General features: G+C 51.0%; 2 protein-coding genes, 2 long non-coding RNA genes and 1 other non-coding gene across 5 annotated transcripts; 2 read left to right on the forward strand and 3 right to left on the reverse strand.

The window, feature by feature from the left end:
* Positions 1–38206: 38206 nt before the first annotated feature.
* Positions 38207–87321, forward strand: AGO2 (argonaute RISC catalytic component 2). Its single transcript, XM_040261739.1, has 18 exons — positions 38207–38411; positions 46151–46271; positions 51318–51499; positions 53160–53296; positions 53790–53924; positions 54561–54648; positions 55917–56064; positions 56745–56864; positions 57008–57130; positions 59613–59746; positions 61394–61578; positions 62655–62814; positions 64915–65005; positions 65521–65715; positions 69900–70034; positions 73296–73397; positions 75156–75355; positions 75637–87321. The coding sequence occupies exons 1-18, from the start codon at positions 38335–38337 to the stop codon at positions 75743–75745; spliced, it is 2442 nt and encodes an 813-aa protein (XP_040117673.1). The 5' UTR covers positions 38207–38334; the 3' UTR covers positions 75746–87321.
* A 3449-nt stretch (positions 87322–90770) lies between these two features.
* Positions 90771–94179, reverse strand: CHRAC1 (chromatin accessibility complex subunit 1). Its single transcript, XM_040261740.1, has 3 exons — positions 93906–94179; positions 92006–92132; positions 90771–91418 (listed from the first exon to the last, which is right to left on the reverse strand). The coding sequence occupies exons 1-3, from the start codon at positions 94050–94052 to the stop codon at positions 91300–91302; spliced, it is 393 nt and encodes a 130-aa protein (XP_040117674.1). The 5' UTR covers positions 94053–94179; the 3' UTR covers positions 90771–91299.
* Positions 94180–95188: 1009 nt separating this feature from the next.
* On the reverse strand, positions 95189–95295 carry LOC120879144. Its single transcript, XR_005724712.1, has one exon. It is a non-coding gene; the product is annotated as a U6 spliceosomal RNA (small nuclear RNA).
* Positions 95296–96480: 1185 nt separating this feature from the next.
* On the forward strand, positions 96481–108878 carry LOC120878858. The gene is made up of 3 exons (XR_005724634.1): positions 96481–97409; positions 103734–104007; positions 108466–108878. It is a non-coding gene; the product is annotated as an uncharacterized LOC120878858 (long non-coding RNA).
* A 7148-nt stretch (positions 108879–116026) lies between these two features.
* On the reverse strand, positions 116027–120578 carry LOC120878859. Its single transcript, XR_005724635.1, has 3 exons — positions 120136–120578; positions 118493–118606; positions 116027–116589 (listed from the first exon to the last, which is right to left on the reverse strand). It is a non-coding gene; the product is annotated as an uncharacterized LOC120878859 (long non-coding RNA).
* Between the last annotated feature and the right edge of the window lie 11388 nt (positions 120579–131966).

Below are 131966 nucleotides of genomic sequence, written 5' to 3' on the forward strand. Positions count from 1 at the left end.
CTGGCCCACAGCCTGGGCTCGGTGAGTGGGACCTGGCACCCTGGGGAGGAGGGTGCAGCCCGGCGCCCACCCGAAGGCTTTTCTCCACCTCTGCCCCTGAAAGTGAAAGTCTCTCAGTTGTGTCCGACTCTTTGTGACCCCATGGACTATGCAATCCATGGAATTCTCTAGGCCAGAATACTGGAGTGGATAGCCTTTCCCTTCTCCAGGGGATCTTCCCAACCCTGGGATTGAACCCAGGTCTCCCATATTGCAGGCGGAGTCTTTACTAGCTGAGCCACAAGGGAAGCCTCTGAAGACTCAGGAAATTACACTTTGCCGATGTCCCAGATGCTTGTTTTTTAGAAGGAGCTCGAGACCCATTTGTGTTGGGAGGCGGGGCAGGAGAGGACGTTGAGATGAGCCTGGAGCAGCCCCCATGGAGCATCTTCATTGGAGGTCGGCCCCCCAGGAGGAGCCCATGCCTGAAACATACCTTGGAGGTCAGCCTCCAAAGAGTGGGGTAGCCGGCTGGGGTGGGTGGGGGTTTGGGTGTGTGTCTAGGTGAGAGTGTGGGTGTGCTAAAGGGGCCTTTATGATGGACCATAAGAAGTGAAGTTTACCTGTGGTTCCCTGCCTGGTAAAGCTTAAAGGTCTGATTGAATGACAGCCTCGCCTTTCATTGACTGTAGTTATGGTTCATATTGCTCAGGATGCAACTTAGAATTGGGGCAGAAGGAGGCTTCTATAGGTTGTTACTGGGGACTCCAGTGAATTCGCAGTGAAAATTGTTATGTATCCATCTTTAAGAACCCATAGCAACAAATAAACACAACTGTGGCAGGGTTAAAACCAGCCACCTTAGGAATCCAGATACTTTCTACCTGACTCTGTCTCATTGTATCTGAATCCTTGTCTCAGAGCCTCCTGCCTCCTCCTCCCAGGCAGTCTCCCAAGGGGCATTGTTTTGAGGTTTTTTTCAAGTTACTTCTGGGTGTTTCAGCTTTGAGCTCTAGTTCTTAGAGAGTTGCACATAAAAGGTCAAAATACTGAGGTTCATAGGTCATAGTCATTTGACATGTTCTGTCAGCTTTGACTCAAAGTGAAACAGTACAGCCTCTGAGAATCAGTTCTCACAAGGACAAGTTCATGTCGGTGGAGGAGCTCGAGCCCAGCCGGCCGTTCATGTGGTCGAGGGCTGGGTGGGGGCCTTTGTGTGTGAACTGGGAGCGGGGAGGCCCCTGCACTGGAACGTTGCTAAGCCCCTTCTCAGGCCCCCTGGGTCAGCCTTGCTTTAACTGAGCTTATGTAGGAAGCGAAGGTGGCAGGGTGTTAGGCGTGACCAGGGTGCTTTGTAGCTGGGGCTCTAGGGGGCAACTGCCTCTGAGTCTCAGAGCCTGGCTGATGCTCCTGACTCAGCAGCATCTGTGTTTTCAGGGCCCTCGCCGCTGCTCTCGTGGGCCATGGGCCCGTCCACGCAGCGGGCTGAGCAGGGCCAGGGAAAATGGAGGCCTTCTCCCGGCCTTGAAGGCGGTGGCATCATCTGCTTTTTGTAGGAACAAAGGAACAACAGAGAAGTACAGGTAAGAAGTGGAAAGAAAGCGAAGGAAGATGCTGAGCGATGAAAAGGACAACTTTGGACAAAACCCAGGCCGTCGGTGCGTCTGCTGGGAGCTTCTGGGAGCTACGTGTCATTGTGACGCAAGCCCAGAGCATGGGTTCCAGGTCAGGCCGACCTCACTTGAGTCCTGGCTCCAGGACTGGACGCATGCTCAGCCTCCCTGGACCTCAGTCTCCTCCTCGTGCAGGGAAAGAGCGCCTGATAGTGGAGATGTTCTGGTTGGGGAGAGGACGCAAGAGGTGCCTCCTAGTTATTGCGGTCCCCCCGCCGCGGTGAGTTTATCCTTGGGTCTCCTCTGCACACAGTGGCTTCTCCCCCTCTGGTTCTGCCCGGTGACTGCTCCTCTCCATGACCCTCCTGGCTGGCTTCTGGGTCTTTACTTCACAAGCTCTAAGAGCCACATCGCTGATAAACGCCGCAGGTGCCGGGTGGCCACAGCTGCTTTGGAAGCTCAGTCCTGGGGAAGTGGAAGGTTAGCCCTGATGCTTGCTCATGTCCCTGGCAGAGTCATTCGGAGTAGACCCAGCTGTGTAGCGAAGCCTCTGCAGGCAGGACTGGGCAGTGGATGGGCACGGCCTGTGGGGTGACACTGAGGGAGCGCCAAGCTCTGTCTGCAGGTGGTGAGCTGGGTGAGCCAGGAGATGCCGCTCTGCTTGCGGCTGGGGCCAGGGGACACTGCTGGGACCTTCGGTTCCCTCTGCGTGCTGCTGCCCCAACAAGTGTGCCGCTTGTTAATTGTGAACGCATGTGGCTCAATCCACGAACCACACATTAGACTTGGAGGGCATCTCAGGGCCAAAACTGGTAATTACAATTTAGCCTTGAGCTGGAGGCGTCGCAAGCTTTTGGGGGTGAATGGCAGGAGCTCATGTGAGGGAATGGAGATGCAAAGCAAGTCGTGTGCAAAAACGGTGGTTGTAAAGTGTGTCTGGGGCCCCTGCCCGATGCGCTGCACGGGGCCCTGTGGCATGGGGCCAGTGCAGCTGCACTGAGAAGGCATTTTGGAGCAACCTGGGCCAGAAGAAGGGGAGAGAGGAAAGTCAGGCTGAGCTCGGAGCCTTTGGGGGGACGTGGAGCCCAGGAGCGGCTGGAGAGAGTTTTTTCAGTGGTGTCCGTGGGCTGGTAAGAGTCAGGGAGCCGGCTCAGAGGGGCTTGCACAGGGGAGTTGAGCCAGGGTCAGCTGGAACGTATGGGGAGGAGCCTGTGTGCCACTGCGCCTGCACCCAGGGGCAGGCCTGTCTCCCCGGGAGCCCTAGTCCCCGTCCTGCACCTTGGCTCGATGCAGACCCCAGGCGTCTCAGGTCATTTGCAGCAGGCCAGAAGATTCCTGTGAGAGCAGGGGCTGTCTTCGCCTCCCCTGCCCCTTCCCGTAACCCCTGGTTGCCAGTGTCCCGCACCACCTGCTCAGAGTCCAGATCTGTTCACAGTTGGTTGAACTGGGATCCAGGTGAGGCCCACACGTGACTGGCTGGTGCGTCTCTTTGGTATCGCCTTCAAGGGAGAGCTTTATTGACGTGGAACTCACGAACCTTTGTTGTTCAGTCGCTCAGTCGTGTCCGAGTCTTTGCGACCCCAAGGACTGTAGCCCGCCAGGCTCCTCTGTCCATGGGATTTCCCAGGCAAGAACACTGGAGCGGGTTGCCACTTCCCTCCTCCAGGGGATCTTCCCAACCCAGGGATCGACCCCATGCCTCCTGCACTGGTAGGCAGATTCTTCACCACTGCCCCGCCTGGGAAGCTCAGTGTGAAACGCAGTCTGCTTTATTTAGCACATTCAGACTTGTGCAGCCATCACCACAGTCTGACTGAGGATGTTCTTGTCTCCTGTCCCCAAAGAAAAGCTGTGCGCCTTAGCTGTTGCTCCTCATCCCCCGACCCCCGGCCCTGAACAGTCACACTCTCAGTCTCTAGTTTTCGCCTTCCTCTTCCCCGGTGCTTACTGTTGCTGGGCTGAAGGCACTGGCTCACGTGTAGCATCTCGTCTCCACTGATTGGACTTGGCTGATGGCGTCCCCTTGGTGTAATTCTGCGTGTTTGTCCTGTGTGAATTTCCTGCAAAGTAGTGGTCAGATCCAAAGGCAGGTTCTACTTTTCTTGGGTTCTGGTGGGTTTTTTTTTCTTTTTTAAGTGTGAATACTACCTGCTGTTGATTGATAATCATTAGGTTCCATTAATTCATTAGAGTTGGTACAACACTGATGCTCTGTTTCCACAACAAAAACTTCCCTGGCCAGCTGGCCGATCAGGTTGGATCTGTCTTAAGGCAGAGAAGTGAGCAGCGTGAATGAAGGCACGGCAGCCTGCGGAGAAGAGAGGTGGTCCAGGTAGGCGGGCATTGGGTGTGACATCAGAGGTTTTGGGGGGTGATGCTGTGGGTACCTAAAAGTGAGCTGAGCGTAGGGCTCTTTTGTTCTGTAGGTTATGGGGACCCTCTGAGAGCACTTGGCAGTTGTGTTGCAGGAGCGGTCTGGCCTGGTGGCAGGACTCTTCGTCTGTGGCTGGTGGGGTCGTGAGCAGTTTCCCTGTTGGTGGCAGGTCAGTGCCAAGCAGGGCAGCGTGTGTCTGGGGCGGGGCGAGGGGTGAAGGCCACACTCCCAGCTGACCTGCTGGCCTCTCAGTGCTGACCCCGGGGAGGAAGGAGCAGCAGGGGTCAGTTTTCTTTTATAGATATGCTAAATTTAAGGCAATTCTAAGAAATCCAGGAGAGAAAGATCTGTGGCCTTCACTTTGCATCTTTATATAGCACCCAGTGCTGTGGTGGGGGTCTGTCTTTTTTGTCCCGATGTAAACTCCCTTTGCTTGCTGCCCAGGACGTCTTGGTTATCTTTTGTCTCTCTGGTGTCTACTATAGTCTGTTTTCTTTTTACTCAATAAATCCTTATTGCAGTCAACTCTTGATTGTTCAAAAGTTAAACCTGTTGACTTGAAACTTGTGTACGCTCTGAAAACCCTACCCGCAGCTCACCCTGGTGCTCTGCATCTGGAGTGGAGGGTGACCTCACAGGGATGCTCTTGAGCCGTGTGGAGGAAAGTGGGCCAAGGGGGCCACTTGCCAGTTGGTTTGCTTAAATAGGCGGTGGAAGCAGACATCCGTGCAAAGGCAGACGTGTAGCCTCTCAGAGGCAGGTGGGGGTCTTCCCTCCATGCCCCAACCTCTCCGCTCGCCTCCGGTGAGTAAGCCGGCTCCCGGTGTTGTGAGAGTCTCTGACGCTGAGCCATGCTGACCTGGCCAGTAGAGGTGAGGCAGTCGAGGCTAACCGCCTCCCTCCTGGCTTCCTTAGCTCTTCTTGTCCACAGCTGTGCCCTCAGGAGACAGGCCTGGAAGGCACCCAGTTAGAAGCCCTGTGGGCACGTGGAGTGGGAGCCTGAGAAGGCACCCGTACCTGGTTTTAGCCCAGTGTCTTCACGTGTAAACCGGGACCTAGTGCCTCCCTTGCTGTGAGGGTGGAGTGCGTTAGGGCCTGTGCGCACCCAAGGTAGGGCTGGGCAGGTGTGGGACGCGGGCGGAGCTGTGCTTTCACCAGGTGTGGGGTCCTGTGACGCAGGGCTGGTGAGCCGTCTTCTCTCAGTGGCGGGATTCTAGAGGTGCATTAAGGAAAAGAGCATGTTTGGGTGACAACTCTCTGAGAAATAGCGCTGTGATGTAAATAGAAAAGGTGATGAGAGACTTGGCTGTAAAGCTATAGGAGCTTCGGGTGGCATTTTCTTTCTTTCTTTTTTTTTTTTTGTCTTTTGTCTTTAGAAGAAAAAGAAAGAACTTGGTTGGCTTTTTAAGGGATTTGAGTCTCATTTCAGCAAGAGGCATCTCACCTGAGATGGTGGCAGTCCTGGGTGCTAGAGCATTGTGGCAAGAAAGGGGCTGAGCCCAGTCTGGGCTTATCACAGGAGGAGGGGGCACCCAGATGGGTTTATCAGGGTCTGCCACGGGGGCACTGGGTAAGGGTGGTGCCCGCCCTATTGGCCTGCAGGTTGGCATCCCTGTGGGATGAGACACACCCTGCTGAGCTATCTGATGGTTCCTAGTGTCCCAGCAAGCACTTATTTGAAAAGTAGTTTCTATTTTATTTTTGCGTGTTTTTCTGAAATAAGATCTGTTTAAGCCCATGTTGTCGAGTGATGGCTGTTGGCGAACTTTGCAGAGCTGCGTTTTGGGGTGGGGGTTGTGGCTCTGGCCGGCTCTGCACGGTGCTGGCTTGGCCCCCCGCTCCAGGCCCCGGACCCTGCTCTGCACGCTCGGCACAGTGAGGAAGGCCTCCCTGTTACTTGCATGGTCTGTCCCAAGTGTGTCTGAATGTCAACAAAGGCAGAGAAGAAAGATCGTCAGTGTTTCAGAGAGGCCGTGGTGTTCAGAATGTCATAGGCTCTTTTTTTGATTGAGAGGAGACCCACAGAACATAAACCGTTTTACAGTGGACAGTTCAGGGGCCTCTAGTGCATCCAGCGTTAGGTACGCAGCGCCTCTGTCTAGTTCCAAAGCATTTCCATCACCTCAAAAGGAAACTCTGCCCATTAAGCAGTCCTTCCCCGTTCCCCACTCCCTCCAGCCCCAGGAACCACCAGGCCTCCTTGCCTGTGGATCTGCCTCCGCTGGGTGTCTCACGGAAGTGGAATCATAAAGCATGTGGCCTTCCGCGGCTCTTTCCCCGAGCATTTTCAGGGCTCGTGTCTCAGTGTGTGTCAGCGCTTCGGGGTTGACCGGTCCGTTACGTGCTGCGTCACAGTTTGTTTATTCATTCATCTGTGATCACTGGGTGTTTGGGTGGTTTCTGCCTTCTGGCTGTCGTGGCTACTGCTGCTGTGAACGTTCGCCTACGGGTTGGTGTGTGGCATATGTCTTCATTTCTCTTGGGCACGTACCAGGAGTGGAATTGCTGGGTTTTACTCTGTGACTTTGAGAGGAACTAATGGACTGTTTCCACAGAGTGGTTTCGGGTTCTCCACATCCTCAGCAACAGCGATTATTGTCATCACAGCCTTTTAGAAAGTGAAGTTAGTAGTGTAATATATCACGTCTGGCATATTTTATTACTTACCAAAGTAGAAAAAAATATTAGATTTAGGCACATTTTGCCCAGATCTACCTAATAGTTGTAAGGTACATCCATTTCTTTGTGCTAGAGTTTAGAGGATGTTTGGAACCTGGACAACTAGGTAAATACAGTAAAGCTTCATAATTTTAACAGGGTGGGGAGAAGGTCCAATATCCAGCTCCGGCCTGTGTGTCTGAAGTCAAAAGTGTTCATCTTCTGGGTACATACTGGGTGCCAGCTGTGTGCTAGGCATCTTGCCCGCTGCCCAGAAAACAGTGCTGGGTGCAAACCACGGCGTCTCCTGAGCTCCCCCACCCTGAGTTCACTGAGTCAGGAACACAGGGAAGCATTACCCAGTCACCACAGATCCCTGGGAGGCGTGGGAGGAGGGCGCATTCCAGAGGGAACGTGATGGGCAGCCTGGCCTGTGGGGGGTGGTGGCAGGAGGCAGGGCCGGGGCAGAGGCCGCCCTGAGCACACAGGCTTCCATCCAGAAGGTTGGGGGCAAGTGTGAGGGACGCACAGCTGCCATGTGTGCTTCCTGGGAGCCCCTGGCTGCGGGTGGAGAACGGGGGAGGGGGCTTGAAGATGCCCAAGACTGGCATGCTGGAGAGGCTCCGAGGGTGGCCGGCGGAACACGTGGGGGTCAGGAGGCAGGCGGTGTGGAAGATGTCTGATTGCTTTGGGGCTTGGCTGGGCGGTGAGGCGGTGCACTGGTAGAGGCGGGCAGATTTAAGTTGAGTCTGCAGGCTTTGAGAAAAAATTTTTTTTATTGGAGTATAATTTTGAGAAAGAGTTTTAAAAGACTTTTTAATAAGGAAGAATTCAAATATTCAGAAGAGTAGAGACCACAGGAGGCCCGTGTCTCGGCACCCCGATATTCATTTACAGTGAGGCAATGTCAGACTTAACAGGAGAGGAGCCAGAGCTGCAGAATTCCCACACTGGCGCCCCCCGGTGTTACCCTCTTGTATTGCTCCTTCGAGGGCCCTTACCAAAGTTGGGAAACTAGCTTTGGTCCGGTGCTGCAAGCTTGCCTGAAGGTCTTTCTTAGGCTTGGCTGTTAGATGACGGTCCGCTTCCTGGCCAGCCCCTGGCCAGCCTGGGGGCCGGCCTCGTTGGCTGTCCCGGCCCCGCGCACCTCTTTGCGTGAGAAGGCTGGAGCCCCTCTCTCCCCCGTCTTTTGTGCCCTCTCCGTGGGCGCTCGCTCAGGCTGTGCTGTGTCTTCTCAGCTCACCCCCGCTGTTTTCTGGTGGCTTCCCTTCTGGACCTGCAGGACACTCCAGCCTCTGTTGTGATTTTCCTGCCCTGCTTCTCAGTGGACATGGGGTGTACGTGTAGTCACACGCCTGTACATACACACAGGTGTTTCTCTGTGTGTGCGTCCTCGCTGGCATTGCTGATTTCAGTCCAGTATCTCTGGGCTTACTCTAGCTTTCCTCTTTCTTTATTTATAGCTTCTTCATCAGATAGTTGGGTCTTCATCAGATAGTAAGAAGTCTAGGTCTCATTGCCCCCAGTGTATTTGCTCATTTGCTCGGGCCAGGCAGACATGGAAAGTAGTTTCAGAATTGCTGCCCGCCCCTGAAGAGACAGGCTGGCTACCTGGAGAGCCGGTCTGCGTGCGGCTGCTCACCGTCTGGCTGGGGGCACTCGGTCAGGAGTCCTCCTGAGTTCTCCCTCTGTGCTCTTCTGGTAAATGAGAGATTCGGTTTAGGGACTTTCCTGGTGGTCCAGTGGGTAAGACTCCAGGCTTTCACTGCCAAAGGCGTGGGTTCAATCCCTGGTTGGGGGACAAGATCCATAAGCCACACAGTGTGGCCAAAAAGGGAATGGATTGGGCAGACTCAGGGACCCCACTGTTGTAGGTGCTGCACTTGGGACCATTAGCGTGGTGACTGGTACCCAGAGGCAGCTGCCGGGAGGGCTGGCCGTCCCCCCGTGGAGGTGCTGCAGGAACACTGAGGAGCCTGCACGCTGCCCACCCGTGTGGGCCCGAGGGCCAGGGCGGCCTTCCTAGGCCAGGAGCAGCAGTGTGCCCCTGGCAGGGCCCACGCCCCACCCCTGCCCCAGTCTGCCTTGGAGCTTTCTTACTGTTGGGAGGTGACCACAGGCGCTGTTGCCTTTTGGTTCTGTTTGTTTTTTTTTTTTTAATTATTTTATCTTTCATGATAAAAGGAATACATGCTTATTTCAGAGAATTTAGAAGATATTGAAACAAAAAGAGAAAAAAAATCCACAGGTAACGACTCTTGGAAGAAATAGTGTATGTGTTTGCTTCCAGACGTTTCTTCCTGTACATACATAGACAGCTGGGAGCAGCCTACACTTAAAATTTTGCGTTGTCCCTTTTCACCTAATACCATGAACTATTCCGAGGGCTGTTAACATTTGTTGGGGGATGTTTACAGTGATGTTTAAAGTAAAAGGTGACGGCAGGCACTCGTGTGGGTTGGTGGCCTCCAGGGGCAGCCGCAGCTTGGTTCCTGTGGCTGTGTGCCTCCCAGCTGTGGGACCATCCTCGCCACTGTCTCCCCTAGGGCACCGTGCCAGCGCTTCCACAGAGCCTTGGCAACGGTCCGGCGGGTCGGGGAGCTTGGGCATTCCGTGGCTGCAGGCCCCTCACCATCCCGACGCGCTCGGAGCACGCACCTCTCCTTCACCATCCCCAGTGAAGTTGCGAGGGGCGGCCGAGAGTCCCGTCTCTCGCTGACTGGAAGCTGCCAGAGGGCAGGACCACGTCTCCTGGCTGCATCATCAGTGCCATTGCTGGGAAGCAGGTCATCGGGGTCTATCTGGTGGACGGGTGTGTGTGTTGGAGACAGGCGGTTTAACAGAAACGAAGCACAGACTCTTAGCCGTGCCTACCCTCTGTGGTTAATTACAGACGCCCCATGTGTAAGGTGGGCTCCAGGACCCCTGTGAGTCCCCCTTGAGTGGGCACTGGACCCCAAGGCTGAGAGCCGCTCCACTCCCCCAGGCCCTCCCCTCCTCAGGGAGCCCCCTGGGAAGCGAGCAGGGCCCCTGCAGCTGCGTCCCAGTTCGCGGCATCTCGTTACTCCTGGTGCCTGTAAAATGGGGGTGATAACTATGTGTTCATGTAAAATGATGTATCAGAGAGCCAGCAGAACATTTGTCAACATACTGTTATTGTATTTTATATCTAATATCGAGAGAGATTTAGTTGCAACAAATGGTGATCATGCATTAGTTATCAATGTCACAGGATTGTTTCATTACCTGTGTTCAACATGCCTGATTGTTACAGAGTTATTGTGGCGGTAAAATGAGTTAACATGCGAAAGTGCCTGCTGGTGCCTGGGATGTGCTCAACGCATGTTACTTCTTATTACCGCAATGACTTTTTTGTTTAGTCGCTAAATTGTGTCTGATTCTTTGTGACCCCATGGACTGTCACCCACCAGGCTCCTCTCTCCATGGGATTTCCCAGGCAGGAATACTGGAGGGGGTGGTGATGTTAGCAGGTGGGAGAAATGTCGCGGCTTCTTTGAGGAACGTGCTCTTCTTAGGGGAATTTGAAAGTGACCCCTAGAGGTCTGCTTGTGCCAACGCTGCCTGGGGCTGGTGAGGGCTGCATGATGTGGGTATGGCTGAGGAGGTGACGGGGGCTGGGTGGGGAGGCTCCTCTCTGACCTGGACCCCGGGCGTGGAGAAGTTGGACAGGGCTTGGTCACGGGGGTGCCTGTGTGAGGACACGGACCACCCAGTGCAGAGCCCCAGAGCTCCCCCACCACTGTCCTGGTGAGCCCCACGTCACCACATGTCCATCAGTCCACGGGATCGTCCATTATGTTCTAGAAAGACGCGTCCCCCGGGGGCGAGCTTTGATTTGGAGATGAGAGACTACAAATTGATACAGAGAGTGCTGTAGCGTGTGTCTCCTAAAGCGCCCCCTACGGCTGGGAGCAGGTGCTCCTGTGCCTCTGACTGGCTTTCCCGCCTTTGGCCCCAGTTGTTTGCTTGGATATCGTCAAAGTCCTTTCTAAACAAAGCCCCAGAAGAAGCAAAGCAGACCTGTTAGTGCTGTAACTCAATAGCGGGTTTTAATTTGAAGCAGACCTCTTTGTGGATGGCGGCCGTGGTGCACAGAAGGGGAGCGTCTCAACGTGTCACCAAGCTGTGTGGGGAGCTGGAAACAGACCCTTGTAAGAAGCTTGCCCCTTTTTTAAAATAAGCAAGACTATTTCTACTCTAAGCGTGTTAAAGTTTCACCCAGCCTGTGTTTATCTCCCCAGAATATGCTGCACTCCGCAGAAATGACTATTCTGATGTGACGCGTGTGCCCTTGTATCCGGTGCCGGAATGCTGGCTGCTGCTCCGCTAGTGGAGAGGTCCCTGCTGCTTGGTCTCAGTTCTTGGGTGGTGTTTCTGCCGCTGCTCAGATGGTTGTTTCAGAGTCGTGCAAGGTGGGCCGGCCGGGGCCCTGGGCGGCACTGAAGGCCACCTGTGGGGCCTGGGGACCGGGGTAGGTAGCTGGTGGAGGCTGACCCCTGCTTGGCCGCTCCTGGGCCACCAGGACCTGAGTGCTTCGTGGTGGCCTGTCACCGTTCACTTTATTGCATTTTTGTTGATTTTAAAAGTGGTTTGCTTTCAGTGTTTGTATTTGGCTAGTCGATACCTGTACCCTTACAGCTGAGAGTGCTGTTCACAGCATCATCACAGGACTGAGGAAGCAGGTAACAGTGGGCTGCACTGAAAGCTATGAATGAATGAATGGCGCTGGCTTGCAGGGAGTGGCCACGGGTCCGTGTGTGAGGAGGGCGCTGTGAGAGTCACACCCGTGACGTGGCTTCAGCTGCCACCTGTGGACTGTGAGGTGCCGGAGGTCAGCCAGCTGAGTGCTGGCCGCAGCAGCTCGGTGGGCATCCTGCTGGCCAAGTACCAGGCACTCAGGTGCTTTTTGGGTGTGGGCTCGACCCTAGTGGGACCTGTTAGCTGCCCCCCACCATTTTAGAAGAGAGGGAACGGAGGCACAAAAGTGCAGGCAGGGCGCACGGCGGGAGGCGCCAGGCCCGGATTCAGGTCTGGACAGCTCCCTGCGGTCCTGGGGCCTTGACTCTGAGGGCCCTGACAAGTGGCGAGGGCCCCGGGGTTGACGAGCACCCGGGGAAGGCAGCCGCCTGGCTTTGCTGCAATTACGAGGATGTGCAGGAGTTCTGTGTAGTAGGGCAGACTTCATTACACAGTAAAAGGGGAAAATGGACTTAGCTTAGCTGGGTTTGGATTTTCCAGTATTTTAATTAAAGAGCAGTCAGTTGATTTGGGGGGTGGGGAGTGGAGGGATGCTGTGTTGAATTAGTGGATACTGACTTGTGTTTTGCTTTCTTTAAAACCGTGGATTTCTACCTCTGTTCTGGGCCGTGGTGCCCTGGTTTGCCCCAGAGGCAATTTCCGTTAACCATCCTTTACTAACATCTCAGGTGGTTTCTTTCTTTCCCCTCTCACTGCCCCTGGTGCTCCCCAATCATTTTCACGTGCTTTGGTGGAGGGTGATGACCAGGATGGGGTGATGGGGGAAAGGCCTTGTGAAAGCCCAGCTCCTGGATCTCAGCGCCCGTTTCCCACACTTTTTACATCAGAATGAAAAGGACTATGCCTGGTGAGCCCCAGGGGCCCAGATGCTGCTGCTCCCCTTGGCCTGCAAGACGGCCGTCACCCTTGGTGTGTGTCATCGTAACGGGTCACTGTGCTGAGACCCGGTTCCACCGTGTGGCATGTTAGTGCAGGAGGTTGGGGGAGAGGGTGTGGGTTGATCTGAGGAACAGGTAGGGCAGGCTGTGGCCCTTCCGAGAGTCCGCAGGTTCCTTCCCCTCTCCTCTGTGGTCTTGTGACCCATGGGGATCCCGAGCCTGGTGAAGAGCGGGCCCCAGCCAGTGACCCTCCGTCGAGGTGTCCACTGGGGATGCTGTTTGCTCCCTGAAAGCGGTGAAGAGAACCTACTTGCTCCGATCTTGTCCTGGTGAAGTGTGATGTATTTTGAAGTGGATGATGTTTATCTTTGACTTGAGCACTTGATAAATAGTTGTTTAAACTAAAATAACTGGATACACTTGGAGGTAACGTGATGATTTGCCAAACCTCAAAAAAAAAAAAAAAAAAAAAGCGGACAGGAAGTGTGCACACTGCAGGCATCTCTATTACCGGATCCTGAGAGTTCACTGCCCACACAGACCGGTGCCCACCTTCCCCCGACCCAGGCTGTTTGCACTGGGAGAAAGCTAGTAGGGTTCATCCAACGACGTTTGTAAGTCAGTTAACCATTGAGGCCTGTCGTGGATCATCCCAGTTCCTCTGGAACAAACGTGGACGATGTACTTCCCTGTTTACTGGTGGTTGGTTCTGTGTTTACTTGGGTGACACTTTCTGTGTCTGTTTCCCGTCTTGGTGGGTGGTTTCCCAGAGAAGGGCTGTGGAGTGCTCAGCGCTCACATCAGCGAGACGCAGCACCGATGGGGAAGCCGCCGCTGGTCGACGGTGCTGGTGGTGGGGAAGTGCAGCTGCCCTGGTGGTCAGACCACCCAGCTTCCGGTGTTGCCCGTCTCCGCCTCTGCTGGGAGCAGATCACACATGGCCTGTCTGCAGTGCCTCCGTCTGCTCCGCTGTGTCCCTGGCATGCGCTGCCCTTGGCTTTATTCCTGGAGAAGTGCATGGTGGAACCACCCGGGTGACAAGCCACACCCATAGAAGGATCAGTTCAGGCAGTTCTGAAACCCTTTTGTTTTAGGACCTCTTTATATTCTCAAACTACCGGAGAGCCAAAAGACCCTTTGTTTATGTGGGTTAGAGCCATCATTACTGTATAGGATATTAAAATTGAGCGCATTAAAATGTTAGATGGGCTGTAATGACCAACATTTAATATATTGTGCTGACAAGAAATCCAGTATGTATTAATCTATTTTTATGAAAGCATTTTTTAAAACTTAAAAAAAAAGAGGAATAGTATTGTTTCAGGCTTTTGTAAATCTCTTTTAGGTTTACCTTGATAAAAGCAGCAGTCGGTCTGTGCTTTGTGTCTGCTGGGATGTGTTGTTCTGGTTGAAGTACATGAAGAAAATCTGGCCTCACGCTGGTGTGTGGCTGGAAGGCAGGAGTGTTAGTGGTCTTCACAGGTGGTTGCGCATGCTCTTCTTTGCCACCACGTCAGAATGCAACGAGTCTAGTTTCTTAAAAGCTAGTTGCCCTGCAGGATCCAAAACCGGGCCAGGTGCGGCGTGGAGCCGTCTGTAGCTGGTGGCCATGTGGCGTCCGTGTCGTCACTGGAGGACATTGGATCTCAGACATCGGCCTCCCAGACACAGGGAGGTGCCGTGCTCAGAGACGTCACATCTCTGCTGCGCTCGCCACAGACCCGTAAGTGTTTGGGGGCTTTACGCTCATGGTGGCAAGCACATGTTTTCCACAATTCTAGTTTTCACTTTGAAGTTTGAATTTTATTATTATAGCAAATACTGGCAGCCGTTTTCCTGGAGGGACAGGTCTGGTTTTGAGAAGGCATCTGCCCAGCTCCCAGCTCCAGTCTCTTGAGAAAGGGGTCAGCCCACAGCTCGCCCTGGTGTGGTCACTCTTCCTCGAGATCCTGTTGTTCTTAGGGAACAAGCGTTTCCTGTTTCTCTCACACGGATCGAAAAGGCCTGAGGCAGTGCTTCAGGGGGCACCGCTGCCCCTTTCAGCACAGGGCCAGGTTAACCGCCTCCTGCTCCTCTCACGGGAGCGTGTCTCTGCTGGTGGACCAGTGACAGCCTAGCTGGGACGCTGCAGCTGTCCCTGCCAGCAGAGAGGGTGTGTGATGGCTCAGACTCGAGGAACATAGCTTTAACCCCAGGAAGCCCCTCAGAGGGCCTTAGGGGCCTCCCAGGAGTGCCCAGGAGCACTCGGGGAGAACTGCTGAGTTAGGAGAACCCTGCGTTGTGTGGTTTCAGTCTCCCGAACCGTCTCAATTCCAGAGTGTGTAGAGAGATGTTCCACTTTGATGAGGTGGTTTCACGACTTACATGCATGTTTTCATAAAACTACTGAAGAAGTCAGTCTGATTTGGAGTCGGAGTTCTTGTCTGTGCGGCCATCTGGGACTGCAGCAGGGGTCTGGGGCTGGGACAGACCTGGATGGCCTGTCTGTGGAGCTGGTGTGGGTGGGAGGCCGCAGGAGTGACCGTCTCCGGCGTGGAAGGACACGGGTCGTCCGTTGGTTCTTGGTGAAGGAGCGTGGCTCTCCCTCAGGTCTCAGAGCTCTTTGTGAAAATAGGCGGCTCCCGTGAGCGGTGTCCTTAGTTCTCTGAAACCTGCTTGTGCTTGGAGGAGGTGTTTATGAAAGTTGTCTGCCACGAAAGCCCCTGTGTTTGCCAGCAGATGCTGATGGTTTTTCCGACGCCCTGAGTACGCGTTGCGTTTGGGTGTCCGTCTGAGAGAGATTGTCAGTCTGGAAGTGCTTCCGTTCCCGACTGGCATCCAGACTGAGTTTAAATAGTTTCTGTGGGCCTAGACAAAGACCCTCCCCCTTCCCTGCCACCGATCCTGCTTGCTCTTCATCACCTCTGTGTTTAAAAGTAAAGGATACTCATAGGTGCAGACAAATGCTGTTCGACTCCACTTACATGAGGATAGTCAAGTTCATAGAGTCAGAAAGTACACTGGTAGATGCCGGGTGGGGGGAGATGGGACTGTGAGTGTTTGATGGGGACACAGTTTCAGCTTGGGAAGATGGAAAACTCCAGAGATGCATGAGGGTGAGAGTTGTACAACAGCGTGAGTGCCCTGGGTGCCACAGCCAGCTGCTGTGCGTTTAGATATGGTTAAAATAGTATGTTTCAAATTATGCGACTTTTACCACAATTAAAAAAATTTTTTTAAATATGCTTGGTAAAAAAAGAAAAAATATGCTTTGCCATTAAAAAAAGCACGGCGTGTTTCCCCTCCCTCCCCAAGAAGCTGCCCGGAGCCGCCCGGCCGGTGTGCTGGCGTGAGGCCCATCACCTTGCTGTGTCTCACAGTGCTGGTTGCAGGCTTCTGCTCGTGGCTTCTGACCTGCCCCAGGAGAAAATGGGAGCGAACGGTGCGACCTACATAGAGGACGCGTTCTAATGGATTGCTGACCAGCGGACAGCCACTCCGAGTGTGTGGAAATTGTTGGTGAAGAGTTAATGCTGACATTCTGCTGCCTTGTCACAAGCCTGGCCCAGGGACAAGGGCAGGAACCTCGCTCTCTGTGGCCGAGGTCAGCACTGCCCCTCCCCCAGCCGCCCTCTGGGCTCCGGGTGGGGGCACCTGCTCTGGCCTGTCTTGGACACCCAAGAGAGAGTGGACCAGAGCAGAGGGTTCCTGCTCTCAGGGAGCTTGCAATCTGGGGGGCAGATGGGCGAGCAGTCAGCGGGTAAGGGGTGCGGGCTCATGGTCAGGAAAGAGCTTCAGACAGCAAGTTCCGCGGGAGTCGGAAACGGCAGGTGCCCTGCTGGTGCCATCCTGTGGGCCTGCAGCCGGGGCCCTGCTGTGGTCACACTGCCCGCTTGGACAGAACCAAAGGTTGCCGGCTATTTATGGAACTCCGTCTAACCCCCGGAGCGGCGTTGGGACTGGGGTGCCGCCCGGCCCACCTGGCTGCTGACTGCCCGCCGCTGGCACAACCTCCACACCCCTCCTCCCGGCCCGGCACCTTCCCTCACCACACCGCCAACCCTGGACCCAGCCCTCCTGGCCCCCTTGCCTGCAGATGGAAATTCCTTCTTTTCAGGATCTGCTCAAAGCAGGTTTCCTATGAAACCCTGCTGAAACCATGAAACCTGGCTGGAATGCCCTGGTCTCCCGCACAGCCCACTGGCAGCCGGCTTGTTTCCGAGTGTTTGTCTCCTTCCCTTCATGTTGGCCATGACTTTGTAGGCCCGTCTCCCCCACGACGTGACTGGCCAGCCTGTCAGGGAGCCGTGGTCCTGCTGAGCTGGTCGATGGGGTCTGGAGGGGTCAGTCCCAGGAGGTGGTGCAGGTGGGGTGTGGAGGGAGGCCCAGTGCAGCGTGAGGTGCCAGCTGGATGGGAGGGGCAGAGCGCTGGACGCGGGCGGACAGACAGACCTGGTGCTGAACATGGCTTCGCAGTCTGCATCTAGGCCACGCTGGTCCTGCGTGGGGGACCCTCCTTGAGGCCGTAAAGGCACCCGTTGAGGCGTCCAGGCCTTCAGAACACTCTGCTCTCTGATTCTGCGGGTGACCCTGGGGTCACTGTGGAGCAGTAAGCCTCACTCCTGCTCCCATCCTGCCCCTTTAGCGTTTAGGACGCCGGGCGTTTTAGGGCTGGTAGATGGTGGGCCGAGAGTGCAGGACCTGCTGGTTCTCCTGGCACCCGTGCCTGCCTGGGCAGCTGTGAGCCACTCCGCTTGGTGAGGTTTCTGAGTGACCCTGTGTGCTGCCGGCCGTGACCTGCCCTCTGCCCGCGCTGCACCGCGCCCGGCCTGTGGGCAGCCAGCCAGGCCCAAGCCGCTCCTGGGAGAGGGATGGAGACCGTGTGTTGGGGTCTCCACTGACGACCGTGGGGACGACGATGAGAGAGGCTGCGCCGTGTGCGCAGGGGCTGAGCAGGGCGGGCTCTGGAGGGGGCTGCAGAGAGGCAGGAGGCAGAGTCAGTATCATGAAAGAAACGGCTAAAAACCTGTGTTCCGATCGGCTATCTCTGTCCTCTGTGACATGGATATTCAAAAAGACAACAGGCTCATTTTCTCAAGATGCAGCTCGCAGAGCCCCAGGTTAGCACTGCTTTCACCTGTTGTTGTTGAAGATCTGAAGACCCTGCCAGAGCTGATGGCCTTGCAGTGAGTGTGTCTCCACCAAAGACCCCGGAGCGGGGTGCTGTTCCTCCCCACAGGGCTCAGAGCTCGGTGCTGAGAAAATGCACCCACGTGTGTATGTTATAAAATATATACGACGTAACATTTACCATTTTAAAGTGTACCGTTCTTGGCATTAAGTGCATTCAGAGTGTCTGCTAACGGTTGCCTCTTGCCTGGGTCCAGGATGCTCGCATCGCCCCGAGCAGAAGCCCTGTGCCCACAGCCCTCAGTCTTCCATTCCGTGTTCCTCCAGCTGCTGGCAGCTGCTCCTCCGCCTTCTGTCTCAGGGTGTGTGCCTGAGGGGACATTCCATAGGAGTGGAACTAGCCGAGAGCTGGACTTTGGTATCTGGCTTCCTTCCAGGGTTCATCCAGGTTGTAGCAGGTGTCAGGCTTCATTCCTCTTTATGGCTGAACAGTATTTCACTAGGAATGGACCACCTTTTGTTCTATCCACTCATTTGTTGATGGAAATTGGTGTTATTTCCAAACGTTAAATTTTTGAATCATGCGATTCTCAGTTTGCCGTGCCTCTGAGCCTTGCCATCCGTAAGCGTGTGTGGCTTGCCTTGCCCCCCTTGCGGAGCTGGGAGACTGCTGCCATCGGTCCCTGTTTGCTCTGTGGGCGGGGCGGGCAGCTGCAGGGGCCTGCTGGTGGGCCCCCTGAGCCCCTCCTCAGGGACTGGGAGCTACCTGCTTCCTTCAGGCTAATTAAAAAGCGGCTCAGGTTCTTCAGTGTTGCTCCTCGTGTGTTGCCAGGGGGAATCGTAACCTTACTTTCAGGAAACCTTTCTGGGCTGTAAGGTGTTTGTTTTTGTTTTGTTGCTCGCACCGCACGGCGTGTGGGATCTTAGTTCCCTGACTGGGGTCAGACTCACGGCCCCTGCAGTGGAAGTGCGGGGCCTTAAACGCTGGACCGTTGGGCAGGTCGCAGCTGTAAGGTTTAAGTCAAACTCCGTGAGCATGACTAAGCTATAAGCACGAAAAAGCAACATATTCTGCCTAATTTATCATATTGGTCATAGTATATTTCAAGACCTGAAGGCCAGGGGTGTTAAACAGAGTGGGGAGAACAGTGACTTTTGACCCTTGGCCGAGGACCTCCCCGGGCCTGGAGGTCTCCCCTGCCCGAGGGCTCCTAGCGTGCCTGTTCCCGCTCTGCCTCTGGGCTGGCCGAAGGCCTTTGAGCAGGCTTGCGGCTTCTGCTCCCTCCAGAAAGGTTCCCGTTGCTTAACTTCACCGGCCGCATTGGTCACTCATCTCCCTGCTCATGCTTGCGGGCAGGAGGAAGCTGTGGAGGCCCGTGAGCCTGGACCGTGTGCGAGGGTGCTGTTGGCTGGTCCCACGGTTCCCGTTGGCCTGGCGGCTCCAGTACTGCCACGTCGTCCCGGGAAGGTCAGGGCAGGCTGTGCCCCCGAAGTGGGCGGGACCCCAGGTGCAGGCCATCAGACCCCCCTGCACGGCTCCGCGTGGAGACCGTTTGGCAAGACTGCCCTGAGCAAAGTTCTGCCCCGCATGTCCACTTGTGTGAAATGCCTGCATAAGTGGAAGGCTGAGGCAGAGCCCATCAGTGGCCCCCAGGGGACAAGGGTAGGTGGGGCAGGAGGAGGCTGCTTAATAGGCATGTGGCTTCTTCTTGGGGTGATGGAAGCGTTCTGGGAATGCGTGGTGATGGTTGCAGAATGTTGTGAATGCACTAAAAGGCAGTAAATTGTACATTTTAAATAGGATGGTAAATTTTATGTTGCGTTAATTTTGATGTGGTTAAAAAAACAAACCCCACCTTGATCATTTCATGCGTATTCATGACCCTAGATTCCCATATGTGGCCTTGAGCTCGAAAGCACCAGCACACTCAGCCTTGAAGGATGCCTTTTTGATTCTTGACCAACCAAAAATGACATTTGGGGTTTCACCAGGATGCAGGAGACCCCGACCTTGCCTTGGCCAAGCTGCCGAGGGCACTGGGCGTGCCCGGAGGTCTGACGCGGATGGGAGAATGCCATGATTGTGTCATTTCAGGGTGGGAGCCTGCACTCCGCACCTGGCACCATCCACAGGCCAAGCCACGGGCCAGCGTCATTCAGCCTTTTTCAGTCTTCTGAAAAACGCAGAAACATATTTCTAGTATGTTTTAAATTGTGAGCCTCTTTCTCTTATAGAAGAATTGATTAAAGAGACCCAACAGTCCTGTCTGATTTTCAGCAAATTTACTCCTAATTAATTATCCTGACTCAGAGAGACTGTGCCTGTCCAGGATGCCACCGTTTAGAAGTGAGGTCTCAGATATCTGGTTATGCAGATTTGGGGGGGGGGTTCCGATTTCTGTCATTTGGTGAATTTGCTTTTATGTGTCCCCTCAGGGAGTTGTGTTGGTTCCAAGTGTGGGGATTACAGATGAATTAGTGCTCGGTTGAATTGGATTCAGCCGTGAGTATCAGCCACGGGAGCCTTGCTTAAAGTGTGCAAGGAAATTTTCTTTCTTAAAGCTAAAGCTTATTTAGTCTTTTCAGACGCCCTTCTTGGTGTAAGGACGTTCTGGGGTTTGTTTGGTAATAGCATTGTGATGTTTGCTCTTCAACATGTGCCTTGTTTTATTAACATTCAAGCAGCATTTCTTTTTGAAGTGTTGGGATTATAAGTTAAAACAAACATCGGAGTATTCTTATAATAAAATCTGAGTTGAAACGCTTGGTTTCTAAATCTGTCACTAAGAAAGGAAGTATTCTTTTGCTGTATTGCCATGGCAGTGTTGTACACATGACCCTGTAGATTACCCAGCCTGAGAACATTTTGATATGTAACAAGAAACCATGTTTTATAGCAAAAAAAAAAAAGATATAAAGAGAGGCTGAAGTTTTTCCTTCGTAATGTTTGTTTTTAACCTCGGTTTTACTCTGTTGAAAAGACCCGTGTTCACGGTGGAAAGCACAGTGGCGGCAGAAGGTGTGTCATTAGCTGGGGCAGGTGGCGCCCTAACGAGACCCCAGCGTCACGGCTCCTGCCGGAGTCCAAGCCTGTGTGTGAGTTTCCAGGGGCGTGTGGGCTTCCCGCTCTGTCCCGGGGGCCAGGCTCAGTGTGTCTACCCGTGGCAGCTGAGGGGCCTGGAGGGGAGGTCCATGGGGTTCCCAGGGATCCACCCACAGCCGACCTCCTGCCTACACACACGTAACCCTCCGCTGCCTGCACAGACCATGTGGCTGGGCAGCACATGCCCACGTGCCACAGAGGAGCAGGCAGCCAGGCCGTGGCAGCCAGCCAGCAGACTCTGCCATGGTGAGAGAGTGAGAAGGAAATGAGACTACGTGAGCTGGTACATCAGGCCGCTCTGGTCCCTCAGCCTGCTGTCCGCCCCGTGTGGCCCTGAGTGCTGGGTGTGCCTGCTGCAGAGGAGCACGCCAGGCCGCGGATACTGTAGGGGCCGCTTGAGTGGGAGGGGGTGGCGGAGCAGACGCTCCTCTGTTTCTAGCCAAGCGGTCAGCAGTGTCCTCTCTTAAGAAGGTGACACCTAAACGAAGACGTGAAAAAGTGAGCAAGCCACAGGGATCACCAAGGGCAAGGTTTCAAACAGACATGACGGGTGCAAAGGCCCTGGGGCAGGAGCCTGAGGGGCAAAGAGGGGAGACCGGCCAGGGCAGCGGCAGGACTGTCCCTCTGGTTGAGGTGGGGCCGCTGGGGGTCTGAGCCGCCGCACTGTTGGCCCTCCAGTCTGCAGCTGCTGCGTGGACACGGAGGGGCCTTTCAGGACTTGTAGGGGCATCCACCAGGAGGTGACGAGTGGCGGCTGGGGCCAGCGTGCCAGCGGCAGAGGTGGCAAAGCTGCAGGCACCTGCGTGGTGCAGCCATGAGAGTGGGGGCGGCTGGCATCGGTCGTGGACCAGGTGTGAGAGGCAGAGACGGGGCACCAGCACTCTGGCCTGGCCTCATGACTGAGGGGAGGATGTGGGCTGGGGGTGGGTGTTTGTTAGTCATGCAGGGCCCTGGTGACCCTGCCAAGCGGGTTCAGAGGGGTTGGGGGAGCATCAGCAGAGGTTCCTGGGGAGGGTGGGGTGGCAAGTGCCATCAGAGTCCAGGGGGCCCGTCCGAGCAGAGGTGTTGTGAGGGCATCAGGGGCCTCGGGCCGCGTGGACCAGGGAGGGGTCCGGCGGAGGACAGAGTGCTGGCAGGGCCGCTGAGAGGCTGCAGGGGCCAAAGCAGCAGCAGGGAGGCGGGGAGGGGAGCTGGCGGAGAGCGCGGGGCTGTCGGGGGCGGGGGCTGCCTGACTGGAGAGGGAGGCGAGGAACTAGGGGGAGATGAGTGCGTGGTGCCAGCTGGTGGGCCGCGGGAGCGGGGAGTGGGCGCCAGAGACTGCTGCTGCCCCTGCCGTCTGTTGGGGCTCACTGAGAACACCCTGCGCGTCCTTCTTTAGAGGACATTCCTCTGCGGCACGTCTGTGGGCTGAGGGCCGTCCTCTTTCAGCACGCTGATCTTCCTCTTCTGCGGCCGTCAGCTGGCCTTACCTCTGGTCTGTGTCTCTCTCCAGTGTCTTGCCTTTTCTCTGTCTTGTTTAAGATGGGAGTGGGCACAGTGTGAGCTGGTAGGGGCGGGGGCAGGGGGTCATGGCTCCAAGAGGAGGAGGGCTGGGGGAGCACCCCGACTGTGGCCACTGGTCTGCAGGGTGGGGGTCGGGTGGTCCCAGTGAGCCTCCCCCCCAGCCCTGTTTTATCCTGATGGCAGGTGAGGGGCACAGCCTGGGCTGGGGGTGCTGTCAGAGCCCCCTCTTGATGGCAGTTATTCCCTCTTAGGAACCAGGAGCTGGGGGCAGGTTGGGCGGCAGGGTGGAGGTGCCCGGATGTGGGCAGGTGTGGGCTGCGGGTGTGCACAGAGGGGTCCCGGGAGGCTGGCGGCTGCAAGGGGACCCTGGGACCAACTGACACGTGGTTTCTGTCCCCCTGCCCCAGGCCTGGTGAGGCTAGCGTTGTGTCAGCATCGGTCCTGGGTGGCAGGGGACCTGCTTTCTGGGAGCTCACTGTGCCCTGCAGACGTCCTTCCTGGGCATGGCCTCCCGGCCTCGCTTGCCTGGCACGGGGGGCCCTCCGAGCGCCGGGCTGTCTGTGCTGTCCACCGCTGTCCCCTGGGTCCCGATCGGGAAGGTGGCCGTCAGAGGACGCCCTCGGCTCCCCGTGTGCTTGAAGGTCCGCGCGTGCCCGCAGGTCTGAGGCGCAGGAGGCGCTGCTCGAAAGTCAGTGCTTGCCCTAGTGTCTGGTGCTGCGGACTCGCTGGGTTGGGGTCTGGACTGGGCACGGTGCGGGGGTCTCTGCTCTGCAAGGCCTCGGCTGTAGGGGGCTGCGGTGGCTCCTCACCGGGCTCCTGGGGGCCCGGTCCTGAGTGCCAGGACTGTCTGGGGACCTCCTGTCTCACGTCTGGCTCCTGGGCCGGAGGGCTGACCTCTGCCGGGCTGCCCACGAGGGACCTCTCTCCTGGCTCAGGCTGGTTCCCCCGGGCAGTGCGTCAGGAGGAACTGTCTGGATAGCCGACCTTTCCAGAGGGGTCAGGAGCTGCCCGGCCACGGTGACCTGGCTCGCCGTCCCCGTGTTGTTTCCGCTTCACTCCTCACAGCTGGCCCAGGCTCATAGGCTGGGGACATGGACCCCACCTGTATGTGTGGAAGGACTTGGCTGTTTTAAATCAGCTAGTGTGTTGTCCTTCTGAAAACTGCAGGCTTAAGCGGCGGCCTCGTGGTTGGCTGTGTTGTTGGCGATGGCCGTCGCATGCCGGGAATTCCTCAGCGATGGGGAGGCGCTTGGGGGGGGGCTGGTCCCTGTGCTGAATGGCAGCAGGAACCTCTCGCCCTCCCAGACGGCCCGGCCCCTGCAGTCGCGCCTCACTGCAGGCTGTGTGACTGGGAAATGTGAGGTGCCTTCTGGCCAGGCCCTGCGAGCAGCCCCTGCCGGGCTCAGCGGGGCTCCGCGCAGAGGGTCAGGCCTCGAGCCTCTGCAGCGTCCTCATGTGAGACACCCCCGAAAGCTGAACGAGGGGACGTTGCCTGGATCTTTTAGACCCCGTGGTGTGTGCTACAGGGGTCTGAACGCAGCTTCTCCATCACCGCGAGGCTGGGTGGCAGCTGTTGCTGAGGGCAAGAGTAATTAATTGAAATACCTTTCAAGTCTGATTATACCTGCTCCTCTTTTTACCTTACAGGTGGTGCTTCTTTGTGAGTTAACTTCCCCAATCAGCAGGTGCTCACATGTTGGGATGTAGTGGGTCCCTGTAGGCTTGTTTCCAGCAACCCTGTGTGTTTTCAGTTCTAACGGCGTCTGTGGATTCCGTCTCGACTCGGTGTTGGTGGCCGTGTCACCCACGCGGGGCAGTTCTGTGTGTGTTTCCGGTGATGCTGCGTGTTTCATTTTCCTTCGTTACCACACCTCCCCAGCTCTGTTCACGTGGCGATTACAGGCCTCGTGGTTTGGCTCTGTCCTCACAAGAAATGCTTTGCTGTGGGACTGTGTTCAGCAGGCTTTTATTAGATGACTGTTCCTGGGTCCAGGAAGTCCCACATGCTAAGTTGGAAGGCGCTTTTGGCTGTTTTGTTTGTTTTTATTTTCTAAATTGTGAGAGGATCTTGTTTTCAAACGAGTAAAAAGTTAAAATAAGCCGTAGAGAGAACGTCTGTGTATTGCCACCCAGTTCATCAAAGTAGTTCTTAAACGGTTCGAAGCGCTAGGGCCGCTTCTGTGTGTGTCAGACGTCTCAGTCGGGGGCTGCTGCCTAGACTTTCGGGCCGTGTGACCTCAGCACCCCGAAGCCGCCGATTCCCCGGGCAGAGGCAGCCCCCATGGCCGCACAGCTGTGAGTCTCTGTGCTCCTGGCTGACTGGGGTCTTCGTTGTCAGTGGGGGTGTGAAGCCTGAGAATCATGCGGTCTTGTCCCTCAAACCCCAGTGCGTCTCCCTACTAGCTGCGGGGCCCTGATTGTTCATTTCAACGCGTCCCTTTATAAGAGGGAGCCGGCGATGGGCCACTTTCATGAATCCTAATTCCGGTTGAGAAAGGGAGTCCAGTGCACTGCCACACGTCACACGGCAGGTGTCCGGTAGGCAGCTCGTTCAGACACGGGGTCACTTGTCAGCGGGAGGATGGGCGTCGTGACCGGTGCTGAGCTATGACTCAGGTCCCGTGGCTCTCACCCGGCATCGGCTCGCCAGCTCCGACAGCGTGCTGTGGTGGCGGCGTGCATCAGCCTGTGGGACGACAGGCAGCTCGGCCTGTGAAAAGCTCAAGTGCCAGGTAGGACGGACCTGGACTTGGACACACAGCACATGGAGAAACCTCCCGAGGGGAGAGGTGGCCTGGGTGAGAAGGCAGAGCAGACGTGGAGTGGTGGGAGGTGTGCCTGCAGGGCAGGTGTGCCTGCCTGGAGGTCTGTCTGCAGGGCTCCCAGTTCCAGGGGAGGAAGCGAGGAGCGGCTCACGAGGGTGAGGAGCCGAGCAGAGAGCGCACGTACTCTCGGCGGAGAGTGAGGAAGGGCTGGGCCGCGTGGTGGCTAAAGCGGTCTAAAAAGGCAGAAGGTTGAAGAGGAAGGAACGTGAAATCACCCCAGGTAGAGGTTTCAGTGGTGTTTGGTGTGACGGTTGATTAGAGGGAACTGCTGTGTAACGTCACATCTCTGGGGACCAAGCCAAAATTCTGACCTGCCGAGTCCTGCTGCTTTGGTTCCAAGGTAGTTCTTTTTGGTGCAGTGACTTCAGAACATCTGGCCATCGCTCCTGAAGTCGCCTTCCAGGTAGGGATGGGGGTCAGGCGTGGACACCCTGGAGTTGGTCCCTCCCCCTGGTGTGGCCACATTGGGTGGCTAAGCTGCGTTGTGGGCACTTGGGGCTGTCCCTTCTTGTTCCTCTTCCTCCCCGCCCTGTGCTGGACCTCGCAGAACAGTTGACTTGGTGGTGCAGCCTGGGCATCCAGGGCTACCCATCAGTTCCCCAGACGGGCAGGTGACCTGGCATCTTGGTTCTGAGTGACATGGGTGTGTGTCAGCAGGCAAGGGGGCGATGCTGACTGGTGGGTGGCAGAAACAGATGTTTACTCTTTTCAAGGCAGGCAAAAGGCTGAGGCCTCACTCAGAAGCCCTGTGGGACAGAACTGAAGCTTTTCATTCTTGCTGTCATTTTTCCCTTCCTGGTGCCTTTTCTCTTAACATCATCAGGCCTCACCAGTAGTGCTGAGAGATCGGGTTTTCGTGGATTTGCATTATCTGGAGGTGTGTGGATGCTCCAAAATTGAAGTTAAGGCTTTATGTCAGGAGGCAGTTCCCAGGGAAGAGGCCCTGGCACAGAAGCCAGGCCCTCAGTGGGGGTGGAAGGAGGGGCGGGATGGGGACCAGCCCCTCTGCACTGCTGTGCAGAAAGCAGTACTACCCGTGGGCCGCCACCTGCCAGCTGTGTTGCCGTCCCAGCAGGCTGAGCGCTTCTCTTGGACCCAGCTACCACCACCACCCCCGCCCCTGTACAGGTCATGCTCCCCAGGGCAGGCCTGCGGCGTGGGGATCCCCTGGTACCACATGCAGACCTCAGATGATTTAGCCTCTGTGGCTGGAGAAGGGGGATCCCGGCCTGAGTCAGCAGAGCGCTGAGCGGGGAGCAGGCCCGCCCCGGGCGCTGCCAGCTATGATCGCAGATGGGCAGTACCAGCTTCCGAGAGGCTTTTTTCTCATGTGTGGTTCCAGTACGGGTTCTGTATCTGGGCTGGAAAACCCAGACTGTGGCCTTAATCTTGTGTTTCAGATAACATGTGCGCAGGCAGCTTTGGGGCCTGGACGCCCCAGTTCCCACCCTGCCCTGGACAGTGGGTGTGCTTTGGCAGCTCCCCAGCCACCACTCCCACCTGGGGTCCTGCCAGCCTCCTGGCTGCAGAGTGAGGCAGTGGTGGCCTGTCTTCCAGATGATGGAGCCGGGTGCTTGCTGCCTGCTGTGAGCAAGGGGCTCCACCTGCCTGTCTCCCTCTGTCCATCTGTAAAACACAGATGGAAATCCTAACCGGCCTGCTGCAAATCCTGAATTAGGGAAGTTTAGAATCAATGTGGACATCTATCAGATGGGGGGCAACGATTGCCTACGTCTTCTAATCAGTGTTTTCCCATAATAGACATAATGCACTCACGTACAGAGTACAGAGGCATAGAGACCAACCATGGTATGACCACTAGGGAGTTATCACTGTTAGTGTTTTGTTTTATGATCCTTCCATAAGTTTTGCTACTCATACCCCTGGGGTGTGTGTATGTGTGTGTGTGTAAACAGAGGGCAAATGCAATTTATTACATCAGACACTGTTTTGGAACTTCCTCCCACTTGGGCGTTGTTCCGTGTAGCAATTGTAGATGAGTGGTAACAGGAAATTACTGTAGTGGTATTTTTTGTCATTGTCAATTTTATGATTTTGATTCTATGATAAATGCTCTTAGGTGTAGACTTCCCTGGTGGCTCAGAGAGTAAAGCGTCTGCCTGCAATGCGGGAGACTGGGGTTCTATCCCTGGGTTGGGAAGATCCCCTGCAGAAGGAAATGGCAACCCGCTTCAGTACTCTTGTCTGGGAAATCCCATGGACAGAGGAGCCTGGTGGGCTACAGTCGACAGGGTCACGAAGAGTCAGACCCGACTGAGTGACTTCACTTTTACTTTCATGAGTATTTTAGAATAAATATCTAGATGTTGAGTTACTAGATCAAAAGGCACATGATTTTAAAAGATTTCTGAGACAATCCTTCAAAATCCCCTAGTTTGGATGACAGTGATTTTTTCCCCCCAAGTGCTAATACATGCCAGATGGGCAAAAAATTACTGCTTTGTTTTCGTGTTTCTTTGACTAAAGGCTGCATATATTTTCTATGCTTTTTGGCTGCTAGAGTTTTCTGTACACACTATCCACTCATAGATGCTGCCCATTTTCCAATTAGTCTTTAATCCTTAGAAACTTAAACTCTGTATCCAGGTTTATGCCTTCCCTGGTGACTCAGTGGTAAAGAACTCACCTGCCAGTGCAGGAGACTCAGGTTTGATCGCTGGGTCGGGAAGATCCCCAAGAGTCGGACACGACTCAGCCACTAAGCAACAATCCAGGTTTATATTTTTAGGTTTGTGAATTTATCATGTCTAAATTTTGTGAGTCTATCCAGTGATTCCCTCATAGCTCAGTCAGTAAAGAATCTGCCTGCAAAGCAGGAGACCTGGGTTGGATTCCTGGGTTGGGAAGATCCCCTGGAGAAGGAAATGGCCACCTGCTCCAGTATTCTCGCCTGAGAATCCCATGGACAGAGGAGCCTGGCAGGCTACAGTCCGTGGGGTTGCAAGAGTCTGACACAACTTAGCGAATAAACTACCTACCTACCTATCTAGTGATTAGAGAAATCTAAAAAATTTCATGTAGTCAATCTTGCCTCTTGTGACCTCTGCCTCCCATCCTATAATTATAAAAGGTTATTTAATTTTAATATATGTCTTTAGATGTTTCTGTTTCACTTAAAGATGTCTGTTTACAGTTGGTGCCCACTTGGAACTTATTGTTAATAATGTGTAGAAGCTCGCCTATGTTTTTTAACATCCGGGAAGCTGTTCTTGTCCTCCTGTCCACCTCGTGGACTTGCCACCTCCTCCCGCCCTGACCTGTCCTGGTGGCGTTACAGCCTCTCTGTGTGTCCCCACCTGCCCCCCTTCTGAGGATGACCGCCCGAGAACAGGGTCGTCAGGGTGCTCGGGAGACGCTCAGGAAGGGCCACGAGCACCGTGCGTGGCCAGCTCCCACATCGTGTGGCTCGCACAACACCTGCACTCTCGGGGCCCTGGGGCAGCACGCGGGGGCAGCAGCAAGACCGGTGTCTGAGGCCCTGCTGTACCTTCCAGCACCCTCTGTCGCCTCGCTTCCCGTCTGTGTACTGGGGTGCTCTCGCCTCCGTCCGTGAACACTGGAGGGGCCCCAGCGTGGCCGTGGCTCCCGAGTAACTGCGGGGGCTCCGCGTGATGACACGCACGTTGCAGAGAAGTCACGTGCTCCTTTCGGTGCTGAGAGGTGTTCTCAACTAGGACGGGGTAGTCAGTGCGGAAGGGCAGGAAGCCGAGTTTTCTGAGCTTTCCCAGCTGCTTTAGAGGGACGGTTGATTAGGGGATGAGAAGGATTTAGATTCTTCGGAGAGAAAGACTTTCCCGAAGCATGAGAGGGGCCATGTGGACTCCTCCGTGGGGGCGCTCAGCAGGACCGCTTGGGGTCAGCATGCCGCCTGTGACCAGGAGGCGCCTGGTATCAGAGCAGGTGGCTGTGAGGATGACGTGCTGCGCTGCTTGGTCATCCCTGGCCTGTGGAGGTGAGATGGGCAGCCTTCTGGCCGGAGATGGAATGATAATCTTCACCCTCGTGAAGGCCTCGTGCTTTTGCTCCAAAACACTTGACATCGAGTTGTGCATCCATAAAGGCGTCTCTACTAAGAGTGAGACACTAGTATATTCACCTTTTCATCTGATCATTCGTTTGTTCATTTATGCATTGAACAGTGGCACCAAGCCAGATGTAGTCTCTGCCCTGGTGATGCCAACACTGGTGGGAGAGGCAGTTACCAATCAGAGAATCACGGAGTGAATGTAAAATCAGAACTAGTCAGGGCTGCAGAGAGGTGTGTGGGAGAAGGGCACAGATGAGCCAGTGTTCATGTTTTCTCGGGTTTCTATGTAAAGAGTGTCTAAATGTTCTGACAAGTGCTTGAAAGAGCCACTCGTCCACACTAGTGTCATAGCAGTGGTTTGGGGGAGCGTTTCCATGGGAGGTAATTTACATTTTATAGGTGTTTCTTTAATCCTTCCTTGTACTTATTAGGGTATTTCTAACGTTGCTGAGTAGTGACAGATGGTGAATCAGAGGGGACAGTTTTAACTTAAGAGGGAAAGTTTATTAAAATACTTATTATGAGGGGAAAAAACATTTTCTTCTTACCGATCACAGAGGTGGTTTTGGGGACCATTCATCAAAGAAGACTGTTTTAGATGCTGGTTGGAGTTTCAGGCTAAACCACAAAAGACCACCTAAAACCCACTGCCTCCAGCATTCTCTGAGTCTGCCGCAGACACAGAGGTGGTGTTTGGCATGGGCACGAGGCAGCTGGGTGCTCGTCCTGTGGGCGCCCCGAGCGTCCGTCTGGCTCGCGGCCTGCGGGGCCTGCCCTCACCTGAGTGCACCTGCCCGTCGTCAGCTCTCTGCTTAGGCTGCCTGCGGGGCCCTTTCTTTGGGCTTCACCAGGAACAAGGCCGAGACCGGCGGGGATTCCCCCTGGCGGAGGAGGAAGTGAAGGGCTTACAGGAACTGCGGCCGTGTGAGGCTGACATGTTTCCAGAGAACTGCCCTGTGCCCACGCTGGCTGCCTTTCTTGGGGGCTGTCCCCACCCCTCTCTGCTCTGGAGAGGCCGCTCAGGGGGTTGCCAGGCTCTGCCCAGCTGACCTTCCTCTTCATCCGGGCAGATGCTGACCAGACCTGCCCGAGGTTGGGAGGAGGAAGTGGAGGTCCTCTGGTGGCGGCCAGGGTTGGGTGGGGGCAGGACCCATGGGCCTGGGGGTGTTGGGAGGAGGCCTGATGGTCAGCCTCTCTACCACGTGGTATCCATGGAGCCTCCCCCACCTCCTAGGCTGCTGCTGACCATCTGCTCAGAACCCTGGTGGCGCCAGACGCTCCTGGTTTCCATGCTGCTGGGGGTGATTCTTCCCTCCAGCGACCGGGGCCAGGTTCTCTGCGCCCCGAGTATCCCCCTTCCTTCGTGCCCCCCGGCCCAGGGGGCACGAGCTGCCTCTGAGTCTAGAGTCTGGGCTGCAGCCTGGATCCCACCCTGCAGGGCGCCCGCTGGGTTTCTGTGCTCCCAGTGGGTGCGGGCGCCTGGGTCTGGGCCTGCAGTTCTGTAAATGGTGCGTGTTTGACTTGCCCTCCAGCCGACAGTGTTCTGTCTGCCTTTCAGAGCTTCGTCCTGAGGCTACTTCCACTCACTCCACCGAGAAGGCTGGTGTGATGGTGTGACGTGGCTCAGTCAGCTCAGGCGGCTGCAGGAGACCGGCCCATGTGGGCAGCAGGCGGATTGCCCAGTGGCAGCCGCGTGCCCTGGTTTTAGGGGAGAGTGCTGGTCTGACAGCCTCTGCTTTCTGGCCCGTGCCCTCAGTGAGGCCCGGTGAGGGGGACGCACAGACCCCGGCGGTGGTCCTGTGCGACCACTGCCTGACGAGGGACCCTACACGTCGCTCATCCCATGTGTCTGTGTCCTCCTTACAGTGATGTCCAGAAGCACAGAGGAGCTGATGCCACCCCAGCTTGGCCCCAGGCATGGCATGGAAGGACTCAGTAGCTCTGAGCTGCTTTTATCACTTTCTCTTGCCCTCGTAGTTTCTGGCTGTGATGCCCAATATAATGAGTACAGAATTCTAAAAGGAAGGTAGAGCATGCGTGACTTCGAATACTAATGCTTACTTTGAGATTCTGGAAAGAGCTTTACGATGGCTTCCTGGTGTTTGGGTGGCAGCTCTTTAATCTCAGCCCCACTAAGACACAGGTGCTGGTGGGCTGGGCTCGTGTCCTGGAGGAGGGCCCCGCCCTCCAGCTGCCCCGCAAGGCTGTGACCCAAGTGCAGGGAGCACAGAGCAGACAGTGAGTGCAGCCCGGAACCTCGGTCCCCTTGCCAGTAGCCCAAGCTGCTTAGTTTAAGAGCCAGGATGTCCATTTGTTTATTGACTCTGTAATTTAGACCTTTCTTAAGGAACATTTCAGTCACCCAGGAGTGAACAGTCAGGCAGATCTTTTTGCTTTTGAAGGTCAGCTAACTCATAATGAGACGAGGCAGCAGGAATGCCATGTGTGGGGGCGGGACGGTGCAGGCAGCGCTGAGCCCCTTCTGGGAAGCCCTCGTGCCCGCCGCCTGGTTGGTACTTCCTCTTTCCAGCCCTTCCCTAGACCGGCCCCCAGACCCGTCTTGACATCACGGCCCCAGCACTTGCCCAGAGCCCCTCGCAGTCCATGACTCAGAGCAGGGAGTGGGGAGGGAAGCTACTCTCTGTGACTAAGGTGACTCCTGGCTCCAAGTTCTGTGATTTATTTCAAGTCGTCTGTGGTCAGGGATGCTGTTCTCAGCCTGATGGTGTCGGCTGGCCCCTGTTTGTAGCAGCAGACACCCCGTGAAGGCTGGAGTGAGGCTGCTGTGGGCCGTCTTCTCCCCATCAGATTCCAGGTCCAGTGCCTGCCTAATGTAGTTTGCAGCTTTTGGAAAATTCAGTTCCATGGGCTTAAGTACTTGGAAAACGGCAGAAATGAAGAGCTTCTCTGAATGGTTGTGCTCGTCCCCCTGCTCACCAGGACAGCCTGATTCCATGCTTCTCACCAGGACACTTGCCTTGCTGTCGTGGCCCTGGGTGAACTGCGGGCAGAGCCTCCAGGCCCTGGGGCACTGCTGTCAGGCCTTATCAGAATGTCTGATTTCCAATTCCCGACTCTGCCGTATGGTAGGCGGCCTGTGTGATGAGCAGAAGCTAGAGAGCCTGTTGTCATGGCAGCGGGTACATCGTGAGCTCACATCACATCAGGGATGGGTGATCACGGGGCAGCCATGGAGACAGAGGCCCCGTTGGCCCGAAGGGCTGTTCCCGGTGGAGGAGTGTCAGACCTGCCCACCCTCCACGCCGCCGCAGAAACCGCAGAGGCTTTGTGATGGTAGCAGCCACCAAAACATCCTCTTCTCTGCTTAGAGATGAGGCCACCCCGTCCCCTCAGGGCAGGTGCTTCCCCAGAGGCTGTGGTCATGAGCCCCCTTGTCAGTCCGGTGACACGTGATGAGTCCCTTTCCAGAGTAATGGTTTTTTAAGGCGAGCAACGCACATAGGATGACAAAAGACACTGGTTGTATCGAATGGTTTCTCAGAATACCAGAAGGGTGACACCGTAACATGTTACCACGTTTAATAACAAGCCCAACAGCAGGTCGGTGCACACCCTGGTTTTGAAGTAGCACCTGTGACTGCTGCTGCGTAACAGGCGAGCCCTGCGTTTCCTGCTCGTCTGGGCGCACAGTCAGACCTCAGCAGGTGGCGGCTGTGATCGTGCCGCAGATGCTGACCACAGGACCTCGGGGAGGCTGGACCGTGGCGCTCGGCTGCTCTCCCTAAAGGCTTGAGGCGGCGCGGCCTGGGGGCAGAGCACCCAAGCTCTTCTGGCAGCAAGGCTGTGTCTGAGTCCCAGCTCGCCTGTTAGTCAGCTTTCGGCACAATAGGTGATGGAAGTGCTCTTTGTATTTTTCTACATTTTCTGTAATAAGTGTGTGTTTTAATAATCAGAAGACTACAGTACGGGAATGATCCACCCAGTCCACCCATGTCTGCCATCATGGGCAGAGAAACACGGCGGCTCCTTGAATGGAAACGATGCCGCACGGGGCGTCCTGTGCTCTCGTCAGGAAAGGACCCCGCCGCCAGTCATCTGAGCGTTTGCAAGGAGGCGGACTTCCTTCTCCCAGATGGGGGCCGGGGCGGATCTCAGCTGACTGTGAGGTTGCCCGGGTGCTGTGCCCCTGCAGGCTCTCCTGGGTGGTGGGAAGAGCTCTGCTCCAGCCCGTGCTGGTCCGTGAAGTCACTGGGCCCTGGGCACCTCCTCGGGCCTGTGACCCTGGCCCCCAGCTCCGGGTGGGAGAGGCCAGCAGTGATGGCGTGGCTTGCTGTCCACGTGCCTGCGTCCCTCGCTTCGGGTGGGGATTGGGACCAGTGGAGCACCCCTGAGGGCTGGGGTGGGGCTGCCAGGAGATGGTGAGGGGGCTGGGGTCCCTCGCCCTGCTCCTGGACCCTCTAAGTTCTGCGACAGCCCAGACCCTGGGGGTGGGTTTCTGTGGGAGGACCAGCGTGGTGACAGGCTCGCTCCCGCGGGATCTGGGGAGAGCTCTCTGGTTTCTATGACCCGGTTACTCACACAGGAAGTTGATTACTCATTCACTACACGTTTCCCTTTCACTGATTGAGCTGTGGCTCTAAAAATGGAGGCCTGACACATACGCGCTGGACCGTCAGTGGCCTTGCAGCACACTCCGGGTGCCCGCTTTGTCCCTGATGCTTACCCCTGCCCACCGCACCCTGGTCAGGAGCGGACGCTGGGGGCTGAGTCACCCACATGGCGGGGCTATGTTGGCAGCTTGCCCGCTGTGACAGCTGGTGCTCCTGGACGAGAACAGAGGACTCGCCCTCCTGACCCGAAACGTGTGGCCCGTGTGGAGGCGAGCAGATCATTGCAGACCAAACTGTCCGACTGGTTGCCGGATGGGAGATGTGCTGTGCGGGTGGCCTGGGGTCGGCGAGGGGCGTGGGCTGGGGTGTCTGCCGGCAGCTTCGCAGGGGGGTCAGACGTACATTTCTCCGTGAAGAGTGGAGGAGGTGTGAGAGAGGCTGGGAGCTGGGGCTTGTGTGCCCGGCTTGCGTGCACGGCAGGGCCTTCTTAGGTGGAGATTTGCAGCGGAGTGCCCTCTTGGGTGGCCGGAGCCGCAGCCGCCTGGCCTAACGCCAGCTCGGTGGCATCTCCTCCGGGAAGTCTCCCCAGATGCCTGCTCCTCTCGGGCTGTTCCTTGGGATTCCGTTTATTTGGCTGTTTGGTGGCGGCTGCTTCTGGAGCCCGGGCAAGGTCGACCAGGGAGCTTGTGCTCCGGGAGGTGGGGGGCTGCATCCTCTCCTCATCCTTTCTCTCTGGTCTCAGCCCCCGTTGCTGCTGTGGCCGTGGTGGGCAGATGTCCGCAGAGCTCACCTGGGTGAGGCTGCGCTGGCTTCTCAGCTCCCCCGGTTCAGACGCTGCCCGTGCCCGCGCGTCCCTCCTTCAGGGAGGACAGCGGGCACCCCCTCCACCTGCTGAGCATTGCTAGTGGATCCTCCTGCCTGTGTGGCGGTTTATACGCGGGACTCTCTGGGCCCCAGAAAAATAGACCCGCGGTGTCCTCAAGGGCCGAGGCCGTGGTGCTTTCACATCCCTCGGCGCGAGAGTTTCCTTCCCGAAGGTACAAACACGGGTTCACACCAGTTTCCTCTGCTCACAGGGCTTTACCCTGGGAGTTTATATTCCATACGCCTCCTCACGAACTGTCCGTGTTTTCGTTATTGAAGGCTTGAGGTGGGGAAGAAATGCCTTGTGTATTTTATGTATTTGTTGCCACTGCATTGCCCCATTGCTTTTATTAATACAGGTTAGCAACGCAAACTGGCAAACAGTTCTTGCTTCACGGCTTCTTGCCTCCAGGTGGTGGGTGTTGGGGCTGTGGGAGCGCTAGACTCAGCCTGAGAGGGGGCCCAGGCCAGCCCCGCGCCCGTGACTGAGCTGTGGGGTGAGGCGGGGGGCAGCCTGGGCGTGCGTGGTGTGGGCACATCAGCTGGGTCACTGTCCGGGCCTCGGATGACTTCAGGGTTCCGAGGTGACCCCTTTACCGCGCAGCTGAGAGGCAAAGTCAGGAACCGCGAATCAGCAGGGACCGACTGTGGAGCACAGGGGACTGTGCTCAGTGCTGTATAATGACCTGTGGGGAAAGGACTCTGTAAAAGGGCGGGTGGGTGTGTTTATACGGGCTTATCTGGGCTTCCCTGATGGCTCAGGTGGGAAAGAATCTGCCCGCAGTGCGGGAGACCTGGGTTTGATCCCTGGGTTGGGAAGATCCCTGAAGGAGGGCATTGCAACCCATTCCAGTATTCTTTTTTTTTTTTTTAATCACAGGTGTCTGTTTAATTTTATTTATTTGTGATTGTGCTGGGTCTTTACTGCTGTATGGGCTTCCTCTAGTTGCAGCCAGTAGGGACTGCTTTCCGCTGCAGTGCTCAGGCTTCTTGTGGTGGCCTCTCTGGTCGTGGAGCACAGGCTCTGGGCGGGCGGGCTCAGTGGCTGCAGCGCGGGCTTCGTTGCTCCGTGGCCTGTGGACTCTTCCCTGGCCAGGGATCAAGACTGTGTCGTCAGCACTGGCCGGTGGAGACCCATCCACTACGCCATCAGGGGAGTCCCCACTCCAGTATTCTTGCCTGGAGAATGCCCACGGACAGAGGAGCCTGGTGGGCTACAGTCCATGGGGTCGCAAAGAGTTGGACAGGACTGAGCGACTAAGTGTATATATATATATATGTGTGTGTGTGTGTGTGTATAAAGGACTGAATCACTGCCCTGTATACCTGAAACTTACATGATCTTGTAAATCAACTATACTTCAATTAAAAATAATTTTTTAAAGTAAAAAAAACTGAAAGCGATTTGTAAGCTGGGACTCCCTCCCTGTGGGTTGTGCTACGGTTCCTGAAGTGCCCCGGGGCCAGATTTCTGTGGCTCTGTGGCTGGACCTTTCCTGGGACACAAAGGTTTAACCTTGAGTCTACACTCACAAGGCTCCTCTCACTGGATACAAGTCCACCTGAGAACAGGGGTCTCGTGCCCATGGGCACTCAGTGTGGAGGCCAGAGAGTCTGTATCTGTCCCCAGGGAGCGAGTGGGGGGCCACTCCTTGGCGTGGTGGGAACCCTCAGTGCGAGGGTCCCGGGACCTGCTGACTGTGCTGGGTGACCCGCACGCAGACCTGCTCCCGGGAGGTGGCACGCGGGCCCTGTTCACCCTGTGCCCTCCGTCTCTGGGCCCTGGCATGCTGCCGCACGTGGGGCACACAGGCAGCTTGTTGCAGGGATGGGCTGTTGTGAAAGGCTGTGAGTGTGTCATCTGTGAAGTCACGCTAGCCCAGTGCAGAGACCGGAAGGCCTCCAGGTGGTTTGACTCAGATTTAATAACCCTTAGAGCATGTTTGTTTTCTCATAGAAAGAAATCCAACTAGAAAACAAGTAATTCAAGGACTCTCTGAGTTTTTTTTTTTTTCATGTCAGAAATACAGTAAGAACCGCTTCTGTTATTTTTTGTAGAGTGCTTTTGTTTCCTATGAATGTCAATTGGGATTGAAGTACATGGAATTTTTTTCTTTTTTTTTATGAGGACTTTTTTGAAGCAAAGATATTTGAGCAAAAATTAAAGGGATTCTGTTGGAAATTTTTTTCATTGGTTTCCCCCCACCAAAACCACAGCTTGAATTTTATTAATGGACTTACTGAAAATTTGAGTTGAGATAAAGTTTCTTTTACTTATTTATTTATTAACTAACTGTGGTGAGTGGGAACACTCCTAGACTAAATTAATAGATTTAAGAGTCATGGAGGAGGGACACCACCATGAAGATTTTGGTCCCTTTAATGACCCTCTGGCCTTGTCTCCTTTGCTAATAATTCACATTGCTCCATCTTTAATCTCTCATCTGTAAAGAAAGAACCAAAATATACATAGCAAGTATGGTAACCAGAGAGGTTTATAATTTTTTTTTTTTAATTTTGGTGTATATGCTGCGTTTTTAAGTCATGAGCTGGCTTACTGTTGAGATGCCCCTTTGTGAGGAGGTGATTTTGGTCTGTGGTAGAGAAGGGGGTGACGAGCCTTGGCTGAGAGATGGCAGGCGTAGTCGCATGCTGTGTTGACCCAAGCATAGCTGTCGGAAGCCCCTGGGAGAGGGGCGTTGTGGAGGAAGTGGTCTGTGGGATGTGGCATCACGGTGTCTGCATGAGTGTTGGTGTTGGGGAGGCTTGGCTTTTTGACTCTTGGTGTTGCGAACCCCTTCTGCGTGACTTTGGTGGTCCATCGCAGAGGACACTGGCGAGCCTTTTCCATCTGAGTTGGGCCTCCCCTGGTGTGAGTGCGGGGGGTAGATCCAATGTGTCTGGGCTCCTGTGCAGTCAGACGCTCTCAGACCAGATCCTCAAGCTGCTCGTGGTCTGACTGGGGAGGCCGAGGGCCCAGGATGCTGACAGCACACGCAGCAGACTCGTCCTGGAAGTGGAGCTCGGTGAGCTGGACACACGGGCACTGTGGCACTGAGTGAACTGCTCAGGGCTCGTGGGCAGAGCCGGTGTGTGCAGGGCTCGGAGGTGTGAGCTGGCTCTTGGGGGCGGGGTGGGGTCTCTTCGCAGCAGGAGATGAGGCTGAGGCATGAGTGCCTCAGTGTTGGGGCTGTGTGCTGGGGGCCGAAGAAGTGTTTGTGCAGGGTGAGGGGGGCGCCTGGATGACATGTCCGCACCAGGATGACACGGGAACCCAAGCTGGGGCAGAGAGAGTGAAGTTGCTCAGTTGTGTCTGACTCTGCAACCCCATGGGCTATAGCCTGCCAGGTTCCTCCGTCCATGGAATTCTCCAGGCAGGAATACCGGAGTGCCAGGAGATCTTCCCAACCCAGGGATTGAACCCGGGTCTCCTGCATTGTAGGCAGACACTTTACCGTCTGAGCCGAGGTGAATAGGAAAGGAGGCATTCAAGGGAAAAGCAGATGAAATTGATGAGCACTGTTGAGCAGTTAGCCGTGGAAAGTGTGTGGGAAGGGTCTTGACAGTGGAGCAGGCCGCAGCTCACTCCCTGATGGAGGCGCAGGCCTGGGCAGGGTCTGAACTGCGAGGAGCCTGTCATCCTAAGAAGTGAGGAGGGCCAAGTGCAGCCTGCGGGAGGAAGGCGCGGTTCAGTGTCGAGGCCGCCAGGGACAAGGAGCAGCGCGGCTCAGGGGGGCCTCGAGCCTGGTGCTTGGGGGGCTCTGACCAGGCAGACCCGGGCGAGAGTGGGGAGAGCTCCAGGAGGAGGTGGCGCAGTGGAGAGGGCGGGAGGGCGGGCCTGCGGGCCAGTCCTGGGTGGGAGGCGGCGGGCAGCCGGGCCCTGGGTCACGGGCGTCCTCTTTGTGTTCCAGCGCTCACGCCTCCTGCTCCGCCACCGCCACCCATCCAAGGATATGCCTTCAAGCCTCCACCCAGACCCGACTTCGGGACCTCCGGGAGAACAATCAAGTTACAGGCCAACTTCTTTGAAATGGACATTCCAAAAATTGACATCTATCACTATGAGTTGGATATCAAGCCAGAGAAATGCCCAAGGAGAGTTAACAGGTATTCTGTTTTGTCTGTCTTTTAAGACGAATCCACCCTTCAGTTCTCAGCAGATCCCTTGGGTCCTCTTTCCCTCAGGGAAGCTTCCATTGTGTTCTTTGCTTTTTAACATGCTTGTGTTGAGATACAGTGAGTGCACACTGTCATTGTGCAGCTCAGTGAGGGTTTACCCCAGAAAGCTGCCCCGTGCCCCAGCCCTCCCAGCCCCCGGCCTGCGAGAGAGCCGCCTTCACCTTGCTTCTCTCACTCAGCGGGCTGTGAGGCTGACCTGCGGCTCTGTGCGAGTTAAGACCTTCTTGCTCTTGCTGCAGAGGAATGTGTAGTGAAGCAATTATTTTATCATTCATTTACTCGTCCTTCCATTCGGTGCTCTGGCGCTCTGCTGTGATGAATGAAGCTCCTGGGAACATGCTCGTTCAAGTCTTTCTTGTGGACGAGCTTTCGCTTCTCTTGGATGAATACCTGGGGTGGAGTAGGTGGGTCAGAGGGTAGTGCAGCTTTCACTGCGTGGGACGCGATCGCACCATCTTCCGCTCCCGACAGCCGTGAGGCTCTGCTGCTCCACCTGCCGCCGTCAGCGCTCAGCTCAGTTAGTCCCTGTGACTGTTGCTATTTCAGTGAGGGTGTAATGGTTTCTTCAGCTCAATTTGGTTGCTCAGTCATGTCCAACTGTTTGCGACCCCACGGACTGCAGCACGCCAGGCCTCCTTGTCCATCACTGACTTATTGTGGTTTAACTTCCATTTCTTGATAACCAATGAACTGAGCACCTTTTCATGTGTTACTTTTTAGTAAAATATCTGTTGAGGTCTTACCCCTATTTTATGGGTTGTATTTGTCTTGTTACTGATTTGTAGGGCTTTTAACTAGTGTATCTAGGTTTGAGTCTATACTGGAAATGTTTTCACCCAGGCTGAGGCTTATTTTCCTTTCCACTTTTCGTTTCTTTTGTTGTTCAGTTGCTAAGTCGTGTCCAACCCTTTGCAACCCCATGAACTGCAGCACATCAGGCTCCCCTGTCCTTCACTGTCTCTTAAGAGTTTGCTCACACTCATGTCCATTGAGTCGGTGACGCCATCCAACCATCTCATCCTCTGCTGCTCCCTTCTCCTCCTGCCCTCAGTCTTTCCCGGCATCAGGGTCTTTTCCAATGAGTTGGCTCTTCTCATCAGGTGGCCAGAGTATCAGAGCTTCAGCATCGGTCCTTCCAATAAATATTCAGGGTTGATTTCCCTTAAGGATTCACTGGTTTGGTCTCCTTGCAGTCCAAGGGACTCTTAAGAGTCTTCCACAGAAACAACTTGAGAGCATCAGTTCTTTGGCACTCAGCCTTCTTTATTGTCCAACTCCCACATTCATACATGACTACTGGAAAAATCATTTCTTTGACTGTACTAATCACTGTCAGCAAAGTGATGTCTCTGCTTTTTAATACACTGTCTAGGTTTGTCATAGCTTTCCTTCCGAGGAGCAAGCCCCTTAACTTCATGGCTGCTGTCACCATCCGCAGTGATTTTTGAAGCCCAAGAAAATAAAGTCTGTCACTGCTTCCACTTTTCCCCCCATCTTATTTGCCATGAAAGGAGGGGACTGGATGCCATGATCTTAAGTTGAGTTTTAAGCCATCTTTTTCACTCTCCTCTTTCATCCTCAAGAGGCTCTTTAGTTCCTCTTCACTTTCTGCCATTAGAGTGGTATCCTCTGCATATCTGAGGTTGTTGGTATTTCTCTCAGGAGTCTTGATTCCAGCTTGTGATTCATCTGTTCCAGCATTTCACATAATGCACTCTGCATATAAGTTAAACACTGGCAGTTTACAGGCTTGTCATACTCCTTTCCCAACTGGTTCCCATTTTGAACCAGTTCCATGTAAGTTCTAATTGTTGCTTTTTGACTTGCATACAGATCTCTCAGGAAACAAATAAGGTGGTCCAGTATTCCCATCTCTTTAAAAATTTTCCACAGTTTGTTGTGATCCACACAGCCAGAGGCTTTAGAGTGGTCAATGAAGCAGAAGTAGACGTGAGAGATGTGTAGTAATAAACAGGATTCAAACCTGCCCTGGGAGACCCCCAAGGATTTCCAGTCCATTTGCCCTTGTGCAAACCTGCCCGCGATGAATCCTCCCAGCATTTTTTAAAATCTGAAAATATGGTTACTTTCTCCTCATTTTTGAAAGATTTTTGCTGGATGTAGAATTTTAAACTGGCAGTTTCCCCCCAGTACCTTAAATTAGATGTTATTACATTGACTTTTGGGCTTCCCTGGTGGCTCAGATGGTAAAGAATCTGCCTGCAGTACAGGAGACCTAAGTCTGATCCCTGGGTTGGGAAGATCCCCTGGAGGAGGACATGGCAACCCACTCTAGTACCCTTGCCTGGAGAAGCCCCATGGACAGAGGAGCGTGGTGGGCTACAGTCCATGGGGTCTCAAAGAGTCGGACACGACTGAGGGATTAAGCATTGTCTTTTAATCCTCATTTCTTCTGATGAAATCTCAGGGATTTATTTTGTTCTGTTTTTTTAATTGTAGTTCCCCAGTATGTATCTGCCTTCTTCCTCAAAATACTTTCTATTTAATTTTGCCTTTTAGCAGTTTGACTGTGATGTACGTAGGTAGAGTTTTCTTTGTATTTTTCCTTCTTGGGATCCTTTAGTTTTTTAGATTTGTATGTTTGTGTCTTTCATGTTATTTGGGTGAAATACTGGCCATCATTTCTTTAACTGTTTTTCCTGTTCAGTTTCCTCTTCTCCTACCAGGATTGCAATTCTGTATATGTTAGACCATGTGATACTGTCTTGTGACTGTAATTTTTAAAAAAAGTTGCCCTTCTTTTCTCGGTTTGGGTCACCTTCGTCGATCTCTCTTTAACTTTATTCCTCCCCTCCTCTTTTTTGGTAATATCTAGTCTTCGGTGGTAACCATCCAATAAATTTTTTTCATTGATATACTGTACTTTTTGGTCCTGGGATTCCCATTTGGTTCTTTTCCATAGTTTACATTCTCTGCTGTTTCTCATCTGTTCATCCTCATCTTTTTTCTTGATGACTTTGAATGTGTTTATAGTAATAGCATATTTATTATAGTAGCTCGTGTCTGCTAATTACAACATATGGGTCATCTCAGGGGTTGTTTCTATTGGCAGGTTTTCCCTTAGATTACACATCACCTTTCTTTGCTTCCTCACTTGGATCGTGGGTTTTTTGTTAACGGAACATCACGTATTTGCTATTTTCTCTGGTATCTAGCCGCACAGATTCCCACCTCTTCTGCTCCCGTCTCCTCAGGACAACACTGCTGCTCGCTAATGCTCCTATCTCATGTTGTGGTTTGGAAATTACTCCCAGCAGAGTGGATGTGTGTTTTCCTTCCCCACTGATCACAGCCCTAAATGGCCTGATTTCCAGGGCCATAAATGGTTCTCATGTTCTCACTAGTTTTGTAGGACGGGAGGATACGTCTTCCTACTTTGTCATGGTTAGAAACAGAATTCTGAGTTGCAGAATTCTGCAACTGGTTTGTGCTGGTACCCTATAAAGTACTCTTGGCTGTAAATTTTCTCCTGATGAGTCTTTGTAAGAGGAAGAATGCTTGGGGCTTGTTTTCCCTTATCTGTAAAACTAAACAGTTGGATGCACTCAGTGTGGCTGGTACACATTGGTTCAGACTTTTTAGAAAGTGACTTGGTGTACATGTTAAAATAAAAATAGTACACACCCTTTGACCCACCAATTCTATTTCTGCATATTTATCCCCAAAAGACATGTCTCCAAAGAAACAATACTTGACAGTTATATGAGGTCCTTTAAATATGTGCTTACTAAAAAATGTGTGTGTAAACTAGAATTTTGGGCACAACTGGTTTCAGACAGCTTTGTTTACTAAAGGTCTTCTGGGATCTTTAATGTGCCTTACATGCTTTGAGACGCTCCATGGACGGGCTTGTCTGATTTTGAGTCTCCTTGGGACAGAATCCTGTGAGAATCTGTGATTTGGATATACTCATAGAGCCAAAACGACGGCATGGAACAGCATGTTTCCTGAGCTTTGGATTGGCATGGCAGCAGTGGGCTTTTATTATGCCATCAACCACAGTGTACAAGAAGCTTTCTTTTATGAAAATAGGCATGACTAAGGTTTTGTCATCTGGCAGCAGAAAAAGGCTGATGGTGATTAAAATGGGATGTTTTTACCTGACTGTACTCTCACAGACCTGTTGTCATTATGACTGCAAGGTTCTGAAGTTGCCCCGTGTCTAGAAATTGCCTTGAGTCAAGCAGGAAGTAGCCCAGATGAGGCTTGAGCTGCATTTTGCGGCCAGGCCAGCCCAGGTACTGCTGGTGTGCCGTGCGGCTCCCCTGGGTTTAGAGTCCACCCGAAAGTCTCTGCCTACTTCCATGTACGTGCCTTCAGCATTCATTTTGCTGGTAATTCTGATGGACCTTGGCTCAGGTTCAATCTCAAAATTGTAATCAATCCTAAGAGCTTGGAAAAATGTCAGAAGTAAAGTTTCTGTGTTAGAAGAACGCACGACACGCTAGCACCTTGACATAGTCCCTCTCTCCAGCCATGCTACCACTGTGGAACCTGCACTGTGCCAGTGGGCTACGGTGGGCCGAGGGAGATGCGGTTCACGTTCCCAGTGGGCAGGAGACAGGAGCCCGGAGTGGGAGCGAGTCAGACGCAGGAGGTCTCCCAGACTGACGCTGTTCAGGGAGTCCTCAGAATCCCATGTGCTTCCATGCTGCAGTCTGTGTTAAAGCACGTGTCAGTTCTGAGTTCCTGAGGCTTCGTGCAGCACTGGGAGAAAAATGCCGTCTACACACGTTCTGATGCGTCATTGTGAATACTAGCCCAGTGCGCTCTCGTCCCTGGCAGCACAGCCAGTCCCCGTCCGGAGCGGTGCTGTGGGAGGGGTTCAGTATACGGCAGAGTCCCTCAGGAGGCTTCCAGTGCCACGGTGGCTGCGGCGGGGCACCCACAGCAGCCAGTGCCCGGGCTCGTCCAGGCCGTGCGGGCCTTTCCGCCAGCACCGGAACCCTTGTCAGGAGGTCAGAATTAGCACTTCCCATGCTCAGATGCACAGGATGGGCTGCTTGAAAGAAGAAGGTGTGCTCCTGGTCTCTGACTGTCCTTTCCCTCGTACTCCTCTTGAGCTCGGTCAAGTGGCTCCTGAAGAGCACGGAGCAGGAGCTGTCTGTACTGGGGAAGCGGGGGCGGAACAGCCTGGCCGTGCGGTTTGCAGCCTGCTGCTCATGGGAGAAAGTGTACACCCGTGCAGACTTCTCAGAAGGTGGCTTAGTGCACCATGTATCCTGGACTCACCAGTTCTGCTCCCAAGTGTTTATCCCAAAGAGATGTGTACAAGCACATCTACTATTGTCATGGCAAAAAGTGAGGGAAAAGAAATCGTTTCACATCACCCACTGGGGATGGTTAAATAAACACACCGTGGAACACTGAGACCATGGACAGCAGGGAAATGGAGCTTCACAGTGTGAGTACCACACCTGGGAATACAGACAACCATATGGTTTGTCAGTATCACGTTATAGTACATGGTACAGTGACATTTCTATCTCTAGACTTGGTGGGTCTTTCTATATATAATGACAAGGGAAGGTCTTAAACACAATCCTGGGAAAACAGCAAGCTCCAGAACCATGTGTTTGATGTCATGTGTTTAAAAAAACAATACGTTGTTTGTTTTCTTTTTTTAATGTACTTGTGTATTTATAGAAAATGCATAGCTTTGAAGATAATCAGGTTGCTTCCGGGAAGAGAACTGAAGTAGAGGTGGTCTAGGCAGACTTAGGGCATTATCCGTATTTGAAATTCACAGTGAGAAGGTGTTAATGCAAAAATCTGTGAAATTAGAAATTAACCAAAGAATACATCAAAAATGTTTGGTGACATATGCTTTTATAACTGGAAGCTTGTGTAGCTCTCCGTCTCCCTCACCTGTGTCCCTCATCAGCCCCTGGAGTCACAGGTGTGTCTGCTGTCTCTGCTCTCTTTCTTTTTTTTTTTTTTTTTTTTCTGTCTGCCTTGTTAGGTCGGTTCGCCTGCGCTCTGTCCTGTCTCTCTTGCTCCTTCTCTCAGGAGTGAAATGTCTGCCTCTGTGGGTCATTTTCTGGGTCCTCGAGTCTGTCCTGAGTTCAGCTTGTCTGTCCCTCCCTGCCTTTATCCTTCGTTATTTCCAAATACATTTTGCAGTTTATTAAATCTTGTCAGGTAAAAATTAACCCCTCTGGGTTTTTATTGGGATTGAGAGAGTGAATTTGTTTGGGAAATTGAATATTCCTGTCCATGAATATGGTTTGTCGGTTGGTGGTTTTGTTTTTAAACATCTCACTCATGGCAAAAAATAAATAAATAAATAAACACCTCACAGTGTTTTCAGCGCCCCAATAAAAGAATCATGTATGCCCCTTGGAACTAGCTGTCCCCTGTCCCTCATCCCCTGCACACTTGACTGTGAAGTGTGCAGTCCGCTCTTCACTGTAATAGACTTCACTGGTCCCTTTAGGGAGGACCACATTGGTTTGGCTGATTTACTCCAATCCTGGGAGAGAGGAGCCATGAAGGGTGGGGCTTTCTCTTATTTTGTTCTGCATCTGTGTTTATAAGTGAGGTTGTCCCATAATTGCCTCATCGTGTTTAAGAGAAAAGTTGGGGTGTGTGCCCTCTTAATTCTGTTCACAATAAACTTGAATTTGGTTGGGTGATTTGTTCTTTGAATGTGGATGGAACATCCCAATAGAGCCATCTGGACCTTGAGTTGATGGTGAAGTCTTGACCAAGAAGATGGGGTCCTTGAAGCTTGGGGAGCAATGGTCTGGAGACAGCGTGGAGGAAGGGGCCGCCTTGTCGTGGGTGGCCCAGGGTAGTGTGTGGAGCGGCAGGTGAGATTGCACCCCGGCTGCTGGTTGGGGTGGCGGGGATGGGGTCAGAGTGGCACCAGCTGTCCTGGAGGCTTCGTACCTTCTGGGCCAGGCTCTCTCGGTGGGTGTCAGAGGCTTGGTGCGTTCCTCGTGAAGCCAGCGAAGCAGAGGCAGAGGCTTAGAGCAAAGCTGAGCTCTGGCGCGCCTCCCCATCCTCTGCCCTTGACAGGGTCAGGTGGGCGTGCAGTGCTGCTGTGCAGGGTGTCCGGAGAGGCTGGTGGGTGGACAGGCAGGCAGAGCAGGGCGAGGTGGACTCACAGCCCGTTCAGTCCTCGAGCCCCACAGCAGAACAGCTGCTTCGTGCCCGCTGGGTTCCTGCTGCCCAAGGAGCTGACCGCCCCAGAATCTCTGTCGCTTACAACAGCAAACCTCCGTGTCAGGTTCAGGGTCTTTGTTCCAGAGCCCAGACTGAAAAGGCAGCAGCACATAGCGCGTGTTCTGCTGCCGGTCACAGAAGTGCGAGGCCAGCCCGCGCCGGCCACTGGTGTCCATGGGCCGGGGTGCTCCCTCACAGGTCAGGGCCCTCAGCCTCAGGGGGGCACGCTGTCTGCTGGACGCGCATGCACAGTGAGGTTGTGGAAGGGGTTCTCCTGTGTTTGAGCCTTGGGGTGAGTGAGTGTAAACCACCCAAGGGTCTAGTTTGGTTTCTTGTAGAAGGAAGTTGAAAGTCAGGTTATTAAAACGAGCCACAGGGCTTATCAAAATTGCTTTAAAACCACTGTCCAAAGAATGTCATCCTTGTATGCCCTTTCCCTGGTTTTATTGACGTTTTGCTCAAATTCTGTCTTGTTTCAGGGAAATAGTGGAACATATGGTTCAGCACTTTAAAACACAGATCTTTGGGGATCGGAAACCAGTGTTTGACGGAAGGAAGAATCTCTACACAGCGATGCCCCTTCCGATCGGGAGGGATAAGGTGAGCTCACGGAGGCGGGTTGGGTGGAGCAGTGTGTGAGAGGTTAAGCCTGCTGTTCCTCTCGTCACAACGCAGAGTCACTTCCCCCACGGGCAGAGAGCCCCCAGCGGTCGTGTGCTTCACGGTAGGGTCCGTGCACACCATCATCTGTGGGCTCTGGTTTGCAGCAGCAGAGGGTGACGTCATCTGAGTCCAGAGAGAGACACTGAGAACATCCCAAAACCATGAAACTTTTAAATGTGAACCACACACCTACGCGCATGCTCCAGGCCAACCCCAGACAGGAGCCTGCATCATGGGGTGGGTCTGTGAAGACGTAGAGAGAAGTGTGTTCGTGCAGGTGTAGACGGGTGCCATGTTGGCAGCAAAAGCAAGCGGTCACTCGGCTGTAATCAGCGATTCGTCCAAAGTGATACCATGATTCATCAACCTGGGAGTCGTGGTTGGATTAACATGTCACCTCTCCTTATTGTCTTTATCTTTGCTGTGGCTTTATTTAAAAAGCGCTAACCCTTCTGCCTAGCAGCTGCCACTTCTTGGCACATCTTCCAGTCACTGGGCTGCCCTGCTTTGATGATAGGTGTTGTTTTTAAGAGAGGAAGACCAAAGACGGCGTGGAAATCATTTTTACATGTCCTGGGGGGTGGGGGGTGAACAACATCAAAACACAAACAAGTAATTGAACAATTATCCCAATAAGAATGTAAAAGCTGATTCCCTTTAGGAATGACCTACAGAGTTAGCCTCTTACCAAAAGAGTCCCTGAGAAGGAAAATAGCTCAGAGCTTAGAGGATCTGAGGCTACTGCCCTGTCACCTGCAAGTTCTCTGCAGACAGGACATTGTGGTTTTGCTTTTGCATTTTAATGATAATCTTAAGATGACTAAGCTCCTCTACTGGGCTGGATGGCCAGCAGGGGCAGTTGTTGCAGCTCCCAGCAGCATGGCTGGGAATTGCGGTGCTCTGATAGGAGGCCTCTGTTAGGGCTGAGGCTGGGCAGGGCAGTGATGAGGGCCCCTGAGATAACAGCCTGCCTCTTACCAGCCCTGCCTGGCTCTGGGGACCTGATGCCAGCCAGTCAGCTGAGCAGAACCACCTCTTGCAAATGAACATGCTCTCTGCCTTTGAAATGGGGCTTCCCTCATGCTCAGATGGGAAGGAATCTGCCTACAATGTGGGGGACCCAAATTCAATCCCTGGAGAAGGGAATGGGGTAGACCCACGCCAGTCTTCTTGCCTAGAGAATTCCATGCAATACATTCCATTTCAAATGTATTAGTTATAAAGTTTTGTGTTTAATTTGCACATTTGTTTTTGTTTAAAGTTGTATAAGAAAGAAAAGCCTAGGGAGTTTACTCACAGTGTTGTCTGTTCATATTTTTAATTAGGTACTGGGGGCCCTGAGGAATATTTTCCTTCAGAAGGGATGGGGGAGGATACGTGGTGGTCAGAGCTGAGACATGTCGTTGTCGACGTCGACACAGGCGCCGGGGTGGTAGTGGGTGTGAGCCAAGTGCCTTCCTGTCCCTGAGTAGTAGTGGGGCCTCGGGCGAGCTGCCTCTCTTGCCACCCTGTAAAATGGAAGGCGGTGTGGCAGCCGCCTGCCTGGGTCCTTGTGCCCCACCCCGTGAGTGAATGCACCCTGAGACGGCTTCTCCACTCTTCGTGCCTCCCCAATAGCCCTGGCACCTCTGTTAAGTGCTGCTTCTGGTTCTGGGTCTGGGGTGTCTCCAGCTTTAAGCAGCTCTCCTGAGTGATGCCTGCGCTCCTGGTCTCAAATCATGCCGGGAGGGGCGTCAGGGTCTAAAGTACTTGTTACAGCGCCGGGGGCCTGGCACACACTTAGCAGATGCTAACAGTGACGGTTGCAGGCCGAGGGCTCGCCTCTGCTGTCGTAACCGCTGCTCGTGGGGTGCCTGGCACCACGTCTGGTGGGCGTCTGCCGTCGTAGCCGCTGCTCGTGGGGTGCCTGGCGCCACGTCTGCTGGGCGTCTGCCGTCGTAGCCGCTGCTCGTGCGGTGCCTGGTGCCACGTCTGGCGGGCGTCTCACCAGGTCTTGGTGGGTGCTTTGCATGTGTGCTCACTTGTGTCCAAGTCTTTGCGGCCTGTGGACTGTGGCTGCCAGGCTCCTCTGTCCATGGGATTCTCCAGGCAAGAAGACTGGATGGGTTGCCATTTCCTCCTCCAGGGGGTCTTCCTGACCCAGGGATCGAACCCACGTCTCCTGCGTTGGTAGGCTGATTCTTTACCATTGAGCGACCTAGTGTCTCTTAGCTGGAAGCCCTCCCATCTTCATTCTTTCCTCAAGTGGGCTTAGAGAAGCTGACCACAGCCTCAGGGTCTGGTTTGGGTGGAGTCTCCAGATTCCAGACCCCTCCTTCCAGTGACCTGTAACATCTGTCACATATTTGCAAGGTGCAGCAGTTTATCTCTTCTTCTGTTTGGGAGCTCATGTGAGATGATACCCTTTTCCCTTCCCATACGTTTACATCTTGTAGCAAAGAGTCACCTTTTTTTTTTTTCCTTTTATGTGTGCTCTTTTTTCCATACACTACTTTTTTTTTTTTGCATCACAGGCAATTGTGTAGTAAGAGGAAATCCTTTAATGTCCCCAGTTGCCCCAGTCTGCTGGTGGCTGCCTGGGGTGTCCACACCGTGCCTGGGTCCCGGACCCCCAGCGGGCAGCTGTTGTCCTCTGCTCCTTGTCTCTCCTGCCAGCCCTCCCTCCTCCCTGCCAACCCCGTGCTGGCTGAAAGCCCCCTGCACGCCAGGTCCCCCTTCCCTTCTCCGTGCAGGAGACTGAGGAGCTGTCTGGTCTGCTCGCCATACAGGTGTTGCTCCTGGCTTGTCTTCAGCAGGGACACGACGTGAGTTGCAGCCAGGAGCGTGTTCGCTTGTTGCCCATGGTGCTCCCCCTGTGGGTCTGTGGACGGCTGGGTGAGCAGAGCCCATGGCGAGCGGTGCTCCCGGCCCTCCCTGGTGCTCTCCCCAGCCGCAGGGCGGCTCCAGGTGGGACTCTGCTCTGTCACCCCGGTGACACTCAGACAGGAAGGACCCAGCGTGTGACTTCTGTCTGACTGCAGAGGTCAGCCCTCGGGGCCGTCTCCCATCTTCCAGGCCTGCGGTGGTGCTTCTGCTGACGCTGCCCATGGTGAGAAGGTGGCGGGGGGCATCTTCCTGATCATGGCTTCCGTGCGCTGGTGTCCTCATACGCACGGCGTCTGTGAGGCCGGGGGCGCCCACTGTCCCGCGTTATAGACGGCATCCCGGAGGAGCCGCCTGCCCGGTCAGGCTGCAGAGTGCGGCCTCTTGAGGCGTGTCTGACGGAGAATGTCGCAGAGCCTGGAGCTTCTTCCGTTCCCTTTTTGCCAGGGACTGAGAGGAGGCTGGTCTGGACTCTACTTGAAAACAGGAGGACCTCTTCCTGAAGGGAAACGCCCCACCAAATCCCCACTTGGTGGGATTATAGAGGCATTTCTGAAGAATGACATTAACAGCCATCTAATTTAGCACCGGCTCCCGAGCACAGTGGGCGTGATGTGCCTGCTGGAGTCAGTGTGTGAGGGGAGCGGGTGTGAGTCCCCCCCACCTCCTGGCCGCGCTCTGCCGCCACACGCAGGTCTCTGCCGGCCTTACTCACCCCTCCCCGGCTGCCCTCACAGTCCCCGTCCTGACGACTCGGGTTAAGCTGGTGCTCTCTTGACGGCTTTCACTGGCTGTGTGTGCACCCTTAACATGTCCTCTGTCTTGAGATGAATCTTACTGTCGCAGCCGTCTGGCTAGCTGCTTCTGCTCAGTGTTAGGTGCTTGAAACCCATCCGCTGGGAAGAACGGGCTCCTTTCTCACACTCTGCTGGTCCCTGGACGGAGCCCGGGCCGTGTCTGGTTTGGGGCCTGCGTGAGTCCTAGGTGTGCAGGGCTCCGTGTGGTCTGGTCGCTGCTCTGGGGTGTCTGAGGGCGGGTAGCAGTGTAAGAGGCAGCGCTCCCCGAGGGCGGGGGTGAGCGGAGGGATAGTGCAGGCGTTGGGGGTGAGGCGAGAGTGAGAATGAGCCCCTATCCCCACCCCCGTCATCACGAGTGAGTGGCAGGGCCTCTGACACTGGCCCCCGTCTGCGCTTTCGTGGTGGTGGTTGAAGCTGCTTTCTCTGCCTTCTTGGCCCTGGTGATGCTGTCCCGCGGCACTTCTGTGCACAGGCGGGCACAGACAGCCCTCCAACAGTGTTGCGGCTTGTTTGCTCGAGGCTGAGCCTGGGGTATGATGTCCCCACTGTCCACATCCTCCACTGAGTGACTGTGGTCTCCCCGCATCGTACTGGAGACAAGTCTAATCCGACAGAAAGGTTGGAAACGTCTGTCCATCTCGATCATTGGTAGTGTCTTGCTCTGTTTTATCTCGAGTCTGTTCTGAGAAGGCTCATGCTCATGATTTATTCGCTGCAAAACTAGCTTGTGGACTCAGAGACCCGGGAAACAGGAGCCCCCCATCCCACATCCTCTGCAGTTTTCCCAGTCCCACCCGAGAAAGAATAACTGCCCAGGACCCCCAGAGAGCTGCCCACACCCCCTTCCTCCGACCCAAGAACAGCCTTGTTTGTGCCTGCGTCCTGCTTTCCCCGTCCTGGGGTTTCCGCCTCTCAGAAGCCGCCCAGCCCCCGGCAGTGCTGGCCCCTGGCTCCGGCACCCGTGTATATCTGCTCAGACTTGGGAGGCCGGGACCTCCGGGTCGGGAGGGGCGGCACGCTCATCCCTGTTCCGTTGGGTGGAGGACCGGCTGAGTCTCCCTGACTGTGGGTGCTCTGGAAGCCGGCTGGCCCCGGGAGGGGTGCAGACCCTTCCACACGCAGACCCATCACCCCCAAGCGAGGTCTGAGCTCAGCGTCGCCCTCTCCGCCCTGTAGAGGAGCTGAGCGGGGCTGAGTGGGGAAACTTGTGTGGAAACTGTGCTTGGCTGGCTTGGCCATGGGGAGGCGCCTTTCGGGGCCGTGGAAGCTCCACACTGGCTTCCTCAGAACGCATGAGTAGCCGTGTGCTCGGGTCCCCTCCCAGGTGGAGCTGGAGGTCACGCTGCCGGGAGAAGGGAAGGACCGCATCTTCAAGGTGTCCATCAAGTGGGTGTCCTGCGTGAGCTTACAGGCGTTACACGATGCACTTTCGGGGCGGCTGCCCAGCGTCCCCTTTGAGACGATCCAGGCCCTGGACGTGGTCATGAGGCATCTGCCATCCATGAGGTGAGGACCACCTGTGGGGTGGGGGCCAGAGGAGCAGGAGGGTCTGCCTCCGACGCCCCCGTTTCCTGAGAACGTGAATCTGCTCTCCCGGGATGCGCTGGGCCTGGGGGTCCGGGTGGTGACACACACGGGTTTATAGGGCAAGAGCAGCAGCAGTGCCTGCCAGGAAAGTGAGCTGGCGGAGTCTCAGGCACACAGAGGTGGAGAAAGCACTCTCAGGCGCACACAGTCCCACCAGAGAAGGAGGAATCGCCCAGGATCCCCCAGCAGCTGCCTTCACCCGCTCCCTGTGTCCCAAGACAGGCACACACTCCCTGACTCTGGGCGCACGGTCGCTCCACCCGGCACGTGAGATGGGCCCCGTTTCTCGGTCGCCTGCGCACCCGTGTTCCAGCTCTGTGCTCAGCTGGCCTGTGCCACGTGGAGGAGCCTTTCAGGACCTTGGGGGTTTCCCACTTTGGCTCTATCCTGTGGGGTTTTACCCCCACTAATCACTGCATTTGGACTTGCTGGGACACTTGGATGGCTCGTAATTGACCAGACAGAGGCTCAAGAGTTGCATAGGTCCCCATGCGGGAGCTTGGGCTTCTCCCGGGATCGCCTCTTCCTTCCACATGTGTCCTGCACAGTGGGACCTCAGGAACTGTTTGAATGATTAAGTAAAAGAAGGAACAGTTGAAACTGAAATGAACCTCCAAACTGCGCTTTCCCAACCCTGACAAGAACTCTGAGATGTGAGTGTAAGAGGAGGTGCCTTGAAGGGCCGGGTGGGTTTTCACAGGGGGCCCTGCTGTTCTGCAGATAGAGCAGGCTGTCCGTCAGGGCAGGGGTCCCCACCACCCCCAAATGTAGTCTGTCACTGCTTGGAACTGTTGCTGGGGCGGGGGGGTAGATAGATGAAAGGAAAAAAAACAACAGCTCCTAAGGGTTGTTGCCAAAATGTCAAATCCATTTTTTAAATGAGCAGCAGGAACTGCTGTGATTGTTCTCTCCCCCCACCAAATCCCTTTGAATTAATCACCAAGTTACCTTTATTATCAGGAGGAAAGTCTTTGGGAAAAGTGGAGAAAGAGGCAGGATGAGCACGTCTGAGGGGAGGCAGAGAGCGGGCCGCGTGTCTGTTTGGCGGCTGTGTCTGCAGGCATCAGGGTCTTCCCTTGGGGACCCTCAGCGATGCCACAGCCGCTGACCGCTGCCCTGAGAGTGTGGGGGCCTCTAGCTCTGAGCCCCGGTGGGAACTGGCCCCGGGAGGGGTGTGGATCCTTCCACATGCAGACCCACCATCCCCAAGTGAGATCTGAGTTCAGCGTCTCCCTCTCCGCCCTGTGGAGGAGCTGAGTGGAGCGGGCGTGGCCCGGGGGCTTGGTCTACGAGAGGTCCTTGGCCTTCAGCGCCAGATGCCCTGAGGCCTGGGAAGGGCCTGTCTAGCTGGCTGACCGCGGTCACCTGCACTTGCACCCCTGCCCACCCCGCCCGAGAAAGGTGTGAAGTGCTGGCTGCAGGCGAGGCATCGAGGTGGGAGGTCCTGCGGGAAACGGGAGGCAGGACCAGGCCACGTGCCCTCAGCTCTCGGGGGGACGTTCTCCTGCATGTCCCCCGCACATTGGCCATCCTCAGGGTGTGTGCCCACCGGCCCCCCTAGACGAGGCTCCTGTTCCAGGTACACCCCCGTGGGCCGCTCCTTCTTCACGGCATCCGAGGGCTGCTCCAACCCGCTGGGTGGGGGCCGAGAGGTGTGGTTTGGCTTCCATCAGTCCGTCCGGCCTTCTCTCTGGAAGATGATGCTGAATATCGATGGTAAGCAGAGCCCCGGTGCCAGGGTGGGGCTCGGGGAGGGCCCCTGAGGCCAGCTCTGCCTGCACCTGCTCATGAGCAAGGGCAGCAGTGCTGAGGCTCGACCATCAGAGCCTCTGCGGGGTCCCCTCCCCAGACGCTGGCTCAGGGTGCTGCGGGGGGCTCCCACTGCCCTTGTCTTGGATAAACTTCAGCGAGATGGAGGCCAGGAGGTGGTCAGACACTGCCAGAAAACCCACAGCTTGTGGCTGTAGAGCCCAGCTTTACTTTACTCAGAGGTGACCTTAGCCTCTGCCAGCCCCTAGCACTGCCCTGGCCGGAATGGGCAGTGGCAGTCCGTGCCCCAGCACAAGTCCCCGCTGCCACACTCCCGCTCCGAGTCCGCTCCATGGGCAGGGTGTGCAGAAGCCAGGTGCCCTCCCGCCTGGCCAGGGGCTCTGCCGTGGAAGGGGCTGCGCCAGGCAGACCCCGTCACGTCTTCTCTTCCCGCCCACAGTCTCGGCAACAGCGTTCTATAAGGCACAGCCAGTCATTGAGTTTGTTTGTGAAGTCTTGGATTTTAAAAGTATTGAAGAACAACAGAAACCTCTGACAGATTCCCAAAGGGTCAAGTTTACCAAAGAAATCAAAGGTAAGCAGCTGCCTGCCTTAGACCTGAGGGGCACACGGTCAGGGGAGCCCACATTTCTCCTTAGAGGCGGGGGCAGTCAATGTCAGACTCGTCAACACGGGGACAGGGTGGCCCGTGACGTCTGAGCGCGGAAGAGAGCAGCCCAGGGTGGCAGCAGGACTTAACCAGCGTCTCAGATGTTCCGGAACATTGGCTCCTCACCACTTGGGGTGTCTGTACGCATCAAGCTTGGTCTCCACTCAAGGAAGTGCAGTCCAGGGCACCGTGGTCGGGCTGGGTCCTCCTGCCTGCCATCTGGTTGCTGGAATGCCCCAGAGCCCAGCCCTCAGCACCTGTCCTTCCCGGGTGTGTACAGAGGCCAGCAGCAGGGTTTTCTGCTAAAAATATCCCCACAGGAAGCACAGAAGGCCATGGGCACGGATACCACGCTCTCAGCAGAGCCCACGTCATCCATTGTCTCTGAGCACAGGCCCCAGGCCTCGTCAGGCCTCAGGCACCCCTGCGGGTGAGACGGCCCAGGCCCTCAGCGTGGGTCTGCAGGTGACGGTCCCCTGAAATCCAATGGTCTGTCGGTGGGGTGTCGCGACAGGCCAGGCCGAGTCTTGATGCTGAAGCCCAGCTGCTCTGTGTCCTTAGGTCTGAAGGTGGAGATAACGCACTGCGGGCAGATGAAGAGGAAGTACCGTGTCTGCAACGTGACCCGGAGGCCGGCCAGCCACCAGACGTGAGTCCCCCCAGACTCCCCCCAGCCACCAGACGCGAGTCCCTCCAGGCTCCCCCCAGCCACCGCACGCGAGTCCCCACAGGTTCCGCCCAGGCTCGCCCCAGGCTCGCCCCAGCCACCGCACGCGAGTCCCTCCAGGCTCCCCCCAGCCACCAGAAGTAAGTGACTGTCCCTTCAGACTCCCCCCAGCCACCAGGCGTAAGTGACTGTCCCTTCAGACTCCCCCCAGCCCCTCCGGGGCCTTCTCTGTCACTCACAAGTCCAGACTGCATGGTGAGTTCTGTAAGTGCGCCTTTGGCTTAGTTGATCCATACTGCACATCGTGGGATGAAATTATGAAATCCGTCCTGTTGGAGGCAGGAGTGGGGATGAGATTGGATGTGGTGGGGTGGGTGGGAACTCCCAGGGACTCCCCAGCAGTTCTCCTTGAATGTCACCAGCGCGACAAGGGCCGTGTGGGCTCACTGTCCAGTCCTCTGCACTGAGCAGGGGCCAGGCAGGGTGGTGGGCACGAGTGGGCACACCTGGACTCGGCCTCTGCAGGCTGCCCCATCACAGCACAGGCAGGTGGGGTCCCCGCTGAGGTAGTAGGTGTCCTGGATGCACGGGTGCCCTGCTGTCTAAGCGCGTGGCCCCCTGCACCCCACCTGGAGGCCTCCTGGGTCTAGTGAGGACTTAAGTTTATTTTGTGGTCATTCCAGGAGAAGCACCTGGTGTGTCGCTGGGCACTGCTTATAGCAGGCGCCCAGGGCCTCGTGCAGCAGGCGGCCAGGGTGAGCCTGTGTCCTGGTCCCCGTGCCCGGCACCCTTGGCCCCAGCCCAGCCTGTGTGACCGCAGAGGCCCGAGCAGACATGGCTTATCCCTTTTGCCATCCTGTCTGAAAGGTCTCAGATCGTCTGGGGCGGGCTCTTAGAGCATGCAGCCTGTGAACAACTTTCAGAGTCAGCGCGAGGCGGGCTGGAATGCGCACAGGCCATTCTTCCTGGCTTTCCCTTGTCCGGATCCTTTCCATGTCCCCTAGATGTAGTTTTCTCTTGTGATTACTGCATATCGTGAGCGTGGCGGTATTTTTCCCTTTCTGACTCTGGAGATAAAAGTTTGGGACTTGGGGATGTTCCCGATGACCCAGAGGGCATGGTGTGGTTTTGACTGCTTTGGGTGGCCCTCCGCCTCCTCCATCCCTGAGAAAGCAGACCCAGGAAGGCTGTGTGAGCAGGTGCGTGGGGCCCGGGGCCGACTCCAGGCCTGAGCTGTCTCTCTCCCCTAGGTTCCCGCTGCAGCAGGAGAGCGGGCAGACGGTGGAGTGCACGGTGGCCCAGTACTTCAAGGACAGGCACAAGCTGGTTCTGCGCTACCCCCACCTCCCGTGTTTACAAGTCGGACAGGAGCAGAAACACACCTACCTTCCCCTGGAGGCAAGCCCCCACCCTCTGTCTCTGTGGGCTGGGCCAGACTTTGTGACTCCTGCCACTGTGGGACCTCGGACAGGTTCACAGATGTGGTCCAGCCTCAGTTTTCGCATTAATAAGATGGGTTTGGTAACTCACAGGATTTGTGTGAAGGTCAGGATCATGTGTTTATTTATTTATTCCTGGCACAGGAAGTGTAAAATCCACTACTGGTTTGAAAAATAATTGCCCGGGAAAAGATCAAATGCTGAAATGGAGGCCCGAGTTCTAACTGTTTTCTGTTAGCATTTTAAATTCTCAGTGCTTGTCTGGTTGCTCGAACATCTGGGCCATGGTTGGGTTTTTCCCATCTGTGCCCAGAAGGTAGACAGCTTCCCTTCCCAGGAAGCTCTGCTTACGCTCCTGTCTGAGGACTGGGTCCACACAGCCTTGCTGAAGCCCCAGGCCCGCCTGCCCTGCGGCTGTGTTGCTTCCCCTGCGCTGTCCCTAGGCTGTGTCTGTGTTACACCGGGTTTCCTTGGGGGGTTCTGCTGTGGACCAGAGGGCCTCCTCGGGGCTGCCGTTCCTAGTGGATCTCAGGAACAAATCCCCGCCCCCGCCCCCGCCCCACCAGTGTCTGTGCTCAGCCCCAGACCCGCCCACTCCCCCAGCCCACTGCTGACCCCAGCCCTCCTGTTTCCTCGCAGGTCTGTAACATAGTGGCGGGACAGAGATGTATAAAAAAGCTGACCGACAATCAGACCTCAACCATGATCAGAGCGACGGCCAGGTCAGCCCCCGATCGGCAGGAAGAGATTAGCAAGCTGGTGAGTGTCCCATTGTTGGTGCAGGCCTTGGGTGGGGACAGGGTCCCCGGGTATGGCACCCCGGCGCTCTGGACAGTCGCGGCTTCTGGAAGGAAGCAAACATTGCCCCCCGACTCTGAGCCTCTTCTCTCTTCCCTTTCAAGATGAGAAGTGCCAGTTTCAATACAGATCCTTACGTTCGTGAATTTGGAATCATGGTAAAAGATGAGATGACAGACGTGACCGGACGGGTCCTCCAGCCGCCCTCCATCCTCTACGGGGGCAGGGTAGGTGGTAGGCTGGGCGGGGCCGTTCTGTGGGTGTTGGGAGTGTGTGTTCGAATGCTGACAGTGAAGCAAGAGCGTCCAACCCCCTTCCTCACCCCCAGAAGTGTAGACCATGGTCAAGGTAGAGTCCTTCCTGCTCCTGTGTGAACCTGTAACAGCTGTTGGGCTTCACAGAGGACTGGTCTCCTTGACTCTTTAAAGTTTCCTGAGACCCCCTTTTGCTTATCTAAAGGTAAACTTTATTACCCCACCAGACTTTTAAGGCCATCGTTCTTTGTGTGCGGGGGACGCGGTCAGTGATAAATTGTCCACAAGTTCCCTGCTGTCTCTCTGCTATCTAACTGTTGTTTGGGTGGTATTTGGGAACAAGTACCTCAGTGTAGTTAATGCAAATGTTTGACCTCTGGCTCTGGTCAGTTTGATCCTGACCCTTGAGCCCCTTAGGGCTCATGAGAAATTCTTCTTTTCTTCTGGGGTTTTCTCCAGCAAGGTGGTGGGTAGGCGGGGTTGTGGGGGGTGAGGTGGAGCGCAACTTCAAAGGTCACAACTTCGGGAATTCCCTGGCGCTCCAGTGGTTAGGACTGGATACTTTCACTGCCGGGACCTGGGTTTAATCCCTGGTCAGGAACTAAGATCCTAAAGGAAGAAAGAAGCAAAAGTCATGGTGTTTGTCCATTAGGGAGCACCCGTGGGAACCTGTGTTCCTCTTGACTTGACCCTGTTCCAGCTGGTGGAGTGGGGCCTGTTGCAGGCTTTCATTTTGTTTTGTTTGCAGGTTTTTCCCTATCTTATTTTAAAATGCAAGTTGTATTTATAAAAATGTTTAAAAGTTCAAAAAATGCAAAGAATTATAGGGGAAAATATCTCTTTTTTTCCTCACGTCCCAGCTGATCTCCCAGGAGGCAGTTCTCTTTGTAAAATCACCCTGGGGATTATCCATGTGTTTTTTTCACTCTTTCTTGTGTGCATAGTAACGTATTAAATACCCTTCTATACCTTGTCCTTTTTTAACTTACTGTTTTCTCTTAGATCACAAGGAGGTCTTGGAGCACGTATGACACGTGGCTCCCTCATTGTTTTAGAGTGTTGCTAGGTAGTCCCCTGTGGGGGGGTACGCCGGTCCCCCTCAACCCCGGGCCGTGGGTGTTTGGGGCTGCTCCCTGCTGTCTCCAGGAGGCCCCTGGCTCCTTCTCAGCCCCCTTGTGTGCCTGGGAGCCCAGACACTGCCCCTGGGGCCCCTTCCTACCTTCCTGCAGCCCAGCAGGTAGGCGGGTTCCCCTTTGCATGCCAGAAGGAGTGAGGCCTGGTAAAGCCAGGACTGCAGATCCTGCCTCCTTAGTGAAGGCAGGAGGCGTCTGGAGAACAAAACAGCTCTTTAACCTTGCAGGAATGTTAGAATCCTAAGGATTCGAAGTTTTTCATGCTTCTAAATGAACAAATTTTTCCAAATCTCTTAAACATTATAGTGGGAGCAAACACGTCTCGTCACCGGCCCTGCCCATTGTCCTGTCAGATAAAACATTAAATGCCCCCCAGCAACATTCGCTGATGTCTGGCGTCTGACAACAGCCCACACGTGGTGGCGGCTCGCTCTCTTACAGAAGGAGGCTGGCCAGAACGGGGTACTAGTTTAGAAAAAAATATGAAACTTCATTTCTGTAACGTTTGACTTTTACCGTATACTTGCATTACTTTAGTAAGAAAAATAAAAAAGTGTTTTCCATTAGAAAAACAGAGTAAAGGACCACAACTGAGACACACTGAGCCCCGCAGGGCCTTAGGCCCACAGGCTCTGCTCCCTCCAGCGGCCCTTCCTCCCGGTCCCTCGAACTCCAGCATCACCTGGAGGCAGTTATGACAGTCAGCGTTGAGCCCTGGTCCTTTCTGGTGGAGAGATGACAGAATCAAGCAGATGCGTCGTCTGTTGTTTCTGTTCTCAAATGGGAGTAGCTTGAGCAGCAGCGGGCAGTGAGGAGAGGGACATGGGGATGTGGCTTGGTCCCCACTGGCTTGGCCGCCCCCAGGCATGGGGCTGGGAGAAGCGCCCTGCTTCCGTGCCCTTCCCTGGCTGCCCTGGCTGGTCCTGGTGGAAGGAAAATCCTTGTTTCTGACACAGGAGGCCTTCCTGTTCCTACAGGCTACCTGTGAGGGTGGGTGGGGCTCTGGGCCCTCCCTGCTCCTGCTCCCACCCCTCCGTCCCTCTGCTTGTCCTCCAGCTACCCTCCGCCCAGCTCACCTCCCCCACCCCCACTCTCCGTCCCTCCGTCCTTGGTCTGTGCATCCATCCAGCCCTCCTGTGAGCACTGGTGCCCCCGTAGGCCCCCACAGCGTGGGGCTGCTCAGCACTGGAGGCTGCACACAGGCCCAGTCCTCGGCCGCAGGAGGCTCCCTCTGCTTGGGGACCAGCCACAGTGGGGACAGTGACAAATTCCAGGGTCAGAGGACTCTTTTCTTCTCATTCTGAACATCTTGCCATTTGCAGAATAAGGCGATTGCCACCCCAGTCCAGGGCGTGTGGGACATGAGGAACAAGCAGTTCCACACGGGCATTGAGATCAAGGTGTGGGCCATCGCCTGCTTCGCCCCCCAGCGCCAGTGCACGGAGGTGCACCTCAAGTAAGGCCGCCGGCCAGCACGCCGTCCCGGGGTGGGTGTGGGGAGGCCTGCTCGAGTGGAGCAGGAGGCAGCCTCCGTGGGGAAGGCGGGGCTTGGCAGAGGGCGTTGCTCAGGGTGGGCCTGTCAGGAATGGGGAGCTTTGCTTCTCAGACTTGCTGTGGGAGTGAGTGTGCAGAGGTGCAGCAGGTTATGAGAGAAACAAAACAGTAAGTGAGCAAGTGTACGGTGACAGTGAAAGCCGGTCACTTGGGTCTGACTCTGCAACCCCGTGGCCTGTAGAGTCCATGGAATTCTCCAGGCCAGAATACTAGACTGGGTAGCTATTCTCTTCTCCAGGGGATCTTCCCGGCCCAGAAATAGAACGGGGGTCTCCCGCATTGCAGGCGGGTTCTTTACCAGCTGAGCCGCCAGGGAAGCCCAAATATACTGGAGTGAGTAGCCTATCCCTTCGCCAGTGGATCTTCCCGACCCAGGAGTCAAACCTGGGTCTCCTGTATTGTAGGCGGGTTCTTTAGCAGCCAAGCCCAATAAGTGTACCAACCAGAGGCAAAGGAGAAAATTGAGTTCACTGAACTAGCACTGTTTTTAAAAGCACTTTAGATTCATGTTTCTTTATCAGACCAACCTGACCCAGTGTCAGACACTTTGAAAGCAGCACCATGAACGTAGTTTGGTTGCTCATGCTTCTCCAAGCAGCCAAAACCTAACAGGGAATGGAAGGCGTGTGGGAGGGAGCAGGCGGGGCTCTCGGAGCAGGGAGTCGCTGGTGGGTGTCTGAGCGACCCTTGGTCCCAGGGAGCTGCAGCTCTAGGCGTTCTGGAGAGCTGGCATAAGGGCCGGAGCCCTTTCTCCCACACCGCCCGGCAGAGAGAGTGGGGAAGGGTGGCATGTACAGTCTGACCTCAGGCTGCCTCCCCCACTTCTGGGGCCCTTGTGTCATTTCTCCTGGCGCCAGATGGCCGCAGGGCAGGTGCACCGTGGGCGTAGACGCAGATTCGTGCTTGTGCGTTTCTTTACCTGCACTAACGTACTGGAGGCTGGGCGCTAACTGGCTGGGGTGGGGCGGCGTATCCTCGCTTTATCGTAAAAGGCTGGGATGTTTCTGTCCCTGCGCTAAAATGGAAGCTGTGGCTCCTCTCCCCCGCCCCGCCTGTGACGGCCGCAGCTGCTGGTGCTGCTCTTAGCTACGGGCTGTCTTGTTTTCTCCTGTGACCGTGTCATCTGAGTCCAAGCTGTGTGCATGGGATAAACCGGGGGAATCCAAAGGGATAGTCAGTTCATGGCTCCCATTGCCCTGACAGTGCTCGGTGTCTGCGGGCAAGTGGGCGGCAGCTGTTTGTGCTCGACTGTAAAAGAACAGCCCTGTCGCTGCCTGGGAGGGTCACAGCTGGTGGGGGCGGCGGGGCCACGATGTGGCGTCTCCTGTTACATCCTGACTTTTCAGGGACCTGTGTGCTGAGCACATGGGCAACCTCTGTGCATTGTCTTGTTGAAACGGCCTCGTCTCGGGCTTCAGCAGGGACTCAGAGCTCAATGAAAACGGCCTGGGGTCTGGATCTGTTAACACTGCCCTTTCTCGCTGCCTCTGGTGGGTCTGGATTGTCGGCACTCTGGGTTCTTCTTCATGTAATGACCCTGCTTCTCCAGGTCCTTCACGGAGCAGCTCAGAAAGATCTCGAGAGACGCAGGCATGCCCATCCAGGGCCAGCCGTGCTTCTGTAAATATGCCCAGGGGGCAGACAGCGTGGAGCCCATGTTCCGGCACTTGAAGAACACGTATGCTGGCCTGCAGCTGGTGGTGGTCATCCTGCCGGGGAAGACCCCCGTTTACGGTAGGTCTTGGTGCCGCCCCGGCCCTGGCCCTGTGGGTGTGCGGTGCGGCCTCTGCCACACCCGGGAGGGGCCTGTGTCTGAGTGAGACCAGGTGGTGTCTGATTGTGGCATGCACGTGCCCAGGGCCACCTTGGCAGTGTCGTCTGAGGCCCCGGTTCCCCGAGATGGGCGTCCCGAGGGGGTGCGTGCGGGATGCGGCAGGCGTGCAGTTCCCTTGTCCGCTGCCGACACAGACTTCGGCTGGATGAAGAATGCTCACGCGATGTGCACGCAGTAATCCCCTCGGAGGGGCGGGGGCAGTCCTTAGCTCCTATTTGGGACTTGGCCCTCCTCTTGTGAGCTGTGCCATCCTAGAATCCTCTGGGATTTGATCAGAGTCCTTTCTGCCAGAAGGCCGGTTGCACTTCCACCTGGCTCAGAGTTTCCAAGCCCTGGGATGGAGTCCCAGGCCCTGGTGGGGGAAGCTCCCGGGTGTAGACAAGCGATGGTGAGATGGGGAGGTGGGTGCGTGTGGGTCTGCTGGAAGCCTGGTGGGAACTGGAGGCCCCGTGCGGGGAGGTGTGTGGGCACCACGGGGAAGAGGGAAGAGAGGCACGATTGGCTCACTGACTGGCTTCCCTGTCTCCTGTGGGCTCTGCATCCAGGAGCAGGAGGAAGCCCAGGTGTGACTCTTCTCGCAGGGTCTCTCGTCTCTGCTAGCCTGTCCAGAGAGCAGTTGCCCACTCACTTCACAAGAGAACCCAGAATGGAGGGGGGTATAGGCCTGGAGAGCACTTTGGCATCGGATTTGTATTGGCCAGGGACTAAGGATTCAGGGGTTTATATTTTTAACTACTCAAGCATTTGCTTGCTGACCCGAGTGCCTGGTTTCCAACCTGGCCCTGTGCACACTGCCCTGTCGGCCTGGAGAAGTTGCAGAAACGCCCCTGACTGAGAGCAGGCCTCCCTGAGCCGGTGGGGGATGCTCCGCAACTGGCACGGAGCTGGGTCCGGGCTTGGCCGTGTGTGTGGCAGGCGCACGGGGTGGGCAGAGGAGCGCCGGGGAGCCGTGCTGAGCACCCTGTTCTCTCGGCAGCCGAGGTCAAGCGTGTGGGAGACACGGTGCTGGGCATGGCCACACAGTGTGTGCAGATGAAGAACGTGCAGAGGACCACGCCACAGACCCTGTCCAACCTCTGTCTGAAAATCAACGTCAAACTGGGCGGCGTGAACAACATCCTGCTGCCGCAGGGGAGGTGAGGCTGGCCCTCCGCCATGCACGGGGCAGCTGTGGTGATGCCCTGGGCAGGGCGATGCTGGGGTGGCTCTGCTCAGCTATGCCGAGTACTGTCCCGGGCTTGGCAGGCGCAGGAAGTGAGTAGGACAAGGGTCTTGGCTGCTCCTGGTCTCGGGGTCCAAGGCCCCTGAGGACCGGTGCCGGCCCAAGGAGAAGGGCTTTCTGACCCCATCCGGAGGTGGGTGCTGCATGTGAGATGTGGCAGCTGTGTGGCCAGTGCCGTGTAGACAGGAGGGCTGCACCAGCGCCCCAAGGGCCCTATGGTCAGCGCTAGGACAGGGGGCTTCCAGAGCAGGAGGTGGTGCTGTCGGCCCCAGGCCAGGGCCAGGCGCTGGGGGCTGAGCAGCAGTGATACAGCGGAAGGGAGCCCAGAAGGGTGAGGGCCTCACGGGGGAGGTGGCATGGTGCAGACTGGGCACTGGGGGCAGGGCTGTGTGGACACCGGGAGCTGCCTGCTCCAGAGGGTGCAGGCCGCGCAAGGGCCTTGGGGCAGCCTGCCTGCTGGGAGCATGGCGGTCATTCTGCTCAGAGACCGAGGGGCGAGCCTGGGGGCCTGGCGCTTGCTCCAGGGGAACGCAGCCACTGGGGGAGGTTCACAAGTGCAGGAGTAGCCCCGCTGACCTTGTTCTGAAAGGCGACCCCAGCTCTGGATAGACAGGAGGGCCAGGCCCGCCGGCGTTGTCCCAGGAGAGCCACTGGTGGGAGCTAGGCCGGGGGCGCCCAGAGCCGTGGGTGTTTTGGCTATGGAGCTTCCCGGCTCGCTGAGAGGATGGGTTTGGTCTGTGAGTGGAAGAGGAGAGTCTAGATTGCTCCACCCTGGGCTCTGGGAGTGATGAGGTGACTCCAGCTGAGGCAGGGGTGCAGGGGCGGGCTGGGGGAGCCTGTGCTGGAGAGGCTTGTTCAGGGCTCCTCACGTGCGGGTGGTAGTTAGAGCTTGTGGGCTGGAGAGCACCCCGGGGTGCAGTGTAGACGGGAAGGACAGCCAAGCCTGGGCCCTGGGGGGTGCAGGGTGGAAGGTCGTGGAGGCGAGGTGACAGCTCTGGAGCCCAGGAGAGGGTGGCGGGGAGCCTGTGCGTGGCCGCCACACGGCACCGACCAGCCAGGTGTGGTGAGGTGTGAGGCTCTCGGCCACAGGGCTGGGGGACGTGAGCAGGTTGCAGGTGACCTTGCAGAGAGCAGTCCTGCTGCCATGGCAGCATGAGGCCCGGTCTGGAGGCAGGAGATGGGCTCAGCTAATCCCAGAGCTCTGCTGCAAGGCGAGCCGGGGAGCCGGGGGGGGCGGAGTGGACTGTCCAGTGGCTGGTGTGGTTGTGCCGGTTCAAAGTGTGAGTCAGAACTGCGTGTGTGGGTGCACCCGGGACCCATCAGAGGCAAGAGGAAAAGCCGTGGGGCCTGGGGGGCTCGGTGCAGGGCACCTGGGCAGCACGTGAGTCTGGGAGGAGAGAAGGATGAGGCATCAAGAAGGCTCCCCGTCGCACAGCCAGTGAGGCTGGGTCCCACCAGCTGTTGGAGAACCGGGGCCCCAACACCGCCTCTTTGGGGAGGTGACTGCTGGCGTGTGGCCAGCATTTAGAAGACCCTGGGAGAACAGCCTAGCTCCGTGCTTCCCCACTGGGACACATTCACCCCCCAAGAATATGTGGCTGTGTCTGGAGACATTGGGGTGTTGGGTAGAGAGAGCGATGCGGCTGCCAGGCGCCCTGCAATGTGGCCGCAGATCCAAGGTTGGCTGCAGACCATGGACTCTGTGGACGCAACTATCTTGGAAACGTTCGGTCATCTGCCCGGGGAGAACCCTCCTGTCCCTGGGTGCAGCCTCAGCGGCTGTCTGCACCTGGCCACCCTCGTGCAGTGTGCACTGCCTGTGGCCTCTCCCGCTCCAGGTCACTCTGCAGCAGGTCTCACCCCGAGCCTCTTTGTCCCCATCAGATGTTCTCTGTCTGTGCCAGAGAGATAAGGAGTCTTTAAAGCAGAGCCCCAGAGTAGAGCTGGTGCCCGTGTCCTGAGAGTCCGGGCGGCGTCCCCAAGCCGCAGCCCCTGACACTCGCTTCCCCCGCAGGCCTCCAGTGTTCCAGCAGCCCGTCATCTTTCTGGGGGCAGATGTCACTCACCCCCCCGCCGGGGATGGGAAGAAGCCGTCCATTGCCGCCGTGAGTATCGCTTCCCACAATCCCTCTGTCCATGTGCATTCCTACCTGTCCAGCATCTCTGTGATTGTCTGACTAGCGATGAAAGCGCAGTGGTTCAGCCCAGTGCAGTCCTGTGCCCAGCCTGCTGACTGGTTCCCACTGGTTGGCACCTGCAGGCAACTGCTTTCAGGCCAGCTTTCCTGGGGGACACTCCTCACTGCTGGGGGTGGGGGTCTTGGGGTGTCGCGTGTGGCTGTGCACCTGGCTTGGGGAAAACAACGTGCTTAGTAGAGTTTTGCACACTGTCAGGCTCTCCAGGGGCCACCTCTGGGCTGATGTAATTCAGCCTCATCCGATTATAAGTGGAAGAGGGGTTCCGAACAGTCGTTGAGTTTTTCATTAGGTCCCTTGGGCAAACTTACATTCTTGGGGACGCATTCATATACACCAGGGCCGCACACACAGAAGACGCGTAAAGGTGGTGGGTTTGCCCATGACTGGCCCTCGGGGCGCCTGCTGACCCCGCTGCCCCGCAGGTCGTGGGCAGCATGGACGCCCACCCGAACCGCTACTGTGCCACCGTGCGCGTGCAGCAGCACCGGCAGGAGATCATCCAGGACCTGGCGGCCATGGTGCGTGAGCTGCTCATCCAGTTCTACAAGTCCACGCGCTTCAAGCCCACCCGCATCATCTTCTACCGCGACGGCGTCTCCGAGGGGCAGTTCCAGCAGGTGGGCGCCGCCACGCTTCCTCTGCCCTCCTCTCTGTGTCTGCACTTCCCCGTCCCTCTGCAGGATGGCATCTCGGGTTTCTGTTCTGCCTCCAGGTTTATCTGGTCACTGTGCGGTAGGGGTGGGGCGTGCAGGGTGGTCAGGACCCTGCAGCAGGACGGGAGTAGAGGCGGGGGCAGGGGCCGGGGTTGGGTGAGGTCAGTCCAGCAGGTTTAGTTCAGCACGCACCAGACAGGGCCTGTTCCGGCTCCACACTTTGCCTCCTAGGCTGTGGGGAGTCTGGGCTAGGGGACACATTCTGGGGGCCACCTCTACAGGGGAAGGGAGAGGAGAGACAGGAGCCCGTATCCTTGTACCCCAACCCCTGGTGCTACTCAGAGAATGGTAGGCGTCACAGCAGGTTTCAAGGTGGGAATGCTTCTATTCTCAGTTCAGTTCAGTCAATGAGTCATCTCTGATTCTTTGCGACTCCATGGACTGCAGCACACCAGGCTTCCCTGTCCATCACCAGCTCCCTGAGCTTGCTCAAACTCATGTCCATCAAGTCGGTGGTGCCATCCAACCATCTTAGCCTCTGTCGTCCCCTTCTCCTCCTGACTTCAGTCTTTCCCAGCATTAGGGTCTTTTCCAATGACTCAGTTCTTTGCATCAGGTGACCTTCAGCATCAATCCTTCCAGTGGATATTCAGCACTGATTTTCTTTAGGATTGACTGGTTGGTTCTCCTTGCACTCCAAGTGACTCTCAAGAGTCTTCTCCAGCACCATAGTTCAAAAGCATCAATTCTTTGGTGCTCAGCTTTCTTTATGGTCCAACTCTCACATCTATACATGACTACTGGAAAAACCATAGCTTTGACTAGACAGTTCTTTGTCGGCAAAGTAATAGCTCTGCTTTTTAATATGCTGCCTAGGTTGGTCATAGCTTTTCTTCTAAGGAGCAAGCATCTTTTAATTTCATGGCTGCAGTCACCATCTGCAGTGATTTTGGAGCCCCCCAAAATAAAGTCTCTCACTGTTTCCATTGTTTCCCCATCTATTTGCCATTAAGTGATGGGACCAGATGCCATGATTTTAGTTTTCTGATTGTTGAGTTTTCAGCCAGCTTTTTCACTCTCCTCTTTCACTTTCATCAAGAGGCTCTTCAGTTCCTCTTTGGTTTCTGCCATAAGGGTGGTATTATCTGCATATCTGAGGTTATTGATATTTCTCCCAGCAATCTTGATTCCATCTTGTGCTTCATCCAGCCCAGCTTTTCTCATGATGTACTCTGCATATAAGTTAAATAAGCAGGGTGACAATATACAGCCTTGACATGCTGCTTTTCCTATTTGGAACCAGTCTGTTGTTCCATGTCTGGTCCTAACTCTTGCTTCCTGACCTGCATAGAGATTTCTCAGGAGGCAGGTTAGGTGGTCTGGTATTCCCATCTCTCTAAGAATTTTCCACAGTTTGTTGTGATCCACACAGTCAAAGATTTTGGCATAGTCAATAAATCAGAAATAGATGTTTTTCTGGAACTCTTGCTTTTTCAGTGATCCAACGGATGTTGGCAATTTGATCTCTGGTTCATCTGCCTTTTCTAAATCCAGCTTGAGCGTCTGGAAGTTCTCAGTTCACGTACTGTTGAAGCCTGGCTTGGAGAAGTTTAAGCGTTACTTTGCTAGCGTGTGAGATGAGTGCAATTGTGCGGTAGTTTGAGCATTCTTTGGCATTGCCTTTCTTTGGGATTGGAATGAAAACTGACCTTTTCCAGTCCTGTGGCCACTGCTGAGTTTTCCAAATTTGCTGGCATATTGAGTGCAGCACTTTCACAGCATCATCTTTTAGGATTTGAAATAACTCAACTGGAATTCCATCACCTCCACTAGCTTTGTTCGTAGTGATGCTTCCTAAGGCTCACTTGACTTCGCATTCCAGGATGTCTGGCTCTAGGTCAGTGATCACATCATCATGATTATCTGGGTCGTGAAGATCTTTTTTGTACAGTTCTTCCGTGTATTCTTGCCACCTCTTCTTAATATCTTCTGCTTCTGTCAGGTCCATACCATTTCTGTCCTTTATGGAGCCCATCTTTGCATGAACTGTTCCCTTGGGATCTTTGATTTTCTTGAAGAGATCTCTAGTCTTTCCTTTTCTGTTGTTTTCCTCTATTTCTTTGTATTGATTGCTGAGAAAGGCTTTCTTATCTCTCCTTTCTATTCTTTGGAACTCTGCATTCAGATGAGTATATCTTTCCTTTTCTCCTTTGCTTTTAACTTCTCTTCTATTCTCAGGTATTTGTAAGGCCTCCTCAGACAACCGTTTTGCCTTTTTGCATTTCCTTTTCTTGGGGATGGTCTTGATCACTGCCTCCTATAAAATGTCATGAACTTCCATCCATAGTTCTTCAGGCACTCTATCAGATCTAATTCCTTGAATCTATTTGTCCCTTCCACTGTATAATCGTAAGGGATCTGATTTAGGTCATACCTGAATGGTCTGGTGGTTTTCTCTACTTTCTTCAATTTAAGTCTGAATTTGGCAATAAGGAGTTCATGATCTGAGCCACAGTCAGCTCCCGGTCTTGTTTTTGCTGACTGTATAGAGCTTCTCCATCTTTGGCTGCAACAAATATAATCAGTCTGATTTCGGTGTTGACCATCTGGTGATGTCCATGCGTAGAGTTGTCTCTTATGTTGTTGGAAGAGGGTGTTTGCTATGACCAGTGCATTCTCTTGGCAAAACTCTGTTAGCCTTTGCCCTGCTTCATTTTGTACTCCAAGGCAAAACTTGCCTGTCACTCTAGGTATATCTTGACTTCCTACTTTTGCATTTCAGTCCCCTGTGATGCAAAGGACATCTTTTTTTGGTGTTATTTCTCAAAGATTTTGTAGGTCATGACATAACTGTTCAACTTCAGCTTCTTCAACATTCATGATTGGGTCATAGACTTGGATTACTGTGATGCTGAATGATTTGCCTTGGAAACGAACAGAAATCATTGTGTCATTTTTGAGAGTACATCCAAGTACTGCATTTTGGACTCTTTTGTTGACTATGAGGGCTACTCCATTTCTTCTAAGGGGTTCTTGCTCACAGTAGTAGATATAACAGTCATCTGAATTAAATTCACCCATTCCGGTCCATTTTAGTTTGCCGATTCCTAGAATGTCGACGTTCACTCTTGGCATCTCCTATTTGATCGCTTCCAATTTGCCTTAATTCATGGACCTAACATTCCAGGTTCCTATGCAGTATTGTTCTTTACAGCATCAGACCTTGCTTCCATCACCAGTCACATCCACAACTGGGTGTTGTTTTGCTTTGGCTCTGTCTCTTCATTCTTTCTGGAGTTATTTCTCCACTGATCTCCAGTAGCATATTGGGCACCTACCAACCTGGGGAGATAATCTTTCAGTGTCATATCTTTTTACCTTTTCATACTATTCATGGTCTTCTCAAAGCAAGAATACTGAAGTGGTTTGCCATTCCCTTCTGCAGTGGACCACATTTTGTCAGAACTCTCCATCATGACCTGTCTATCTTGGGTGGCCCTACACAGCATGGCTTATAGTTTCATTGAGTTAGACAAGGCTGTGTGTGGTTCATGTGATCAGTTCAGTTAGTTTTTCGTGATTGTGGTTTTCATTCTCTCTGCCCTCTGATGAAGAAGGATAAAAGGCTTATGGAAGCTTCCTGATGCGAGAGACTGACTTTGGGAAAAACTCCCATTTTAAACCTTAGGAAACTGGGGATCAGACAGGTTTTGTGGCTTTGATAGCCACAGGCTTGCTTAGTGGTGGAGCTGGGTTTTGGACTAGGCTCAGCACCTGAGCTAGTGGAGTTTGTTTGCTTGTGTGTCTCTAAGTAGATTCTCTCCAATCCAGAAATAAGTTGTCGGATTGATTTGTTTGTGTGTGTGTTTCCCATCATGCCTTCATGTCCACTGTGGATGGTAGCACTTACAACATTGCAGACACCATGCCTAAGCCATTTAACCACGAAACCTGGGAGCCATTTGCTCCATGATAGAAATGAAGAAACAGGCTCAAAGAGACAGAATTACAACAGCTAACAGCAAGCTAGTGGAGCTATAAGACTTAAATATGTATCAAATGTGCATGTGATAAAGGGAGTCGTCTTAAGGTAATGAGAGGCCCCAAAACTGAGCAGTCCTCAAGCATGTCCTGCTTCCTTTCTGCAGGTTCTGCACCACGAGTTACTGGCCATCCGTGAGGCGTGCATTAAGCTAGAGAAGGACTACCAGCCAGGCATCACGTTCATCGTGGTCCAGAAGAGACACCACACGCGGCTCTTCTGCACTGACAAGAACGAGCGGGTGAGCGTCCCTGGGCCCCCCACCCACCCTGCCACACTGAGGGCCTGGTGACACGGGCGTCCCAGGCTCGTGGGGACCGGCCACAGGCACTGGAGCAGGGCTCTCCTCAGCTTAGGGAGCAGTTGGAACCTGTAAACCCCACCAGTTGGGATGCGTCTGGGGGGGTGTCTTTTATCCCATGTGGAAATGACCAAAGGTGAGGCTTCAGAGCCGGTGAGGAGCTGTGGTCCTAGACAGCGTGGTGTAAAGAATGAGGTAGAATGAGGGGAAGTGGGAGCCCTCAGGGCAGCTGGGGTGCTTCTGGAAGGGGGACTGGGAGCTCTCCAGGGGTCAGTCTGGAGGAGCGTCCAGGCTCCGTTACACCACCTGGCTGCTCCAGGGTAAGAACCGTGTGCGAGCAGGAGGTTCGAGACTTAAAGATGTGACTGCTGAGAATTGTCCACAACTGGGGAGAGATGGGATTCCTTAGATTAAAAGACTGTTCTGTTCCTAACAGGATGATAAAAGTAAATCCACACCTAGACACATTGTCCTAAAACTGCATGGTGTCAAAGTAGCTGCATAAGATAAGACCTCCCGGAAGGGAAGGACATTAGGTCAGACTGCCCACCAGCAGGACTGGACATTGGCGGTTAGTGTCCACGTGGAGCAGTCCCCGAGAAGTTGACAAACACCACTAGAGAGGTCTGTTTTAACAGACCACTGTCAGAAAGTGAAAGAGGTACAAATTAGTAAAGACTGAAAATGGGAAGAGTGGAGGAAACAAGCTAGGGTGGACAGAGCCCTGCTGTGGTGGCTGAGCTCACACCCAGGGCACAAGCACGAGCTGGCCTCATCCCAGGGCACAGAGGCGGCCTCAGAAGAGCGCCAGACCTCACCCTTCTACAAACTGCATTTTCTGTTACCCAGTTTTAAATCTGTGGTAGAAAAAAGCATAAGAAAACTTAAATTTTTCAATTTGATTGTAAGGAACACATGCACTAAAAAGGTAAAGAGTAATCAACTGTGAAATGATCAGAAATGAACGAAAAGGGAGAATTTCGTACCAAACCCTGTGCAGTGCAGCTAACGCAGCACTTATGGAGGAGGGTATAGACACAGCTGCTGTGTTGTAAAACTAGAAAGGGGGCCATCAGTAAGTCTGAAGCCACAGGAAGGATGTCATCCCAGGGGTCGAGGGACAGCTGAGGAGCTGGTGTGTGCAGCCCCCCTGCCACCTCAGCCTGCAGACCTCTCTTGCCAGGAGTCAGGGGGATCAAAGTCAGCTTTTTCCTGCACTCCACTTTCTCTATAGAAATAGAAAATAGTGAACTAGAAAATGAATCGCCCACAGCACAGATTAACAGAAGTGAGGCATACTTCTCTGAAGATTATATAAACCTATGAGGACTGAACAAAAGAGAGAATACTCGTGATGATGTTGGGAACAGGTGATAATGGCTGGCTGCAGAGGGGGTGTTATTTGAATCATACTGGATAACAGCTTCATGACAGCACGTTGGAAAACAGGAGAAACAGATGCAAATACTCAGTTGTAGAATGACTTCAGTCACCAGGATCAGCTGAGGCCAGCCCCAGTCGTCGTCCCAAAGGCATCGGGCCCAGAGAGTCTTACAGGCAAATTGTACCAAGGTGTCACAAGGTGACCATGTTAACGTGTGGCACAGGCTGGGGGAAAAAAAAAAGAGAAACTACTTAGTTTATTTGATGAAGTTAGTCCAGAGGTTTTTATAGGCAAGTTTTAATAAACCTTCAGAGAATAATCTTGTAGAAAGAATCTCAAAGGACAGAAAAAGTCTGGGGGACTCACATTATGAGGTTAGCCTGATAAAATCACCAAACGTTGTCCAGGATGTGGGTGCTGTGGTGAGGAGCACAGGGTTTGGAGTCAGAAACCCTGGCTCCAGTCCATCCCTGCAGCTTCTAGCTGCTTGACCACAAGCTGTCAGCCCCTCTGCCCTGGACTGCCTTGTGAGAGTGCTGGGAGGGTGGCTGAGCTGACACACAGCACTCAGCGCAAGGTCAGTGCATCATTAGGTCGAGGATTCTCCTGCCCTTTGGACAGGAGTGGAGACGGATAGCCAACTTGGAGCACGGTTCGGCAGTTCTAGAGACCTACCCTGGAAAAACCCACATGCTTGTATTCAAGGGCACATGTATAAGAATATTCTGGCAGTGTTGTTTATAATAGTAAAAAATCTCCCTGCTAACAGGAGAAGAGTTTGTGGTGTGTTTATATATTGGCATTTACATAGCAATGAAAAGTAATTTAAAAAAGTAATAAACATTATCTACCAAATGACTGTTTCTCAAAATTGCAATGTGGAACAAACACAGCAAGTAGCAAAATACATAGGATATATGTATACAGTTTTTAAATGTGCAAAGTAACACAGTATAATGCTAATGGAGGCTTAAATATGTAACAAAAGTTGAGAGTTTGTGTGGGAGTAAGGAAGCCTAGATTTGAGACTACAGCATGGAAGGGAGTGCAAAGGTAGGCACTCTTCTCAGATATTTCCTTTCTTTCTCACATGTCTCTGAGGCAGCATGCACACGCTCAGCAAGCGCTTGCAGAAGGTGCATAGGGGCTATGTGGGAGATTTTCTCTTCTGTTTGTGTATTTGAAATTGCACAACTTAACAAAAAAAATCGAGTGACTTCGTGATTGATTGGGACTTTGCCGTTTCAGGAGCTGGGTGTTGGGTGGATTTTCAATGGTCAAGTGTAAACTGAGGTTGAGTGGTTTGGTAGGATTTGTAGTCCCACCCACACCCAGCTCCTGGGCTGGTCTCTGGTGGGGCGGCTCGCCCGCCCCAGTGGACTGGAGAAGCCCTAGGCATCTGTCCGGGTTTTCTAGCTCTTCTGCCTTGAGTATTGGCGGGGGCGTTGGGGTGGGAATGGCTGTCAGGTATCCATCGTCTGGTCTTAGATTTGTATGTTGATGATAGTTTCCATCTTGGCCTCAACAGTAAAAAAAAAAAAAAAAACACCACCCTTCAAATGGTCCACACAGATGCTTCAGTGAAAGTCCTCAGGGGCCTTTATGAGATGGCAAAAAATAACTCCAGCCCAAACAAAACAGGAACTAGTTTAATTTCAGTTGTTAGTGCGTGTTTAATTTAATGCTATAGTCCTGAGCAAATGCATAGGCCAACTTAAGGTCTTAAGAATAGACGACCGTGTGGCTGAGTCTCGTTTGCTTGCTTGCATCACTTTGCCACCCCCAGCCGCGTCTAATGGGCTCTTGTGTTGCTCAAGGTTGGGAAAAGCGGAAACATTCCAGCAGGCACAACCGTGGACACGAAAATCACCCACCCGACTGAGTTTGACTTCTACCTGTGTAGTCATGCTGGCATCCAGGTGAGGACAGAGGGTGGACAGGCTCGGTGTCTCTGAGACGTCATGCATGCATTCAGCAAACGCTTGCAGAGCGCAGGCCATGTGCCAGGCACTCAGGTGGGCACCGGGGATGTGGTCAGCAGTGAGCCTGGGGCTCTGGCAGTCCTGAGGGGAGGCTGGCGGGTGACCACTGGACAGTGGGGGCTCAGCGCCATCCAGCGCTGTCAGGGGGGTGGGGGAGATGATGTCTGGCGGTGAGGGCAAAGGCCTGGCAGGCTGGAGGGGACCAGGGGCGTCCCTGTGTGCCAGGGCTCGGCGAGCACGTGGGGGTCAGGCGAGTAACCGAGGGGCGGGGTCGGCCTCGCATGCTCACCTCACAAGTGAGCGGGCAGGGTCATGCGGGCATGCCTTGTCCCTCCGGTTAGGAGACCCGCATCCTGCCAGGAGCCATCCTGGGGGAGTGGTGCCCCATGCAGCTGTGCCCGCTGTCAGCACTACGCCACCCCGATGTGAGGCTGTGCCCTGCAGGAGAGGGGCTCCTGGAGGAAGGGCTGAAGTCCCCTCCTGAGGGATCTGATCTAAACTTGGAGGATCACCGTGGACTCCGTACTTCGGACGTCCCGTGGGAACCACACACTGCCGAGGCCCTGGAACAGGGTGTGGCCAACTGGCCGTGGGCACGTCCAGCCTGCAGCCTGTGGGCACAGCCGAGGGCTGAGTGGGTTGTACATCTTTAAAGCGTTGTTGAAAAGGAGGAAGAGGAGCGTGGCTTAGAGAACGCAGAGCCTCCCGTGGTGTTTCCTGTGGCGGCTTCTGTGTCCTGCGGGCGCCTCGCCTGTACTGGCCGCCCAGCATCCATCACCGTCTCTTTCCTGGCCTCCTGCCTCTGGGTGGTGCTCTGGCCCTCCACAGCCTCTGGTTCGGTTGCTGGACCAGCCTTTCCCCTTGCTTTCCTGCACAGGCCCTCTCTACTGAAGGAGTCTCGCTTTTGAGACAAGTGCTGTGACAGGACGAGCCTCTGGGGCCTGGCCCTGCTGTGTCCTCAGCACACCCTCTGATGCTAATGCCCCGCTGCCCGTGGGCCCTGTGACCACCTGGGGTTAAATCCCCAAAGTGGGTGCAGACCATGGCTCCTCAGAGGACAAGTGAGCCTGCCGCCCACTAACTCTGGGAGCCTGAGCACAGACAGACGGTGGAAGCATCCAGCACCCAAGCGGGGGCATCAGGAAGGACCAGCCAGCTGGGTCACATGGCAGCCAGAGGAAGCCCTTCCCCTGGCTGACCGGCCATGGGTGCCCTGCCAGGCAGGGCAGTGGCCCTCGGGCACCCCCACTTTGTGGGGGAGAAAGGGGAGCAGGTGACCAGTCCATTTCCTTCAGTTTCAAAAGTTTCCAGACTACACACACTGCACAAAATAAATCCATGTTCAAACTCCTATTTAAAAGGTGTTAATGCATAACTTATTAGAGATTTCTTCTTGCCTTTATAAATAAAACATTGTAGAGAACGTAACGCATACAGATATTGTCCTCAGAACAGCTACTTCTGTACAGTTGTCTTTCCTATGATTTCCTACGCACAAGTGAATGTGTGTGTGGTCTGCATTTTACCAGTCGGCAGTCATTGGATGATACATTGTAAGTAATAGAAATTTCTCATCACTGAGCATCCTCTGTGGCGCTTCCGCTGCGGGCGGAAGCACGGCTTCTCAGCACACCTGGGCAGGTGAGTCCTGGAGCCCTCTCCGTGTCTGCCTCTCACCCTCTGACCTGCTTTCAGGGAACAAGCAGGCCCTCGCACTACCACGTGCTTTGGGATGACAATCGCTTCTCTTCCGATGAGCTGCAAATCCTCACCTACCAGCTGTGTCACACCTACGTGCGCTGCACACGCTCCGTGTCCATCCCGGCGCCAGCATACTATGCTCACCTGGTGGCCTTCCGTGCCAGGTACCACCTGGTGGACAAAGAACACGACAGGTGAGTGGCACGCCTCTTCTGCCAGGGTCGTTTCCGCAACAGGCTTTGGCAGCTGCTTTTCCAGAGTGGGACACGGTGGGGTCCCCAGTGGCTGGAGCCGATTGTGACGCAGACGCCCGAAAGCTGGCATCTTCGCCGCCACTCGCTAGCTGTGTGGCCGTCTTGCTAGAGGGCTGGTGTGTGGTCCTCACCTAGCTATCAGTGTGCTGCCTCGTGATGCATTAAAGGCTGCTCTCTCTCTCTCTCCCCCCCCTCCCTCTCCCCCACCTCCACCCCCGCAGTGCTGAAGGAAGCCATACCTCCGGGCAGAGTAACGGACGAGACCATCAGGCGTTGGCAAAGGCAGTGCAGGTCCACCAGGACACGCTGCGCACCATGTACTTTGCTTGACATGTTTCAGTGTTTACGACTGTGTACCGAGTGGGATTCACACGAGACCAGCTACACTCAGACCAACAAATGCCCAGCCCTTCCGTGACAGCCAGCATCGACATGACACGTCATCCATTTTAGTAGATTCTCCATTTTCCAGAATGCCTTCCGTCCCAGATTTCAAACTTGGATTTTGAACTGCAGACCTGTATGAGACCCCCATTGTCGTAGGAAATATGGTTTGCCAAAATCTTATAAGCTGCTTATTGAAATAGAGTCCCGTGTTTCCTAAAAATCTCCTAAAACCAGTCTATGAACTCAGGGCTTTAAAACATTTTTAATTTATTTGGTCATTCAATTTACTTATTTTTAACACATGATTCTCTATGAATTTGATGGGCTCAAACTAGCTGTGAACATTCTATGAGAGTGAAAGCAACACAAAACACGTTGTGGTTTTAAAGCCTTGAACATTCTGACGTTGTCACTAAAGTTTATTTCAGAGTGATGCCGGCGTGCTCCTGACCTGGCTCCGACCAGCTGTCCGGGACCCAAGGGCAGGGGCCAGGCGAGACGCCCGGGGTCTCTCGTTCTGCCACTGGCCGCCTTCCGCTCAGCTCGGAGGAGGGCGCGGTGGCAGAAGATGGGCCGTGTGTGTTCATTAACATTTACAGGTCCAGAGAGATTGGCAGACAAGTGCCATTTTAATAAAAAATTATTTAAGAAAAGAAAGACAATATGCCGACAGGCTAATCATAAGATTTGTCCTATAGGACTGTGACATTTATTTTCCAAAGTTTCTAAAGAATACGGGTCTGTGGTGATAAATACAGTACAATCCTTTTTCACTGTTATGTCTTTAACGTAAGAGAAAAAAATATATATCTGGTTTGCAGTATTAATGTGGTAGATAGATGCTGTTTTTCATTTTATTGACTACGGGGTGCTTCTTGTGATCTGTTCAGCATATCAAGAGAGTTCTGGAGCCTGGACCACCCCTTGTGGTTCTCAGTGCCGAAGTGCAGGAGTATGCGGTTGACTCCGTGTGGCCGCGGCCCGCCCCCGCATGCTGAGTGCACAGCCTGGACCCTCCAGGGGCCTGGGTGTGCTCCTGGCAGTCTCTCCCGCTTCCCTGCCCCCTCACCCTCGTGTGTCGCTCAGCCGATTAAGCACAAATGGAATGTATGTGTCCTTCCACTCCCAGGAACGAGTCCGTGTAGCAGCGTGCACATCTCTGCGTGTGGTGTGTTAGCCAAGCGTCATAGGATCTATGCACTGAAACTAGGGAAGGCTGTTGGTGGTGGGCCTCTGCCAGACAAGAGGCCAGTGGTCTGCGAAGGAGCGCTGCCCTCAGCGGGTGGCTGATGGCCGGGTGTCGGGAGAGGCAGCCCCTCTGCTAGGATTTGCATCCTGGCCCCAGACGTGGGTTCGCCAGTCGAGAAACCGTCGCAGTGAGAGTGGTGCTGTGGACAGCTCGACGAGCTCCGCTGTGCTAAGTGGGCTTTCTGTCCTTGTAGGCAGTTGTTACAGAAATCAAGTCCATGGTCAGTACAGAGAGTCCAGGAAGGAGACGAGCCTTCCCCTAGCGCTGCGTCACGCCTGTAGGTTTCCTCAGGCCCTGCCGATGGCCCTGCCCATCCAGGCCTGACACTGACCTCTTGCGCTGGGGTGTCTCCTGCTGGGGTGAGCGCCTGCCTCCATCTTGTACGGGGGCTCTGAGGGGCCAGGAGTTGGGGGGACACGCTGTAGGGGACTCTTGGCCTGGATTTTGGGGGCAGCGACAAAGGGATGAATATTATTTGTGTCAGTATATACTCAGAGTGGTGTGTGTGTGCGTGCACGCACACGTGTGTGCACATGTGGGTGTCTTATTAATGGCATTAGTCTCTTCTTGCTGTATCTTTTTTTTTTTTCTTTTTAAATGACAGAAGCCTCTGCTTAAAGAATTGTTGCAATTCCCTGTCATTTTATTATCAAGTGGCACTTTCTCCTATTCCGAGGGACACCAGTAAAGTACACTCTTGGCTTAATTACTGGGAGCATTCAAGCAAAGGAGGGAATCTTTTCACTAAAATACTTTTAAAGTCTTCAGTGAGGTTAGTTTTCAGCCATGTTCAGTATCATGTAGAACTGTGTGTCTCCAAGGTATGTATTTACCACTTGCAACAGGATCTCGGGGGGTCGGGATGGCGGTGGTAAAAACAACTCAGTCTCCCGCTCTCGCTGCCGAGTCAGAGCCTCCGGGGCAGGTGGCTGGGCATTGAGTTTGTCACCATCAGCTGGGGGCTTGGGCTGCCTGGAGTCTGAGAACTGATCTAGAACCTTCTGGAGAGGAAGCTCCCCCAGGCACCCCTTCTGGCAGTGCAGGAAGACGTCTTCTGAGCTAATGGTCTGGGGAAGACTACAGGCTGGCAGAAAATAAGACCTAAATTCTTTAAAAAAAAAAAAAAAAAAAAATCATTTTGAAGAAGAATTTTCTTTCTAGAGGGCCAAAGTACTTTGAGAAGGGTACTTTTTACAGCCCTAGGCTTGTTTTATAAAAACTTTTACTACTTAAGAGCATTCATAAACCAGACGTCTCCAGCTGGGATAGCTACACAACTTTGTGCATGTCTGATGGTTCAGAATTCTAATGGCTGTAGTTACAATTTCTCAGGTAAAGAACTGTTTTCCCAAATTCCTACCAATCCCCCCATTATTAGGATAAGTTCTGAGACAGCATGAAACCTCAGATTTCAGTAGAGTGAGTTCAAGCCCTGCTCACGTGGAAGCCGAGAGGGCCCCCTGCCTGTCTGAGCAGGTCGCGCCCAGCCCACCCAGAGTGACCTCGAGGCCTGCCCGAGAGGGGCTCCGGGCACCTCCGGACTCCGCCCGTGTTTGAAGGGTTTCCTGAGGTTCATGCAGGTTGCAGAGGTGTCCGCTCGCTGGCTTTGCCCCACCCCACTGTTACGGAAGGTGTGCCTTGCTTTAAGCAGACTGAATGTGAAAATTGTGATGTAGAAATCTGGATTCATTTGAAAGGAAAACTGGGAGTTATCTCATCTCTTTAGAAGAGGTGTCTGAATTAGATTCTTATCTGGGTGCTCTTCCTAATGTACTTGGTAACATTCACCCGAAGAAAAGTTGACGTAGTCCCCTCCCTTCCCCAGTTCCTAGTCTGTTCGACAGGCTCTCGCCCTGATTGCTAAGTGATGAAAGAAACCCAGGGAGCGGTGTCAGTCGCCATGAGGAGAGCCCTCTGGCCCTGCTGAGATGCCATCCTGCTGCTGGTGTACTTCCTTTGATAAGCTCAGATGTCCCCGGTTCAGATGCCTTTTGTAAAACTGGGCATACCTGTACCTGTAGAAAGGGATTGTTTGGGTTTTGGTTTTCTGTTTCAAAAAGTCTTCACAGATACACTTGATACTACATTTTAGGGTCTGCCTCTCCTTTTCAAGATTGTGTTGCTTTTTGGTAGCATTCTCACACTCCGTGCATGGGTGTTTGCGCCCTGGAACCACGAGACACCCCTGGCCACTCTGGCCTTCCCCGGGAGGGCCTGGTCAGAGGTGGAGTGATCTCTGTGTGCTGTGTGAAGTTGGCCGCAGTCAGTGCTGTGGCTCATGTTTACCCCAGCGTGTGCTCCTTAAGAGAGACAGTTCAAGTTCAGTTACTACAGCAGGGTTGTGGGGGGTGGGTATTGATATATATTGTACGTTACTGTTATTGTTGTTAAATGCAAATGTTGCTATTTATTTTTTTTTTCCCTTTCCGCTCTGGTTTGATTTGCCTGATAATGGATATTCCCGTGCATGTGGTACCTGGTGAATATGATAGAAATTATTTCCCCTAACTTTTATAAATTACCTGATGTTTACCTTCGAGTTTGCTGGATGATTTATTTTTGAAAGCCACAAATGTAATTTTTCTGGATGAATTGTTTTTCTTATATATGCAGCAGTGTAATTTTGCATTGATCTGCAGGGTGATTTAAATTTTATTTTTACAAGGCAGTTTTTCAGGCAGATTATATATTTGATACAATACGTTAAGGGTAGGCCAGCCAAGCGTCCTGCAGCGGGGAGACCAGACTGCCTCGAGGAGGCCTCTGGAGGCCGGGGCGGCTTCTTTCGGCCGCTCGGCCCCAGGCAAGTGCTCGGCTTGCTTCATGGAGCCGTCCCTTGGGATCTGACAGAATCCTTGAGTGGGACTTTGATCTGTTGGACAGTTCAAAGGATTTTTTTCATGGGCATTTTCCTACACCTAAAGTAGTTCAATTAGGAGGAGCTTTAGAAGCTGACATAATCCAGACAGTGGACAATCCCAGTGGCCCGGACAAGCCATAGAATTTTCCTGTGACCTCTCTCTAACTCATCTCTCACGCTCATGAGAAAAGGAATGTACAAATAAATAGAAACTTCCTCAGTGTTCATACACCTCACTTTCAGAATGCAGATACCTTATTTATATTTAAAGCCCTCCCCCAAAGCAACCAAGAATATTCTCTCTGGCTGCCGTGCCAGCAGTTGCGGCTGCAGTGACGTTTCTCAGTGTAGACACAGTGCACGTGTGACTGTGTAATAGGGCTGTCCGTGTCACACACACATGCTGACTTTTTGTAAGGAAAATTTTCAACTCAAACTAATTGCACTGATTTTTTGACAGCCTCCTTTTTATTATGTCCAACTTTGCATCTGCTGTACTTGTTTGAAACGATTGTAAATAGGTTTCGGATAGCAGAAGTGGTGTGAGACAGCGCGTTGCTCTGTTCCAGTGACTCTGCCACGTTTCCCAGTATTCTGTGTGAGAGCTGTGTGGGCTGCCTGCTGCCCTTCCCCTCTGCAGCCGTGTCTTTGTGTGCGTGTGTGTGTGTGTGTGTGTGTGCGCGTGCGCGTGCGTGTGCACGCACGCGTGTGTTGACCATTCATGAAGGACAAATTAGCCTCTTCGCCGTCTTTTTCTGGAAGGAAGTTTGTGGTCTATCGGAAGGAGAGTGCGCTCCCTCCTTGCGGTCTGAGGATTTAATTCTAAGAGGATTAGTTGTAAATCCCTTGAATACTTCTGGTCTGTTTAATTCCTTGTTATTTGCCATGACTCCCTAAAGCATTTGCTTCTACCTCCGTCCAGCATTTGACAGCTTGGAGAGGAAGTGTCTGAACGGCCAGTGTTACTAGCGAGTCGGGGTCCCCTTGCTTCTCTTCGGTCAGCCGTCACTTGAAAGCCGTGAGGTCGCTGTTGTGTCAGAACGGTCATCTGTGGCTTAATCCGTGGATGCCAAGCAGACCTGAGCCCCAGTGCTCTCTGTCCCTCCGGGCCTCATGTGTTGGCTAGACGAGAAGTGTGGGCTCCAGCCCAGCGAGTGATTCCACTTGCGGGCAGGCTCCCCAGTAGCAGACACACAAAGGAGCTTTCACACCCACGCCAGCCAGTCACCTGAGGTGTGTTCCCGTCACGTTGACGCCTTCTTGGCGCCCTCACTTAACGCTTTTTTTTTGGATGTTTTGCCATTTTGTTGTCTAAAGTGAATGTATTGGCTTAGCCATATCACTACAGAAGGTGGTTTCTCATAAGTACCTTTTAGTTTAAGAATAAATAAATTAATACAGATAAAGGCTACCTCTGAATTCTCAATAGATTCATGTTTGCTTTTAAGTGTAGCTGTCCACACTGAAAATAGCCAAAATGTTGCCTGAATAAACAGAATTGTGAACACCTCTCTGTTCAGTTCTGGCTTGAACATTGCGTGCCATACTGTGACCCCCAGGCAGGCCCCTCCCTGCACCCGGCTGTCCGAGTGGACCAGGGACTCCTCAGGGCTGCCCGGCTGCGAGTGCTGGGACTCTCAGTGGCCAGCAGGAAGGAAGCGCGAGGGCCCATCTGTGCCGCCCTCGGGTGCAGGGCCTTGGGTGGCGGGACCTGGAAGGGACCTGCTGTCCTGGCATTTCCCTGTCCTATCTGATATAAGGAAGCACTTTTTCTTTCCTGCTTTACTTATGAATGGGTTGAAAGTGACTCCTCCTCTCTTCTCCCTTTTTGTACACTCTGTAAAATCACAAAGGTGCTTAAACACCAACTCTCGTGCAAATAGTTCTTTTACAGTAGCTGCGTGGTTTCAAAATGCAGTGCGGGTGTCATTGACCTCTGACTTGGGAACCCTTGAGTGCTGTCACTCCATACTTTAAAACGAGCCGAGGTTCAAAAGCAAAATGTTCTCTTCAAATCCAAGGCCGTTTGCTTGAGAGGAGCACAGGGGCCAGGGCGGCAGCATCCTGAACAGGCGGTGGTTCCCGCTGCCGGTGCTCCGGACTGCACGCCCCCTGCAGGGCGGCTGCCCTGGGAGAGCTTGGCATCCCGTGTGATTTACCACTCTGCCGTCAGAAATGTGCTGTGCCCACACGCTGCTGTGGGCCTATCAGGCTCACCCTCTGCTCCTTTGCATCTTCTCTTTAGGTTCCTCGTGTTCTCGTCTTCAGAAGGTGAGCATTTGCTCCGAAGTCTGGAGGGACAGGCGTCTAGGTGGGAGGGGGCGGCTCCGAGCTCCTCTGGACGCGCCTCAACCTTGACTTTGGCCCAGAGAGGTTCCAGGGGCACCATTAGGAAGCCCTTGCCTTTAATGCCACATGCTGTGCTAAATTCCCAGAGCGCCAAGTGCCCTTTGCAGTCTTAAGAATGTGCAGTTCTGCAGTCACGCTGTCCTATAGATAGACCACCCCAAGGGGTGTGGGCATAGGGGCTGCCTGCGGGGGTGCCCGCCACATCCACTGACCCGCTTTCAGCCCAGTGGCTGCTGGGCTCTTCATTGACTGGGTTTGCAGCCAGAATCGCAGGCCCTCGGGGTCCCAATGTGGGGCTGCTCCCTCCTCACCACCTTTGCGCTCATGAAAGGTCACTAAAAATGAGGGAACTGAAGGAGGTTATTGGTGCTTTTGTTAACACGTTTCTGTCTTACTGGTTGCTGTGAGAAATGCAGTGTGTTAGACCTTAGATGGCCCTGGTGGTGTGACTGAGGGTTGAGTCCTAACCTTCAGACAGTCAGAGGAGGCTAGTTACAACTTGCTTGGAACTAGTTACAACTCTCTAGTTACAACTTCCTTGGATGTGAGTAGTTCAGAGTTAAAGCTAAAACACAAAATACTGACTACCCCCGCCCCATGTGTCTCTGGGAACCTCGTGTTCAGGCCAACCTCATTCAGTACTTCTGGAATCTTCAACGTCCTCAGACCTGGGAGTCGATCCCAGGATTGACTTGACAGAACTGGGTGTGTGTGGGGAGTGCTGGGCTCCTCTGGGCTCTGGAGATGCTTGGCAACAACCCTAGGTGTGGGCGAGGGCAGCCCCTCTGGCCCAGGAGGCAGGTGGTGCCCAGGCCTCCCTGGACTCTGGTGGTGCCAAGTGGAGCACATTCTGAAGACCCCATCTCAGCCTCTGTGCCTTTCGCGTCCAGTCCTCGGGGTCCTTTTGGAATCGCATCAGGGCTGCGTTGTTGTTGGAAGGAAGCTGGCCCTCTGCCCTTGAAGCTGCTTCTGCTCCTTGGCTCCCACAGACGGTCCCCTGCAGGAACCGCTGGGTTCTGGCTGGGGGCTCCTCCCGGGCCCTCAGCACATCTGTCCACGGCACCTCTCTCAGTCAGGCGCTGACCGTGACCACCGGCCAACCCGGGGGTTTTGTTCTCACAGTCACTCATCAAGAATGTTGAGTGTAACAGGACGAGCTTGTTTTCAGGAAGGAACTGGAGCTGGCATTGTGTCTTTGTGAGATGCGTGTGAAGACTCAGAGGTCAGGTGCGGTCTCAGGTGCTGGAGTGCTCTTTGTGGTGGTTTGTAACGTGCAGGGAGTGGTGTCACCTGGAGCCGTGCACACAGGACTCAGGCTCTGCCACCTCGAAGATGTAGGTTTTAGCTCTGACTTTTCCAAGCCAGGTATTGAGTTGAGCAGATTTCTTGGCTGATGGTCCAGTTAAAAGCCACCCTTCTCTGTCAGTGGATGGTTTTAAGTGGGGAAAATGATCCAATGTTATTTAAACTTAAAAGGCCTTCTTGGTGGCCACTCTTGGTCCTTTCCTCTCCCCTCACTCTCCCTCCTGAAAGGCAGAGGCACCAGCTGGCAGAGGGGCTGTACAGCAATGACTTTGGGTTCCTCTTCAAAGCCAGATACACATGTGACTAGAATCCTGGGAAGTCTGCAGTTTAGCACTAAACTGAAAGTCGCCTCCTGAGTTTGACCGTGGATTTTAAATGTAGTTGTTCAAGGTATCAACTCATATTTTCTAATTATAGAGGCAAGTGAGTTTTTACTTTTTAAAGTTTTAAGGGAATAATTGTGAGTTTCTGTGCAGCAAAGTGGCTAATTACTCATTAAACATAAGAATGTAGTGTCTAAATCCAGATTTTTTCTTACCTCTGGTACACTTTAGATTGCTTACCTAATATGTATTGAGGGGTTTTTACCCCTGAGTTTTATCAACTTTTCTAGTTTTATTTTATTTTTATAAAATAATTGAAAAAACCAAAAATGAATTCAAAAGTTCCATAGGTAGATCTTTCCCCTTAATTTCCCCCCTGCAAAAAAAAAAAAAAAAAAAAAAAATTTTAGAAAGACATTTTGAATCAAAATGTACTATGACCATGTAAAGTTTACTGTTTTCTAAGACCCTGAGCAGCTGAAGGGCCTCATTTCAGGCGGTACTGTGCGTGCTGTCTGCGGACGCGTTCACCTGTGCGGTGGGTCTACGTGGCAGCGTCGTGTGCTTGCAGTATAGAGACCGTGCAGTGCTGTTGTGTAAATGGACAGTTCCTGTATAAACTAGTGTTTATATGCATTGGCCTCTGTATAACTTTTCATTTGCTACATGAATTGTAAAATTAAATATGAAATTATAGTACCTGCTAAATACGATTCTGAGGCTTCCTGTCCTTGTCTTTTAGTTTAATACCATTCTGTGTGTTTTGAGGATGTTCCATGCTTGCATGATGCTAGGTGGTAATGCCACTTTAAATTAAGCCTTAATCGGATATTAAATTTGTAAGTTTCAGAGTATGCAAAAATATTAGGCAGAATGAGTTTAAACTGTTCAGATCAAGATGCTATATCTTAATTCAACAAGTCTTTTCTCTGGAGTTACAAAGGGAAACTTTCACTGATACAGCGCTCGCTCGCTCTCTGGTCTGGCTGCTGCCATTGCTTGATGAAAATGGACCATTGTGCATTTCTGTGGCAGTTGGTCAAAGACCTGTTCTGAAAGTCTTGAGACTTTGTCAGGGTTATTTTTAAATGTTTGATTTTTTTTTTTTTCCCTCCAGTTTGAGATGTTTTTATGGCTGATGGAGAGTATGATTTGGGTATAAATCTTTGCAGACCTGCTCATGTTCTAAGCTTTCTTCAGGTAGTGCCACCTGTCATTGCTTCTGCTTACGATTAAATGGGTTTTTGTTTTTGTAAAAGCATCTTAAATTTAGACATAAAATGGAGGGGACCCAGCTTTCCTTACAATGTGGATCTACCTCAGTTAAACAGTTGGGTGCTATTTACTAAGCCTGTCAAACTAAATTGGAAAAAGTAACAAAACAGTGAAATATATAACTCCACACAAAGCTTGAAAACATAATTTCCGTTTATTTAATAATATTTTTATTTATTTTGTGCCTTTCATGTTTAATCCTAATACATTGAAAAAATCAGTATGAAATTAAATATTTTATATTGTACATGGGGAGAAAAAGCCCAATTGGCCTTGGAATCTGAGAGATCACCCCAGCTAACTACTAACACATATTGGAATCCCAACTGCCCTCTTGTGAAAAGAAAAAATTATGCCCAAGAGCAAATATGACATTTTACAAGCAAATTTCAAACTCTTCTATGCATATATCTGTAGCTATCACTTCATTTTCTGTGCCAATGAAGGGGTGGCCAAAACAGCTCACACACACTCTTGTCCTTGCTTCTTTCATCACGCCTGCCCTGCCACCCCCGCCCCAGGCATATTTTATAAGTTCCTTTCACAAGCAACGGATGGACTGTTGTCGATTTAGTCTCTCCCGACCTCCTGGTGGGGGTGCTGATAGCCATCGACAGAGGAAGGGAGAGCCCTTGGCTGTGGGGAAGGGGAGCAGGGGGTGCTGCACAGCACCCCAGGATTTCTGTGAGTCAGGAAAGCTTTCTGGCAGGTGAGAAAATAAGATAGGAGATCGATGACTTTCCATGCTTTTATATTTGGCAGTTTACAAGTCTAGACTTTTCCTACTATGGCAGTCTTTTTTAATTCTTTGAAGGTAACACAATATTTTGGAGTCTTAAGAATTTGATTTTATACCAATAAGAAATAAAAATTAGGGATCTTTCCTGTAGTATATAGTTTTACTATTTTAAAGAGATCTCTGAATTTTACAAGAGAACCAACATTCCTTAGTGGCGAAACTCTGAAGGTTGATTTGAGAGGCTTTTTGCTGCAGGATCTCAAAAAAAATTGGGATGATTCTAGTTAAATGTTTTTTAATTTTTAAACTTCCATCAGGTCAATACGTAAGCTATATTTTGTAAAGAGTAAATCATCCTTTAGTATGCTGCATGTAAAGATCAGCGTTGTTGCACTTTCTCAATAATAATAAATGCCCTATAATTGGCTCATCAGTAAGCATTTTGTTTTTACCTAACAAGAGTACTTTGGGGCAGGTGATTAAATTTATATAGGTACCTCAAGAAAAAGAACCTGAATATGCTGCATTTTGTTTCTTTAGCTTGTATATGTAGCATTTTGTTCTGCTCTTATTTGTTTAGATATATGCTTTTTGGACCCCAACAGGCTGTTGAAGAGATCTTAAAGTTACTCTTGTAGGGTTACAGTATCTTTTTTTTTTTTTTTTTAACTTACTGCAATATCTGGTTCAAAGGTTGCCCACCAGGAGATTAATACTTTACCCAAATACACCTGAGAAAAAGGATACCATGTTTATAAGCAGACAATAATGTTTCTAATCCTTTCTGTTCATGCTGCTTTCTTCTTTTCTCCATATCACCAAGAGGTTGGATGACTTACTCCTAAGGTCAGACTTAAACATCATGGCATTTTAATGTTTTCAACACAGACCTCACAAACTTGCCATTGAGTAAAGTAGCATGATCCTAAAGGTATTGCTGGCGCTAGGCAGCCGCGTCCATCTGGGCTCTGAAGAGCCGGTCTTGACACTTCTCTGTTCCCAGCACTCGCCCTAAACTGAACAGACGGGGAGTGGTCTTAATTGACAAAGATTAAACTGGTGAAGAAAGCTAAAGGCTGAGACTGAGCATCTATTGTGGTGTTTAAGCTTAGCTGGGTCCTTTCGAGTTTGTTTTACAGCTTACTAGGTTAAGTAGTTTGCACTATTTTTGCAATAAATCCATGGAAAACCTAACAGTTATTTGTTTTGTTTCTTATTGTGTGTATATAAACTAATACTAAAAAGTTTGGCATAGTGTTTTTTTCACCTCCTTACATAACCTTTAACATGCACAGAATGCTGTAAATCTGATAAAATATGATGTGAATGATATTTTATAAAGTTATTTTGTATGGTGTCAATTTTGTTTTGCCTCATAGTATGTCAGCAAAAAAGAAAATAAAATTCCTTGTATTTACAGTGGCCTCTCCCAAAGACCTTCTGTTACTCATGTGTTTATTCGGGGGTTTCCATCCACACAGGTTAAAATTCCAGGCTTCTGAGGTAGAAGCACGCCTTGGGTGACAGAAGTCTAGGGCCTTATTTTATACGTTGGGCCCCTTGAGAATTGGGAGTCTGGGGATAAAAACCTTGATTGAACTGGCTGGAACAAATGTATCCAGGATAAGGTGGGTGTTCCTCCTACTCTAGCAGCCATGAGAAAGGGTGAAGTAAAAAGTCATTCAGCTAAACCCCAATCAAGTGTGAGCCCCTGAGCTCCATGTTGTGTGGGATACAGCTGACTGTATCTGGGGCCTGAGCCTGGTGGGTCACTTACTCTCTGCCTGGTGGCCTCCCTCTGGGCTGTCTGACTTCTGTCTGTACTGGAAAGAATACGTCATGTTGAGAAATAAGGAAGGTAGGATTAAGAAAACAGGAAAATAGCTGAGAATCTCTAGGATAGACACTGAGCTAAAGCAGGCCAAAGTTTTTGTTTTAAAGCTATTTTTTTAAGAACAATTAAAAAAATAATATGCGTTCACTATAGAAAATGTAAAAATTCAGATAAACGTAACAGTAATCACAACACAAAATCACAATTACACAAAACCTGTATCAAATATTTATAGGGCTTTATTTCTAACAATTAAAATGGAAATAAGTTTTTCAGATTTTTAAAAAGGAAAAATAAACAGGTGTGGGGGGGTGGGGCAAAGAATAGGAAGCAACCCAAATTGCGAAGTATCCATTCACCTGTGGAATGGGTAAACAAATGGTACATCCATACAAAGGAATCCTACTCAGCAGTAAAGAAGAATGGACTGCTGATACCTGCCAGTGCACTACACTAAAAAGGTCAGATTCAAAGCCTGCATACTATATGATTCCATTTATATGACATCCTGGAAAGATGAGTGGGCAAACCATGGTCTGTGGGTGCATTGTTTTTGTATGGCATATAAACTAATAATATTGACTTTTACATTCTTAAATGGTTGTAAAGAAGTCAAAAGATTCTGTGACCCATGAAAATCATACAAAATTTAAATTTCAATGTCCATAAAGAAAAGTTTTCTCAAGTACAGGCATGCTCATTCCTTTATGTGTTGTCTGTGGCTGCTTTTGAACTAGTAAGAGTTGTCTGGTAGAGAGAGATTCTGTAGCCCACAAAACTGAAAAGTATTTCTCTATGGCCCTTTCCAGAAGAAGCCTGGGACTCCCACTGCCAGGGCGTAGGTGGGGAGCACTGTACCTCAGTGACGGCGGTTACATGCCTGCCTCTGTGAGAGCTCAGGACTGCACGCTGGGGCTTCCCCGGGGGCTCGGTGCTGAAGACTTCACCTGCCAATGCAGGGGACACAGGTCTGACCCCTGGTTCAGGAAGATCCCACATGCCCGTGTGCCTCGACTACTGAGCCTGTGCTAGGGCCCGGGAGCCACAACTCCTGAAGCCCCAACAGCCCAGAGCCTGTGCTCCGCAACAGAAGAAGCCACTGCGATGGCTAGTCCACGCACCGCAGCTAGAGTAGCGCCCCCACTCGCCGCAACCAGAGAAAAGCCTGTGCAACGATGAGGACCCAGCACAGCCAAAAATAAATACATGAAGTTATTTTTTAAAAAACCTGTATATTTAAAAAGTGGATTTTAAAATATTTTAATAAAATTTAAAAACGAGGGACAAAACAGGAGCAACTGCCTGGGGATAAGGGAAGGAACTAACTTCAAGGGGATACAGAGGAACATCTGGGGTGACGGGATCGTTCTGTATATGCTGACTGCTGACATGACCAACAGAATGGACATTCAAGGATGATTTTATTGGATGAAAATTCAAACTCTATTTTAAAAAAAAGCCTGAAAAGGCAAGAGCTAAAATATACCTTATGTGAATAGAAATAGGGCTTATGGTTTTCTCTTGGGGATAGTAAAAACAATTACTATGAAGGAACAGTAAAAATGATGGAGATCTTCAATAATACAAAATGCTTTGTAATTTTTTAAGAAAGACATGCTTAGGCAGAGGTAATATTTCTTAGTGTATTTAATAATGTGATATGAAATTTTTCTCCAGGAATAGAAGTATTAGACAGTGCTTGTTTTTGGACTTCAGTGGTTAAGACTGCACGCTTCCACTGCAGAAGGCTCAGGTTTGATCCCTGGTTGGGGAACTAAGATCCCACATGTTGGCCAGCTAACACAGGAGACCCAGGTTCGATCATTGATGGGGAAGATTCCACAAGGCTCGGGGCAACTAACCCTGTAAGCCATAGCTACTGAGCCCATGCACCTAGAGCCATGCTCTGAAACAGAGAAGCCGCTGCAGTGAGAAGCCCGCAGACCGCAACTCGGAGTGGCCCATAGGCCACAGCCAGAGAAATCCTACACAGCAACAAAGACTAGGGCAGCCAAAACTAAACTAATTTATGCAAACAGAAGTCACCGCAATGAGAAGCCCACAGACCCAACTAGGAGTGGCCCACAGGCCACAGCCAGAGAAATCCTACACAGCAACAAAGACTCAGGGCAGCCAAAACTAAACTAATTTAAAAAAAAAGAATACGAGAGGGTTCTAAAACTAGTTCCGTGAAACATTTTACTATAAAAATATATACAGCTTTTAAATCAGAACTACAATGAGGTATCATCTCACACGGATTAGAAAAAGTCTACAAACAATAAATGCTGGAGAGGGTGTAGAGAAAAGGGAACCCTCTTGCACTGTTGGTGGGAATGAAAACTGATATAGCCACTATACAGAATAGTATGGAGAGTCCTTAAAAAACTAGGAATAAAACTACCATATGACCCAGCAATCCCACTATTGGGCATATATGCTGAGGGAACCATAACTGACACATACACCCCAATGCTCACTGCAGCACTACTTACAATAGATAGGACACAGAGCAACCTAGATGTCCACTGACAGATGAATGGATCAAGAAGTGGTACATACACACAAAGGAGTATTACTCAGCTATAAAAAGGAGTGCATCTGAGTCAGTTTTAATGAGGTGGACAAACCTAGAGCCTATTACACAGAGTGAAGTCAGTCAGAAAGAGAAAGATAAATATTGTACATTAACGCATATATAAGGAATCTAGAAAGATGGTACTGAAGAACCTATCTACACGGCAGCAACGGAGACGCAGACATACACAAGAGACTTTTGGACACAGTGGGGGAGGGAGAAGGTGGGATGATTTGAGAGAGTAGCACTGAAACATATACTACCATATGTAAAATAGAGAGCCAGCGAGAATTTGCTGTATGACACAGGAAATCCAAAGCTGGTGTTCGGGGATAACCTAGAGGGGTGGGATAGGGAGGGAGGTGGGAGGGAGGGAACATATGTATACCTGATTCATCTTGATGTATGGCAGAAACCATCACAATACTGTAAAGTAACCTCCAATTTAAAATGTAAAAAAAAAATACAGCTTTTAATGAAAAAGAAAAATTTATTTTACAGTTTAAAAAAATGCAGTATTTGGACGAATACAAAGCCAGATTGTCTTGAAATACAAAAATCCTACCTACAGACTACATATTTAGCTAAAACAGGATCTAGCTGTTTACAAGAACTAATTTCAAAATATACATATGTGAGTCTACACAACTGGTATTTTACAAGTTCTTGAAAATCTATCTTCAAACTAGAAAGTTAAGCAGAGTCCCTCTGCCTCTGGAGCTCAGCGCTGCAGATGGGCTGTGCCTTCCGGTACACAGCCTGTTCGCAGTCCCCTCCCACTCCAGGAGCAGTGTGGGCTTGGGGAAGAGAGGCTGCTGTCTGGGTTCCTTTCCTGTTGGCTATTTATGGCAGAGGTGCATTATGCTTGGTCTCAGCCAGGGAAGAACATAATGTACGTGAAGTCTCTGAAGGGTGGACAGACTAACACTTGCTTCACAGCCAAGGTGCTAATCCAGGAGGGTCCTCACCAGGCTGATCTTTGGGGTCAGGATTCTGCTTCGTCGTCCTCACTCTCATCGTTGTTATTCTCCTCCTCCTCCTCTTCTCTCTTCTCTTTAAGCATTTTCAGATATTTACTAGCTAAAATCTTCTTTGGTAATATATCTTAAAAACATAAAGCTAACATCAGCAATGCAAATTTCAAAACATGCTAGTCCCTGCTATGACCTCTAAAACTGGTTCCAAGACGAGACAAATTTCAGACTACATTTCTGGGGTGAAATAGCAGGAAACTAGCGCTGCCTCCTGACTAGTGACCTGTTTCTATTTCACTGATTGCAAACTATGCTCTTCTCTGTGCTGGTAACTACTGGAAGCAACTCTGTCCAACCCACTTGACACAGCGCTGGCCCCGAGGATCACCTTAAGCTCTTTTTAGCTGTGGTGCACACAGCTTGTTCCACGACAACAATGATGAGTTTCTGTTTCCCCAGGTAAGGAGGAGTCTGAGGGGTGGGCCTGCCCGGCTTGCCCAGACACCCTTTGCAGGTTGCCAACTTAATTCGTGCTCTAGGTAAACTGCATTACAAACATACTCAAATAGATAAAACTAAACCTCTGGTCCTGTGCCAGGTAAACTGTGGCACCTGGAGAAAGCACCAAAATGTCTATTTCAGTGAAAGCAGAAAATGAGTGGAGGAAAAACTGTAATTACTATTTTTTTTAACCAGACTGTTTCAAAAGTGAAGTACCTGCAAGAAACTGAAAAGTTTCCGACCCCTCCGCAGTATTCGATAAGTCACTATAGGTGAGGGCTTTCTTTTCTTTCCCACTGCCATGTCTGTAGGAATAGGTGGCAAGATATTGAACAAAGAGTTCCTAAAACAAAATGAAAAAGTAAAATGAAAGGTGTGCTTTGAAAACCTACCACAGACCTCACTTTTTAATTACATTAAGTTTAAATGATTGCAGATTATCCTGGTTCATCAAATTATAGGAGAAATAAAAGGAGAAATAAGAGGTCAGGAATAGAGTAAGGCTGAATTAAAGTGGGCAGGAAAACAGGGATTTCCTAAAAGTTTATTTTAGATTTCTAACTTACAAAAAAAATATAAGCAATAAATCATAACTGTTTAATGCCCAACCTCTACAGTTAAAGAGGGGCAAGAGACCATCCAAAAATTCTCTGCACTCAGGAACACACATTGTGTATTCAATGTACATTGTGTAGGGTGGTCCCCCTACAACGCTAAGGCAACAACCTGCAGGTAAAAAGTGATCAATTTCCTGTTCTACCCAGATACCTTTCCTAAGGCAACCACCTGAAATGAGCCTATGTTTTATTTTAAAGCCATCTAATTGAGTTAGTAAGGGATTAAAGAAGTAATTGCAAAACTCTTAACTCCTTAATATCTACAGAATGAAATGGTACAAATATCCCCAAACTACTCAATTTCCTACTTCCTTTAGCTCCGGTTTTGACCAACATACCCTCGGGACACTGTCTACCCAACCAACAGGGCTGGAAAATGGATTCCAAGGAAAGTTAAAGACTGAAGCAGAAACCTGAAGAACAGGAAGGTTCTGGCCTACCTAGACCAAATCAAGAGACAATTATTTGGGCCTAAAACTTCAATTCTGGCCCAGGATCCCTATAGTCAAAGCTATGGTTTTTCCACTAGTCATGTATGGATGTGAGAGTTGGACCACAAAGAAAGCTGAGCTTCGAAGAATTGATGCTTTCCAACTGTGGTGTTGGAGAAGACTCTTGAGAGTCCCTTACTGTACAGCAAGAAGGTCTAACCAGTCGAACCTAAAGGAATCGACCCTGAATAGTCACTGGAAGGACTGATGCTAAAGATGAAGCTCCAATACTTTGGTCAGCTGAGACGAAGAGCCGACTCTATTAAAAAAGACCTTGATACTGGGAAAGACTGAAGGCAGAAGGGGACGACAGAGAACGAGATGGCTGGATGGCATCACCGACTCAACGAAACTACGGGGGATAGTGAAGGCTGGGGTTCCGTAGCCCACGCGGTCGCCAAGAGTCGGACACGACTCGTGGACTATACAACTGGCCCAGGAGACTCGGGACTGCGTGGGCAAGCGGCCAAACCCGGCCGCACCTCCTGAGGAAGCCGCGGGCCCTCTCCCTGAACCGTTTAAGGAGCTGGGGCCCAAAGCCTCTTGAAAGACCGGAAGCGACGAAAGGAGGGGCTGTGGGGGCCCCTGGCACAGTGACGCTGGAGGAGGGGACATCAAAAGTCGCCTACGCGCGCAGCCCAGCCCTCCCCCGCGCGAAGGACGGCGGGAACGGGGTGGGCGTGGCGACGAGGGCGCGAAGGAGGGCGGGAGCGGAAAAAGCGGGCGGCCAGGCGCGCGAAGGAAGGCGGGAGCGGAGAGGGCGGGTGGGCGCGCGAAGGAGGGCAGGAGCAGCATCGGGGGGCGGGGCGAAGAGCGCGCGCGGGAGGTGGGGCGCGCGCGATACAAGAGGGGCGTAAGGCGGCCCTCAAAAGAAAAGGGGCGGCAGGGCAGGGGCCCGAAATGGACAGGGCAGCGCGCAGAGCCCGGCGGGCGGGGCGAGGCGCGATGGTTTCGGGCGGCCCACACCGCGGTCCCCCTCTCAACTCCTCCCCGCGCGGCCCGCCTCACCGTGGCCTTGGCGGTGAGCACCAGCGCCTCCTGGTTGATGCTGGACACTTCAGGGGAGCTCTTCATGATGACCCGGATGCGGGACAGGGGCAGAGACACCAACCGCTGCTCCCCGCACTTATCCTTGCCCACGACCACGTCCGCCATCTCTGCGCCCCGCCCCCGCGGCGGCGGCGGCAGCCCCTACCAGCCGCAAGGTGGCCGGCCTACACGGTCGGTGTAGGAGAGCGACGTCCCACTGCGCCGTGGGAGTTGTAGTGTTGGGTGGCGCGGCGGCGGGGGCGGACTACAAATCCCGTGATGCCGCGCTCTTCCCGCGGCTGTGCGCGCCGAGCGGAAATGCGACCTGAGTGGGGTGGGGGCGGCTGTCGGTGAGGGTTCGGCCTTAGGACGCTGAGAAATTCCTTGAAGGACAACAGCGTGGGAAGAGAGAAACCCAGGCAAAAATAGAGAAGGCTGGGCAGTGAGGAGAAAAAACTACCCTACTGATTAGAAAGCTCTCTGCCGGGAAGAGGAGCCGCAAGGCAAAGGCCCCGAGGGAGGACCCTTTTAAGAAGCGCAAAATGACCGCTCTGTGGGCAGGTGTCCTAGGTGAAGTCCGAGAGGTAGCCAGGGGCTAGGTCCTGTTGGATTATACTCTAAGAAAAATGGGAAGTGCTTGAAAGGTATCAGAGGGATGATGGGATGTGTGTTAAGTTTCAGAAAGATGCCTCTGACTTCTGAACGTGAATAGACCAGAGAGGAGTCGCAAGGATAGAGATTGTAGAGTTGAAGGTGATTGCAAGTGAGGAGTTGGATGCTAGTGTGACTGAAGGTGTCGTGAGTTAGGAATGGTAGGAAATAGCCACGGGCTAGATCAGATAGAGTCTTGTAAATCATGGAATTCTTTCCAGAAGAGTTGGGAGGCCCCACTTAAGTTTTGCAAGGAATTCAAGTGGCCATATGTGAATAGGCCATAGAGGAGTGAGAATGGAAGCAGACAGAGAGTGCAGATAAACTGTTACAGGGATGGAGAGAGGTGGTGGATATGGTAGATTATAGTAGATTTGGGGGACCTAATTTGAAGATAGAGCCAACAGGTAATCTCTGAAAATTCAATTAACTATCAAGAAGAAAAAAGGGATTTTATTCAAGCCAGAGGATTATATCGGAGAAGCAGATTCTCAGAAAGCTCTGAGAGCCCTTAATACCTATTAGAAGTCAAAGGCATAGTAGGTACATTTTCAAGACAGAGGATTGTACATCAAAATGACATACTGATGGGTTTTTTTGTTTTGTTTTTTTTTAATATGGAACGCTTCACGAATTTGTGTGTCATCCTTGCGCAGGGGCCATGCTAATCTTCTCTGTATCCTTCCAATTTTAGTATATGTGCTGCCGAAGCGAGCACCATACTGATGTTTTACATAGAGTTCACCAAGGATACACAACCCAGGTAAGCACGTGCAAAGCAAGTCACACGACCCCCTAAAGAGCTGAGAAAGCACAGTGTTCTTAGAAGTTCCACTGTTAGCATCAAAAGAAAGGAAAAAAAAAAAGTTGATCTTCACAGTTGAGCAGGCACTCCTGACTTTGAGGAGCTCTGGTGAATATGTAAATGCAGGTGCACACTGCACATCAGGGAGAGAAGAAGGAGGCCCAACAGAATTTAAAATTTAATTGTTTCCTTTTCTTGCCGTAAAATACAAATTTTACTTCATCATGGTCTTGCTAAGGGAAAGGATGGTGGTGCTGTTTACTGATCTGGGGAAACCAGGAGGAGCAAATTTGGCAGGGGTGTAGTTTAGAGTAAATAAAGTCTCAATTTCGTTGAAACACTAGTGGCAGTGTTGACTGGCCGGTTGGCTATTCCAGCCCGGCGTTCAGGCTGGAGCAGTGAAATACAGACCACCATTGTCTAGGTGGTAATTAAAACCAAGGACCTGAATGAACGTATCTGGGAGGAAAGTGTAGATGAGAGTACAAAGATCTGAGGACCATAACCTGGGTTACCCCAACATTTTGAGATGAAAAAAAGATCCAGCAAAGGAAACATGAAAGTGCCCATTGAGCAAAAGAAAACCAACAGATTATATATCCATATGGAGAAGGCAATGGCACCCCACTCCAGTACTCTTGCCTGGAAAATCCCATGGACAGAGGAGCCTGGTAGGCTGCAGTCCGTGGGGTCGCTAAGAGTTGGGCACAACTGAGCAACTTCATTTTTACTTTTCACTTTCATGCATTGGCGAAGGAAGTGGCAACCCACTCCAGTGTTCTTGCCTGAAGAATCCCAGGGACGGTGGAGCCTGACGGGCTGCCGTCTATGGGGTTGCACAGAGTCGGACATGACTGAAGCGACTTAGCAGCAGCAGGAATAATTTATGAGAAGGCAGTGGCACCCCATTCCAGTACTCTTGCCTGGAAAATCCTATGGACGGAGGAGACTGGTGGGCTGCAGTCCATGGGGTTGCTAAGAGTCTGACATGACTGAGCAACTTCACTTTCACTTTTCACTTTCATGCATTGGAGAAGGAAATGGCAACCCACTCCAGTGTTCTTGCCTGGAGAATCCCAGGGACAGGGGAGCCTGGTGGCTACCGTCTGTGGGGTCGCACAGAGTCGGACACGACTGATGCGACTTAGCAGCAGCATGTATCCATAAAGCCAATTGAAAAATACTGTTTCAGTGGGGTTGAATACTGCTGGGAAGTGGAATAAGACTTGTCTTTCCACTCAAAGGACTCTCTCCAAACCATGGTTTCCTCATTTGCAAAGATGAGACAGGAGAAGCGTACCGTCTTGGGTTGTTAAAAGGTGTGAACATGCCTGGTGCATAAAGATCAAAGCCATCCCCCCACCCATCCAGCAGTAGCTCCCTCTCAGGTCAGCCGTGAGCGTCAAAGGAGCTGAAAAGGAGGAAGTGCTTTGCCAACCGTGCAGCACTCTGCAGAAGCCTAAACTACTGTGTAAATTTTTCCGTGTTTCTCCTACAAGGTCCTTTCACCCCAAATCAACTTTGATTACAAAATTCACATGAAAGGGGTCCAGAAGATTAAAGGTGTACCTTGTTTAACCTTTTTGATTCAATTCTGCCTGTCACTTAGGCAATGATTACAAAACATAAAATGTGTACTCGCAGAGCGTGTTTCTGCAAGTTTTGAAGGCTCTGAAAAGCACTGCCCTTCAGTCTTAATGACAGGAGCCGAAGCCAGAGAACACAGATGCCCCAGATTATTGACTTCTGCAGTGCCAGAAGTCTTCACATCTCCCTTCGGCCATGATGACCCAGCTGCCTTAGCACCTACTGTGTGCTTTGTCTCTAGAAGGAGAAAGCCGAGAACACGAGGACAGTGTTATCTTCACCACTGTGACCTCAGGTCTTGGGCAAGACCCCCCAGTGCATGGCAGGCCCTTCTAGGCACAGAGGAAAGCTACAGGCAGTGAGCAAGACGGCTCTAGTCCCTGTTCTCACAGACCATAGTTTCAAACACAAGGAACATAAGAAAAGTAACATCCCCTGAGGTAAATGCTATGAGAGTGATGGCATGGTGTGTCTGAGAAATGAAACTTAAGGTCAGTTTTTTTTTTTTTTTTTTTTTAATGTTTATTTGTTTGGCTGCTCCCCATCCTAACTCGGGCTTGTGGGCTCTAGTTCCCAAACAAGGGATCCAACTCAGGGCCCCTGCTTTGGGTGGGCGGGGCCTTAGCCTCTGGACCACCAGCAAAGTCCCTAAGGTCAGATCTGGAGGCAGGAATGGAGCACTCTGACATGATAGCCTGTGGGAAAACCCCTGAGCCAGAACACGCCTTGGCAGATCTGAGGAACAAAAAGGCCAGTGTGGCTGGAGCTTAGCAAGTGAGGCAGAGAGTGCAGGAGACATGGTGAGCCAGGTAGGTGGGACCCATTCCAATGGGCAGGTGAGAAGCTTGGCTTGCTTTCTGAGAGCAGTGGAGAGCCTGAAGAGTCCTGAAGCTAGGGAGCAGACCCAACTTAAAAGCTCATCCTGATTGCCGGGGGGTGACTGACTGGCACCAAGCCCTGTGCCAAGCAGAGACGGAGGCGCTGTTTCAGTCTGCAGGATTCAACTCCAAGCCAAAGGAAAGCCTTCCCTCTGCAAACAGGCTACCCATGAGGGTCCTTGGTCCACACAGGAAGCAGACAGCCATCGTTTTTAAGTTTTGTTTCTCTAGAAGGTTATTGTTTGTTTGTTAATCAGGTTTCAAGGAGAAAGAGGACTTCAGCATATTTGAGAGCAGGATGGGTTAAGTTTAGGAAGGAGAGTGGCAAGCAACTGGAGGATGAAAAGAGCCAGAATAATTCAAGGAGAAAAGGAGGGTGAGAAGCTCAGGTTGTGGAATTGGCAGGACACATTGCTGTATTTGGCCATTTTGAGAAGTAAGGAGTGGGGCAAAGACAGAGATCTGCAGAAACAGGGAATGTGCCCAGCATTTGTAAAAAAGGAAACAAGCTTGGAACCTAACAGTGGGAGAAGGGAAGAATCTGATCCTCAGAACTTCCCTGCATTAGAAGCAGCACATGAGTTAGCAGATCATTCTGTCGTCGGTGCTCTTGTTCACCATGTATCCTCACAGCCTCTCAGGTGTGCCCGCTGCTTCTGCTGCCTCCCCACTGCACCTGCACCTGTACCCCGGGCGCTAGGTAACTATGCTTCCCAGAACCCCCGCCAGCTGGCTTCTGGGAGACCCAGGTGAGAGGGTGCAGCACGGATGGAGGAGGAAGCATCGTTTATGGTTGTGTGAAGGTGTTGGCAGCAGGTGGGGATTTGGGGTGAGGGGTGGTTACAGGGAGTCACCTGCACTGTGCACAATGGGGTGGGGTTCCACTCTGCGGCAGCACCTCGGGCAGTCTAGGGGGCAATGTGGGCCCAGCCCCCAGCCAGAGGCAGCAGCAGTTTCCTCATCTCCAAGCTGCATCTCAGTGGCAGCTCTCTCATGCTCCAGCGTATGCCCTTCCACACCCTCAAAGTCATTTCTCAGCTTTAAATCCCTCTCTGAAATATATGAAGAAGTTTCTGCTTTCCTGATTGAACGTTGAGATATATGTAGTTGGTACGGGAAACAGACCCACAGAAATGGGGATCTGGAGCTGATGGTATGATTGTGCTAGAGCAGAGATGACCTCCCTGGCAGCAGGCACTGGCCAAACAGTCACTTAGGCTGTCCCTGCCACTGCCTGGGTGACAGCCCGCTGAAGGCAAGGCTGCCCCAAGGCGGTGGAGCCTTGTGAGATGGGCTTTTCCTGAGATGGGGAGATTTCAGAAAGAAAGTTGGAAGCTCTGACTGTAAACTCTCAGAGCAAGCCCTCAGCCTTTCCTGATCTTTTGTAGCTTCAGGGCTGATGGGGCTAAAGGTCAGACCTGCCTGTAGTCTTACCTGAGACATAATTACCACAGAAGTTGAAGTCACAAGTTCACCTGGGCTTTTCTGTGAAGTTAGGCTGTTTATTGGGAAGAGTGGGGGTCCTGAGGCTTAGAAAAGGACAGTAGGGAGGATACTAGCAAAGCTTTAACCACCCCTACCGCTCTGAGCCTCTGTCAGAGCAAACAGCCCCTCTGCCTGCCTGAGCTCACTCCGCTCTCACCCCCTGAAGTCCTCTTAATGAGCTCACTGTGCTCACCTGGAATAGGGATGCTGAGCCTTCTCAGGACACGCCTCTCATTAACAACAGTCCATAATTGGAGTCAGATCCCACCGTGCCCTGGGAGGCAGCAGCAGAGGCCAGAGATGTTGATACAACAAAAGAATTGCAGCATACTCACTGCTTTCATCATTGGAAACTTGAGGAGTGTGTGAGGAATGGATTCTAATGACATCAGTCCAGGTGGACAGAGCTTAATGTAACAGCTTAATTTAACAGCTTTGGCTGTTAAATCAATGTAACTTGATTGATCAGTTAAATCAGTGTAACTGATTTACCAGAGAGTCTGGATTCAGAAGGGATTGACAAACGACTTCAGTCTTCTTGCCTTGAGAACCCCATGAACAGTATGAAAGGGCAAAAAATTATGACACTGAAAGATGAACTCCCCAGGTTGCTAGGTGTCCAATATGCTACTGGAGAAGAGTGGAGAAATAACTCCAGAAAGAATGAAGAGGCAGACCTGAAGCAAAAACAACCCCTAGTTGTGGAAGTGACTGGTGGTGGAAGTAAAGTCTGATGCTGTAAAGAGCAGTATTGCATAGGAACCTGGAATGTTAGGTCCATGAATCAAGGTAAATTGAAAGTGGTCTGAGAGATGGAGATGGCAAGACTGACCATCAACATTTCAGGAATCAGTGAACTAAAATGGACCAAAGTGGTGAATTTAATTCAGATGACCGTTATAATCTACTACTGTGGGCAAGAATTCTTTGGAACAAATGGAGTAACCCTTATAGTCAATAAGAGTCTGAAATGCAGTACTTGGGTGCAGTCTCAAAAATGACACAATGATCTCTGCTTCCAAGGCAAACCATTCAATATCACAGTAATTCAAGTCTATGCCCCAATCACTAATGCCAAAGAAGCTGAAGTTGAATGTTCTGTGATGACCTACAAGACCTTCTAGAACCAACACCAAAAAAGATGTCCTTTTCATCATAGGGAAGTGGAGAATGTAAAAGTAGGAAGTCAAGATATACCTAGAGTAACAGGCAAGTTTTGCCTTGGAGTACAAAATGAAGCAGGGCAAAGGCTAACAAAGAGTTTTGCCAAGAGAATGCACTGGTCATAGCAAACACCCTCTTCCAACAACACAAGAGACAACTCTACACATGAACATCACCAGATGGTCAATACTGAAATCAGATTGATTATATTCTTTGCAGCTGAAGATGGAGAAGCTCTATACAGTCAGCAAAAACAAGACCAGGAGCTGACTGTGGCTCAGATCATGAACTCCTTATTGCCAAATTCAGTCTTGAAGAAAGTAGGGAAAACCACTAGATCATTCAGGTATGATCTAAATCAAATCCCTTATGATTATACAGTGGAAATGATAAACAGCTACAAAGGATTAGATCTGATAGATTGCCTGAAAATCTATGGACAGAGGTTTGTGATATTGTACAGGAGGCAGTGATAAAGACCATCCACAAGTAAAAGAAATGCAAAAAGGCAAAATGGTTGTCTGAGGAGGCCTTACAGATAGCTGAGAATAGAAGAGAAGCTAAAGGCAAAGGAGAAAAGGAAACATATACCCATCTGAATGCAGAGTTCCAAAGAATAGAAAGGAGAGATAAGAAAGCCTTCCTCAGCGATCAATGCAAAAAAATAGAGAAAAACAACAGAATGGGAAAGACTAGAGATCTCTTCAAGAAAATCAGAGATACCAAGAGAACATTTCATTTCAAAGATGGGCTCGATAAAGGACAGAAATGGTATGGACCTAACAGAAGGAGAAGATTATTAAGAAGAGGTGGCAAGAATACACAGAAGAACTGTACAAAAAAGATCTTCATGACCCAGATAACCACAATGGTGTGATCACTGACCTAGAGCCAGACATCCTGGAATGTGAAGTCAAGTGGGCCTTAGAAGCATCACTATGAATAAAGCTAGTGGAGGTGATGGAATTCCAGCTGAGCTATTTCAAATCCTAAAAGATGATGCTGTGAAAGTGCTGTACTCAATATGCCAGCAAATTTGGAAAACTCAGCAGTGGCCACAGGACTGGAAATCCTGTGATTTCCAATTTCCTGGAAAATTCCAATCCCAAAGAAAGGCAGTGCCAAAGAATGCTCAACTGCATAATTGTACTCATCTCACATGCTATCAAAGTAATGCTCAAACTTCTCCCAAGTAAGGCTCCAACAGTATGTGAACTGAGAACTTCCAGACGCTCAAGCTGGATTTAGAAAAGGCAGAGGAACCAGAGATCAAATTGCCAACATCCGTTGGGTCATTGAAAAAGCAAAAGAGTTCCAGAAAAACATCTGCTTTATTGACTATGCCAAAGTCTTTGACTGTGTGGATCACAACAAACTGTGGAAAATTCTTCAAGAGATGGGAATACCAGACCATCTGACCTGCCTTCTGAAAATCTGTATGCAGGTCAAGAAGCAACAGTATGAACTGGAAATAGAACAATGGACTGATTCCAAATCAGGAAAGGAGTATGTCAAGGCTGTATATTGTCGCCCTGCTTATTTAGCTTATATACAGAGTACATCGTGTGAAATGCTGGGCTGGATGAAACTCGAGATGGAATCAAAATATCAGTAACCTCAGATATTCAGATGACACCACCCTTACGGCAGAAAGCAAAAAGGAACTGAAGAATCTCTTGAAAGTGAAAGAGGAGAGTGGCTTAGAACTCAACATTCAAAAAAAAACAAAGATTATGGCATCTGGTCCCATCACTTCATGGCAAATAGATGGGAAAACAATGGAAACAATGACAGACTTTATTTTCTTGGCTCCAAAATCACTGCAGATGGTGACTGCAGCCATGAAATGAAAAGACACCTGCTCCTTGGAAGAAAAGCTATGACCAACGTAGACAGCATATTAAAAAGCAGAGACGTTACTTTGCCGACAAAGATCTGTCTAGTCAAAGCTATGGTTTTTCCAAAGTCATGTATGGATGTGTGAGTTCACTTAGTTCAATTCAGTCTCTCATTGGTGTCCGACTCTTTGCGACTCCATGGACTGCAGCATGCCAGGCTTCCCTTTTCATCACCAACTCCTGAGGTTTACTCGAACTGTGAGAGATGGACCATCAAGAAAGCTGAGCACCAAAAAACTGATGCTTTTGAACTGGTGTTGGAGAAGACTCTTGAGTCCCTTGGACTGTGAAGAGATCAAACCAGTCATTCCTAAAGGAAATCAGTCTTGAATATTTATTGGAAGGACTGATGCTGAAGCTCCAATATTTTGGCCACCTGATGCGAAGAACTGACTGGTTGGAAAAGACTCTGATACTGGGAAAGATAGAAGGCAGGAATTTTGCCCTAAAGGTCCAGGAACAAGTGATGAGAATGAAAGCAGAACACAAAATCTGGTGCAATGGGTCAGGGGACCTGCAGCCTCTATTGGACTGAGGTGCAGAGTCCACTCTGAATCCAGCTTTTATTCCTGATTGCAGACTACAAAACTTTCTTTGATCTATCTTTCCCAAGACACTACATTGACATAGTCTAGATCTCCTTGTTTTTACCCCAGGCCATTCCCTTCTAGTCTTTGGAACAATCAGCAAGTGCATAGGCAGTGTTCATACCTAACACTGACTCCGTGTTCCACGGTCCATACTTTCATGATCCCAGTCATACTCCCTTCTAGGTCTGGCCTTGGGGTTTGTAACAAGTCTATTAGTCTAAGAAAAATATGAAAAATAATCATCAAATCATGCTGTTTTTCCAGGTGCTATTTCTATGAAATTTCTCAAGGCTGTGAAAGTACACTATTAGAAATTCCCACTATGCAGGAGGAGAAGGGGATGACAGATGATGAGATGGTTGGATGGCATCACCAACTCAATGGACATGTGTTTGAGTAAGCTCCGGGAGTTGGTGATGGACAGGGAAGCCTGGCGTGTTGGAGTCCATGGGTTTGCAAAGAGTCGGACCTGACTGGTGACTGAACTGAACTGGATTCAGTGTGTGTTCACTCCAACATCTGGGAGGGGCTTGATCACTTTGCTTAGCTAAGCTGGAGGCTCTCTGACTTTCAAAGACTACTTGAACCTCGTCTGAGTGTGCTTTTTTGACCCCTTCACCAGATAACCCCACAGATCTAGGGCAGGGTGTCTGGGGCAGATCCCAGGAAGAGAATCCTAGCACAGACTCTAAGGGGCAAGGAGCAAAGATACAGCTGCTGAAAATAACTATTCTCCATTTGAACAACAGCTCCAGATCTGCTGCTGGACACTGGTAGAGAGAGACCAAATACCAGACCCCACGAGAGTATGTGAGCTGAGCTGCATGCCTCACTGCACTGTCCAGGGGAGGTTGATGTGGAAGATGATGCCAGCCTTGAGCACATCTCTGGAGCATAAGGAAGTCACATGAACTTGTGGCTGAGACTCTAGGACACCTCCTCCACCCCCCAAGCCCCCCACTCCCCACAGTGACGGCCTCAGGAGATTCTCTATGGGCAGAAGAGTGCCAACCTAGGACCCAGGTAATAGACTGCTTTGTAAATATGCTGGCACCAAGCACACTGGGAATGCTACACCAAGCAGCTTCACCCAGTGTGCCTGAAAGGTAGAGGTGAAGGGGCTCCCCTAGAAGGCCACCTGCCTGGGAAGAGAGAAAGCCAGAGGTCAGGATCAACACCAGTTCAGGGGCAGCAGCTAACAGATTGACTGGTGCTCTGGGAGCTTGGAAAGAACAAGATTGGAGACTTAGAGAAAAAAGGGTCTGGGGAAGGGGTTTGTGGGTGAACTTGCCAAAATGAGGAGAGGTGTGAAGGTAAGTGTAGCCTGTATCCATGCCCACCAAAGGGCTCCTACATGGGAGGCCTCTGGTAAACAGGTGGCAGGGTGCCTCACTTGTGCACGTCAGCTGTTCTCTGCAGCCACTCTGGCATTGCCCAGTGCTTGTTCCACTGAGCTTATGTATAGTGGCTATGGCCCCATCTGGGGCTGATGCAGGAAGGTCATTGTGGACCTTCCATCTTTCTGCTCTGTCATTCTTGGAATGTTGGTTTTAGTCTTCATGTTTATTGCCTCATAGTTCCAAAAGGGCTGCTGCTGTTCAGACTTCACTGCATTAGATAGGAATAAGGGGAGAGGGCCACAAGCAAAAGGCTCTTTCCTCATTAGGTCTCAAGCCTTTGTCTTTTTCCAAAGGAAGAGAAGATCCCCTTAGGGGTTTTCTTCTTCCATTTATTTGTCGGAATTGATTCACCCAGAGACCAATTATTGTCTGAAGAGAAGGAGACTGCTAGAATTGCTTTATACCAATTAAGATTTAACCCCAGGGCTATCTTCCTGTGATCAAAGGATATCTGATCCCCACTGACAAAAATTGAGGGACATGGGAGGTGAGGTTTGAGGCAAAGAATGATTGTAGATTAGAGAACAACCAGTATCTGCCAAAGTTGGCAACATTTAAAATTCTGGAGATTTCACCTGTAAATCTATCTCAAAGAGTGGGAAGGTCAGGGGACATGACCCCACGTTGCTTCATGGCAGAGTTGGTGGCTGTCATTAGATGAGTCACATGCTCTTGGGTTTGCCACAGTTCCCACCACTCTCTATCACTCACCTGTCTGCTTTATCATCTCCACTCCGTGCTTGACTCCTGGGAGCCTTTGACTTTGTGATCCCAGACTTAGGACATTGTTTTAGAGCCATCTGTTTGTGCACGTGTTTCTCCCACTGGACTGGCACAGTGTTTGGCTTGTAAGATGTAAATAAGGTGGAAAAGAAAGAAGCCTTTCCTAATAAGCCAAGCTATTACATTGCACGAGGGAAGTGGGTAAAGGCTTTCCCATCACAAGGACCTAAATTACTAACTTACTAGCTCCCCTAGTCGGCCTATCACGTTCCTCCCCTGTAAGCTAAGGGTGATCACACCTGCTCCCTGAGCGTCACTGAAATGCTTATATGATATAAAGAGAAGCTTGTATAATATAAACGTTATATGCATAAAAAGCCCCAGGCAAAAAAACCCCAAAACATAGAAGTTGGAGAGGCACTTTTCCAAGAAGGAGGAAAACTGAAGTTGAAATGAATTTGGAATGGGAATAGGCAGGAAGATTTTTTTAGAGCTGAAGCTACATCTTATTTTGCTTTGCATGGCTGAAAGTGCTTAATAAATATTGAATAAAAATAATAATGATCACTTAGCTCAATAGAATATAATTATACAAATTGTAAAAATATAATTATACCAGGCTGTCATTACAGATAATGACCTGAATACAGGGCTAATGTGGGCAAACCAGAGCCCACCATGGTGACGGTTGCCAGCAGGCAGGCAGCTTGCAGAGCTGCTCCAGAGATTCCTGTGGGGAGCAGATGGGAGGGGGCTGGTGTCTGGTGGTGGGGGGCAGGGGGGAGCAGTCTGGGCCCAGAGGAGAGGCTGGCAGTCCAGCATAGAGTAGTGGGAAGTCATCAGAGAGTTTCCAGCAGGAAAGTGACAAGAGCTGACATATACTTTTGGGGGGATAAAATTTTTATAATGGCAAAATATAAAATTTACCTTTTGAGCCTTTTTTAAGTGTACAGTTCAGTGGCATTAAGTGCATTCATCCTGTCGTGCAGCCGTCATCACCATCCATTTTCAGGACCTTTTCATCTTCCTGAACAAAACTCTGTCCCCGTCAAACACCCACTCACCACCCCGTCTCCCTTCAGCCCCTGACCCCCACCATCCTACTTTCTGTCTCTATGATCAAGCCTACACAAGGTCCCTTATATAAGTGGAATAATACAGCATTTGTCCTGTTGAGACTGGCTTATTTCACTGAGCATAATGAACTCAAGCCTCATCCATGTCAGAACTTCCCTCCTTCTTAAGACAGTAATATTCCATTGCATGGATGGCATTTGGTTTATCTGTCCAAGGGTGCTTGGGTAGATTTCACCTTTTGACTGTTGTAAATAATGCTGCTATGAGCATGGGTGTTCAAATGTCAGTTCCAGTTTCTGCTTTTAACTCTTGGGTATATATATATATGTATGTATGTATGTATATATGTTCACCCAGAAGTGAAGTTGCTGGCTGTTGTTGTTCAATCACTAAGTCATGTCTGACTCTTTATGACCCTGTGGACTGCAGCACACCAGGCTTCCCTGTCCTTCACTGTCTCCTGGAGTTGTTCAAATTCATGTCCATTGAGCCAGTGGTGCTGTTTAACCATCTCATCCTCTGCTGCCCACTTCTCCTTTTGTCTTCAATCTTTGCTAGCATTAGGGTCTTTTTCCAATGAGTTGGCTCTTGGCAACGAGTGGTGAAAGTATTGGAGCTTCAGCTTTAGCATCAGATGTGGGTGGGGAGGAGAAAAGGAATCAAGAATGATTCCTTGGTTGTGGATTAGAGCAAATGGTGGTGCCTATTTCTGGGATGGAAAGAATGGAGAAGGGACAGGTTTGGAGGCAGGAATGTCCAGAGTTCCCTTGAGAGTACAGATACCTGGGAGACAGCCAGCAGGAAAGAATGGCAGCCACACCATGGACCCCCAGGCTTGGGGCCCAGGGGAGACTGCAGGGCTTGGAGGAAGGATGAGTCTCAGGACTGGATGGGTGACCTGTGGAGCCTGGAGACTGGTTGGGCAGTGAAGGAAAGAGAGTAGCTAGAGAAGAGAGGTCCAGGGAGTCAGCCCACCTGGTTATTCCACGCTTGGGGCCTGGAGGAGGAGGAGCTAGCAAAGGTGGCTGTAAGCTCCTGGGGAGATTATGCCTGAGCATGGAAATCTCAGCAAACCCAGGGGCTGGGGTGCACCCAGAGCTGGTGCCCTGTGGCTGCAAGAGGAGCCAGGGCCACAGGGGCCAACTGGGGAGCCTCCTCCTTAGCCTTGGGAAGCCCCAGCCCCCCATGCAGCCCACTTCTGGCCCACCGCTCTCCACCAGCTCCCCCACATGTCCCTTCTACCTTCCCTTCTTCCCCCCTTGAAAACTTTCCTAACTGCCTCCCCTGTGTACCCATCTCCTCTGGGTCACCACATGTGGTGTGTCCCTGTCCAGGGAGCTAGAGCCGGCAGAGCCCTTGCAGACTGCCAGCATGTGGTTGTTTTTTTTTTTAATACAAATAATTTTTATTTATTAATTTTTCTGTTTATTTTTGGCCGTGCTGGGTTTTCGTTGTGGTGTGGCCTTTTCTGTAATTGCGGCAAGCAGGGGTTACTCTCTATTGCAGTGCACGGGTTTCTCATTGCTGTGGCGTCTCTTGTTGCTGAGCTCAGGCTCTAGGGCCTGTGGGCCCAGTAGTTGCAGCTCCCAGGCTCTCAAGCACAGGCTTAATAGTTGTGGCTCATGGGCTTCGTAGCTCCACAGCATGTGGGATCTTCCCAGACCAGGGAGTGAACCTATATCTCCTGCATTGGCAGGTGGATTCTTTACCACTGAGCCACCAGGGAAGCCCTCTGTCAGTGTGTTTTATTCATCTCTGTTTTCCCAGCACCCAGTATGGAGCCTGGAATGTGGATCTCTAGACAGACAGAAGAAGGGGTAATTTTAAAATTGTGTTTCTCGTTACTGTTCTAATTTCTGTACCCTGATCCTGTACAATATGTGTACAATATGATTATTAAGAATAACAAAAGATTTTAAAACACCCAGAGAAGTGGAAGTGGAATAAACATTGGTTTAGAATTGATAAGAAAATGACAAAAGCCAAGTGCCTTCACACATGCATTCGATAGGATGGATGGGGTGTCCTTGGTGAGCAGCACTGGGCCAGGGGCTGAGGACACCGCTCTGCTTGAAGAGGCATGGCCGTGGTCTCCAGTGTTGGAGAGTGAGCAGTCACTGCTGCCCCCCCCGCCCCAGCCCCCGCCGCGTGGCTGCTGACAAGCTACGTGGTACAGACTCTTTGGAGAACAGGTTGGCAGTTCTTAAAAAGTTATTACACGTGACCCAGCAGTTCCAGTCCCAATATTTACCCAAAGAAATGAATGCTTATGTCCACACAGATGATTGTCCCTGAATGTCCGTATCAGCTTTACTCATAATGACTAAAGATGGAAACAACCCAAATGTTCACGAACAGATGGAGCGTAACAAATGGTGGCACGTCCATGCAAGGGACTCAGCAACAAACAAAGAACTGCTAAGACATGCAGCAACCTGGACGAATCTCGAAAGCATTATGCGAAAGAAAAGAAGCCAGACGCAGAAGGGGACACACTGCATGCCTCCACCTATCTGAGATTCCAGGCTGGGCAAAGTGAATTTACACTGACAGAAAGCAGACCCTCAGTGGCCTGCCAGGGTGTGGAGGAGGCTGACCGCAGGAGGCATGGTGGAAACGAACTGTAATTTGATTGTGATGGTTGGTTACAAGGGTGTATACGTTTGCCAAAATTGATTAAACTGCACACTTAAAATGGATGCCTTTTATCTTATGAAATTATATCTTGATGAAGTTGGTTTTTTAAAAAAGGAAAGACACTGTCTCTGCTCTTATGGAGCCAGTGTGGGCAGAAGATGTAATTCAAGCAATAGCGGATATGCACACAGTCATGAACTATGGTCGGTATCCCGAGAAAAGTGCACAGGGGCTCAGAAGGCACCCCACAGAGGGAGCCCCCAAAAGCAAGAGGCTGAGACACCACACTTGGGGGAGGCAAAGTGAGTTTCACAGTAGGGATGACTCTGACCTGGAACTTGGCATCCTTTTTTTTTTTTTGGCTGTGTGTCACGCCGTACTGGATCTTAGTGCCTGACCTGCTATTGAAACTTTGCCCCCTGCAGTGGAAGTGCCGAACCTTAACCGCTGGACCGCCAACAAGTCCCACTCAGCATCCTTCTAGTCATCATCACAGGTAATCTTTTTCTTTCTCAGAAGCAACACTTCTTGAGTTTAGAGGAAAATGAGAGGAAGACCCGTCACACTACCTCACACAGATCTTGGCCGCTGCCCTTCCAGACCTTCTGCCTGGAGCTGGGCCTTGAGGCAGAACGGGAAGGAGCCCCCCAGCTGCCTAGAGAGGGAAAGGCAAGCTGGGCAGAAGGAACAGCCTATGTGAAGACGGGGTGCGAAGTATACTCCAGGCAGAAGCTCCACTAGGAATCATGCTCCCAAGGCTGCCTGGGCTAACACCCGCATTGGAGAGGACAGGTCAGGCTCTCAGCTGCAGTTGGGGCTGCAAAGAGGGAGTGGCCAGGACCCGAATTCCTGATGGTGGGAGGTGGGGAAGGGATGGAAAGGGGTGGAAATCTTACCATCATCCCCATGGGTCCATGCCCTCCCTTGGGCCTACAGAATTTACCTCTTGATTCACAAACCACAAAACTCTTCATTCTACCCATCAGCAATTAGGCTTAGAAATAACTGGGGAATCATGTCCCCCAGGGTACTCATGTGTTGCCCACATGGCCTGATTCCTCCCCAGGCGGGCCTACTGTTTCTGGGGCACTAACACCCCTATTGTCTCTCTCCTTTATGTCTCTCATCAGAACCCAGCATTTTCCTGGTTTCCCAGCTGGAAACAGTGTGGCTTGTTTTGCGGGTGGGCCCTAGTTGGGCAAGAAGGAGACAGCTGGGGATCTGTCCTACTGAGAGCTCGTGTGAGGTAGGGGGGGCGGTTTCTCCTTCAGTGAGGGTTGCATGGAGCTTTCAGTCACTCACAGATCAGCCTGCACTGCAAACCTTCTACCCCAGCTCCTGGGAACTGAACTCAGCCCAGCGGGAGGGATTTGCAAAGCCCTCGACTTCAGACCTAGAAACCTGCTCCGGGATCTGAATGCCTTTCAGTGCGGCATCCTCAGGAGCCCTAGCCCTTCCTGACCCCACCAGTGGCCTCCGGGAGCACTTTTGAAAGAAAATTTTAATTAATTCATTTTTGGCCACACAGCTTATGTAATCGTAGTTCCCCCACCAGGGATTGAACCCAGGCCCCTGGCAGTGAAAGCGCAGAGTCTTAACCACTGGACTTGCCAGGGAATTCTCTGGGAGTGCTTTTTGTCCTGCTGCTCATTTGGGTGCTCAGTTTTACTATTCCACAGGAAGGAGTTTTTTTTGGAGAAGGAAATGGTAACCCACTCCAGTATTCTTGCCTGGAGAATTCCATGGACAGAGGAGCCTGGCAGGCTACAGTCCATGGGGTCCCAAAGAGTTGGACATGACTGAGCTACTGTCACTCAGGGAGGGGTTTGCTGGTCTGTGAGGCATGGGGCAGGTTGCTCTGGCTCTCTGCCCACTCCACCCCGCAGCCATAAAAGAACAGCCCCCACTGAAGCCTGGTATGAGGATCTAGGGAGTCAGCCCCAGTACCTGGCACAGAGCAGGCAGTAGATAAATATCTTACATTTTGCCCTGTGATCAAGCAGCTGAGTGTTTGCATATGTCCTGGTTTGTATAGAAGGTCCTGGTTTACATCTTTTGAGTCAGAGTGGTAATTAAGAACTCTCCTCCTCACTCTCAAAAGTGTCCTAACTAGGCTGAAAAATGATATTGTTACCATAGCATGAGCCAACCACCTTGATCCTTTCTCATCTCAGAAGGAAAAGGAAGAGAGCTTGCTTTATGTCGTTGTATAGACTGAGAGTGAGCCAGCATCCCACAGAGAGGGGTTCCAGATAGGCAGATGGCTTTCTTTCCCACAGAGAGGGCTGGGTTGGGGTGCTAGAGGGCACACCAATCAAGTTTACATTCCTTACGAGACAAGATGCTTAGCCTTTAGGGTAATCCTTGCTTTTTTTCCTTTTTAAAGAAGTCTTTTGAACAATATATATACATATATATATTGTATATATTGTAACAACATATATACATATATATATTGTATATATTGTAAAAACATATATACATATATATAGTATATATTATAACAACATATATACATATATATGTATATATTGTAACAACATATATACATATATATAGTATGTACAATATATATGTATAACAATATATACAATATATATGTATAACAATATATACAATATATATGTATATATATTGTTACAACATACACACATATATAATATATATACATATATGTGTGTATATATATATACACACACACATATATGTACACATAACTATATATATGTGGGATTTTTTTTTGGTAAGAATATCTCTCTTGGGACTCCTTTGCCTTAGTTTCAAGCAAGAAGCAAACATGCAGGGAACGCCAGCTAACATGGTGAGCACATTCAGGAAAAGCCAGTCGGGGCCAGAGACGGCACTGTTGCCCCCTTAAGAGCTGGGAGGGCCATGTCAGCATCTCAGGCACCTGTGTCATCAGGTGCCTTCCCTTGGGGTCTGAAGGAGGCCTGAGCCCCAGAACAGGGGATGTGAACGCCATGAGACGCCACAGAACTCCCTTCAGCCTGGAATCGTATCGGCTCAGTGTGGTCACCCTGTGGGAGGTCCTGCTGATCAGAGGCTCTCAGGGTGATTTTCAGAGGGTTTCATTAATAAGGATGATGAAATGAAGCAGTGGTTCCTTAGTGAGCAAGACTTCTGTAGAAAGGCTCTCAGACACACCTCAGGGGTTCAACTGCTCCAACTTACTGAATGGCTCTCTTGTGTTTGTATCTGAGGCCTCCAAAGGCCTTTGATCCAAGAACTCTGCCCCTGGAAATGTCTCTAAGGAAATCACCTGAAATTTGGAAAGATCACTGTGCACAAAGATGTTCATAACAGTATGGTTTATAACAGTGAAAGTGGGACAGTTCAGCTGTCCAGTGATAGGTATTGGGTTAAATGCACTGTGGTGTAGCCTTGACAGGTTCAGGTACTGTCATGCCCTCCACTACCTCTTCCCATTAATCTGGCTGAATTTGTTTTTAGCGGGGGTGTGGGGGAGAAAATGGAAATTAATGTCAGAAATAAAAACTTCATATAAAGTTTTTGGAAATGATGTGTACACATAACTGGCAATAGCATGGCAACTGCTTTTGTTAAACAAGAGCAAGGCTATGACATCATACACACGCTGTGATCATAACCAGGTTGGCTGGAAACTTGAGGCAGAAAAAGCTTTGGGGAAAAAATGTTCCATGATTACCCCCAAATTTCTGTGTGAGTTCAATATTATTGAATTGTTAGGTAGGTAGAATAGGAAAAAGGAGTCCAGAATGGCGGTGGCTAAAAGACAAGGAAGGGAAAAGCCCGTGAAAATAGAACAAAGGGAGGTCCAAGGACCCGAGTGAGGACCTCAGGTAAAACAAACAGCTCTCCTGGCTAGCCCAGTTTGCATAGGGCAGGCCCAGGGGGAGGAATAAACAAAAAAAGAGGAGCCAAAATTGGGCCGGGGACCTCTCTTCTCTTCTCGTCTTTTGGGTGACATGCCCTCATGCCTCGAGGATGTATTTTCCTTTACTTTCTAAATAAAATGGAGCTGTAATACTGGTCTGTCCGAGGGCTGTAATGCTGGTCCATCCGTTGCTTCAAATTTTTATGGCAACGAGACAGAACCGAGGAAAATTACAAACTCCCCCGACAGAATTAATGGGGCATATTAAAATTCTTTACTGCTATATATCACAGAGAGCTATATTCAATATCCTATGATAAACCACAGTAGAAAAGAATGGTAAAAATGTATATATATATATATATATATATATATATATATATATGACTGAATCACTTTGCTGCACAGCAGTAATTAGCACAACATTGTAAACCAACTCTACTTCAATTTAAAAAATAATAAAAATTTGCATATTTATAGTCACGTAATAGAAACTTCTAGTAAGTTTGCATCATGGCTTTGAAAATGTTTTTAAAAGACAAATGAAATATGTTCAGTAAATGAAAAAAAAAGAATATGTCTTCGAATTAAAACACACATGAGACAAAGTTACGTATGGTGGTGATGAAAATGTGTCAAGGGGTTCGCAGGAGCCTTGTGGTCTTGTGTGTTCCTGAGGAGCAACGGCCCAGGATTTGCTAATTCAGTGACTTCAAAAACTACCTCCAGTAGCGAGTGTCAACTCTTGTTATAGCTTCCCAGGTGGCTCAGTGGTAAAAAGTCCACCTTCTAATGTAGGAGACTCAGGTTCAATCCCTGGGTTGGGAAGATCCCCCTAGAGAAGGAAGTGGCGACCCACTCTAATGTTCTTGCCTGGGAAATCCCATGGACAGAGAAACCTGGTGGGCTACAGGGCATAGGATCGAAAAAGAGTTGGAGATGACTGAGTGGCTAAACAAAAACAGTATCATAAAGCCAACAAAGCAGTCGTGCTCTAGTGGTGAGGTTGCCAAGCCCTGCTCCAGGGCCCTTCTGTGAAATGGTGACATCCCTCGACCGCCACATGGGACCCACTCGCTGACCCTGCAGCTGGCCATGCCGCACATCCCTGGGCGTGTCCCTGAACTCTGTTGCCTCTGTGTCCTCACCTGTAAAATGAGATTCACACGTCCCTGGTGGAGAGACAGCTGTGTAACTATCCCTACCCCCCAGGTGCCCAGCTGTTACCTGTGCTCAGTTGATGTGCCCCCTCCAGAAAGATGACCCTCTCTCTCTCACCAGCCCTGGTGACATGAAGAACAGGTAGGATTAGGATTCAAATTCAGGGCTCCCTGACTCTGAAGACGCTTCTTTCTGCTAGGTGAGTCTTCTTGTTCTTTCTGCATCTTTTCTGGACTCACTGACAAGCTATAGTCTGTGTAAGTTGGCTCCTGGAACACCCCCTTCTCTTTTCTGAACTGCAGCCGTAAGGCCCACACCTCCACTGAGGAAAGTTTAGACATTAAAAAAGTTTTTCTATATCCCTCCACTATCCGAGCCGCATGATTTTCACTTGTGTAAATTCCCTCCCAAGTGTTTACCACGTGCACATGTATTTTATGTGTTACCTTCTTGTTCAGTTCAGTCGCTCAGTCGTGTCTGACTCTTTGCAACCCCATGAATCGCAGCATGCCAGGCCTCCCTGTCCATCACCAACTCCCGGAGTTCACTCAGACTCACGTCCATCGAGTCCGTGATGCCATCCAGCCATCTCATCCTCTATCGTCCCCTTCTCCTCCTGCCCTCAATCCCTCCCAGCATCACAGTCTTTTCCAATGAGTCAACTCTTCTCATGAGGTGGCCAAAGTACTGGAGTTTCAGCTTTAACATCATTCCTTCCAAAGAAATCCCAGGGCTGATCTCCTTCAGAATGGACTGGTTGGATCTCCTTGGAGTCCAAGGAACTCTCAAGAGTCTTCTGCAACACCACAGTTCAAAAGCATCAATTCTTCGGCGCTCAGCTTTCTTCACAGTCCAACTCTCACATCCATACCTGACCACAGGAAAAACCATCGCATTGACTAGACGGACCTTAGTTGGCAAAGTAATGTTCTCTGCTTTTGAATATACTATCTAGGTTGGTCATAACTTTCCTTCCAAGGATTAAGTGTCTTCTAATTTCATGGCTGCAGTCACCATCTGCAGTGATTTTGGAGCCCAAAAAAATAAAGTCTGACACTGTTTCCACTGATATTAAAGTATTTCTCTTGCTCCTTTTGGACTTCCTGGTGGCTCAGATGGTAAAGAATCTCCTGCAATACAGGAGACCTGGGTTCAGTCCCTGGGTGGGGAAGATCCCCTGGAGAAGGGAATGGCTACCCATTCCAGTATTCTTGCCTGGAGAATTCCTTGGATAGAGGAACCTGGCAGGCTAGAGTCCATGGGGTTGCAAAGAGTCGGACACGACTGAGCACACACACACAGAAGTAGAGATCAGGGAAAAAACAGCTTTTAAAGCTGAAACTATTTCTTTCAATCAATAATCATGTGAAAAATCCCAGGGCCACAGTGCCTGAGAACATTCTTCTTTGACTTACTAAATTGATCCACCCAAGGCTGCCTTCAGAAATCGTCTCCTCCCATCTTATGAAATGAACTACCTGCGTTTTAGTGAGAAACCCTTCAACATTGAGACAGAAGAACATGGGGTCCAGGCTTAGCTATGAATCTTCTGTGGAAATTACACTTTTTTTTAGTGCTGTCTCTTGAATCTCTATCAAAGATATTGACTAAAGTAGATTTATTTCAGGAGTGGAAAAATAAGAGCATAAATTCACCCAGACCCAGGCTTTGGAGAGCTGCCACCTGGCTGCTCCAGGAGGACGCAGGGCTGTCTGGGCATCAGCAGGAGCCTCTGGATAGAAGTGGATGGATGTGTCTGCTGTATGTCTACTAGTTCTTCCTTACACGATGTGATCGACTGAACTGTGACCTCCAGAGAGACTGCTGCCTGATTGAGGGAACCTGTAAATAGGTGAGCCTGTGTGGCACAGGGGAACTCTCATTGCAGATTAAGTCAGGCTTGCTCATCAACTGATATTAACACAGGGAGACTATCTTAGATTAACCATGTGTCCAATGTAACCACAAGGGTCTTTAAAGGCAGAAGGAGGACTAAAGAGGCAGACCTCAGAGGGTTCAATTCAGTTCCACTCACTGTAGTCAAGCAAATATTGTGATAAAGTGAGTCACACGAATTTTTTGGTTTCCCAGTGCATATAAAAATTATGTTTATACTGTAAAAGCCTAGTAAGTGTACAGTAGTATTATGTCAAAAAGGGTACATATCTCAGTTTAGAAATGCTTTATTGCTAAAAAGTGCTAAGTATCATTCGAGTCTTCAGCAAGTCATCTTTTTTGCTGGTGCAGCTCACTGATCACGGTACTGGTGGCTGAAGGTTGGGGTGCCTGTGACCATTTTTTCCAGTAATGCAGCAAAGAAGTTTGCTACACTGATTGACTCTTCCTTTCACGAACAAGTTCTCTGTAGCACACAACACTGCTTGAAGACTTTTACCCATAGTAGAGGTTCTTTCAAAATTGGAGCCAGTCCTCTCAAACCCTGCCATTGATTTATCAACTAAGTTTATGTCATATTCTAAATTCTTTGTTATCATTTCAATAGCTCACTAAGTTTGCTGTCTTATATGTGAGCAGTTCGTGGTACCCCAAAACAATTATGGTTGTAACGCCAAAGATCACTGATTACAGATCATCATAATGAATATAATGAAAAAGCTCAAAATATCTGGGGAATTACCAAAATGGGACACAGATACAAAGTGAGAAAATGCTGTTGGAAAAATGGTGCCAATAGACTTGCTCTATGCAGGGTTGCCACAGACCTTCAATCTGTAAAAGAAGAAAAAAAAAAAGCAACATTTGCAAAGCATAATAAAGAGAAGCACACACACACAAAGAAATGTGCCTGTCATCAAGCTCATAGAGACAAGCAGAATGCTGTTTGCCAGCTGTGATGACCTTGAGGGGTGGAATTGGGGGGAGGCGCAAGAGGGTGGGGGTGTATATATATATATATATATATATATATATATATAATTATGACTGATTCAATGGACATGAATTTGAGCAAACTCCTGGAGATAGTGAAGGACAGAGAAGCCTGGAGTACTGCAGTCCATGGTGTCGCAGAGTCAGACAAGACTTAGCAACTGAACAACAGCAAATCATTGATTCATGTTGTTGTATGGCAAAACCCAACATAACTGCTGCTACTGCTAAGTCACTTCAGTCGTGTCCGACTCTGTGCGACCCCAGAGACGGCAGCTCACCAGGCTCCCCGTCCCTGGGATTCTCCAGGCAAGAACACTGGAGTGGGTTGCCATTTCCTTCTCCAATGCGTGAAAGTGAAAAGTGAAAGTGAAGTCGCTCAGTCGTGTCCAACTCTTAGCGACCTCATGGACTGCAGCCTACCAGGCTCCTCCGTCCATGGGATTTTCCAGGCAAGAGTACTGGAGTGGGGTGCCATTGCCTTCTCCAAACCAACATAACAGTGTAAAGCAATTATCCTGCAAAAAAAAAAATAGTGTTTGCCATGAGGAGGAGGAGTGGGAAGTTAGTGTTTAATGAGTATGGAGTTTCAGGGTTCAAGATGAAAAGAGTTTGGGAGCTGGATGGTGGTGATGGCTGAATATACCCAGTGCCTCTGAGCTGCACATTTAGAAATGGTTACATACTAAAAACTGCTGACTTGCACACTTTAAAATGGTGCATTTTATTTCTTTATTTGCTGTCCTCCACAGCATGTGAGATCTTAGTTTCTGACTAGGGGCTGAGCCCCCTTTAATGAAAGTATGGTGTCCCAACTACTTGATCACCAGGAAAGTCCCACTACGTTTTATTTATGTGAATCATATCTCAAATTTTTTTTTTCTTAAAAAAAGAGAGGGTCTGAGACAACAATCCCTTTTTCCTGTCTCTGGGTTTGCTATATAAGGATGTGATGCCTGGTGTTGCTGCAGCCATCTTGCAACCACGAGGGACACTGGTCATGCAGACAGAAGCCAAGCACAAAAATGGGAGGCCCCTGAAATCCTGACCTCCACCCAACTTCTGTAATGTGATGTAGCGGAGGTCCCGACTGTCATAGCCAGTTGTAAGCTTTTCTGTTCCTTATAGCAGAAAGGATCCCTGCACAGAGTCCTGAGCACACCATACACCGTCAGGGGTCTCTCCCACCTCGCTAGCAAGTCTCACTGCCAGAGGCTGGGAGGAAGCAACGTGTTCTCCTTGTTTTGCTCCTGCCGTGTCTCCTCTGTTGTTCCTCTTCCATCCACACCTTCACCCACCTTGAAGCCAACACTGCCTTCTTGGTTGGCCCTTCTGGCCTCTCTGTGAGACTCTGTTAAGGCCCAGGAATAGAGTTGACTAAGTGTCCCTCTCCCCCTTCCTGGGAGCATGGCCTGGGCCTGATTTGTTAGGCCTCCTTGCAGAGACTAGCTCAGGCCCTGGCACTTAACTTGTCCCCAGGAATTGCTTATTAAGAGTCCTAGTCAACGTGCACGTGATGAGATGAACTCAGCCTTGTTAGCAGGTGGGAGAAGTTTGAGCTGGAGCATTTACTCCTCAGGCCCTAAGGGATTTTATCCTTATGCTGCCCCTCTGAGTTCACAGAAGCAGGGCAGCTCAGACTCAGTGGAGCCTTGAGCCCAAGGTACACAGCTGCTAGTGGGCAAACTGGGTTCAGACACAGTTCTTGCTGACTCTGAGCTCTGCAAAATAAAAATGACAGTACCTGTTACATGGCGTGCATTCGTCCCTATGCGCCAAGCTCTGCTGTCCCTCTTCTGCTCTCCCTACAGTGCAATGAGGCTGTGGTGTCCTCAACTCCATCATACAGACCAGGAAACTGGGTTCCGAGAGAGTCAAAGTCACCCAGCAGGTAGTTGGCAGTGCCCAGCACTACAGGCTGGTTGGGGCTCCAGAACCGCTGCTGTCCCCACCTGAAGGGTTCTGGCTCAGGACCTGGAACCTTCAGAGCCTGAGTGGGGATTGCCACCAGGCCGCATGATGGGGGTGGATTGTTGGCCAATCGTATGCTCTGGCCTCACCGAGGATTCTGGGGTGTCTCGTGTTGACCTTACTGTTTGCTAACTGTAGGCTGACATGACATCTCTGGTCTTTGAAACCCGACAGACCTGGGCTCTGCCTCTAACCAGCTCTGAGGCGGGTCCTGGACACACTGCTTTGGGTCTCAGGGTGCAGTCTCCTGGAGGTGAGGATGATGGGTACACACAGGGTGCTGCGAGGGTCAGGAGTCAACAGGGACAGCCCCAAACCAGCTCCCTGATGGTGGCTGTCATCTCGTCACCAAATCTCTTCCTCTCCTCAGGGCTGCTGCTGCTGCTGCTGCTAAGTCACTTCAGTCGTGTCTGACTCTGTGCAACCCCATAGATGGCAGCCCACCAGGCTCCCCCGTCCCTGGGATTCTCCAGGCAAGAACACTGGAGTGGGGTGCCATTGCCTTCTCCACCCTTCAGGGCTGGTATCTGCTTATTCCCTGTGCTGGGCTGGACAATGGTCCCCAAAGATGCCCCAATTCCCCCAGAATCCATAAATATGCTATTTTACACAACAAAAGGGATTTTGTAGACATGATAAAGTTACAGGCCATAGGTTGGGGAGATTATCCAGGATTATCCAGATGGGTCCATTGTAATCATGCTGAGCCCTTAAAAGAGGAAGAGGAAGGCAGAGAGTGTCAGAGAATTAGGAGGACAGAAAAGAGGCAGAAGCTCGCAAGAGGGAGACTGAGCCAGGCAGGCACTGCTGGCTTTGCTGATGGAGGAAGCAGCCTCGGGCCTGGCTGACAGCCAGCAAGGAAACGAGGCCTCAGTCCTCCCATTGCGAGGAACTGGATTCTGCCAACAACCCGAATTAGCCAGGAGAGTGGATTCCGCCTCAGAACCTACTGGACTTCCAACTACTGTTAACTGAAAGCTAATACATCCGTTCTGTTTTAAGCCTGTAAATGTGTGGTCATTTGTTATGGCAGCAGTAGAAAATGAGGCCCTCCCCCACCTCGTTTTCCACTGGGGATGAGAGTCGGCCCTCATCTCGGCCTTGAGTTGGTTCACAGCGTGGGGCTCCCAGCCCTGCTGCCCTGGATCAGCCTGCATGCTCACTCTCCACGGTCTCCAGCTGGAAGGCAGGCCAGCAGGACCACGGAAGCCTGCAGAGGCCAGGCTCCCTTGGCTTTGTGCCCAAAACAAAGCTCTAGATATGAGTGTACTTAAAAAAAAAAAGTCAAGTGCTGACCCACTTTTTCCTGACTGCTCTGGCTCAGACAGGTCCCTCTAAAAGGAAATTCACTTCCAGTACACACTGTTCCCAGGACTGACATCACCCACCTCAGCTGGGAGGAGCAGCAATACTTACCAGAGCTCTCAGGGGCTGGTGTCCAACATCTGATAATGTAGCGAAGTCCTGCAGAAAGCTGTTGCTTTTTTTTTTTTTTAAACTGCGTCAGCCTGCGATGGCAGGGCTGGGAGTTTGGCCTGAGTTAGAATCTCCAGCAAAGAGAAATGCATGTGGTGTTTGACCCCCAGCGCTCCAGCCCTCCTGCACAAACCCCTGGGAGACCACAACTGTGGTCTGGCCTGGCTTCTGGCAGAGGTGACCACCGTTGCAGCCTGGCAGGGGCCTGCTTCAACGGTAGACAGCCTACTCTGGGAGAATGAGCCTTCCCAGTGACCACACGTCTCTGAGCAGGTTCTAGGTTCTGTCCAGGATGGCTCTGCTGGTTCCCTGTCAGAGGCTGGCACTGGTGCTGGGATCCAGAGATGCACCAGGTAAGGTCAGGGAAAGGATGTGGACTTTGCAGTTGGCGGGCCCTCTGCTAACTACCTGGGGACCTGACAGTGAGCCTCAGGTGTCCCATCTGTAAAATGGGACTTATGTTTCTTAAGTTTAACAAATTACCACAAACTTGGTTGCTTAAATAACATGTTTTTTTTCTTAAAGTTCTGGAGGACACAAGTCCGGAAATCGGAGTGTTGACAGAGCTATGCTCCTCCGGGGAGGTTCTAAGGAAGAATCATTCCTTGCTTTCTCTGGCTTTTACAAGTGGCTGCATTCCTTGGCTCACAGCCCTTTCCTCCATCTTCAAGGCCAACAATATTGGGTCCTCTCTCTGACCTCTGTTTTCATCATCACAGCTTCTCTGACTCTGACCCTCCTGGCTCCTTTTATAATGACCCTTATGATTCCATCAGGCCCACGCTGTCTAGTCTCCATCACAAGATTATTAATTGAAGGACATCTGCAGAATCCCTTCAGCTGTAGAAAGCCACCTGCTCAGGAATTCTGGGAATTATGGTGTTGACATTTCTGATACCACTGTGCTGCCTCCCACAGGGATGATCACGCACATTTTGAAGGTTGTGGGGGGGAAGGGTTCATGACACATGGTCTATTAATTTGCTGGGATACCTTTTCTTAGTCCCCATTCACAAGTGGGAAGATCCCACTCTGAGTCTAGACCCCATGCTCCGGTTCTGTGTCCCAGGGCACATGGTGAACTGTTAATGCCTGTTCCCCTCCTGGGTTTTTAAGTCCCACCCTTCATCCAACCTCAGTCTTGTTTCTTCTGTCTCTTATCAAAAGAATGGTTTATCTTGTGTTTTTGTGCACTGTTATTTTTGTTCATTGTTCAGTTACTAAGTTGTGTCCGACTCGTTGCAACCCCATGGACTGCAGCCGGGCAGCCTTCCCTGTCCTTCACTGTCTCCTGGAGTTTGCTCAAACTCATGTCCATTGAGTTGGTGATGCCATCCAAGCATCTCATTCTCTATTGTCCCCTTCTCCTCCTGCCCTCAATCTTTCCTGGTATCAGGGTCTTTTCTGAAGAGTTTTCTCTTTGCATCAGGTGGCCTAAGTATTGGAGCTTCAGCATCAGTCCTTCCAATGAATATTCCGGTTTGATTTCCTTTGGGATTGCCTGGTTTGATCTCCTTGCTGTCCAAGGGACTCTCAAGAGTCTTCTTCAGCACTACAGTTCGAAAGCATCAATTCTTCAGTGCTCAGCCTTCTTTATGGTCCAACTCTCACATCTGTACATCGAGAAACCCTAGCTTTGACTTTACAGACCTTTGTTGGCAAAGTGATATCTCTGCTTTTTAATGCACTGTGCACTGTTTTATATATATAAAATAACAAACATATATATAATTTAAAAAGTTAAAAATAGAAATTATTGTCCCTGTCCAGATGCCAAATATATATGGCACCTATATATATACTTAAGCCTATAGGCTCTAAGAATTACAAATTTTTTTTCATTGATTTATCATTAAAGTTACTATATTTTCTTTTTTCTATATTTTCCAAATTTTCTACATTTTTCTTTTTCATCGATTTATCATTAAAGTTACTATTGGTACACAATTGACTAAAACCTTATAAATGTTAAAGTTGATAACAAATTAATATAAAGGTAAATTTTATTGGGAATAAATCTCTTATTGAAATAAATATTTTAAAGTTATTTTATGAACCTACAAATATTTTTGTTACTTGAATGGGAGAGGTTATGCACCAATCATATCTCTAGTTTTATCTGTTGTATGTAAGTGTGAACTTTGTTCACATAAATGTAGATGGGGATAGAGAAAATTGTTATAGCAGTGTCTCTCAATTCTCCACACTTTTGTAACAAAAATCAGGTGGTGATATAAGATGAAAAATCATTTTGAGTGATTTTCAGCTAACAATAGCTTTGATTTTGCTGAAAGAAAATAACTGAAACTATTAATTTGCAAAACGATTTGTTACCAGTAGTTAGAATCATTCATGTTCTTAATTTCTGGAAAGTGAAAGTGAAAGTCACTCAGTCCTGTCAGACTCTTTGTGACCCCATGGACTAGTCCATGGAATTCTCCAGGGCTGAATACTGGAGTAGGTACCCTTTCCCTTCTTCAGGGATCTTCCAGACCCAGGAATCGAACCCAGGTCTCCCACATTACAGGCAGATTCTTTAGCAGCTGAGACACAAGGGAAGCCCAAGAATGCTGGAGTGAGTAGCCTATCCCTCCTCCAGCAGATCTGCCCATCCCCGGAATCGAAACAGGGTCCTGCATTGCAGGTGAATTCTTTCCCAGCTGAGCTATCAGGGAAGCCCAAAATTAATTTGGATTTAAGATGTAGGGGAGGTATAATTCCAGGGCAGTAATACCAAGAATTGGCACATGACTCTTAAATATACTTGTTCCTATTTAGCTTAGAGGCACTTCGTTGAACCCAACATGCTCAGAAGAGGCTGGGAAAACCGAATTATTATTACTTCCAGTTCGCTTCTGCCAAGTTAAAAAAAATTAGTATAAATATACAATATCCAATGATATTTAGGGAAACATTAATGAAAATAATTGTCTAATGAGTCTGAATAACAGTCATGAAGATTTTCTTAAAGTGAAAGTACATATACCTAAAGGTAACATTGACCTGTCAAAAGCAAAATGAAATCTTTTTTTTCCAAAAGGAAACTTTCGATTTCTTCTCTCATTGAAATCGTATAAAATATGCAACCGAGTTACAGACTGAGCTGCAGGAAATTGTAAATACTCATGAACCCTTTCTCATATCCGAGAATGGTAAAAACGGAGAGGCTACATAGAAGGCTGGTTTTCCCCAGCATGCTTTTTTACATATTGCAAGAATTCTAACTGTAAGGAAAAATTGTCCAGAACTTAGAAATCAGGCAGGGAGATGACTGTGTCCTGCTGAGTATTTTGCAGGGCTAGTCTGATGGTGTAATTTGGGGCTTTTATAAAGTTGTAAGGGTGGGTGTTATATTTTAGAAAACTGATAATGATGCAAGATTCTTGAGCTATAGCAAAGCAAGTGAATGCTATCTTATAGAGATGCAAATGAGAAGATTACAATCCAAACCTCACAGCTTTATTTTGTATTCATTTTACAGTCTTATTCCTGTATTATTTCTTTCAGAGAATAATACATTCACTTCTCTCTCTCATATCCTTTCTTTTGGAAATGGTTCTATTAGCCTGCTGTTTCCTTTATTAAGGAGTTAAGTTTGATGTGGGTTCATTTTATATATTTGTCATCAATTTTATTGAATACATTATTGCAATAGCTAACATGTATCCATTTTTAAGCATAGAATTCAGCTAGGTTTGATAAATATATATACCCATATAACCATGCCATAAAGTATCAACCCAACATCAACCCAAGTCCCTTAACTCTTCTAGTCAGCTCCAATCTGGGCCCCAGGCAACACTTAATTAGATCTGCCTTTTCTAGAGTCTCATATAAATGAAGTCATTTACTCTTCTACATCAAACTTTGTTACCAGCACCTCTAGGGGAGTATCACAGCTGGTTCCTATTCAGTGCTCTGTAGTATTCCAGATTTCCTTTTGAGGAACTTTGGCTTATTTGCTCTTTGTAAGAATTATGAATGAACTGCTGTACACACTCACAGACATATATTTCTGTTCCTCTTCCTAAGAGGAGGTTTGCTAGGTTATACATAGCATGGACATGCGGAGTGGAAAATGCCAAACCTTATTCCAAAGCATTTATCCCACGTGATGCTCCCATTAAATCTTCTGTTGTGTGGAGGGCCCCAGTGGGGAACCTGGAATGGGAGGAAGATCTTTCCCCGTCCTTTCCATGTGCACATACGGGTGGGGGGCCAGGAGCTCATGCACAGCTTTGTGGGTTAGTACCCCCTGCCCAGCTCTCTCCTTTCCAGTCCCTGTCTCTTCAACCCAGGGAACCCACTCGTCTTTGAGTGACCACTCCCCATGCCACAGACCAGAACTGGGCTCCCGACACAAAGCCCAGGTGGTTGCAGAGCTGACATCGCTTGCTTCTCTTCTGCCAGGATAGTCCTGAGCCAGCTGTGGTCCAATGTCTGAAATCCATTTTCTTCTTCCTCCCAGTTTTGTAGTTGTTCATAGATGGAGGGTCAGTATGGATGATATTCTTCTCCCTATGTATGTTATTCACCTTTTGAACATTATACTTTTATATAATTTTAAGGTAGATACATAGTTAAGGCATGGATGGGGCTTTGTCATGAAATACATGGGTGAAATTAATTTCTTTTTTGATATTATCTGCAGTTTCTCTCTTGGCTCTTACAGACGCTTCCTCAGGTGGGTAAGGAGATTCTATGTTCCACTGCAGATGGACTCTAAGGTGGATCAGTTTTTTTTTTTAAGGTTTTTTTCATGTGGACCACTTAAAAAAGTCTTTATTGAATCTGTTACAAGATTGCTTCTGTTTTATGTTTTGGTTTCCTGGCTTGGAGGCATGTGGGATCTAAGCTCTCTGACCAGCGATCAAACCCACACCCCTTGCATTGGAAAGTGAAGTCTTAACCACTGGAGCATCAGAGAAGTCCCTCAAGTGGATCATTTTTAGGAAAGACTGTGGACACTGGGATTTTTGATGGAGAAACTGAGCCCTAAAGCAATGAGACAGTGCATACAGTTCTTTGAATAGTGTCTGCTGTATGTTGAGGGCTTAATAAAAGATAACTGTTATTAGGACAATACAATAAAGGAGGTCAGTTTACACTGAAGTCTGCCTCCTTCATAGTAGCTACCTGATCCCTTGTGGTCCCTGGGATCCTTGTGTTATCCTTGCCAGTGCAGGGTTCTGACTGTGAGTGGGTCAGATAGCTGAATAGGGTAGAAAGTCTTAGGACAGAGAGATGCAGAGAGGGGTTGAGGAAGCTCCAAGGACACAGGAACTCTCTCTGCTTGGGGAGTTGGGTAGCTTTGTAGAGGATGAAGGACTGAAATGCAGATTCGAAGAGTGAGCAGAAGTTTGCCAGATGGGCATGGTAGGGAAGAGAAAGGGAAGAGTGTCTGTGAAGGCGGAGGCATGGGAAGAATGAGGCTCAGAAAATGGCAGCAGTTCAGCCAGGCTCAACCACAGCAAGAGTAGGGTGGCAGCAGCAGGGGAGGCTGGACTGGCAGGCAGGGGGCAATTTTTAAAACAACTTCATTGAACTGTAAGTCACACAGCACACAGCTCACCCATTTGAAGAGTACAAAGCATTGGCTTTTAGTATGTTCCGAGTTGCCTGCAATTTTTGAAGCTGTAGGAAGCAATTTTTGAAGCCTTTGTACATCCTATTGAAGGTGGCCTTCTTGGGGCATCCTGAAATGTCTTTTGGGGGTTGTGTGGGTGCATGAAATCTAGGGGAAGCTGGAGCAGCGGTGGGTCCAGGCAGGAAAGAAAACAGGCAGCAGTCCTTGTGCAGGGCAAGGTCGAGCTCCGTCAGGCTTCTTGTGGATTGTGAGGGAGGCAGAGAAGTACCCCTGTAGAGCACCCCCTCCCCCAGCCCAGAGACCATGCTTCTATAACCTGGGGCCATGTCTTAACAGTCAAAGCAAAGGGAACCATGAAATGCCCGAGTGTGGCCCTGGACCAGGCTGAGGCTCCCAGAAGCCCTGCCCTCCTGACATACACAAGGACGCCAAGTGCCCACGGCTGATTCGAGAAGTGCACTGAAGTGAACACTTTTTAAGAAGTTCTTAGCTTTCTTGTCAGAGGTGGTACTTTTTTAAATGGAGGAGAAAGAGTCTCTGGTCTAATGTCAGGAGTGTAACATAGACAGCTCAGAGATCCACGGAAGCTGATTTTGACCAAGCAGGTTGTGTGGAATGGGTTTTTTGAGCTGCCCCAGTGATGGGATCGGAGAAGGCAATGGCACCCCACTCCAGTGCTCTTGCCTGGAAAATCCCATGGACGGAGGAGCCTGGAAGGTTGGAGTCCATGGGGTCGCTGAGGGTTGGACACGACTGAGCGACTTCACTTTCACTTTTCACTTTCATGCATCGGAGAAGGAAATGGCAACCCACTCCAGTGTTCTTGCCTGGAGAATCCCAGGGACGGGGGAACCTGGTGGGCTGCTGTCTGTGGGGTCACACAGAGTCGGACACAACTGAAGTGACTTAGCAGCAGCAGCAGCAGTGATAGGATGGAAAGATGAGAGGAAACAGGTCTGCATGAACATACTGGCTGCTCTTCCCATTCCCAAGCCAAAGGAGTAGCTGCCTTCCAAACCCGGCAGTATTTTCACAAACACTCATCACAAGGCCACACCTCCAATGTTCTCATTCAGTACCTTTGAGTCAGGCCAGGAAATCGTGGTGCATTTTTAACTGCTTGGACTTTTTTGGGAACTCTCTATGTGATGATTTTTAAACAACTGCAAACTTAGTTTTCAAGTACAGTATAAATACTTTATTTTCCTAAACTGTTTTACAGTCAGTGGCTGCCTAACACGCCTAGCTTAGTGTGGATTTTCCACAAACAAGGGCCTTCTGTTGTAGTCCACCACACAGCAATCCAAACCGGGAAATTAGTACATTATTACCACCTGATCCTCAAGCTCCATTCAGGTTTCACTAGCTGTTCCAGTTTTTTGTTTTTTTTTTAAAGCAAAATGATCAAGTCCAGGGTCACAAGTGACCTTTAGTTGTCCTGTCTTGTCAGTCTTCTTTAATATGGAACAGTTCCTCAGTCTTTCCATGATTTGCATGAACTGGACACCTGCTTTTGAAGACTGCACACCAGTCACATTGTAACATGTCCCGAATTTTGGTTTCTTTCTTGTTTCTTAACAATTAAATCCCAGTTGCACATCTTTGGCAGGAATATCACAGAACTGGTGCTTTGTCCTCTTGGTTACATCCTATCAGGTTGAGGGCGGGAGGTAGATGTGTCCTGTTACCATGGACTCATTTTGGTCCAAATCCTTGAAAAAAATTTTGTAGTTATAATATTGAGATGTAACACTGTATAAATTTAAGGCGCACAACAAGTTGATCTGATACATTTCTATGTAAAAGTATGATAACCAGCTTAGTGTTACCTAACACCTTCATCATTTCTTATTGGTGGTGAGTGCATTTAAGATCTGGTCTCTTGGGAATTTTGAGTATTGTTCACTATAGTCATGATGCTGTGCCCTAGATCCCCGCTTCAGTTCAGTTCAGTCACTCAGTCGTGTCTGACTCTTTGCGACTCCACGAACCGTAGCACACCAGGCCTCCCTGTCCATCACTAACTCCCGGAGTCTACCCAAACTCATATCCATTGAATTGGTGATACATCCAACTATCTCATCCTCTATCGTCCCCTTCTCCTTCTCAATCTTTCCCAGCATCAGGGTCTTTTCAAATAAGACAGTTCTTCGCATGAGGTGGCCAAAGTATTGGAGTTTCAGCTTCAACATCAGTCCTTCCAATGAATACCCAGGACTGATCTCCTTTAGGATGGCCTGGTTGGATCGATGATCTTGCAGTCTAAGGGACTCTCAAGAGTCTTCTCTAACACCACAGTTCAAAAGCATCAATTCTTCAGCGCTCAGCTTTCTTTATAGTCCAACTCTCACATCCATACATGACTACTGGAAAAACCATAGTCTTGACTAGATGAACCTTTGTTGGCAAAGTAATGTCTCTGCTTTTCAATATGCTGTCTAGGTTGGTCATAGCTTTTCTTAGAAGGAGCAAGTGTCTTTTAATTTCATGGCTATAGTCACCATCTGCAGTGATTTTGGAGCCCCCCAAAATAGTCTCTCACTGTTTCCACTGTTTCTCCATCTGTTTGCTATGAAGTGATGGGACCAGATGCCATGATCTTAGTTTTCTGAATGTTGAGCTTTAAGCCTACTTTTTCACTCTTCTCTTTCACTTTCATCAAGAGGCTCTTTCGTTCTTCACTTTCTGTCATAAAGGTGGTGTCATCTGCATATCTGAGGTTATCGATATTTCTCCCTACTTACTCATCTTCTAACTGAAAGTTTTGTACCCTTTGGCCAAATCTCTCCTTTTCTCATACCTGCCAGCCCCTGGTAACCACTATTCTATTTTGCTTTTTTGGGGGGTGATCTGAATCTTCTTTCTCTGTTTTAGAAAAAGGGAAGAAATGACAGAAATATGGGTAACTGAAATTAAAAAAAAAACCCTTTACTTAGTTATTTGAATTATCTAATCTATGTTATTTGAATAATTAAGTAAATCCTGTATTGAGTTGGCAGATACTGTCTCGGTCTTTCCTTTTAAAAATTAGCTTCAATGCTGTAATATTTGACACACAGATGATATAAAGAATAACATAACTCAAATTGTAGTAACTTGATATGTAATATACAACATATATTTCCAATTGAATTATTTATTACTTTATATGTAGCATATAAAGCATATTATACAGTAAGTTTAAGTCTCAAGAATTGTCACTGCCAATTTAGCCAATTCTTTCTTGTAAATTCCTTCCTAACTTCAGTCTATGCTGAATTTGCCCAGGACTGACTGACCCAAGCTCACCCTGACAAAGTGACAAAAACTCAGGTCTTGGAGGCAATTGTTGAGGCCATCCTCAACAATTCAACAATTCAGACCAGACACAAATGTTTGCTTTCCTAAAGTAGCTACTTAGCTTGTTCCGGCATCTGGTGGTCAAACATGGGATTGCAGCTACTCATACGTTGTTACCCTCCTCAAGATTTTTCTTTTCCTTTTTGAATATTTTTTCCTATTTAAACTTAATTTCGAAATGTAAAATCCATTTTTTTAAAAGTTGGATATACTAAAACTTATATTTACATGTTTTCTGTCTCTATAAGTAGCCACCATGCACCAATGAGAACTCTTTTTAAGTACTGGCTGCTCACATTTATAATCTTTCAGTCTTTGATATAGCTTCTTGGGGTGTGTATGTGTGTATGTATGTGCGTTTGGGGATGTTTTTCTTTCATTAATTCTAAACTTTTGTTGCTAATATATAGCAGGCACTGACATAGATGCCGGTAGGAAATAGAATAATCAGAATGGCAAATGAAGCCAGTGCTTCTGATTATACTCTATGAAACAGGAAACCTGTTTATTAAACTTTAAAGGGAGGAAACCTAATATTGTAAGTAATATTTAGTGACCACCTGTTATCTGCTAGATGAACACATTACTTCCCAGAAAATGTCACAGCACATGTGCATCGTTCAAAATGCAGTGAATAGTAAATTACAATCATTACTAGGCTGTTAGGTAATCGTTCTTGAGAAACTTGTGGATTTAAATTCACAGGTGAAAGTCTGATGAAGAACAGGTTATTTATGCCATCTTAAAGTATCTTCAGAAGATCCACAAGTTACTTATTACAATAAGAAAAATAGTAACTTATAGTGGAGAAACTTGACCCACTGCACATTAGCCAAATGTTCAGAGTTAACATCACAAACAAGACAATCCAACCTCAGGTGCCTCCTGAGGTGATACACTAAGGGCTCATGTCACTTCTGTGGTCTGTTTTGCAAAAAACACATAGCTTGAATCTAATCATGAGAAAACGTTAGACAGACTCAGAATGAGGAACGTTCTACAAAATAACTGGACAATATTCTTCCAACATATTAAAGTCATGAAAGACAAAGATTTGAGAAACTGTCCAGATAAAAGGAAAGAAAAAGTGAAAAAGGTAACCCCAAAAGGTAACAAGTTCTTTGTATTTTGAATAATTTTTAAATCAATGTATGGATGCTTTCTAAAGGAGGAAAAATATGGCAAAGTTAAAGGAAGAAAAAGCACTTATCACCCACACATCTGTCACAGACCGAGGCTGCCTGGGGAGACTGAGAGGAGTGTCATTTCATGGTGCAGGGATGTGCTAGGTGGACGGCATTCTGAACTGAAAGAAACAACACAGAAAAGACAAGAATCGTGCAAAGGCACCCCTCAGGGAAAAATAAGATAGCAGTGGTCTGCTCTGAGGTCAGGACGCTGGAACTAGAAAACTGAGATGAACAGGTGGCGGTAGGACTTCGCAGGAGGGGGACCACGACTCTCCCCCCACCACGCCAGGGTCCGCAGGGCCTAGCACACGGCTAGGGACTGAAGAAGGAAGTGCAGGCGAGGGCCGTTCCCGCCCTGTCGAGTCTCCTCACAGCGAAACCCCCACCTTCACACAGCCGGGGCTCCTCATGCCCCGCCCCCTGGGGGCGGTTGACGCACACGGGCTCGGTTTCCAGAACAACCAGAGACGGGCCTCCGTCTTTCCGCTCGCCCTTGTGCGTCACTTCCGGCCGCTAGCCGCCAGTCCCCGGGGGTCTGTTGGAGGGGCCCTATTGGGACAGCCTTCGTTCCTCTGACTGGGGGGCGTCGTGGTGGGGAGTGGCGTTAGCCGAAATGATTTTTCGGTTCTGCGGGAGGAGCTGGCGGGGAGGCAGGCGGAGCTTAGTTTCAGTCCCCCAGCCAATCGCTTTCAAATCCGCTCCCTGAGCGCCGCGGGAAAATGGACGTCTAGTCGGTCGCCAGGCCTACAGCCGAAGAACTCGCACCGAGGCGGCCGGGGGCGGGATCCCGCGCTCCGGGGTTTCCGGGCAGCCGGAGGGGCGGGGGCGGGGTATCAAGGGGCGGGGCGGGCGAGCGAAGGCGTTGATTGGCCGCTTCGTAGCCTGCGGTGTAGCCGCCTGGACCCCTGCGGCCGGCTAGGGAGTTTCATTCACTCACTCACTGAATGGATTGGTTCACTTGGTCTTCCCAGAGAGGACGGCGAGTCTGAGTTTGTGCTAGGCGCTGGGGGTTCAGAGAGGAGTCGGTCTCCAGGATTCCAGGATTTGGTTGACAGTCTGCGGAATCCCCTCCTTTCTTCCTGTGCCACCTTAATCGCCTCTCTCCACTCAAAGCCTGGTGTGATGGGCTTCTTGCATGGGGAGGCGCCATCCGGCCTCGCTCAACTCCAGGGACTTTCCCTGAAGGGTCCCCATCCCTGAAGGCAGTCTCTGAGCAGTGGAAGGTGTGAGGTGGAGCCCTGGTTAACCGCTCAGTTACTGAGCCACGTCCATTACTTTGCATTCACCTCTGAAAAAAATCGCTCAGTCTTGTCCGGCTCTTTGCCTACCAGGCTGCTCTGTGCATGGAATCCTTCAGGCCGAGAGTAGTGGAGTGGGTTCCATGAAAACAAAATATAGTTATTTTCCGGTGGTGGAGGGGGTGGTGGTGGGAGGTTTGTGAGGTTTAAAATGACCTTTGCTGCTTAGTTTGGGTTTGAATCCCAGCTTTGTCCCTGATTAGCCTGTGTGACTCTGGGCCACTGAAGAGGCCTCTGTCCAGCACTGGGTGATACTCAAGTCTGGCTAATTCTTTTTTTTTTTTTTTAATTGAAGTATAGTTGATTCACAATGCTATGTAAATTACTGCTCTAGAGCCAAGTGATTCAGTTATATAT

Source organism: Oryx dammah, unplaced genomic scaffold, assembly GCF_014754425.2.
Source record: "Oryx dammah isolate SB20612 unplaced genomic scaffold, SCBI_Odam_1.1 HiC_scaffold_19, whole genome shotgun sequence".
NCBI lineage: Eukaryota > Metazoa > Chordata > Mammalia > Artiodactyla > Bovidae > Oryx > Oryx dammah.

Excerpts from the sequence above, each read along its gene's own strand:
- AGO2 (XM_040261739.1), top strand. The coding sequence starts at position 38,335 with ATGGACATTCCAAAAATTGACATCTATCACTATGAGTTGGATATCAAG. Across the intron at positions 53,925-54,560 it reads GTTTACCAAAGAAATCAAAG|GTCTGAAGGTGGAGATAACG; the intron begins GTAAGCAGCTGC and ends CTGTGTCCTTAG. Across the intron at positions 65,716-69,899 it reads CCGAGGGGCAGTTCCAGCAG|GTTCTGCACCACGAGTTACT; the intron begins GTGGGCGCCGCC and ends TCCTTTCTGCAG.
- CHRAC1 (XM_040261740.1), bottom strand. The coding sequence starts at position 94,052 with ATGGCGGACGTGGTCGTGGGCAAGGATAAGTGCGGGGAGCAGCGGTTG. Across the intron at positions 92,133-93,905 it reads TGCTCACCGCCAAGGCCACG|GAACTCTTTGTTCAATATCT; the intron begins GTGAGGCGGGCC and ends ATTTTGTTTTAG. Across the intron at positions 91,419-92,005 it reads AACTTTTCAGTTTCTTGCAG|ATATATTACCAAAGAAGATT; the intron begins GTACTTCACTTT and ends TATGTTTTTAAG.